The sequence below is a fragment of the Equus quagga genome, chromosome 10 (genome assembly GCF_021613505.1).
Source record: "Equus quagga isolate Etosha38 chromosome 10, UCLA_HA_Equagga_1.0, whole genome shotgun sequence".
NCBI lineage: Eukaryota > Metazoa > Chordata > Mammalia > Perissodactyla > Equidae > Equus > Equus quagga.
In genome coordinates this window covers 84479384-84619098 of record NC_060276.1, presented here as the reverse complement: position 1 = coordinate 84619098, position 139715 = coordinate 84479384, and the positions used below count along the sequence as shown (strand labels likewise).

The 139715-nt window shown below is 47.9% G+C and overlaps 7 protein-coding genes across 31 annotated transcripts in view; 6 read left to right on the top strand and 1 right to left on the bottom strand.

Moving 5' to 3' along the window:
* The window catches only part of JADE3 (jade family PHD finger 3), a 136056-nt gene extending 131767 nt beyond the window's left edge, over positions 1-4289 (top strand). For 3 of the 6 annotated variants that reach the window (XM_046674070.1, XM_046674068.1, XM_046674069.1), the window contains one exon: positions 1246-4289. In XM_046674070.1, the coding sequence (XP_046530026.1) occupies positions 1246-2156 (911 nt within the window). In that variant the 3' untranslated portion in view covers positions 2157-4289. Of the gene's footprint in view, positions 32-1245 lie in introns of all 6 variants that reach the window. The other 3 variants (XR_006890395.1, XR_006890393.1, XR_006890394.1) reach the window with 2 other exon arrangements.
* Positions 4290-21690: 17401 nt separating this feature from the next.
* RGN (regucalcin) lies at positions 21691-34110 on the top strand. Of its 2 annotated transcripts, none has more exons than XM_046673979.1 (7): positions 21691-21811; positions 22045-22223; positions 24206-24388; positions 30449-30664; positions 32335-32466; positions 32826-32980; positions 33682-34110. In XM_046673979.1, exons 2-7 carry the CDS (start codon positions 22061-22063, stop codon positions 33730-33732), a joined length of 900 nt encoding a protein of 299 aa, XP_046529935.1. In that variant the 5' UTR covers positions 21691-21811; positions 22045-22060; the 3' UTR covers positions 33733-34110. The 2 variants fall into 2 exon arrangements, with proteins under 2 accessions (XP_046529935.1, XP_046529936.1); XM_046673980.1 differs by having other exon boundaries at positions 21703-21811; positions 22048-22223.
* Positions 34111-56973: 22863 nt separating this feature from the next.
* Positions 56974-59926, bottom strand: NDUFB11 (NADH:ubiquinone oxidoreductase subunit B11). Its single transcript, XM_046673110.1, has 3 exons — positions 59548-59926; positions 57372-57502; positions 56974-57200 (listed from the first exon to the last, which is right to left on the bottom strand). The coding sequence occupies exons 1-3, from the start codon at positions 59752-59754 to the stop codon at positions 57074-57076; spliced, it is 465 nt and encodes a 154-aa protein (XP_046529066.1). The 5' UTR covers positions 59755-59926; the 3' UTR covers positions 56974-57073.
* A 347-nt stretch (positions 59927-60273) lies between these two features.
* RBM10 (RNA binding motif protein 10) lies at positions 60274-87166 on the top strand. 5 transcript variants are annotated; one of them, XM_046673105.1, is made up of 24 exons: positions 60274-60575; positions 62663-62804; positions 71981-72164; positions 73659-73889; positions 75770-75839; positions 77651-77724; positions 79125-79211; positions 81329-81389; positions 81529-81705; positions 82080-82237; positions 82412-82509; positions 82596-82683; positions 83297-83483; positions 83591-83733; positions 83845-83962; positions 84048-84139; positions 84238-84402; positions 85368-85517; positions 85613-85678; positions 85761-85949; positions 86042-86116; positions 86410-86516; positions 86593-86722; positions 86827-87166. In XM_046673105.1, exons 1-24 carry the CDS (start codon positions 60311-60313, stop codon positions 86950-86952), a joined length of 3183 nt encoding a protein of 1060 aa, XP_046529061.1. In that variant the 5' UTR covers positions 60274-60310; the 3' UTR covers positions 86953-87166. The 5 variants fall into 5 exon arrangements, with proteins under 5 accessions (XP_046529061.1, XP_046529060.1, XP_046529065.1 ...); XM_046673104.1 differs by having other exon boundaries at positions 82080-82240; XM_046673106.1 differs by having other exon boundaries at positions 60391-60606; positions 82080-82240.
* Positions 87167-93524: 6358 nt separating this feature from the next.
* Positions 93525-115659, top strand: UBA1 (ubiquitin like modifier activating enzyme 1). Of its 4 annotated transcripts, XM_046673216.1 has the most exons (27): positions 96729-96912; positions 98884-99077; positions 101396-101512; positions 101650-101708; positions 101811-101979; positions 102072-102206; positions 103146-103252; positions 103512-103602; positions 103714-103846; positions 104396-104493; positions 104588-104734; positions 104899-105075; positions 105205-105309; positions 105402-105482; positions 105838-105993; positions 107669-107834; positions 107964-108160; positions 110010-110074; positions 110305-110500; positions 111240-111314; positions 111434-111623; positions 113144-113232; positions 113525-113617; positions 113746-113937; positions 114878-114979; positions 115087-115187; positions 115326-115659. In XM_046673216.1, exons 3-27 carry the CDS (start codon positions 101396-101398, stop codon positions 115459-115461), a joined length of 3177 nt encoding a protein of 1058 aa, XP_046529172.1. In that variant the 5' UTR covers positions 96729-96912; positions 98884-99077; the 3' UTR covers positions 115462-115659. The 4 variants fall into 4 exon arrangements, with proteins under 4 accessions (XP_046529171.1, XP_046529172.1, XP_046529168.1 ...); XM_046673215.1 differs by lacking the exons at positions 96729-96912; positions 98884-99077 and adding an exon at positions 93525-93655; XM_046673212.1 differs by lacking the exon at positions 98884-99077.
* Positions 115660-118811: 3152 nt separating this feature from the next.
* On the top strand, positions 118812-129301 carry CDK16 (cyclin dependent kinase 16). Of its 5 annotated transcripts, none has more exons than XM_046672804.1 (17): positions 119170-119552; positions 122735-122876; positions 123985-124192; positions 124809-124942; positions 125044-125169; positions 125263-125319; positions 125425-125539; positions 126226-126320; positions 126419-126481; positions 126733-126856; positions 127054-127174; positions 127283-127380; positions 127465-127570; positions 127631-127694; positions 127851-127941; positions 128867-128944; positions 129031-129301. In XM_046672804.1, the coding sequence occupies exons 3-17, from the start codon at positions 123991-123993 to the stop codon at positions 129066-129068; spliced, it is 1512 nt and encodes a 503-aa protein (XP_046528760.1). In that variant the 5' UTR covers positions 119170-119552; positions 122735-122876; positions 123985-123990; the 3' UTR covers positions 129069-129301. The 5 variants fall into 5 exon arrangements, with proteins under 5 accessions (XP_046528757.1, XP_046528762.1, XP_046528759.1 ...); XM_046672805.1 differs by having other exon boundaries at positions 122735-122905; XM_046672801.1 differs by lacking the exons at positions 119170-119552; positions 122735-122876 and adding an exon at positions 118812-119111.
* Positions 129302-132478: 3177 nt separating this feature from the next.
* Positions 132479-139715, top strand: part of USP11 (ubiquitin specific peptidase 11) — a 14993-nt gene continuing 7756 nt past the window's right edge. The window contains exons 1-3 of one of the 8 annotated variants that reach the window (XM_046672793.1): positions 132479-132747; positions 139132-139241; positions 139415-139545. In XM_046672793.1, coding sequence (XP_046528749.1) covers positions 132596-132747; positions 139132-139241; positions 139415-139545 — 393 coding nt within the window. In that variant the 5' untranslated portion in view covers positions 132479-132595. Of the gene's footprint in view, positions 132748-133197; positions 133353-139131; positions 139242-139334; positions 139546-139715 lie in introns of those variants that run through there. The other 7 variants (XM_046672795.1, XM_046672796.1, XM_046672794.1 and 4 more) reach the window with 7 other exon arrangements.

Here is a 139715-nt window from a genome sequence, read left to right as displayed (position 1 = left end):
GCAAGAGAGACACCCAGAGATGAGGTGTCAGGTAGGCATCAAAGGCTCTGGGGCATTTGTGGGTATCACGGGTCACAGCCAAATAGTGTAGCAGGAAGGAGCAGGGCTGCTCAGGCACAAGGGCACCGTAGTGGACAGGACAAGGAGAACCACAGGACAGCAGTGGGGAGCCCCTGTGTGCTGAGGAAATTGGCCCCTAGACCAGTGGCTTCTGATTGGTGAGAGCCAGCCCTGTACCTGCTTGTGGCATCAGCTAGTGGCAGCCCCTGGTAGAGAATGAGGGCTGTAAGTGTTCAACATGGACCCTTAGGGAACAAATGCTACCCATTGGGGCACCTAATAGTTGTCCTCTCTCTGTCATTTTTGCGAGGCTATACAGTAAGGTGGTAATGAGCAAAGGTCAAGTCCATATGCAAGGAGGAACTGTTCAGTAGCGCTCTTTTTAATTTCAGAGCAATTGAAATAATAGAGGAGACCTGCTCTAAATATGATTATCAGATGACACAACCAAGTAACTGATTGCCAGTACTCCCCAGGCCAACCTCATAGCAGGCTACTGGCAGGAAGGAATGTGATTCCTTTCTGCTGGCCTTGCCACTACAAAAGCTGCCCCACACCTCCGTGATGGTCATTCATAGTAAGGAAATTATCTTAGGTTAAGGACCTAAAATACACAGGAAGCACCCACTACCACTTCTCCTAAAACACATACTCACGTACTCTTCGCCCACCAAACCTGTGCTGCATTCCCGAGGGTTTGTATTTGACTTGCTCTAGGAGGGCCAGGAGAGATGGAAGGTGGGGTCTGAAATGGCTCTGTTTAAGGCACATCCTAAGTGCCATGTGGTGCCCACACATGCGCACGTGCACACACACACAGATAGGGAGACCCTGTTCTAAACCATTGCTAGTGACGATCTTTTCAGAAATGGAGGAGGCAGAGATGGGGACATAGGAGGCAGCACTCTAGTCTTTGTGATCGTTTTACAGCCTGGGAGAGCAGAGGTGAAGAAGTTGGGAGTCACACAGCAAACAGTGGCATTGCTGAGTTTTCCACCTGTAGCACCCCCCCCATACCAACCTGTGGTTCAGCTTACTTCAGCTGCTATCCCGTGACGTACATACATGTCAAAGACAGTGCTTGTTAGACATTTGGAAGAGTGGATATGTGAACTCACTCTGCCATAAGCACGTATGCCGTTATTTAAATCAGTTGTTAAATTGACTCTTTCTTTTTGATCTCAGGACTTCCTTTGACAAGTGCACTAGAAATCTCATTGTTTTACCCACCACCAAGAATTACCTTAAAGTTAAAAATGCCCAGATCAGCCCCGGAAGACTGCAGAAACAGCTCCACAGAGCCTGACCACGGACCTCTCTCTCCTGACAACAGCTCCCCTGTTCACAATGTAAGGAGCACGCAGGTGCCGCAGGAGTCACTAGAAATGAGAATGAAAGCGTACCCAAGGCATCCACTAGAGAGCAAGAATAACTGTCTGCTGGCCAGTCTCAGCCACTCTAGGAGTGAAGCAAAGGATTCCAGTCCTGCTTGGAGAACTCCATCTCCGGAGTTCTATCATGGGCAGTCGCTGGGCAAGCCTCTGGTCCTTCAGGCTGCCCTGCATGGACAGTCTTCCATTGGGAATGGGAAAAGTCAGCCTAACCCCAGGTTTGCCAAATCCAATGGCCTGGAGGGCAGCTGGTCTGGGGATGTCACCCAAAAAGACAGCTCCAGTGAGATGTTCTGTAACCAAGAGTCCATGCTCAGCTCCCACTTGGCCAGTCAGGGCAGCTTTAGAAAATCTACCATGGAACACTTCAGCAGGTCCTTTAAAGAAGCCACCAATAGGTGGGTGAGGACCACAGAGGACCTCCAATGCTGCGTGAAGCCAACCAAGAATATGAACCCCAAGGAGCAGCTGTGGGGCAGGCAGCTTGTCAGGCGGTCTGCAGGGAGAGCTCCTTATCAGGAAAATGATGGGTATTGCCCAGATTTAGAGCTGAGTGATTCAGAAGCAGAAAGTGATGGGAATAAAGAGAAAGTCAGGGTGAGGAGAGAGAGCTCAGACAGGGAAAATCCTCCCCATGACTCTCGACGGGATTGCCACAGCAAAGGCAAGACCTATCCCCTTTCCCACAGTTCAATGCAAAGGTGATTAGAAACTGCCAAGAATAACTCAGTCTTTGCCTTTGCCTCATATATTGGGGGAAACCCAAACACCAAAAGGATTCTAGCGTATGTTAGGAGGAATTGTAGTGAAAAGGATAACGTTTTTCCACAGTCAATTGGCTTGCAGTTTTTGAAACAATTTCAAGTCTAGTTTTCACAAGCACATTATAGGAATTGCAGCTTGTCCAAAAGTGTGTCTGCCAGAGGCTATTGAGAATGGCTGGACCCAGATTAATTTGCTCAGTGAATACTTTGGGGCAGCTTTCCAGTTATATTAACATGTTGATGTGCATATGTATTACGAGTCCTTGCATTGTTGATGAATTTGCAAGAGACCATGATTATCAGACACTAAAACTACTTATCTTTTGAAGCTACAGCATGTGACTCCCAGAGTTCCTGTCTGTAGGAAGTTTCTAACTCCACTGGTATCTGAAAACCCTCTTCAGGGAGAGACCAGGGACCAACATCTCAGATACTGTCAAACTCACTACCCTCTTCCTTTGCTCTGCACAGGTTGAGTTCCTTTCACAGTATCTTAACTTACCAAGTCAATACTCCTAATGCTTATAAATGTCCAGTGCCTGTTCCTAGACTTGCTTGTTGGGGACGCACTTGTAACTATTTCACCCGGCTAACAAGCATAAAAGGCTAACTTGTGGATAGTGTTTACAAAAGTACAAAAGTACTACTTCCAAGGAAAATGCTCTGATTCTCTCAGTTTAGGCGTTTCTGAAGGATCCCAGAGCCTTTCCCAAAGTGAGACCATTTCTGGGGGATTTATACCAGGTCAGGGTTTTTGTGTTACTGTTTTCGAATAAGTTTGACTTAAATAAGTTTGGCTGACAGTTTTTGTATACCTGCTTTAAAGTTTATAAAATTTTTATTGAGGTATAATTAAATATAGTAAAATGCACAGAGGTTAAGTATTCTTACCTGCTTTAATTTTGAAACAGATTTTTATTGTCAAACAATTTGAAAGCATGTGTTTAACACATGAATATAATTTAGCTTTGTACCAACTTTGAATCCGAGGCAAGTTCCCAAACAAAAAGGCTGGAGCCATTTTTCAGAAGTTGCTTTATACCCTGTTCCCAAACCATCAGCCTTGATTAATTTCTGGGAGGCAGGGAATAATTACACTTGCCGCGGGGGGGGGGGGGGGGGTGTGGAACATGTCTGCTTCCCATTTAAAGATGGGGGGTGTTAGAGGTTTTCAAATGTGAAGCTGACTCTAATTCTCTGCTCTCTTTTCTTCTTAGCCTTAAATTACTATTCTCTTTCTTCTAGTTTTGGAAAGTGTAGTGGGAATTTTCAGACGAAAGAGGCCATTTTAGATTTTGAGGTTGCTTCCTGGTGAAAGAGCCCGGCTGCAGTATACGCAGTTGGTCAAGGTGGCCCCGTTCGCCTCTCCTCACGTTTGTTCTCGTAGCCTTGTCAATGGGTTCCTTTGCTTTTGTTTTTGCCTCCTTTTCTGAAAACTTCTGTGTTTTGCCTCTCCTTTGGCCATGCCTTCAAAATGTTTCTTTTATGCCTGTGTACATGTGTGAACATGCCCTAGCATGTGTGGTGTCTTGTATTTTGTTTGAATGGAAAAAACTAGAATTATCCAAATGAGGAAGAGATTTCTCCTATTTCTGCACTAGGTTTCTGTGCTTTTTCTTTGAGTTCTCCTGGGGTAGGTATTAGCTTGACACCTTCATGGCAACGAAATCAGAATGGAGCTGTGTCATCAACTCCTTCTGTTACAGGCCGGTGCAGTCAGTCCGTGAGCCCATGTCCTTTCATGCCTTTCAATTCTGAGCGAGTGGGAGTAAAAGCAAACATTGAAAAAGTGCTTCAGCCAAATTTCGTGTGTAATGCCATTGGGAGAGTATTGACTAAAAGAATTTCAGTCAGGGAAATATAGTTGTAATATTTTTACAGAATTTTCCTAGGTAAATGAAGGAGCCTTCAGTTGTATGAATTTCAATTGCCCCAAAATGTATTTGCTACATTTTGCTGTTGTTTGAAGTATTACCTCTTAACCTTCTTTGTTAATTTTTTTTCATTTTGTCTTATATAGTCCAGTTTTCCAAGGTAAACTCAGTCTTTTTTCAAATGTCACCTTTTTACCGATACTTTTTCATTAAATTATGAAAACTACTAACTACTGTCAGTGTGGTAATTTTTTATTTTGCATATGGGTTTTAGAAAATCTTACATATGTTCCTTTTATATTAAAAAAAATCTTACTCGTTAAACAACAGATGGTGGGGGGAAAGGAAGGAGGAGAAATTGAAGGTTTAGAAGCACAGATTCATGGTTCATGTCGATATCAGGCATCAAAGGAAACTGGGGACTTGGACTCTACCCAGAAACCATGATTTCACCAGGCTGCTGAGACAGACCTTGGGATCGTCGTGAAAAGTCACCAGGACACTGAATCCTATGTGAAGTCACAGAGTTGGTAAGGCTTCCATCATGAATCACTTAAATATACATTCTTTACAATATTCGTTCCGTTTGGAGGCCCGTGAGTATATTAATGTTATAAGGGTTATGTAGTCTCATGGAGGGACTTTCAGGGCATTATAAACATTCTCATTGTGTTTGAGAAACACACTTGCTGAAGGTCATCAGGTAAATCAGTAGTGAAGGGAGAGATAAGGCTGTTTCTCTCCCTTCCTCCCCCACCCTGCCCGCTCCCCCCTTGCATTAATGGATAACTGTTTCGATTCAGCAAATTGTTAGGTAAAGTGTTGGAGAATGGGAACTACAAATATACCCTGTTATAGTTAACAAAATCTTTGGGTTTATACTAATGTCTATATTCCCAATGGGAGATGAACTTTTGTGTTCAAGAAATTTTTAAATTCATAGAATAGAGGTCGGGCCCTGTGGCCGGGTGGTTAAGTTTGCGCACTCTGCTTCGGCGGCCCAGGGTTTCGCTGGTTCAGATCCTGGGCGCGGACATGGCACTGCTCATCAAGCCATGCTGAGGCGGCGTCCCACATGCCACAACTAGAAGGACCCACAACTAAAATATACAACTATGCACCGGGGGGCTTTGGGGAGAAGAAGAAGAAGAAAAAAGAAGATTGGCAACAGATGTTAGCTCAGGTGCCAATCTTTAAAATAAATTCATAAAATAGACCAGAGGATGCACAGTCCTGGGGGTTTTTCCCTCCAGGACTTGACAATCCTCAGCATGCTTGCTGACCCTTAAGAATCAAGGAAAGATACATGACAGGCGTAAAACCTTATTTACCACTGAGTAACTTTCATGTGATGTTTTCAAAAGACATATCTTGTTGATAACAAATGTGTATTATATTTTCACAACCTTAATTCACCTATTTTCAAGTTTTATGGAAAGCAGTGATTGTGTATTGATTTTTTTAAAAGTAACTTTTCGTTAATAAATGCCTACCCTGAGGCTGCCACAGGGCCTATGTAACACTAGGCTCAGCTCTGTTAAAGGAGGCTTCTGTGAATTCAGTTAACCTCACTTCATGGAGTAGAACAAATCGCATGACCTGAAGCCATGGGGATAGTTGTCCTTGAAGTGGGTCGGGGTAGGGAAGGCTCAGGCCCCAGACTGGTGTCCCCTGCCCTGTCCGGTCACTGAGGGGTTACTACATTGATCGTCTTGATCAACTCTCAGAGCACCTGTCATCTCTCATCTTGTTAAAGTGGGTTTGGGTGTGAGCATTCCAGCCTCAAGGCCTAGACACCCCAAGTCCTAAATTTCCTTCCCCTCCCCTCAGCTTCTGACCCCACCTTCTCAGTTTCATTTATTTTAACTGAATGTCAGGTTATAAACAAGCAGGAAATGGAATTGGGCTGATGCAGCGGTACTCAGCACAGCAGGTTCTCTGGATTTGGAAGCCATTTGCAGGATCACCTTCTGGTCAACGTTACTCTCTAAAGTATTGAAGCTGCTTCCGTAAATCACACATGGAATTGGGTCTCATTACTTTACAGTCATTTCTCACAGGAAGAAAAAGCTTCATGCTAAGAATTGCTGACATTTTGAAAATTATAATTTTACTGAATTAATCACCTCAGCCACAAAAAAGACAGACATTTCAGGTTGGGCAGTTACCATTTTAGATCTTTCAATTGCTTAGGGGAGAAAACATTACATACTTACTCCTGCTTCAGATAAGCCTGGCATATGTACCAGGGTTCTGATAACAGACTTTTCTTTTCATTCTAACTTTTTCTCTTCTACTTCCCAAGAAGGATCTCTGGTTAATTCTGCGCCCCGCCCCCACCTCCTCCAGCTCTGCAGACAGGTGGCCATAAGGGTAAAACCAGTGGTGTTCACAAGCCTGCTGTTGGCTGTAGGCAGTACTGTGGCCACTCGGTCTTTTCAGTCATATTTTCCCACAGGGATAACAACGAACGAGATAGACAGGGCTGTGTGCATCTTCAGGAGAGAATCTGTGCCAGTGTCCTTGTGCCCCAGTCAGCAAAGCTGGACTGAAAACTACACTAGCAAAGACTAGGCTAAAGGTCAATTTTAAGACAGCTGCTTAGGTCCCTTGGGAACGCTGACCAAGACCAAGGATTAGGACTAGAACCTGTAGGGTTGCCTCTGCAACTCATACTCATGGTCACTTTGCTTGATTCCTGGGCCCCAAGCCTCTTCTGAGTGTTTCATTCAGCTCCTACCTGAACAGAGCAACCTGAATTGGGGTTTTAATCACATGAGTTCTGTACCACTTGATCCTTGCCATCCTAGACAGAGATGATTGGACCAGAATTATTCGTCTGACACAAAAGCAGATAGTTTAGAGGCTTACATCCAAAGAGCAGGATCATTCACCCAAATCTGAACAGGATGGAGCCCATGGGGAGCTGGGGCCTGATGGACTCGCCTTCTCCATAGCTAGTCTAACCTCTGAGTGTAGTGGGCTAAATAATGGCCCCCAAAGACGTCCACATCCTCATCCCTGGAACCTGGGAATCTGTTACCTTGCATGGCAAAAGGGACTTTGCAGATGTAATTAAGGTTAAGGACTTGAGATGGGGAGGGGCCGGCCCCATGGCCGAGTGGTTAAGTTCATGCACTCCGCTTCAGCAGCCCAGGCTTTCGCCGGTTCAGATCCTGGGCACAGACCTAGCACTGCTCATCAGGCCATGCTGAGGCGGCGTCCCACAGAGCAGAACTAGAAGGACCTACAACTAGGATATACAACTGTATACTGGGGGGCTTTGGGGAGAAGAAGAAAAAAACTTGAGATGGGGAGATTATCCTTGATTATCCAGGTGGGCCCAACCAATATAATGACAAGGGTACCTATAAGAGGGAGGCAGGGGGATCAGCGTCAGTAGTAGTAGGAGATGTGACAATGGAAGCAAGAGGTTGGAGCGATGAGCCAAGGAATGCAAGTGGCCTCTAGAAATGAAAAAGGCAAGAAAATGAATTCTCTCCTAAAGGCTCCAGAAGGAACCCAGCCCTGCCTACACCATGATTCCAGACTTCTGACTTCCAGAACTATAAGACAATAAATTTGTGTTATTTTAAGCCACTAAGTGTGTGGTAATTTTGTTACAGCAGAAATAGGAAACTTGTACACTAGGTATAGAGCAAGTGTTCCTTATTCTTTCAGAGAAGCATTCCTCCTTCCCAAAGGGCCCAGCTGGGCTGCAGCTGACCACTCTAGGTTGGTTCCATTCTTTCTCTCTTAGTTGAAATGCTTTCTGGGAAGGAGAAATAAGTGTTTTTTCAATCAAAATCCTCCCTTGTAGACATTCGTTTTCTATTTCCTACCCCTCACACTCTTTCCAAGGTGGTCTCTGGTACTTCTCAGGTAGCCTTGAGTAATCCTCTGTGGGCCTGCTTGACCCACTGTGACTGGATCTGGCACTGCCTGAGGTGTTGTCATAGGTTTGGGTGTCCCTGTTGTCTGAAAAACTCTCCATGGGAAGTGGAAATAATCCTCTTGAGTGTTAATGCTGGGGTTCGGGGTGGGGGGGGGGATGGAAGGCAGGTGGGGCTCATTCTAAGGAATGATGCTCTAACTAGAGCCTCCTACAAGGAAATGGGTAGCTCAGAGAGTTCTTGAAGATCCCAGGCACCTGAGCAGAGCTGGAGGATTAAAGAATGTAACTATGCTACCTATAAGAAACCCGCTTTTAAATATAAAGACACAAATAAGTTAAAAAGTAAGAGGATGGAGAAAGATAACATGCCAGCACTAACCAAAAGAAAGCTGAAGTGGATATAGTAAATATCATACAAGGGCAAATTCATCAAGAGGCCATAAGACCCCTAAATGTTTATGCACCTAATAACATAGCTTCAAAATACATTAAGGAAAAACCAATAGAACTGCAAGGAGAAATGGACAAACCCACAATTACGGTTTATGTCTGTAAGTAATAGAACAAGTACACAGAAATCAATAAGGATATAGAAGATTCAAACAAAGCTACCAACCACCTAGATTTAATTGACGTTTACCACTCCACCCCACAACAGCAGCATACACATCCTTTTCAAATGCAAATGAAAAATTTACCAAGATAGACCATAATCTGAGCCAGTGAACAAGCCCCCCCTTTTTTTTTTGGTGAGGAAGATTGGCCTAGAGCTAACATCTGTTGCCAGTCTTCCTCTTTTTTTTCTCCCCAAAGCCCCAGTATATAGTTGTATATCCTAATTGTAAGTCATTCTGTTTCTTCTATGTGGGACGCTGCCACAGCATGGCTTGATGAGTGGTATAGGCCCACGCCCTAGATCTGAACCCATGAACCCCGAGCCACCAAAGCAGAGCACGCAAACTTAACCACTCGGCCATGGGGCCAGCCCCTGAACAAGTCTTAACAAATTTAAAAGGATTCAAGTCAAAGAAAGTATGTTCTCTGACCACAAGGAATGAGATTGGAAATCAATAACAAACATCTCTGGGAAATCTAATGATCAGAAACTAAACACACTTCTAAATAACACACAAGTCAAAGAAGAACTCATAAAGGAAATTAGAAAGTATTTTGAACTAAATGAAAAAGAAAACACAACATATAATTTGTGGCATGGTGCTAAAGCAGTACCTTGGGAAAATTCTATAGCACTAAATGCCTATATTAGAAAAGAAAGGTCTCAAATCAGTGACCTCACCTTCCACTTTAAGAAATTCTAAAAAGAAGAGGAAATGAAATCCAAAGAAAGAAGATAGGAAATAATAAAAGTCAGAGCTGAAATCAGTCAACTAGGAAAGAGAAAATTATTGAAACCAAAAGCTGGATCTTTGAGAAGATAAAATTGATAAACCTCTAGTGAGACTGATCAGGAAAAAAAAAGCAAATTACCAATATTAGAAATGACAGAAATGGCATTGCTACAGATTCTGCAGATATTAAAAGGACAATAAGGGACTATTATGAACAACCTTATGCCAGTAAATTCAACAATAGAGACAAAATGGATACATTCCCTCAAAGACACAAACTACCAAAGCACATTCAATAAGAAATAGATAACCTGAAAAGCTGTTTATTATTAAATAAATTGAACTTGCAGTTTCAAACGTTCTTATGAAGAAAACTCCAGGCCTAAATGACTTCACTGGTAAATTTTAAGGAACGTTTAAGGCACAAATGATATCAATTCCACACAAACTCTTCCAAAAAATTGAACAGGAGAGAATAGTTCTCAACTCATTCTATGAGGCCAGCATTAACCTGATATCAAAGCCAGACAAGGACATAAGAGAACTACAGACCAATATCCTCCATAAACGTAGATGCAAAAGTTCTTAAAACTTTAGCCAGTTGCCTCCCAACAATATATCAAAAGGATAATGCATCCTGACTGTCTTAGCTTGGGCTGCTATAACAAAAATCTATAGACTGGATGGCTTAAACAACAGAAATGTATTTCTCACAGCTGGGAAGCCCAAGACCAAGGTGCTGTCAGATTCCATGTCTGGTGAGAGCCCACTTCCTAGCTTGTAGACAGCTGCCTTCTCACTGTGTGCTCACACAGCCTTTCCTTGGTGCACACTCATGGAGAGAGAGCTCTTTCTCTTCCTCTTATAAGGGCACTAATCCCATCATGAGTGTCCCACCCTCATGGCCTGATCTAAGCCTAATTATCTCCCAAAGGTCCCACCTCCAAAATCACATTGGAGGCTAGGGCTTCAACATATGAATGTGGGGAGACACAAATATTCAGTCCATAACAACGACCAAGCGAAATTTATCCCAGAAATGCAAGGTTGATTTAACATTCAGAAAACAATCAGTGTAATTCACCATATCTCAAAGATACATAAAAAACATTTGACAAAATCCAATGTCCATTCCTCTCAGCAAACTAAGAACAGAAGGGAACTTCCTGAACCCAATAAAGAACATCTATGAAAAGCTTACAGCTAACATCATATTTAATGGTGAAAGACTTAATGCTTTCCCCCTAAGATCAGGAATAAGACAAGAACACCTGCACTCACTACTTCTCTTCAACATTGTACTGGAATTTCTAGCCAGTGCAATAAGGTAAGAAAAAGAAATAAAAGGCATCCTGATTAGAAAGGAAGAAATATAACTTTCTTTATTCTCAGATGACATAATTATCCATGTAGGAAATCAGATGGAATCTACCCAAAAAAGCTACCAGAATTAATAAGTGAGTGTAGAAAGCTGCAGGACAAAAGGTCAATTTACAAAAAAAAATTCTATTGTATTTTATATACTAGCAAGGAGCAATCAGAAATAGAAATTTTAAAAATCCATTTAGATAGCACCAAACATGTGAAATTCTTAGGTGTAATTCTGACAAAAGATGTGAAAGGCCTGTACAATGACATCCATTAAACATTACTGAAACAGAAGAGCAAAATGATTGGAGAAATGCACCATGTTCGTGGATCAGAAGGCTCAATATTAAGATGTCAATTATCACCAAGTTGGTCTATAGATTCAGTGCAATTCCAATGAAAATCACACTAGGTTTTTTCAGGGGAGAGTTGACAAACATGTTAAAATTCATATGAGAGTGCAAAGGACCTAGGGTAGGCAAAACCGCTCAGAAGAAAAAGAATGAAGTTAGAGGACTGACACGACCGGATATCAAGACTTAGTAATCAAAATAGTGTGGTATCGGTGTAAAGATAGACATAGAGATCAATGGAACAGAATGAGTTCAGAAGTAGAGCCACACATCTGTGGGCAACTGATTTTCAACAAAGTTGCACAGCAATTTAGTGAAAAGAGGATCATCTTCAACAATCCTCTTCCCAAAAAGTGTGCTGGAACAACTGGATATCCACATGTAAAAAATAAAACAACTTCATACCTCACGCCATATATAAAACTAATTACAATGGATCGGAGACCTAAATTTAAAACCTAAAACTAAAAAACTTTTAGACAAAAACAAGAAAACCTTTAGGACCTCGGTTAGGCAAAGATTTCTTAGATATGACACCAAAAGCACTTTCTATAAAACATTGGTAAATTGGACTTCAAAATTAAAAACTGCTACTTTTTGAAAGACACTATTAATAGGATGAAAAGAGAAGTCACAGACTGGGAGAAAAGATTTGCAAGTCACTTATCTGATAAAGGACTGGTATCCAGATTATGTCAAGAATCCTCACAACTTAATAACAAGAAAATAGCCTAATAAAACAAATGAGCAAACGATCTCAGTGGGCGCTTCAGTGAAGAAATATGAATGGCAAATACTCACATGAAAAGATGCTCGACACCATTAGTTATTAGGGAAATGCAAATTAAAACCACGACGAGGGCCGGCCCGTGGGCGAGTGGTAAGTTCGTGCGCTCTGCTTCCGCGGCCCAGGGTTTCACCAGTTTGGATCCTGGGTGCAGACCTAGCATGGCTGGTCAAGCCATGCTGAGGCAGCGTCCCACATAGCAGAACTAGAAGGACCTACAACTAGAAAAATACAACTATGTACGAGGGGCTTTGGGGAGAAGAAGGAAAAAAAAAGATTGGCAACAGATGTTAGCTCAGGGCCAATCTTTAAAAAAAAAAAACACGAGATACCACTACACACCTATTAGAACGGCTAAAATGTAAGAGACTCAGCATACCAGGGGGTGGTGAATGTCTAGGAACCGGAACTCTCCTACGTGGGTGGTGGGGATGTAAAATGGCACGACCACTTTGGGAAACAGTTTGGAAGCTTCTTACAAAGTTAAACATACAGCTACCATGCGATCCAGCCACTCTGCTTTTAAACGTTTACTCGGGACAAATGAAAGCAAATGTTCACATAAAGACTAGACACGAATGTTCCCGGTAGCTTTCTTTGTGATAGGCGAAACCGGAAACACCCCAAATGGCCATCAACACTTGGATGGATAAACAAGTTGTGGTATTTACATATAGTGGAATACCTCTTAGTAATAAAAAGGAATGCGGGGCCGGCCCGGTGGCACAGCAGTTGGGTGCGCAGGTTCCACTTCGGCGGCCCGGGGTTCGCCCGTTCGGATCCCTGTGCGGACATGGCACCGCTTGGCAAGCCATGCTGTGGCAGGCGTCCCACATATAAAGTAGAGGAAGATGGGCACGATGTTAGCTCAGGGCCAGGCTTCCTCAGCAAAAAGAGGAGGATTGGCAGCAGATGTTAGCTCAGGGCTAATCTTCCTCAAAAAAAAACAAACGAATGAACTACACACAGCAAGATAGATGAATCTCAAAATAATTACACTGAGTAAAAGGAGCCAGACAAAACAGTATACATACTATATAATTCCATGTATATAAAAATCTAGAAAATGGAAACTGTTCTAGAGTGACAGCAGATCACTAGTTGCCTGGGAGTTAGGAGCAGAGAGGGGCAGGCGGGAGGGATAATAAAGGGGGAGGAGGAAACTTGGGGGTGATGGATATATTCGTTATCTTGATGGTGGTGAGGTTTCAGACATGCGTATATATGTCGAAACTAATCAAATTATACTCTTTGTGTATGTCAGCTTATTGCATGCCTGTCATATATCGATAAAGCTATTAAAATAAAACCTTTAAGGGACTTCAGTTCTGCCTTTGTCCCTAAGAACTGTGTTCCATCAGCCGGGAACCATGTGGTCTGCAGCCTCTGATGGGTAATGGTTGGCCTTCAGCCAGGCTCTAGAGACACAAGATTGCACGAGCGCCATCCTTACCACCCACGGACGCTCTCACGGGGTCTTCTGAATCGAAAGCTGCAGCTCTTCTATACTAACCACCTGCTTCCTTCACACTTTCCGACTGTCATGTTCTCTACCTGGCATGATTTCTCTAGGGACAATTTGAAATTACCGTGGCCACATTGGGGAATTTTTGACACGAACAAGATTGTTCATTGAAGGGGCCTGCCCGGTGGCATAGTGGTTAAGTTTGTGCACTGCCCTGCGCTCCGGCAGCCCAGGGTTCGCAGGTTTGGATCCCTGGGACGGACCTACACACCACTTATCAAGCCACGCTGTAGCAGTGTCCCACATACAAAATAGAAGAAGATTGCCACAGATGTTAGCTCAGGGACAATCTTCCTCACCAAAAAAGAAAAAAAAATGGTTGTTCATTTGACAGGTACCCTAGAACAAAAAGGGAAGAAACCCTCATGAGGAGATAAAAGAGAAATCATTTTTTTTAAACATAGGAGACTACGTTAGCCTAATTTCTATATTTCAAGGATTAATGAGTGGTAGCTTTAAAATTATTGAGATTGGTAAAATTGTCAGTGGCCTGAGTTATTGTCTAAACCAGCTGTAACCTCAGTATCTACCTATCCACCTATCTATTTCTGTCTCTTTCTCGCTCATGTTCGTCAAAAAGAGTTTTCCATATCTATACATTCTTCCTCTTCCTTCAAAAAGATAATTTCATATTTGTCTGAAGCTGGCTCCCTGTTAATTTTTTTGTTCCTCTCTTTTACCCCCTTGGGCAACTTTAAAGATTAACTGATTTTAAAATTCCGGTTGTTATGTGTACACTCTAGGAATATCTAGTCCAGATAAATTGTCAAAAATGTCTAAAAGAAGAAAAGAAAATGTCATTAAATGATGTTTCTTTTTGTGAACATTGACAAATGTATTTACATAATAGCCTTTGTTATTCTAGTTACAAGAAAAGAACTTAATTCCAAGATAAAGACGAGCGTTTGATATGTTTAAAAATTAGTTTACCATTTAAAAATAATGTCAGCACAATATCTTGGTTCATACAAAACCAGGGTTAAATTATTTAAACTTTCTAAATTTCCTCCACTGTTTTGATGAGTTAGGTAAGATACCATTGTTTCCATAACTTTATAGATATGAACATACATATGAATAACTCAGTGGAATGATAATAACAGATGTCTTTTTAAAGAGTTTAATTTTATGAAATTCTTAAATTGCTACAAATCCCAAGAACTTACCATGTTAGCTAAAACTGAAATTTCCAGATCCTAACTAACTTTAAGGCCTTAGGCAAATGATAGAGTTATTCTTATTTCCTAGAGTGGCCCTGTGCTTATCATCCAGAAATTCAGGAAAGGTGCCAGGAACTAATGGAATTCTAAAACCAAAATTACCCAAGCTCTCAGAAATGCCCTGAACATTCATGGCCTAAAGTATTGCCCTTCTCCCTGACAGCAGGAGCATCTGTGCCCTCCAGGGTCCACAGGGTGTCTTCTGAGTGCATAACTTGCGCCCCGTGCTTTGGGAGGTGCTCCCCCTCCTGGACTCCGCCCTCTTACAAGCTGATAGGACTAATTCCCTCAGGGCTTTCATCCACTGCCTCCGGCTTTATCACCAACAGGTACAAACTGCATTTTCTTTTCTTTTTTTTTAAAGATTTTATTTTCTTCTTTTTCTCCCCAAAGCCCCCCGGTACACAGTTGTGTATTTTTAGTTGTGGGTCCTTCTAGTTGTGGCATGTGGGACACCACCTCAACGTGGCTTGATGAGCGGTGCCATGTCCGCGCCCAGGATCCGAACCAGCGAAACCCTGGGCTGCCACAGAGGAGCGCGTGAACTTAACCACTCCGCCACGGGGCCAGCCCCCTAAACTGCATTTTCAAAACACCCACCTAAGCAGCCTGTGCCTGATCTCAAACGTGAAGGTTCAATTTTCCAAAAAGTCACCAAAGAACCACTGCCCTCGAGCCGCAGCGGAAAAGACCCTGTCGAATACTGTTAGCAAGTGACAGGGCAGTAAAACTCCAAGATGCTGATACTTAAGTTCCTGTCTCCCAACCTAAATGAGAAACCTCCCTTTGTCCCGCCTACTGCACGGCCATTCCACTGGGACACTCTAAACAGGATTCTCAGGGACCCTCCAGAAGCTGCTGACTGCCGAACCCGGCAGCTTCTGCCCAAGGTTAAGCCGCCGATTCCTCAGCATCGGTTTTCTCTCCCCTCACCTCCCAGCTTGCCTATCATTGTCCTTGACACTCCCCAGTAACCGACAAAAAGGCTCCTCAGCATGGTCTCCCTCATCTTCATCCTGTGACTTTGGACTGTCTTCTCCCACTTCAGAAAAACAAAACATCCAGACAGGTTTTCTCAGACCATTTCTACTTCTCTGAATTTAACTGTTAGCTGACAAAAATTTAATCATTCTTCCTTTCAACTCTGTAGAAGGCTCATTTCCTTTGATGGGCCCCTTCTGGTTCTTAAGTTTCCCTCACATCATTAATCCCAAACTTTGGTCATGTAAAAATTGATCTCACATCAACAAAATGCTTCTATTGAGGTCATGACAACCCTATCAGCAAAACCTGCCTGTCAGGAAGGAAGACTCCTACCGGGCTGTGCCCGGCTGCAAGTGTCTGCCCTCCTCAGAGACGTCCTTTTCAGGAACTGTGTAACTTCACTCAAGGCATCTGCCCATTTCAAGGGCCATATAATTACCTCACGCAAAACCATCCTTCTCGCAATAGAGAATAGGGTCTCGGCCCCGTTGGGAGACCATTTCTTATGTGGACATTTCTGCCACACACTAACTCATCCAGAACATTTGGGCTGATTGTTAGAGACCTTCAGATGTTTCAACTCCTCCTACCCCGGTGGAACACGTTTTCCCGAGAAGAGGCGAGCAGAGGCGGATGTGGGTAATTCCCAGGCAGGGAATTTCCAGACTCTTGCTGCCTGCGCTGTGAGAGGCAGTCCCACAGTGAGGAAAGGTGGTCCCAAACCCGGCTCTGCCCTTAGCAGATGCCATAAACGACACCACTTCTACTCTAGCAGCCCACCAAAGCGGTTTGGCTTTAAATTCACTGGCCAGAGTCGTCCTGAGCAGTCGCTAGCCCCTGATTTCCTGTGGCGTCACCCAGGGTGAGGGGACGCTTCCGCACACCCTTCTCGCTGCGCTCACACATACTCCAGGTCGAGCAGAACCATTTCTGATGAGGCCAAAAGAAAAAGCCACCCGGCTCTCACGAGAGGCCAGCTGGACTCTGGACGGGTTTCCGTGGCCTGGGTTTGGCCATTGAGGCCCCCATCTCCAGGGTCTCTTACCGGGACTGATCATCTCACTTCCGGGAACTGTCTGGGGTACATTTGGCCCATGTATCCTGTCCAGAGTCTTAAATGCCACCACACAACCCTTGTCACATCAGAGGATTCAACAACTCATCCTGTGACAAACAGAGCAGGAGAGGCTAGCCCTAACCCTACTACAGACAACTTTCTCTGAGCACCTTCAGATGGGCAGAATCTCAGCAGTGGTGATGATCAGAATACATGGATTCTCGTCCCTTGGCCTGACTTCATCTGACCTTGGACAGAGCTGGGAGGTGAGAAAGAAATGCAGCCCCTGACATCCGGGGGCTGGCCTGGCGCCCATAGCAAGGCCACGGTGTTCTCCTGGTGAACACGAACAATTTCATGGAAAATCAGCATCACACAAGACCACTCCATGACTGTGATGGACCAAGACAAAAACAAGGCTAATCATAAACATTGTCCAAATCCCCAAAATGACTAAACATCGCCCTCTTCTAGCTCATATGAATGAACGAGTGCTGCTGCTTTATCAATCACTCCGTTCGCCTCACCTTCTAGGTGAGAATTAAGATGCTCGAGCATAGAATTACCCCACTTCCTGACAGCATCCAATCCTTGGACTCTCCCCAAAACCGCCTCCTACAAGGCCAAATCCTGTAATGGGTTCTTTCTAACACCTTCTTACCGAGACATCCCACGGTTCCCCATGGTGTGTGTTCTCCCTCATTGCAAGAAGTCGATGAACCCAGATTTGTTCGACTGGAGGTGATCTTTGAATGAACAGCTTTATATCATAATAAAAGATCCAGGACTTACCCTCTGAGAGCTCATAACGCAGCAGGAGAGACAGACACATCAACAGTTCTCAGTGTGATGAGGAGGATAATAAAACATAAAGACAGAATGCTGTAAGAAAAACAGGTCAGAGGCACGGGGTCAGTGAAGGCTTCCTGGTGGAGGGGACACTAGGCTGACCCTTAGGTAGGAGTTAGCCCAGTGCAGAGGTAGGGGTTGGATTAGTGGGAGGAGAAAAGTGTTCTAGTCAGAGGGAGTAGCAAGTTCAAAGGCAAGAAGCAGAGAGAGTACGTGGCTAGACCACGACTGAGGCCAAGAAGGGCCTCCTAGCAAGTCTGAAGGGGTTTGTATGCTCTTGGGCCCATTGAAGGGTGCTATGATTAGATTGTATTTTATAAAGATTCAATAACCACGTATTGTGATCACAGTTAACAAACCAACCTCATTGGCCTCCGGATGCTAAGAAGGATACAGCATCACTTTTGTAGTCTTGCCAAAAGAGGTGTAAACTGAATTAACCATGAGGAAAAATCAAATAATCCCAAATTAAGGAACATTCCACATTTTTAACTCAAAAATGTCAGTGTCATGAAACAAAGGAAGGCTGAAGAGCTGTTCTGGATAAAAGCAGACTAAACACAGCGAAACACAAGGCTTTCCCCTGCACTGGATTTGGGAACAAAATACTATTTTTTCCTTTTGTTATAAAGGACGTTGGTGTACAATTGATGAAATTCAGCTGGATAATACTATATACATAAAGTATACAGCTAGTGTAACACATATACTATATCTTGATTGCCTGATCTTGATAACTGTGTTGTGGTTATATAAGAGAACGTCCTTGTTTTCAGGAAATGCATACCAAAGTTTTAGACATAAAGGAGCATCGTGGCTGTGACTTACTCTCAAATTGTTCAGAAAAAAATATATATATATATATAAACAAGAGAGAGAAGGATGAAGAAAATGTGGTAAACTGTTCACATTTGGGGAATCTAGGTGAAGATAATCATGAATTCTTTTTATTATTTTTGCAACTTTTCTGTAAGACTGAAATTTTTTTCAAAATAAAGTTACCCACTCCCTAAAAAAAAAATAAAAAGCATATAGTTGAACAACTGCTATGAATTGGCACCTGGGGAGGCGAGAGCGAATCAGACGCGTCCCCTGCCCTTCAGGACTCATAGTCTAGCGGCCATTTCGGCAGCAGGTCCAAAGGGTGACATGAGACCTCCAGGAGATGACAACAATCTGGTCAAGAAATGGGGAAGGCCTGAATGAACGAACGCAGTGCCAACATAGTTGGAAAGACATTAAAGGGACACTTTCTATGATCTGGTGACTAAAAGCTTGAGGTAGGGAACAAGAGAAGTCTGGTGAGGTGTCCGGGCTTCTTGCACAGTCCATTGGTTGCACCACGGTCCCCACTCGCCGAGACACAGTGCCCAGGAGGCTTGGGGAGAATAATGAGGTGGGTTTGGACAGCTCAATGATGCTATGGAGTAGGTTTGAGCCACGACCCGCAGCTTGGAGGAGAGACCTGGGCTGAGATGCAGCCTGGGGAAGCCGTGGGATGGGAAGAGGGCACCACAGAGCCCCAAAGATCCCCATGTCTAGAGATCTCAGCCCCATTCTTTGCCCCACCCAAGAAAGTGTCCTTCAAGTTCTTATTTTTCTACTGATGGTTTGGGCTATTGGCCAGATTTTCCCCAGCTGTATGTCTGGCTTTGGGAGTCTCCTTGCTTGGTAGACTTGTGTTTTCCCATGGGTACTGGGGACGTGAGAGAGTAGTTGTCTTCAGGACCTCCCAGGGTGGAGGGGAAATAGTTGGGGCTGTAAATGCCAGTTTTTCTGAGTTACTAAACTTTAGACTTTGCGCTGAGATTGCTCCAAGCATCTCCTGCCTGCCTGGGGCCTCACACCTTTGCATATTGACTTCTGGCGCTTCCTCCTTAGTGAGTTCAAGTGAATTAGGATGCCACAGGGACCGTGATTTGAGTGACTTTAGGGGTTTTAGGATAGTGCAGATGGCAAGGAATGGGACACTAGAATGAGAGATATAAATAATGAGGTAATACTGACCTTGGATTCAACACACACAATAAAATGCACAAATCTCAAGTGTACCACTGGATGATTTTTTTTTTTTTTTGGTATTTTTTTCCCCCCCCAAAGCCCCGGTCCATAGTTGTATATGCTAGTTGTAAGTCCTTCTACTTTTTCCATGTGGACACCACCTTAGCATGGCTCGATGAGTGGTGGCTTGGTGAGCGGTGCCACGTCCGCGCCCAGGATCCGAACCCGGAACCCCGGGCGTCGACGCGAAGCGCGCGAACTTAACCACTGGGCCACGGGGTCCGCCGGAGTGTATGGTGTGACAGTACACATACCTATGCAGCAAACTTCCATCAGGATGCAAAACATCTCCATCCCCCTGGTACATTCCTTTAACTCCCCTTCACAGGTAACCCCTGGTTCCCATCCCCCAGGGCCAACCACCATTCTGTTGACCTCCCTCCCTGAAGATTTTTTCTGATGTTTTAAACTTGCGGGTTATTTAGAGAAAGCGCGGAGAGTGAGGTGGCAGGACCAGGAGCACATTGAGGCTGTCCAGGGAGAAGGCGCCGCCGAGGGCTGCTGCGGATCTTTTACTCCATAGGATTTTGAAATCCAATCGAGCCAAGCCTTTCTTCTGCCCGCACCACAGACGTTTTGCAAGAGCTGGCCTCCAGCCATCCGATGCTTCTCCGCCGGCCCAGGGAGAATCTATTTAACCGCTTTGTTCTCTTTTTAACCTGTTTGTGCTTAACCGGACCCTCGACCCCAGCTCTCTGTTAGCATTTGACAGCTTTTTGGTTTACGTAAGAGAGAAACTTGAGCTCTCCGTCCAAACTCCAAAGATTAGGTTCACTGGGCTCCAAGCCTCTGCCCCGCCCCCTGCGCCGGGGTGGCTTTGCAAGATTCCTCCACCGTGAACGAGAAGACCGCGTAGGGGGTGCCAGGCCCGCCCCAGATGCTCTGCCGCCTGACCTTTGAGCGTCTACAAGTCACCAGCCGGGTGAGTGCCCCGGGCGGGCCAGCCTCCCGCCCCCTCTCTGCAGAGGAAAGTTCTGGCGACAGCCGAGCAAAGCGCGCTTGGCCGGTCTTCCGACCGGGGCCGGCTGGCGGGAGCCAGACCGCCCTCTGCGCGCCCCCTCAGCCGGCCGGGGACGGGGCCCGGGACGGGGCCCGGGACAAGGCAGGGCGGCCTCTAGCTGTCGCTTGCCGGGCTCGGCGGGCGCCTGAGGCTGCAGCGGCGCCACCAGGCTGTGCGGAGGCCCCTCGGGCGCGCGGATGCCCCAGGTGTCGCGCGGGCCCCTGGCGCCGCGTCCCCGCTCGCCAGCGCTCTGCTGCCGCGGCCCCCGCCCCGAGCCCGGGCGGAAAAGGGCCGTTTGCCAGCCCCTGGCTTGCACGACCGAGCGGGGCTTAAAAGCTGCCATTGCACAAGTCCCGCGTCTGATCTCGGGTCTTATCTCAGGTTGATAACGTGAAAGCCTTGGGAGCGCGCGCCAATCTCTAACAGCCGGTGAAGATTGCAAGTGCTCTGACACTGCCCGTCACTATCTGTGTGTCTCTAAAAACAAATGCAGTTTATTGAAGGAAAGATGAAACCAAAGATTCTTTTCCTTTCTTCCCCTCATTGGTTTGCCCATCCACGTGTGGGACCACTCATTTCAAAGCAGATAGGTGCCAGGGAGAAGGTGAAGATGCGGGCAGCGTGGATGGTCATCAGGGTAGAGTTGGGAAAGATAGCAGGCTCTTGAAAGTTGCCTTTCTTCCTTCTCCTACATGGGTTTCTTAGATAATGTTTTTCCTTTTCTGATAATTTTTCTTTTTCTTCTCCCTGTTCGCTGGTCAGTCTCTGGTCTAAAGTCCCAGCATAGAATGTTCCCACTTTTGGAGCTCAAGACTCCTTGCCAAACTGGCTTGGTGCCTTCCTAGGCAGCAAGAAATAGCTGAGGGGCTGTCAGATCCTACCACGGTGCCCAGGTGACGTCCTTTTCTCCACTCCTTCCATTGTCTGCATTTGCAAATGGATGGTAGTTCTAATTTAGTGTATTATCACTGATGAACGTATTTCTAAAAATGCAGTTCAGAAAAAAATGCAAAGCAGGAAGGCCCTGGCCTTGAGCAGTCAGAGATGGAAATCAACAACATCGATGGATGGGGAGGGCAGCAGGAGACGGTGACCCGCAGACGCCCAGAGGAGCCACCAATGAGGGAGCTGCCTGGCCCCTGACCCGCCCTGGGGCCTCGGTCGCCGGCATAAAGGGCAGCCTTGCCTTGTCTGAACAGCACTAGCGCCAAGGCGTGGATGTTAGTGCTGCTTTTTCCTTCCTCTTTTTAAAGACAGCTTGAGGAAAAGCACTGGTAAGTGGATTGAAGACGTCTCGTGTTGCCGCCCATCAGCTCTCTGACCTTCTTCCTGCGTGCCGCCTCCTGCCGCATTGCATATCTTATTCTGATTTGGGGAAGGGTGGCCAGCTTTTCCAGTTCTGATAATGAACTCCATCTGTCTTGGGTTCTTACCAGGCTCCTAAGCCAGGTGTTTTGCTGAATTTGCTCCACGTGATTCCATTCCATTTTCTCTCTGTCACCTTCAGTAGATCCCCCGTGACAATGTCTTCCATTAAGATTGAGTGTGTTCTGCCCGAGAACTGCCAGTGCGGTGAGTCGCCAGTGTGGGAGGAAGCGTCCAGCTCTCTGCTCTTCGTAGATATTCCTGCCAAAAAGGTTTGCCGGTGGGATGCGCTCAGCAAGCAAGTGCAGCGAATGACCGTGGGTAAGGATGAAGGCCCAGCTCCGAGCAGCCCGACAGACATCTTTTCCCTGGGGAGGGGTGGTCACCTCATGTGTCATTCCCCGGACCCTTCGTGTTTAAGCATACTGAATATGCTTTCACACTTGTAGATTGTCCTGCTCTCTGGGTCCTCCTACTTTGACCCCGGAGTAAATTCTGGATGGTCAGTACTTTCCTCTTCTCCTGTGGGTGAGGGCAACGTTCCCCATCGGGTTTGGATGGTGAGGCCCTGGAGGAGCTCTCCTTACCACCCTCAGATGACTGAAAGCTGGAGAACCGGTTTGTGGCACAGCAAAGGCTGTCTCCCTTGGGTCAGGCCAGGGCCTTAATTTTCAATATAAGAACAGGTATAGCTTTCTTTGAAAGTGAAAAGAAGAGCTTTCAGACTCAGAAAGCATCACCCGGGACCATCTGCTCCCTGTACAAACTAGGATGCACGAGGAATTGCGAGTGCGTTTGAATGTGGCTCTGCTTCCGGCCCGTGTGACTCCTGGAGGAGGCTTTTATCCCAAGGGTGTGGGCTTGAGTAGCGCTAGAGAAAGAAGTTTCTTGTTTTCGTTACTATGTTCACAGAAAAACAACCAGGAATTCCTATGACCTTGGGATGCTCTCTCAACCCCTAACTGGGGACCTCAAGATTTTTTTAATCAGAGGAAGCAGTTTTCTAATTCACTCAGGGATATGACTGTGGCTGGAGGCAAAGTGACTGGGACAGCAGAGGTCAGAGTTGGGGAAGGGAGCCATGGCCTTCCCTGGTCGCTCCTTCCCAGCATGCACAGGGTGGGGGGCTGTTCCCACCCCTAACCTGCAAGCCCCCCAAATGAAAAGGCCTGGTGGTGTCAGCAGTAGCTCGGGAAGCTGACAGAAGTCTTGGGCCCCAGGGTGGCATCGCTGTTGAGGGTGTGACCCTCCTAATAGTGTCCTGCACATTCCCTGGGACCCTTCTGAGCAGGGCTTTTAGCTAAGTAAGAGCTGCTCCCAAGGCGCTGGCGCCCTGCACTGAATAGGTGCTTAGGAAATGTTTTCAAAATAAATTTGTTTCCTGTGACTGCCCACCACAGCAATCAATCTCTCCACCTTAAAGAAAGAATTTTCCTTATACATGGAAAAATATTAAACCCAGAAAACCTAAAATTTAAAATTACAAAATATAGTATTATAATGAAGACATGATGGTTTTATCACTGCATCTATATTCCTATTTATTATTTTTTGTCATGCTTACTTCCAAAAAGGGTTTGAGAAACAATTTTCAATTAAATACGTATGAAATAAGCCCCTTAGAAAAGACAAGTCCTGGGCCAGCCCTGGTAGCCTACTGGTTAAGTTCAGCACGCTCCCCTTCGGCAGCCTGGGTTCGGTTCCCAGGCGTGGACCTATGCTGCTCTGTTAGCAGCCATGCTGTGCTGGCGGCCCACATACTAAAACATAGTGAAAGATTGGCATGGATGTTAGCTCAGGGCAAATCTTCCTCGGCAAAAAAAAAAAAAAAAAGAGAGAGAGACAAGTCCTGTATTGGAGGGAGAGAGAGATGTCACAAAGCCTAGTTGCTGGAACAAAACACAGTTTGTGTCTCTGAATTTCCTGGAGATCAGGCAAATTGAGCGTAGCTTGCTCTGTGACAACTGCTCTGGTGCCCGCCCCACCCAGGTTAGGAACCCCTCCTCTTAACTTGATGTGGCACCTGTCCCCGTGTATGGTGACTGCCGTGGTTTGACTTCTCTGCTTCTCCCACTAGACTGGGAGCTTCCAGAGGCGTTGGGTTTTGTTCCCCTTTCTATCCTGCTGCCCAGAACAGCACACAGAGTTCATGCTCAAAGAATATACTTGGTTTCATAGCCTTCACTATTCGACAGAGGGAGGAGAGCGACCCATTGTCCAAAGAGCTGAAATCCTGGTAGACACGCCAGGGGGCGTGACGGCGGCAGGGGGCCGCCTTCTGACTGCTGCCTTTGCCTCCACAGATGCCCCGGTTGGCTCAGTGGCCCTCCGCCAGTCGGGAGGCTATGTCGCCACAATTGGAACGAAGTTCTGTGCTTTGAACTGGGAAAATCAGTCAGTAGTTGTCCTGGCCGCGGTAGAGAAAGACAAGAAAAACAATCGATTCAATGACGGGAAGGTGGATCCCGCGGGGAGATACTTTGCTGGTATGGTTTATCTTCAGCACGTGCTCACTGAGCTCAGGAGAAAAGCGCAATGTGTCTTCTAAAAGTCTCACAGCTGTAGTGGGAAAACCGTTATTCATAATGGGGCTTGGGTTGTCCTTTTATTAGTTGAGTCGCTTGTTTCCTAAAAAAAAATCCCATGAGAAAAATTTCACCGATATTCCTTTCAGTTTCTGTCTCTAGCAGAGACTAAAATTTGTATGTACTTTTGTAGTTTAAATGAGTTTTAAACTAGAGGTTTTGTTGTTGTTGATGTTTAAATTGGGAACAATTTCAAATTTATAGAAAAAAAATTTAAGAATAGTACAAACAACACCCTCTACCTAGACCCACCTCTTGTCAACATTTGGTTCCAGTTGCTTCCTCTCTCTATATATAAACATATTTTTCTCCAGAATCATTTGAGAGTAAGTTGCGTATATCGCATGCCTTTACCCCAAAAATACTTCAGTGTGAACTTCCCAAGAAAAATGACATAGTCTTACGTGACCACAGCACAGCTATCAACTTAAAGAAGTTTAACATTGATACAATAATTTTATCGGATATACTGTCTATACTCTAGTTTTGGCAATTGACCAAATAATGTCCTTTACAGCATTTTTTCCCTCCAGCACAGGATCCAGGCTGGGATCACTTACTGCATCCAGTTGTCATGTCTCTTTCATCTTCTTTAACCTGGAACAGAACTTAGCCTTTCTTTGTTTTTTATGACATTGCCACTGTTGAAGAATACAGTCCCGCCCAACTTCCCCCCTTTTTAATAGAACATTCCTCATGTTTCTGTGTTTGTCTAATGTTTCCTTGTGATGAGATTGACGCTATACATCTGTGGCTAGAATACTGCGTAGGTGACGTTTTGTCCTTCTAGGTGCCATCTGTCCCTCATTGGTGATGTTAATTTTGATCACCTGGCTAAGATCTTCTCAGATTTCTCTACTGCATAGTTACTGTTTTTTAATTGCAATCTATAAGCATTTTGTGAGGTTTGTTAGGTATCTATTGCTGTGTAACAAATTACCCTGAAATTTAGTGGCTTAAAATAAGAAACAGTTATTATCTCACATAGTTTCTGAAGGTCAAAAATCTGAGTGTGGCTTAGGTGGCTGGTTCTAGTTCAAGGTTGTTTTATGAAGCTGCAGTCAAGCTGTTGGCCAAGGCCTCAGAAGGCGCTGGAGTCTCTGAGGGGGCCTGGAGGATCTGTCTGCATCTAAGTTCACTCACTTGGGGGTTGGCAGGAGGCTCAGTTCCTTACCGCATGGGCCTCTCTCTTCCCTCAGAGCCCATGATGAGAGACAGAGAGCACCCAGGGTGGAAGCTACCGTCTTATTATTGCCTAGCTCGGAAGTGACATGCCATCATTTTTGCCGTGTGCTGTTGGTCTCACCGATGATGATGGAGGGGACTATGTACAAGGTGTGAATACTGGGAGGCAGGCATCATTAGGGGCCATCTTGGAGGCTGGCTACAACATGGGGAGCTGCTTTGAGTCCAAGCAAATATCCTGGTCCTCAAGAAAAGTTCTCCCTTAGCTTTTACATTCGTTGATAATTCTTGCTGGAACCAATCTTTATCATGATGGTTGCAGAATGACTTATACACAACTTTAAATGAATTTTAATGATAGTTTGAAATTAAATAATGCATTTCACATAAAGTTCTCATTTACCTCCCCTCACACCAACCCTTTAAGTTAGCCAAAGTTGATTCTAAACCCCTGCTGTCTCGCCTCCCCACGCCACCCTCTCACGTTGTCGGCCATGCTGTCCTGGCTCCATTCACTTCCAACATAGAAGGTAGGTGAGATCTGAGCAGCTGGCTGTGGATTGTTTCCCATCTTCCTGGACTTTACACAACCACAGACAAAGTCCAGGACAGGTTGAAAGATTAAAGATGAGAATCCGTTGGAAGCCTTTCTGCCAGTAATTTCTGCAGGATAAAGAAATGTAATTAGCTACCCTGGCTTCCTGTTGGAACTGATTTTCTCTCTCCCTTAGGGCTGGAAGTTTACAGTCCCGTGGCACTTCGTGAGACAAAATAAAGACGTCCTCAGAGGCCTGAGTTCTTAGCCTGGGGTCCCCATTTCTTAGCCTGTGCCCTCAGGAAACCCCTTCAAATTATAGGCATCACTGTGGGTGTACATACTGGTTGTGTGCCTCTGCCAATAGCACCTGAGAACCTTTTTGCAGACAGAGTTCCTAGCTTTCAGCAAGTGCTGAGAGGGGCCCCTGAACTGGAAAAGGGTGGAGTCACCTCATAGTCTAGATGGGATCTCAAGGTGGCAGGTAGTAACTTGAAGGTGGCGCCACACCCAAGGTCTGACCTGTCTGTGCTCACTCCTAGATAATGATGGATAAGCCAGGGCTCCGGCTTATTCTTTCCCTCCGAGAAAAAGCCCTTTCCATGCAGTGGGGGATTCACATTCATGTTTTGGGCATCTCTTTCTGTGAGGCAGATAGTGGGGAGGAATATTAATGAAACAAACTCAGCCACCCGCAGCTGGAGACTGCTGCATGAACAGCCTTCTCCCCAGGGAGGGAGGGCTTGCCCTGGCTGGCTGGCTGTTCCAGCTTCCCCGTATTAGTCCATTTTCCTCTCGATCTTCTTTCGGATGGAGCATGGTATAGTAGAAGAGCTTTCCAGTTGCTTTGTTACGGTCAAGTTCTGCTCCGCCCCTGAGATCACACTCAAGTCTATCTAACTGAATATTCACGTGCACTTGAGAAGAATGTGTATCTGCTGTTGTGGGGTGGAGTGTTCTATAAATGTCACTTAGATCCAGTTGGTTGATGGTGTTCAGTTCTTCCATTTCTTTGCTGATTTTCTGTCCATTTGTTTCTCTTACTGAGAGAGGAACGCTGACATTGCCAACCATAATTGTGGATTTGTCTATTTCTCCTTTCAATTCTGACTTTTGCTTTACATATTTTGAAGCTCTGTTGTTAAGTGCATACACATACCATTTATCCCTGGTAATTTTCTTTGCTCTGTTTTGTCTGATATTAACATAGCCTCTCCAGCTTTCTTTTGATTAATATTTGCATGGTCTATCTTTTCCCCTCTTTTACTTTCACACTACCTATGTCATTATATTTGAAGTGAGTTTCTTGTAGACAGCATATAGCTGGATTTTTAAAAAATCATTCTGACAGGGTCGCCCCAGTCGTGCATCAGTTAAGTTCGCACGTTCCGCTTTGGCGGCCTGGAGTTCGCTGGTTTGGATCCCGGGTGCGGACATGGCACCGCTTGGCAGGCCATGCTGTGGTAGGCGTCCCACGTATAAAGTGGAGGAGGATGGGCACAGATGTGAGCTCAGAACCAGGCTTCCTCAGCAAAAAGAGGAGGATTGGCAGCAGATGTTAGCTCAGGGCTAATCTTCCTCAAAAAAAAAAAAATCATTCTGACAGTCTCTATCTTAATTGATGTGTTTAGATTATTTATTTAATGTAATTATTGATATGCTTTGACTTAGATCTGCCATTTTATTATTTGTTTTCTCTTCTTTCCGTCTGTAGTCTTTGTTCCTCTGTTTCCCTTCCTGTCTTCTTTTGGATTATTTGAACATTTTCTAGAATTTAATTTTAATTTATTTATTGTAATTTTTCACTATATCTCTGTATAGTTTTTTAAGGGTTTCTGAAGGGATTGCAAAATATATAGTTAATTTTTCATAGTCTAACTAAAACCAATATTTTACCACTTCAATCGGTAGTCAGCTCTTTATGCTGTAGTTGTCTTTATATACATACATTGAAAATCCCATCAGAAAATGTAATTTTTGCTTTAACTATCAGAAATATTTAAAGAGCTAAAGAGGAGAAGAAGAGTCTATTATATTTACTCATGTATTTAGTATCTCTATTGCTCTTCCTTCATTCCTGATGTTCCAAGCTTTCTTTTGGTATCACTTCCCTTATATGAAGAACTTCCTTTAGCAATTCTTTTAGAGCAGGTCTGCTGGCTGTGAATTCTCTTAGTTCTTTACTTCATATGAGAATGTCCTTATCTCACCTTCATTCTTGAAGGATAGTTTTACTGAATATAGAATTCCAGGCTGACAATTTTATTTCTTTCAGCAAATCAAAAATGTGTCACTTCCTTCTCACCTCCATGGTTTCTCATGAAAAATCCACAGACATTGAAATAAATAATAATAATTATTAGATGTAATATGTCATTTTTCTTTCATTGCTCTCAAGGATTTCTATTTGACTTTAGTTTTCAGAAATTTGATTATGATGGTCTGGGTATAGGTTTCTCTGGGCTTATCCTGTTTGGGATTTGCTCAGCTTCTTGAATAGATAGTTCTATGCTTTTCACCAAACTTGGGGAATTTTGAGCCATTACTTCTTCAAATGTTTTTTTGGCCCTGTATTCTTTCTCCTCTTCTCCAGGAGTCCAATTACACATATGTTAGCCCTTTTGTTCTTGTCCCACAGGTCCCTAAAGCTCTGTTCATGTTTTTCCATCTTTTCTCTCTGTTGCTCAGATTGGATCATTTCTATGGATCTAGCATCAGGTACACTGACTCTTCCCTCTGTCATCTCTATTCTGCTATTGAGTCCGTCCAGTGAGTTTTGTATTTCAGTTATTTTATTTTTCACTTCTAAAATTTTCATTTGGCCATCCTTTATATCTTCTACCTCTTTGCTGATATTTTCTATTTTGAGTTTTGTTTCAAGACTGTTTACAAATTGCTCATTTGAGCATTTTTATAAGAGCTGCTTTAGTCTTTGTCAAATAATTCCAGCATCTGTGGCATCTCATTTTCTGCATGTGTTGATTCTTATATGAGTTGAGATTTGCATGCTTCTGTGTGCTGCCAAGTAATTTTGGATTGTACCTCTGACATTTTGACTATTAGGTTATGAGACCCTGTGTCTTGTTTAAATCCTATGGAGAATGTTGATATATTTGTTTTAGTAAGTAATCTATATGTTTAGGTGCAGACCACGAGTTCCAAGCTGCTTTCGGTTAGGTACCATTAGGATCTGTCCCACGTGTGTGCCACTCGGGTCAGTCTGAGACTTAGAAGATGTTCTGTCCATTCGCTCCCATTCTCAGTCTTTGGTATGCTAATTAGAATCAGATCCCTGCATATACAAGTAAAGATGAGCCAGGAGATCATGAACAGCTTCAGGGGGTTGCATTCCTGAGCAACATCCCTCTTCACTATCTCCAGGTTCTTTCCAGTTTCCTGGAGCTCTCCTTTTCATTCCTAGCCAGAAACCACCCACTTCTATGATTGTGCTGCCTCCGGGGCCAGATGGCAGGAGGACAGAGAGGGAGGGAGAGAGAGAGAGAGAGAGAACACCAGAGCAGCAGTGTTTGGCTCTGCCCTTTTATCCCTGCAGCTTCACCAAACGGAGAGGAACAGCCCCTTAGCTCAGCGTTTGATTCCCGTAGGTTCCCGTTGCTGGCCACTCTCTGCTGTTGCTACCCTGGCTGCAGAATTGCCTTGGGACCGGTGCATGAGAGAATGGAGAGAAAGGAGTGGAAAACAACCAGGAGATTTCTTCCACTCTCTCCGAGCCTCAAGAGTTTCCTTTTCTGCTCCTTGAGCCAGATCTAGAGGGTTTCTCTTGGCTCCCTGTCAGCCTGCACCACAGTGCTCGCTTCCAAATTCCAGGCTTTATTGAGTTCAGGCTGGGACGTACGGGAGGATAAAATGGAGAACTCACCACCAATTAGGTGGTACTTCAGATTCTGGTGTTCTTCCCTGAGCTGCCTGATATTCACTTTTCAGAGTTCTCAAATAGCTACGCCGTGTGTTTTGTCCAGGTTTTGTAGTTGTGCTTAGTGGAGAAAATGAGATTGGTGCAGATGAACTCCTCCTTGTCTGGAACCAGAACCTCTTGGTATAGTTTTAATTTGCATTATAAGCAAGGTAGTTGTCATTTTTTAGAACTATAGGACGCAGATTGGGATTGTATAATGATTTCCTTGATCTAGTCATGAGAAAGGGACCCTGGTGAGAAAAGATGGTGTAGCACACGGGGCAGGATGCTGCGGGGCGGGCTCAGTGCTCTGTGGGTTTTGTAGGCACCATGGCTGAGGAAACAGCCCCGGCAGTTACGGAGCGGCACCAAGGGTCCCTGTACGCCCTCTTTCCTGACCACCACGTGGAAAAGTACTTTGACCAGGTGGACATCTCCAACGGTTTGGATTGGTCCCTGGACCACAAAATCTTCTATTACATCGACAGCCTGTCCTACTCTGTGGATGCCTTTGACTATGACCTGCTGACAGGAAGGATCTGTAAGTACTTTTTCATTACTTTTCTTAACACTGCTGGTATTTTTTCATATGTATGTATGTGAAAAGGTCCTTACTTGTCAAATAGAGAGCTGTCCAATATTATTATTCCAATACAGTAATGGTTATGCAGACTTGACCATGCTGCCAGTCAAGGCATGGCCCTCAACACAATTAAATGTGGCCACAGTTGGCCTAATATAGATAGATCCTTAATCCTCTTTCTTGTCGCCATCACTAGAAAGAGGTTTAGTGTGAAATGGATCCTGTTCTACCAGGAGGTGCCTAAAGGCAAATAATATACAGCAGAATGGGATAAAAGACCAGAAAAGTAGAGTTTGGGGTTGCTATTTCTTATTTGTACTTTAGTTAACCGTAGGCAAATTGTCAGAGATAAATTAACAACCTTTCAAAATGGAAAAGTAAACAAAGTAGTTGCAGAGGGCCGGCCTGATAGTGCAGTGGTTAAGTTCCCACGTTCCACTGTGGCGGCCCTGGGTTCACTGGTTCGGATCCCGGGTGGGGACCTACACACTGCTTGTCAAGCCATGCTGTGGCAGGTGTCCCACATAACTTAGAGGAAGAAGGGCATGGATGTTAGTGCAGGGCCAGTCTGCCTCAGCAAAAAGAGGAGGATTGGCAGCAGATGTTAGCTCAGGGCTAATCTTCCTCAAAAAAAAAAAAAGAAGTAGTCACAGATTGTTCAATTCCATCAATGGGCTCTACATGAGTCATAGCTTGAAACTGGGAGGGAAGGAATTAGTGAGAAGAATTGAGAAGGGAGTACTTGAAACTGTTTCATAAAGACGCCAAACCACAAGAGCAAAACCAATAATAAAAATGGCTAAAAAAAATCACAAAACTCTCATGTGGATTTAGTCAGAGGCAAAATATTCCAGTATGGATGTTTTGGTTTGAAACATGTAGTGCTCTCTTTTTTGACTGTTTTTACCCATTTTGTTCACACACGGTTTTAACATTTTTTCCCTTACACCTCAGTCTGATTATTGCAATGACCTGGGTCTTGATGTTTATCTTTTGTGCACTCTGATTCCCCCTTTAAGGCCAGCCAGTGGGTTTCAGAACAACCCCCTTTCAGAAACAAGCTCTTCTAATATTTAGTTTGGGCAGGTGATCCCGGAGCATTCAGTCAGGCAGAAACAGAACTCATACATCTTACTTGTTTTTGTGCTTGAACTATTCACCTGGCACCATTAAGTTGCCTTCTAGAACTTGGAGTTAACCAAAGTAGGCATTTTTGTGAGTAAAGCAGCAGAGGCCTAACCGCAGGCTGAAACGTACGTGAGGCGGGCCTGCAGGCCTCAGCTGAGGTCCGCCTCAGAAAGATCTGCTCCTATTTGATTACGAATTCTGCTTTCTTTTTTCTCTTCTCTGAAAGCTTAGACAGACGTGTTCATACCCAAACTAAAGGGAGTGGATCCACCTTAAATCGTGTGGTAAAAACTCTTTGTTGAGGGGTGCCCGCTCAGGTTTCTGGACATTTTCTAGAGCTAGGAATCCTTCTGAACCATTCTACTTGTGGTGCCCCCACGCCAGGCCCTGGATGAGCAGAAGCGATCCGTGTTTCTCATCAGCTTGGTTACTCATTGTTTGATGCTCAGTATTGACTGGCCTATTGTGTTGTCGTGTGTGTGTGGTTTTTTTCACCACAGCTAACCGCAGAAGTGTTTACAAGCTGGAGAAGGAAGAACATATCCCAGATGGAATGTGTATTGATACTGAGGGGAAGCTCTGGGTGGCCTGTTACAACGGAGGAAGAGTGATTCGTTTAGATCCTGAGACAGGTAGGCCTAAGCCAAATGGGAAATCCCTGCTATGGCTAGAAAACACCAGACACCAGGGACTGGAGAAACTTCATTACTAATAAAGTCATATAGAGATGTATTCAAAGGTCTCAAGTGGATGATTTTGGGAAATAAAGGCCAAAGACAGCCCCAAATTTATAGTCAGAACTTCTTTTCCTGGGGAGATAAGTCTTTCTGCTCAGAACAAATTGCCGGGGAAGGTAGGTTAACTACGTGGTTGAAGTCTGACCTCCACAATCCTCTTTGAACTTCCCTATTACTCCGCAAGGGGTCCTGACAGTTTGCGCAGGTTGAAAATTTGCTAGAACTAGATTTTAATAAAATATTTGGTGATCTAGGGAAAAGACTCCAAACTGTGAAGTTGCCTGTTGATAAAACCACTTCGTGCTGCTTCGGAGGGAAGGATTACTCTGAAATGTACGTGACCTGCGCCCGGGCTGGACTCGACCCCGAGGCTCTCTCGCGGCAGCCTGAAGCTGGTGGCATTTTCAAGGTGATCTGGCTATTTCTTTTATTTTGAGGGTGAGGTGGGAGAGTCTCAGTTAAGAAACTGAGCAATGAGTGCTTTTTCATACTTCCAAAACATAATTCTATCTCGCATTTTAAGCTCATCGTGCTAGACGTAAAAACACTTTATTTACATTTTCTAGACTGTCACTTATCTGAAGTCCAGAACAATGTGTTTAGCCTACCTTGTACAGTACTTAAAATTTTTTTTTTTTGCTTCAGTAGTGTTTGTTGAAATTCTGTAAATCAGTAGAATAGGCTTAAAAAACCAGTGTTTGAAACATGTTTGTAAGATCAGTTGATCGTTTTGATGTCACAGAATATTTTCAGGTTTTTAACTTTTCTTTTGCAACAAAACAAACACTGATAAAAATTATACCCCTTTTGAGCTGAAAAGAAATATAGAAATCATCTGGCTCAAACCCCTTTCTTAACAGGTGGGAAAATGATAGAAATAAATTCAGTTTTAAATCCAAGTTAACTGTAAATGGTTGCTAGTTGGATTATTATATATGTGAATAATTGGGTTGGCCCATAAATACCTAATCCAGTAATTCCTTCTTATGATAGGAAATAAAACAAGGATAATAGGTGGCTAAATATATTATTATGAATCAGAAAAATGTTTTTAAAGAATATTTGTGAATTACCTTTTTTCAGAGTTTCTCTCCTGTCTTTTTTTAACAGATAACTGGCCTGGGGGTCAAAGGAATTCCTCCTTATGCCTACGCAGGATGAGCGCTAGGCCTTCTTTCCCACTGGAGGAAACTTTGAAGATAACTAGAAAATTCTGGAGCTCAAATTTCAATCTAGTTAGAAAAAAATGAAGCAATAATATTATTAACAGGGTTAAATTTTTCTTTACAATTTTTTAAAGGTAGAGCATTTTTAACAAATGGGGGGCAGGTGGTTTTCATAACATACTATAGACCTTCTGCAAAGGTACTATAGAAATGTAAAGAATTGTTCATCTGACAACCAGCCTCTTGATTCTTTGCAAATTGCTGGTGGAGGAGGGGAGAGGGAAGAGACCGTATCTGTTCTTTATTCTGCGTCTCATACTTACTATACCTAAAGCTTCAAAAAACTAATAAATAGTAATCTGGTAATGATTTATTATGATTATGTTCCGTTTTATTTTCATCATAATCTTATAAAATATGCTGCAATGCTAATCTACCTTCATATTACTCTTTTTTTTTTTTTGAGGAAGATTAGCCCTGAGCTAACATCTGTCGCCAATCCTCCTCTTTTTGCTGAGGAAGACTGGCCCTGAGCTAACATCCGTGCCCATCTTCCTCTACTTTATATGTGGGACGCCTGCCACAGCATGGCTCGCCAAGCAGTGCATAGGTCCACACCCGGGATCCGAACGGGCTGCTGAAGTGTGGAATATGGGAACTTAACCGCTGCACCATTGGGCTGGCCCCATATTACTCTTCTTTTACTTTGTTATTTTATAAACTAAAATATTGCTGGAGGATAAGAATTAAACACTTTGGCAAAGTCCATGGTTCCAACTGCCACCTAATAGATGTAAAAGTAATACATCACTTTGGAAAAAATTCTTTTCTAAAAAATAGTTTTATTGCGTTATAATTGGCCAACACATATTGAAAGTGTACAATTTGCTAAGTTTGGCATACATATAGATTAATGAAACCAACACTGAAAGCAAGATAATGAATCTGTCTACTGCCCCAAGACTTTCCCTGTGTCCCTTTGTAATCCTTTCCTTTGGTCCCCAGATAACCACTGATCTGATTTCCGTCACTATACATTAGCCTTAAAATTGGGTAGTGTGATTTCTGAAACTTTGTTCTTTTTCAACATTGTTTTAGCTCCTTTGGCCTTCCGTGTAAATTTTAGAATCAGCTTGACTATATTTACAAAAAAAAAAAACTCTGCTGCAATTTTAATTGGAATTGATTTAAATCTGTAGAACAATTTGGAAAGAATTGGCATCTTAGGAAAAAAATAAAATCTTTGAAAAAAAAAAAAGGGGGGGGCTGGCCCCGTGGCCGAGTGGTTAAGTTCGCGCGCTCCGCTGCAGGCGGCCCAGTGTTTCGTTGGTTCGAATCCTGGGCGCGGACATGGCACTGCTCATCAAACCATGCTGAGGCAGCGTCCCACATGCCACAACTGGAAGAACCCACAACGAAGAATATACAACTATGTACTGGGGGGCTTTGGGGAGAGAAAGGAAAAAATAAAATCTTTAAAAAAAAAAAAGAATTGGCATCTTTACTATTTTGAGTCTTCCAATCCGTGAACACAGTATGTCTTTCCAGTTATTTAGGTCGTCTTTGATTTCTTTCATCAGCATTTTGTAGGTTTCAGCATACAGATCTTGTACATGTTTTGTTAGATTTATATCCAAGTATTTCATTTTTTGGAGCTATTGTAAATATTATTCTTAAATATTTTGTTTCCAATTGTTCATTGCTCATTTGTAGAAGTAAGATTGATGTTTGTAGGTTGACCTTGTATCTAATGACTTTGCTAAATTCACTTATTAGTTCTCAGAATATTTCTATAGCTTTTCTGGAATTCATTGGACATATAATCATGCCTTCTGTGAATAGAGACAGTTTTATTTCTTCCTAATCTGCATATTTTTATTTCTTATTCTTGCTTTATTGTGCTGGCTAAGATTGCCAGTACTATGTTGAATAGGAATAGTGAGAGTGAATATCCTTGCCTTGTTCCCAATCTTAGAAGAAAAGCATGCAGTCTGTCTTCATTAAATATGTTAGCTGAAGGATTTTTTGTAAATGCCCTTTCTCAGGTTGAGGAAGTTCTCCTCTAGTCTAGTTTGCTGAGAGTTTTATTATTATTATTACTATTATTATTATTATTGCAGATGCATCTTATCAAATGCTTTTTCTGCATTTATTGATATGATCATGTGATTTTTATTCTCTAGATGTTAATATGATAGATTTTTGCATTCCTGGGATAAACCCCCCCGTGGTGGTGGTGTATTATTCTTTTTATATGTTGCAGGAGTCAACCTTCTAACATTTTTTTGAGAATTTTTACATCTATCTTCATCAGGAATATTGGTCCCTAATTTTCTTTATTTCTACTGTCTTTGGTGTTGATATCAGGGTAATACTGGCCTCAAAAAATGAGTTAGGAAGTTTCCCTCCTATTCTCTGGAAAAGATAATGTATATTTATTGTTATTTATTCTTTAAATATTTGGCAAAATTCACCAATGAAACCATTTGGACCTGGAGATTTCTTTTTCAGAAAGTCTTTTTTAACTTTCCTTAATAATTAGAAGGCTACTCAGGGTATCTATTTAATCTTGGTGAGGTTTGGTAGTTTGTGGCTTCAAGGAATTGGTCATTTTCATCTAAGTTGTCAAATGTATGTGTGGAGAGTTATTCATAGTATTTCCTTATTATTTGTTTAGTAATGTCTGTGAGGTTTGTAGTAATAGCCCCTTTTTTTGGTTATTGGTTATTTGTTGTTGTTATTTGTTGTGCTTCTCTTTATTCTTTGTCAGTCTTGCCAGAGGTTTATCAGTGTATTGATCTTTTAAAAGAACCAGCTTTTGATTTCATTGGGGGCTTTTAAAATTATTTTTTGGTCATCAATTTCATTGGTTTATCCTCATTATTCCCTTCCTTCTTTATTTGAATTTATTTTGCTCTTTTCCTAGCTTCTTAAATTGGAATCTTAGATTATGGATTTGAGATATTTCTTCTTTTCTAAAATAAGCATTTAGGGGCCGGCCCAGTGGCACAGCAGTTAAGTGCACACATTCCACTTTGGCAGCCCGGGGTTCGCCAGTTCAGATCCCGGGTGCGGACATGGCACCGCTTGGCAACCCATGCTGTGGTAGGCGTCCCACATATAAAGTAGAGGAAGATGGGCACGGATGTTAGCTCAGGGCCAGTCTTCCTCAGCAAAAAGAGGAGGATTGGCAGTAGTTAGCTTAGGGCTCATCTTCCTCAAAAAAAAAAGAAGAAGAAATTCAAGTAACCATAAAGAAGGCAGGAAAGGGGAAACAGTCCACACCAGTCTTCCTCTATTTTGTATGTGGGACACCACCACAGCATGACTTGATGAGCAGTATGTAGATCCACGCCCAGGATCTGAGCCTGTGAATCCCAGGCCACCAAAGCAGTGTGTGAACTTAACTACTACACCACTCGGCTGGCCCCTTAACAATTCTTTTAGAGTAGGTACGCTGGCTATGAATTCTCTTAGTTTTCCTTCATAGGAGAATGTCTTTATTTCACCTTCATTCCTGAAGGCTATTCTCACTGGCCATGGAATTCATGGTTGATAGTTCTTGGTTTTTTCTGGGGTTTTTTTTTTCTTTTTTTTTTTTGGTGAAGAAGATTGTTCCTTCCTCACCAAACTTAATCAAACTTAATGACTATACCACCAGGCCAGCCCCGATAGTTCTCTTCTTTCAGCACTTTAAAAATGCTATGCCATTTCCTTCTGGCCTTCATGATTTCTGATGAGAAATCTGCAGTCATTGAAATCATTGTTCCCCTAAGGTAATGAGTCATTTTTCTCTCACTGATTTCCAGATTTTTAATCTTGTCTTTAGTTTTCAGCAATTTGATTACGATGTGTCTGGATATGGATTTCTTTGGGTTTATCCTGTTTGGGGTTTGCTCAGTTTCTTGAATCTGTAGGTTTATGTCTTATACCTAACTTGGGAAGTTTGGAACCATTATTTCTTCAAATATTTTTTCTGCTCACATTCCTCTTTCTGGAACTCCAATGACTTGAATGTTAGACTTTTTGTTGTTGTCCCACAAGTTCTGAAGTTCTGTTAAAATTTTTTTCAACATTTTTTCTCTCTGTTGTTCAAGTTGGATAATTTTTATTGATCTATCTTCAAGTTCACTGGCTCTTTTCTCTGTTATCTCTAGTCTGCTATTGAGCCAGCCAGTGATTTCTTTTTTGGTTATTTTATTTTTCAGTTCTAAAATTTCCATTTGGTTAATCTTTATGTCTTCTCTTTTCTATTCCAGTACTTTCCATTTTAATATTTGTTTCGAGAATTTTCATCATTGCTCATTAAATCATTTTTATAATAGCTGTTTTAAAGTGCTTGTCAGATAATTTCTACATGTACTTCATCTCATTCTTGGCATCTGTTAATTGTCTTTCTCCATTTGAATTGAGCATTTTATTGTTCTTTGTATGCTAAGTAATTTGGGATTGTATCTTGGACACTTTGAATATTACATTGAGACTCTAGGTCTTGTTTACATCCTATGGAGAATGTTGATATATTTGTTTTAGCAGACAATCTACATAGTTAGGTTCAGTCCACAAGTTCTATCCTGTCTTCTGTGGGTTCCAATCTCAGTTCAGTTTTCACAGGCTTTGCGATGTTATTCAAGTCTGTCTCGTGTGTACCACCCAGTGGTCAGTCTGGGACCTGGGCAGAGGACCTGGGAAGAGGTCTAGCATTAGCTCAGTTCTCAAAGTCTTTGGTATGTTAATAAGGATGCGATCCATGCATATGTAGGTCAGGAGCTAGAAAAAGCAACTCCATAAAGTTGTTTATGAATGCCTGGGCTCAAACCCGACCTGCAAAGGGCTCTTCATTGTGGATCTCCAGGGAACATAGTGGATCTGAAGCCACAGGCTGGCTTCCTCCCCAACCCTCATTGCAGTCCACTAGCTGTCCAATTTCTGCTGGTCTAATTATAAATATATATGCACCCAACACCAGAGCACCTAAGTATATAAGGTATTGACAAATCTGAGAGGAGAAATTGACAGTAATACAATAATAGTAGGAGACTTCAATATCCCATTTTCGATAATGGATAGAACATCCAGACAGAAAATTAATAAATAAAAAGTGGGCTTGAACAGCTCTGTAGACCAAATGGACCTAACAGACATACAGATCCAGCCAACAGCAGAAAAATACATGCTCTTTGCAATCACACATGGAACATTTTCCAGGACAGATCACATGTTAGGTCACAAAACCAGTCTTAACAAATTTAAGAAGATCAAAATCAGGGGTCTGGCCCGGTAGTGTAGTGGTTAAGTTCATGCACTCCACTTCGGTTGCCTGGAGTTCACAGGTTCAGATCTCAGGCTCAGACCTACACACCACTCATCAAGCCATGCTGTGGCGGCATCCCACATACAAAAAATAGAGGAAGATTGGCACAGATGTTAGCTCAGTGACAACCTTCCTCAGGCAAAAAAGAAGAAGATTGGCAACAGATATTAGCTTAGGACTAATCTTCTTCACCAAAAAAAAAAACTTAACAAAAAGATCAAAGTCATACTAAGTATCTTTTCTGACCAGAATGCAGTGAAACTAGAATCAATAACAGCAGGAAAATGGAAAATTCACAAAAACATGAAAACTAAATAACACAATCTTGAAAACCTACTGAGTAAAAGAGGAAATCAAAAGGGAATTTTAAAAATATGTCAAGACAAATGAAAATGAAAACACAACATGCCAAAACTTATGAGATGCAACAAAAGCAGTACTAAGAGGGGAGCTTATAGTGATAAACACCTACATTAAAAATAAGATCTCAACTAAACAACCTAACTTAATACCTTAAGGAACTAGAAAAAGAAGAATAAACTAAGGCCAAAGTTAGTAGAAGGAAGAAAATAATAAAGATCAGAGTAGAAATGAATCAAATACAGAATAGAAAAATCAACAAAACTGAGAGTTTCTTTTTTGAAAAAATAAACAAAAGCAACAAACCCTTGGCTAGACTAAGAAAAAAGAGAGAAGAGTCAAATAAATAAAATCAGAAATGAAAGAGGAGACATTGCAAGAGATGCCTCAGAAATAGAAAGGATGATATAGGACTATTATGAACAATTATATGCAAACAAATTGGATAACCTAGAAGAAATAGATAAATTCCTAGTAGCATACAACCTACTAAGAGTGAATTGAGAAGAAATAGAAAGCCTGAACTGGCTAATAACAAATAAGGAGATCAAAGCAGTAATCAGAAAACTCCCAATAAAGAAAAGCCCAGGACCATATGGCATCATGGCTGAATTCTACCAAACAATCAAAGAATTAATACCAATCCTTCTTAAACTCTTCCAAAAAACAGAAGTAGAGGGAATACTTCCAAACTCATTTTGTGAGGCTAGCATCACCCTGATACCAAAGCCAGACAAAGACATCACAAGAAAAGAACACCATAGGCCAATATCTCTGATGAACATAGATGCAAAAATCCTCAATAAAATACTGACAAACTGAATTCAACAACACATGAAAAAGATTATACAACATGACCATATGGAATTTATCCCTGGGATGCAGGTTTGGTTTAACATATGTAAATCAATCAATGTGAAACACCATGTTAACAGAATGAAAGATAAAAACCACGTGATCATCTCAATAGATGCAGAAAAAGCATTTGACAAAGATCAACATCGTCATGATAAAAAAAAAAAATCTCTCAACAAAAAAGGTATAGAAGGAACTTACCTTGACACAATAGAGCACATTTATGAAAATCCCACAGCTAACATCATAATCACTGGGGAAAATCTGGAAGCTTTTTCTCTAAGATCCAGTACAAGGCAAGGATGCCCACTCTCATCACTTCTAGTCAACATAGTACTGGAAGTGCCAGCAAGAGCAATCAGACGAGAGAAAGAAATAAAAGGCATCCAAATCAGAAGGGAAGAAGTACAATTATTTCTGCTTTCAGATGACATAATCCTATTTGTAGAAAACCATGAAGACTCCACCAAAAAACTGTTAGAACTAGTAAACAAATTCAGTAAAGTTGCAGGGTATAAAATCAACATACAAAAATCAGTAGCGTTTTTTTACACCAACAATGATTTATCTGAAAAGGAAATCAAGAAAACATTCCCATCTACAATAACAGCAAAAAGAATAAAATACAAGAAATAAATTTAACCAAGGAGGTGAAAGATTTGTACACTGTAAACTATAAAACATTGATGAAAGAAATTGAAGAAGACACAAATAAACGGAAAGATATCCTGTGTTCGTGGATTGGAAGAATCAATATTGAAATATACAGATTCAGTACAATCCTGATCAAAATTCCAATGGCATTTTTCACAAAAGTAGAAAAAACAATTATAAAATTTGTATGGAATCACAAAAGACCTCGAAAAGCCAAAGAAATCTTGAAAAAGAAGAACAAAGCTGGAGGCATCACACTTCTTGATTTCAAATTAAGTTACAAAGCTATAGTAATCAAAACAGCATGATACTGGCATAAAAACAGACACATAGACCAATAGAACAGAATAGAGAGCCTAGAAATAAACCCAAGCATATACAGCCGACTAATTTTTGACAAAAGTGCCAAGAATACACAATGGGGAAATGGTAGTCTCTTTAATAAATGGCATTGGGAAAATTGGATATTCACATGCAAAAGAATGAAATTGGATCTTATTTTACACCATACACAAAAATCAATTCAAAATGGGTTAAAGATTTAAACATAAGACCTGAAACAATAAAACTCTCAGAAGAAAACCTAGGGGAGAAGCTCCTTGACACCAGCCTCAGCAATGATTTTTTGGATATGATACCAAAGACTCAGGCAACAAAAGCAAAAATAAACAAGTGGGAGTACATCAAATTAAATATTTTCTGCGCAGCAAAGGAAACAATCAACAAAATGAAAAGGCAACCTATGGATTGAGAGAAAATATTTGCAAACTATATTTCTGATAAGGAGTTAATATCCAAAATATACAAGGAACTCCTACAACTCAATAACAAAAAAATAAACAGTCCAATTAAAAAATGGACAATGGGCTTGGATAGACATTTTTCCAAAGAAGACACACAAATGGCCAACAGGTACATGAAAAGGTACTCAACATCACTGATCATCACGGAATTGCGAATCAAAACCACAATGAGATATCATCTCACACCTGTTAGGATGGCTGTTATCAAAAAGACAAAGCATAAGTGTTGGCAAAGATGTGGAGATAAGGAACACTTGTGCACTGCTGATGGGAATGTAAATTGGTGCAGCCACTATGGAAAACAGTATAGAAGCTCCTCAAAAAACTAAAAATTGAACTACCATATGATCCAGCAATCCCTCTTGTGGGTATATACCCAAAGGAAACGAAATCAGTACCTGAAAGAGATATCTGCACTCCCACGTTCATTGCAGCATTATTCACAATAGCCAAGATATGGAAACAAGCATCTGTTGGCAGATGAATGGATAAAGAAATTGTGGTAAATATATACAATGGAATATTATTCAGCCTTTAAAAAGGAGATCCTGCCATTTCCAACAACATGGATGAACCTAGAGGACATTAGGCTGAGTGAAATAAGCCAGACACAGAAAAAAAAATACTGCATGATTTCATTTATGTGGAATCTAAAAAATCAAATTCATAGAAGCAGAAAGTAGAACAGTGGTTACCAGGGGTGGGGAGGTGTGGGAAATAGGGAGATGTTGTTCAAAGGACAAAAAGTTGCAGTTATATAGGATGACTAAGTTGTCGAGATCTAACACACAGCATGGAGACTATAGTTAACAATGCTGTATTGTATACTGGAAATTTGCTAAGAGAGTAGATATCAGGGGCTCTTACCACACACGAAAAACTGTGCGGGGAGATGGATGTGTTAATTAGCTTGACTGTAGTAATCATTTCACTACATATATCTAATTGCCTGGTGGACAATACCTAGAGAATATGAAAAAATACATATCTCCAGAATATATTTTTTCCATCTATGAGAACTCCAAGGAGGCAGGCCTGCCTTTCTTGCTCATGCCTGTATCTTCAGCGTTGAGATATAGAGCAGGTGACTAGGAAATGTCTTATTGAAGAAATGTCTTCCCACAAAGAAAACAGCAAGCCCAGTTGGCTTTATAGTCAAGTTCTACCAAATACTCAAGGAACAGATCATTTAATGCTGTAAAACTCAGAGAGGGAACAGAAAAAGGAGTAAAATCCTCAAGTCATTGTATGAAGATAGTGTATTTGTTCCCTAGGGCTGCCGTAACAGAATACCACAAATTGGGTGGCTTAAACCAACAGAAATGTATTGCCTCACAGCTCTGGAGGCCAGCAGTCTGCAATCCAGGTGTGGGCGGGGCCGTGCTGCCTCTGAAGCCTGCAGGGGAGAACCCTTCTCTGCCTTGTGCCAGTTTCTGGCAGTTTGCCTGCAATCTTTGGCTTGCAGCTGTATAATTCCAGTCTCTGCCTTTGTCATCACATGGAGTTCTCTCTGTCTTCACATGGCTGTCCTCTTATAAGGACACCAGTCATACTGGATTAGGGGCCCACCCTACTCCAGTATGGACTCATCCTAACTAATTCCACCTATAATGACACTATTTCCAAATATGGTCACATCTGAGGTACTAGGGGCTAGGATTTCAACATCTCTGGGGGGCACAATTCAACCCCTAACAGACAGCATAACAAACAACAAAGAGAAATTTCAGGTTTGTCCCATTCATGAACATAGATGCCAAAATCCTAAATGAAATATTAGCAATATATATATAGGATAATATATCAAAACAAGTTGAGTTTATCCCTGGAATACAAAGTTGGTTTATTATTGGAAAATTGAATAACGTAATTTTCCATACGTACAAATTAAAGAAGAAAACTCATGGGGCCGGCCCAGTGGCACAGCGGTTAAGTGCACACGTTCCACTTTGGCAGCCCGGGGTTTACCGGTTCGAATCCCAGGTGCGGACGTGGCACTGCTTGGCAAGCCATGCTGTGGTAGGCGTCCCACATATAAAGTAGAGGAAGATGGGCATGGATGTTAGCTCCGGGCCAGTCTTCCTCAGCAAAAAGAGGAGGATTGGCAGCAGATGTTAGCTCAGGGCTAATCTTCCTCGGAAAAAAAAAAAGAAGAAGAAGAAAACTTGTGGTTATCAAGAAAGACACAGAGGGGCCAGCCCAGTGGTGTAGTGCTTAAATTCATGTGCTCTGCTTCAGCAGCCCAGGCTTGGGAGTTTGGATCCCAGGTGCAGACCTACATAGTGCCCATCAAGCCATGCTGTGGCTGCATCCCACACACAAAGTAGAGGAAGATGGGCACAGATGTTAGCTCAGCGACAATCTTCCTCATCAAAGAAAAAAAATAAGAAAGACACAGAAAAAGCATCTGACAAATTTTAGCATCCATTTATAATTTTTTAAAACCTTGGGAAAGTAAGAAGAAATGGAAACTTCTTTAACCTGATAAAGGGTCTCTACAAAAAAACATTATTCTCAGTGGGAAATGTTGCAAGATTTCCCTTTAAATCAGGAAAAAGACAAGAGTTCTACTAGCAATATTCCTTTTCACCATTGTGCTGAAGATTCTAGCCAGATCAGTAAGACCAGTAGAAGAGATGAAAGGTGTAAGGATTAGCGGTCTGTGGGCTGAGTGATTTCAGGGGTTGCAGGTCTGTGAGGCTCAGGTCGACAGCTCAGGCTGCAGGATGACAATGTCATGGACACTTAAAACAGAGCTCCTAGATATTTCAATGCGCATCCTGGGGAACCTACACAGTCTTCCTTCTTCCAACCAAACTGAACACTTCCCGGAAACCTACCTGGGCTGAAAACCAGGAGCTCTGGACCAGGACTGTCTCCATGCTGGCCTTTCTCTGAGTCAAACCATGGAAGCTGACGGGACACGTGGAGAGTGGATGTGTGTGCACCTGCGGTTTGCTACGGACTGCTTCACCAAAGACCACGCCCCAACCACACTGTCCTCCCATCCTCCAAGTCCTGAATTCATAGCGGGGCATCCCAGTGTGTTACTGTCCCTATTCCCCCAAATTGTGTATAGTCTTACGCTATGGACATGCTGAAGATTTTCCTCAATAATACTAAGATATTATACATATTATATACTATGTATTCTATGATCTGTTATCTCCATTTTACAGATAAAGAAACTGAGGCTCAGAAGGAATAAGGAATTTGACCAAAGTCAAACTATGTTGGTGTGACATAACAGAAAATACATATGTTGGCTTCTGTCCCTGGTTCCTGGCACAGAGCTCCTAAAACCTTTCTCATTTCCTAAGTGATAAGAGCACTAGGAGCATCTCTTGTTCTAATGTTGGTCTTTGACCCGTCCCTGACACAGGGCTGCAAAACCCTTGTAAATCCCTAAGTGATAGGAGCTCTAGGAGCATCTTTTGGTCTAATGAAGTGACTCTAGGTGGGTCTGGATGGCTCCTGGGTGGGAGCTGGTCACCAGGAAGACCAAGCCATGATTAGAAGCTTGGAATTTTCAGCCTCGGCCCCCTCCCACTTCTCCAGAGAGGGGAGAGGGGCTGGAAATGGAGTTAATAACTGATCGTGTCTACGTGAGGAAGCCTCCATAAAATCCCAATAGCACCGGGTTCAGGGAGCTTCCAGGTGAGTGAACACGTCTGTATCCTTTATTACATCCTTTAATAAACTAGTAAATGTAAATAAGTGTTTCCCTGAGTTCTGGGAACCGCTTTAGCAAATTAATCAAACCTGAAGAGGAGGTCGTGGGTGATGCAGGCTCGGTGAGCCGAGGAGTCAAAAGAAAGATTTCTTGGACTCTCAAGGTCTGGTAGTAGTGCTCTTTTATTCAGAGAGTAGCATGGGGACAGGACCCACAGGCAGTAAAGGGCTGTAGGCATGGGGACAGGACCCATGGGCAGTGAAGAGCTGCAATGTGTTGAGGGTTAGGGCTAAATTTATAAGGCATGGGTACATGACTTATTTTTACTAGACAAAGGAAAGATGATGTAAAAAGTCATTAAATGGTATCAGTGCAGGTGGGGTCTGGTTATGGTGTGGTCGTATAACTTTAGACATGAATCGGGTCATATAGATTGGCATGTAGGCTATGATACCTTGGGCTTCTCTCCCTGGGGCAGCCTGGATCCACATCGGTGGGAACCTCCAATTTGTAGCCACATCAGACAGAAGTTGTGGGTAACCCGGGATTGGCATCAGAAGTGAGATGAGCAGTCTCACAGGACTGAACCTTTAACCTGTGGGATCTGACACTATCTCCAGGTAGATAGTGTTAGAATTGAGTTAAATTGTAGGACATCCAGCTGGCGTTGCAGAGAATTGATTGGTGTGGGGAAAAACCTCAACACATTTGGTGACCAGAAGTGTCAGAAGTGGAACGTTCTGTGTGAAAGTAAAGGAGACATATAGGAAGAAGAGGGCTGGGTCTTTTCCTATACAGAAGAGGGAGAACTGGGTGGTTTTTCTAAGACAGTTGGTAAGTGGTAGAGCTAAGTACCAAGTGCAGGTAGGTCTGGATCTAAAGGGTGACTCTTACCTAAGAAAAATCCAATTCCATGTCTTCTTGAAGACCCATTCTCACCTGGGGCCTGAGGCAGCTCCGTTTCCCACAGGAAAAGTGTCTAAACACTAATGACACATAGCCAGAGCCACTGACCCGCAAAGAATCCAATTAAGGGACCAAAGAAACCCCAATCAGAGTGTCACTCCTCACTGGCTCACATAATCACTACCATCACAGCTCCTCTCCCAGTGATTGACAGCCAGAGATCCTCAATCAGCAGCCTCGCAGGCCTCCAATCACTAATCACCTCAGGCCTCAAATCCTGGAGTCACATCCCTGACACCACTAGCAGCTGATTACTGACCTTCAAAAACTGCCAATGGCCAAACCATAGGGACTGTCAGAGGACACAGAAAAATCCCTCAGTTCTTGATTTTCAGGGCCTGAGATTTTACCCTCTTGCAAGCTAACAAGTTTTATAAATGCTGACAGAAGACATGAGACTCCTGGGGCAGAGACAAAGGATTTTACTACTCACAGCACAGCGGGCAGCATGCACATCATGTTGGTGTCCCACAGGTGGATGCTGCACACGCTCTGTGTTTACATCGCAGCCAAGACACGCTGAGCTTGGGGAATCCAGCCTGCTCTTTGTTCCAGAAGGAGACATTATCTCATCCCTCAAAGTTGCCCAGTGTCAACACAACCCTGAGGAATGGCCAGGGTAATGAGTGGTCAGGGCCTTGTATTCTTAGATGGTCAGGAAGTAGTCTAAGGCCAGACTATTATACTGCAACTCACACAAAGGAGTTTAGACTGACTTGCTGATGTTTGGTGTCACTGTCAATAATTATAGGGGCCAATACACGGGTCCAAAAAAAACCCCATCCCTGACGGAAAGACATTCTGTTCCCCATTCTTTCTGCCATAAACAAATATATAACCCAAAGGGGCATGGTTCATTTCAGTTCAGAATTTGTTGTTAAGCTTGATTGGGATCACCATTACATTGGTTTGGTTAAGTCCCATGGGTGGTGTCATCAAATGCTAGTAGACCAATTACCAAGGCCACTCGGGTATCAGGAGAAGCAAAGGAATTTGTATCAGTCAGACCTAAACAAGGTCGTGCTGGCCTGTGTGTGTTTATGGGTACGAGGGAGGTCTGTGTTCAGGAGCTGACGTTGATGCATCAGGCACAGCAGAATAATTTAGGACCCGCCATTTTCACATGAGTTTTTCTGTTTTTTCTCATCCCAAGGAAGTGATGACAAACCTGGCAGTGGGTCAGATTGCCAGTTGCACCTGCTTCTTGACCCCACAAGGCCATATAAGATTTTGCCCAGCTCCCATGCTTGATCTAGAGGACAAAGAGAGCACTGATTGTCTCCCCATCCAGAACTTCACAGGGTCTAATCCAAGGACTTTCCTCCCATGGCCATGAAATCGCTGTGTCCCATCCCAGGGCCTACAACTTCACTTTTATTCAATCATCCCCTACTTGCACCCAGACCATTCATCCAGAAGGGTCAGGTGCAAGAGGACCAAAGCCATTTTTATAAAATTTACAGAGATATTTTTAATGTCTTCTATCTTGGCCAGTGTGGGCCACTGTAGGGGAACTCAGTGAGCATGTACTCAATAAAGTGGTCATTGTTGTTATCATCTAGAACCATGTCCACCCAACAAGAGAATCCCAGGTGACTAAACCAGAATGAAGTTCCAATCCCCTAGGCCCCTTTTGGGCTGAGCTGCCACCTAGAGGGTTACCAACTAGGCTGGCCTGGGAGTGCTGTGAGGGGAAAGAAAGATACATCGCGTCCAGGAATGGCTGGGCAGAACCCCTAAATTTTCAAAATAGGTCTCTGTAACTCACCTCTTTTGTCCTGATCATTATCCAGGGGGTATTCAATAGGAGATGACTCCTTTCTGGGGACAGCCACATTCAGTGACCAAACTACCTTACTAAGGTGTGTGGACCGGGAGGAGGTGAGAGAGGTAGAGTCTGAAATCGTTTTGAGTCCATTTTTGAGGAGTCACTTCAGTGCTCAACAATATCAGATACCTGCTGATGGTAGGGAGCATGGAATGTCTATCAAATACCTTGACTGTTGGCCCATTGTTGAATGCATCACTGTCACACTGCAAATGGTCTGCATCAGAAGCATGGAGTCTTTTACTTTCTGCCCAGTCTCTGATGGTGGATGTGTTGCCAAGTCCAGGGGGCAATGGCAGTGATCTGGGCAGTGCAAGCTCCATCAGCTGTTTGATTTCAGTCGGTCTCATCAGAGAATAGGCTCTTACTATGGGCGTCTACATGGGTGACCCAGACTGACCTCAGTCACTAACCAGCCATACTGATCCCCACAGGCCTCCATCATTGCCCCAGAAACCCCCAGCACTCTCACCAGAGACCATCTATCAGACAACCTCCTCCATCTCAGTCTCTCAGTCCCTAAAACCTCAAATCAAGTTTCAATTCTATGCCAACTGCCTTTAAGCTGCATCTAAGAACCACTTCTATTTCCAGTCCCCAACCCTAAGACCACGTTTTCTAAGAGCTGCCCTTTTTCACAGGTGCAGTGAGGTTGCCGTGTCTGCCCAGCAGGGGAAAGCTAAAGTGCTTTAAAGCTGTGATTTGCAAACTTTTTAAAGTATCATAAGCCTTCTTAAAAACTGATAACGGGGGACTACTCGTGGAATTCGGGTTCCTCGTTAAGCGAAACAAGTCAGTCAAGGACAAGACCCCGCATTTTCTGCAACCAGTCGCCCCGCCCCCAGCTCAAACTGATATGCTTATTGGATGATAAGTGTGTCGGTCAAACCAAGACCCTACCCTCGACTGCCAAACGACACAGGGCTCAGACGTCCTCACCGGTTGGAAAGGCTATCAATCAAGTCCCCATCCCGCCCCCTGCTTGCAGAGGAGCTGCGGGTCCAGCCCAGTCCTCACCGACAGGCCGCCTAGTCAATCAGCCCTCCACCCTCTCGCTCAGCACACCCAGCCCCCATGAGCAAGACCTCTTGATTGGCTACCCGCTGCCCATTCAGCTGCAGAGCCCATGGTCTAAAGGTGTCAAAGCTGCTCTGATGAACAGCTGATTAACCCATGGGTTGTCACTGGCCCACAGATCTGTCACAACTGGCTCCAGCCTCTTCCCGGACATCTAATGGCACAGACACAGGCGGATCTGCAAAGTGGCTCTGAGCCCATCTCAGCTTCTCTCTGCTGATCCTTTTAAGGTGTCGCATACGCTGCCCCAGGGCCTCCCTTCCCGGGTGAGACTGGGCAGTGTTGATGTCCCTGACTGGAAGTGCGCAGCCGGATCACGGAAAACTAAAACCTGGAGGCGGGTCCAAAACACTTTTCAAGATTAACTGGGAGAGCTGCTACTTTGATGTTCTCATCTAGCGTTTAGCATTGGATTTCATTCGGATTGCCAGAATTGAATCCCGGTATGGGAAATTTTACCCACGTGTGCCCATGTGTGTGATTTTAAAAATATATATATATTTAAATGATCTGTAATTGTGTTTTCTGTAAGAGTCTGTAATATGGTAACGGTGGTGTGTAATTCACTTACAACTCTAGTTTAAAAGCTAAAAAACAAACATAGTAAAAATAACCATACCTACAATAATGTGTTATTGATTATACAATATAAAAAATATATAAACTGTAACATCAATAACCTAAATTGTGAAGGGGAGAAGTAAAAATGTAAAGTTTAGTAATGCTATTGAAGTTAAGTAGTTACCAGCTTAAAATAGGGTGTTATAATTTTAAGATATTTTATGTAAGCCTCATGGTAACCACAAGGGAAAAACCTGTAGTAATTACACAAAAGAACATGATAAAGAAGTCAAAACCTACTGATAGCAAAAGATATCAAAACAAAAAAAGCAGATAAGAAACATGGAACAATTGATCTACAGAACAGCCAGAAAGCAATGAACAAAATGGCAATAGTAAATCCTTACCTATCAATAATTACCTTAAACGCAAATACATTAAATTCTCCAATCAAAAGACACAGAATGGGGGGCTGGCCCCGTGGCCGAGTGGTTAAGTTTGCGCACTCTGCTGCAGGTGGCCCAGTGTTTCATTGGTTCGAATCCTGGGCGCGGACATGGCACTGCTCATCAAACCACGCTGAGGCAGCATCCTACATGCCACAACTAGAAGGACCCACAACGAAGAATATACAACCATGTACCGGGGGGCTTTGGGGATAAAAAGGAAAAAAAATAAAATCTTTAAAAAAAAAAAGACATAGAATGGCCAAATGGATAAAAACACCGAGACCCAATAATATGCTGCCTACAAGAGACTCACTTTAGCCTTAAAGATGCACATAGACACATAGACAAGGGTGAAGGGATGGAAAAAGGTATTTCAAGCAAATGGTAACCAAAAAAGGGGCAGGTATAGCTATACTTATATCAGACAAAATAGACTTCAAATTTAAAATGGTAAATTTCATTAATCAAAAGCCTTTTTCAGGGTCAGATCCCAAACTGACCCACCTGAGCTTGTTTTTTCAAAATGAAGGCTTCCCCCAAAGAGGCCACATTTGTAGGGTGAGTGGAATTTTCTGGAAAAGGGAGAAAGCAAATTCCTTGTGAGAAAAATGGTGGCCCAGAGGTTGATATGACTTAGAATCTTGGCAGAAGAGGCTGGAAAGTGCGTGCAGAGAGTGGTTTTCATTTAGGTAGATGCTGTTTGAATGCACACACACACAGACATACACACACACACACACACCCCTTCCCCGAACCTCAGCCTGACATTCAGAGCCCTGTGTGATCTGACCCCAAAACACCAGTCCTGCCTCATCTTGATAGGTTTAGAGTTTTTGAAGATTTCCTTCCTCCCCACTACCCTCCCTCCCTCTTACTTTCTCTTTCTCCGTCCTCCTCCTCCGCTTCCTCCTCCTCCTACTCCTTCTCTCTCTTTTTGTCTCTCTCTCTCATTAAAATAACAACCTAATTTATTTTTTTAAATTCTTGGTTAGCATGACCACAATTACAAGGACAACACACCTGATGCGGTTTGTGTGTGCTATGGAGGCAAAAAACTCAACATCATAGAGAATGAATAGTAAGGGGGGTTGGAATGTCAAATAAGGGGGGGGGTCCTCTTTGAGAAGCTGATATTTAGCAAAGACTTGAAGGAGGTGAGGAATTTGGAAAGAGAATAAAAAGATAAGACTACAGCATTTCAGGGCCCCGAGAGCTGTACCTCGTGGCATTCAGCAATGGCTGCTCTTTTCCTAAACTTCAGCTGAGACCCTGGATCCTCATTCTGACGCTGGCATAGTTTCTCAGACCCTCTCTACCTTTGAGATGACTGACTGCAAGAATCCTGCAGCTTTTCCGACAACTACTGCACAAAAGGCCCTGACTGGCTGGGTTTTTCAAACCTCGTCTTCAGGAAACACCACTTTTCAATACCAGTCCCCAGACCTCTTGGTAGTGACTGCCAGGGTTCCAAAACTACCCTCCATCCCGGCTCCACAACCTGAACATTCCCAAAACCATGGTTACCAGAAGTTCCTTTCTTAGGGCACTTATTAAAACACTCCCATGGTTACTATGTTAATGTTAATGCGGATTCATTCATTCAGCCAATATTCACAAACATCTAATCTGTCAGGCAACATTATAAGCACTCACTCTCCAATTAATCCTCTCAACAGGATGGGAACATAAAGAAAGTCACACATTTTGTATGGAGGGAGCTGTGATTTGAACAGGGTCTAGAATCCGTGTCCTTAACCGCTGTGTTAGACGATCTTGAAACCATGGCTCTTCTTTCAAAGTTCTCTCTTCAGTTAGACACTTTCCTTAGGTCTTTCTCAAATGTCATCTCAGTGAGCCCTTTTCCCTGGCCACTCTAGCTAAAATTTACACACACACACACACACACACACACACACACACACACACAAATACTTACTACACCCTTTCCTGCTTTATTTTCCTAACACTTACCACTATCGTCTTATACATTTTACCTATTTATCTAGCAATTATCATTACCCAAAATGGTTATTTGTTCCTTACATTTATTGTCCGTCTCTCACACTAGAAATCAGCTCCAAGAGGGCAGGGGTCTTTGCCTGTTTCAGTCACTGCTATATTCTCTGTCACACAGTAGGCACTTGGTAAATATTTGTGAGATGAATGAATGAATGAGTGAGTGAATGCGTGAATGAACCCTTCCAAGGACGGTTGATTCTAAGCTGCCTCTCCTGGATCTTGGTTTGTCCTGGATTCGCTCCTCTGACTCACATGCAATTGACCTCTGATGTATTGGCTCTGCTTACAAACATTAACATTTAAAATTGGAATTATACCACCTCAGATGAATTTGTATTGAAAAAGTTTGCCCTGGAGTGAATTCTGAGGCAATTTAATTCCTTGTTCAATGCCATCCAGTGATGCAGTTAACCCAAAGCCAATTTTGGCCATTTTCATTTTCCTGAAATTGTTTTCAGTTGGATGAATCATTTTCGGGTTAATTTTTCCAGTGACGATTCGATCCGCGCATCAATTTTTCTTATCTGTGTCATATTTCAGCAATAATAGCTTCGTCCCAGATATCTCCTTGGCCTCGGGCTGCTCCTTGAACAGCTCAGACACATTCTTGCTTCAGGGACTGTACTGCTTGTCCCCTCTGCCAGAAATGCTCTTGTATCTGTGTGGCTCATCTCTTGCTTTCTTCACAATTTTCCCTCAAAAAAAAAAATCACCTTTCCACAAGGCCTAAGCTGACTACCCTATTTAAACACAAGCGTCTCCCACCCTGCACTCCGACCCACCTTACTGGCTTTGTTTTTAATTTAATGCATACTTCTCACCTCCCAATATACAAATAATGTAATTTGTTGCCTGATTTATTGTCTCTGTCCCTCTGCTAGAACAGACTCCCGGAGGGCACGCAGTTTTGAATCTTTTGTTCCCTGCTGCATCCCCACTGCCTGTGACAGTGCCTTGCCCCCAGTAGGCACTCATATTTGTTGAATACATATTTGTTGAATGAATAGCTCCTGTCATTCTGAGCTTTATTTGTGGCCAATTTTCACCAAGTCTAATGTTTCCGGATCAAAACTTGCAGGTTCACGTCTTGTTGAGAACATTGGATCCTTCCATCTGTTTTCCCTCAACACATTTAAAGTTCATAGTTTTAGCTGTTGTCTGTTTATTCTGTGGTGCTTGTGTTTATCAGTAATAGTCATTTTGTGAATGTGGTCAGATATTTTGTTTTTATTTCCTGGGTAATCCACGAGAGAAACTGTAAGCATCTCCCTTAGACCATCCAGAATTGTCCGGGATGGGCTTTGCTAAGCTGGGTTTTCAATAAGCTTCTGGTCAACTTTGTGTAGTGTGTAAAATCTAAACTCCTTCCAATCATGACCATGGCGCCCTGTGGATCTGGCCCATGACCACCCCTACAAGCTCATCTCTAACCACTCTTTTCCTGGAAGATTCCAGTGATTCCAGTAAGCACAATATTCCAACCACACTGGCCTTCTGGCAGAACTTATCTCATCTGTTGATTTCTGTGCTTGTTTACCTTGTCTTACCCACCGCCTTGAGGTGAACTTCTTGAGGACAGAGACTGTCTTAGTTTGGGTCCCTCCAGAAGCAGACCCTGAGACAAGGATTGAAGTCAAGTCGTTTCTTTAGGACATGATTCCAGGAAGCACCTGTGGGGCAATCGGGGAGTGTGGAAGGGAGCCAAAGAAGAGAAGGCAGCCAGTGAAGACTGTTATCAAGTGACTTGGCACCGTGAGCAACTGGAGCGTCTTTCCACCACAGAATTCTGGGGGCCAGTGGAGAACACACGCCTTAGAGATGTCCAACCTGAGGGGCAAGGGGGCTGGGGTATTTATCTACCAGCTTTCAACAGTCTGGTTGAGTGCTGCTGCCAGAGGGTGTTCACTTCCTGGTCCTTCCAGCCTGCTAGGCCCACAGGCAAAACGGCCTTCTGCAGCTTGAGGGGAAGCCCTCCAGTGAAGAGATGCAGACCCTGGCAGTTGGCAGTGGCCAGCACCCACTGGAGCAGTAAGGTCACAGGGATACGGGCAGGGAACTGCCAGCGTCTGCTCTGGGGACTTCTGACTGGGCCTTGTACATAACAAATACTCTATTATAATAAATACTCTATTAGATTGAAGGTTGAAGAAGGTTGGCATCTGCCATGTTCCCAGAGAAAAGCTGGGTCCAAAATATCAAGGTTCAATTATCCATAGGGTGAAAACATTGTGTTTAAGTTCTCTGACCACTCACACCAGCCCCCACCCGCACCCTGGGAGATTCCTGAGGACCGGGATCCTGGTATCTGTCAGTGCCTGGTGCGCTGTCAGGTCTTGGCACACAGTAGGCACTCAACTTCCACCCCTTCATCCCAGTGTGGTCCTTAAAAGGTCAGTCATTCACCAGAATGGCTACAATGAAAAATATGGAGCGTGCTGAGTGATGGCAAGGATGTGGCATTGATTACTGGGGAAGTGTAGATTGGAAAATTGGCATGACTTACTAAAGCTGGTCATATGTCCGCTCCTATGACTTAGGAATGCTGTCCTAGGTATGTGCCCAAGAGAAATGAGTGTGTATGTCCATCAAAAGACATGTACACAGAATTATTCTTAATAGCCCCAAATAGAAAACTACCCAAATGCCCATCAACACTGGAATGGATGAAGTGTGGTCTATTCATACAATGGAAGAGAATACAGCAATGAGGATGGACAAAATACTGACTAGGTAACGATGTGGATCCATCTCACAGACATCGTGCTGAACAAAAGAAGCTGGATACAGAAACGTATGAACGCACCTATATGAAGCCCCTAACCAGACAAAACTACCCCCCGTTGTTAGAAGTCAGGAGAGTGGTTACCCCTGGGGTGGGGGGTTGGACCTGAGGGGAGCTTCTGGGATTGTTCGCGTTCTCTTTCTTGACCTGGGTGCTGGTTACATGGGCGTGTCTAGTTTGTAAAAAGTAAATGAGCTTTGTAAACTTACTGTAAATACTTTTCTGTATGTACATTCTAATTCAATGGTTTAAGAAAAGAAGGCGTGGCCAGTGTGGCTGGAGCCCAATCAGGGAGGGGGAAGGTAGTATTGTTGCTGTCAGAAAGGGGGCAAGGGCACGGCTTTTAGCATTTGGTCTAAGTGCAGCCTCTTGTTTGACCGGAATGGAGGTTTCTTGAGAGCCTGAGAGCTTGACGAGGGGCAGAGTTGGGGGATTGGAAGGGCACTGATGGTAGGGGATGGCACCCACACCAGTAACGCCACCACCATTTCCCAAGCACATACTGTGCCAATCCCTGCTCTAAGTGAACAGACACCTGAACACCTGCCCTCATGGAGTGTACACGGTGGGAGTCAGTGAGGGGACGTGTTCTCTGGGCCATTGGTGAGGTATGGCTGCAACCGGCTGAGGTTTATTACAGGGGGTATTACCCCAATACGCTCAGATACTTAGTGGCTGGGATAACATGCCCCTTTCACTCCCATAGTCCCAGTAACCGCAGGCTGGAGGAAGGAGAGTGCTCCCTTTACACACTAGGATTCTTTGCTTTGGGGCCTATCCTCGAGTTGGGAGGCTGGCCCGAGAAGGAAGCACTCAGGGAGTGACACTGCTCACTTCCAGGAAGGTTCACATGGACACGGCGCCTGCCTCAGTCACATATAAGAAGACTCAGGAGCCAGGGGTAGGGGCATCACCTCTGGTGGTGGGCCCATCAGGGAGACGGCAGAGATGCCAGGGGCAGGAAGGGGAGCCCAGGCAGCCAGACTTACCAGGGATCTAGGAGAGGCTCCCTGGAAAAAAGCAAAGACAGCCAGAGCCAGCAAGTTCCTACTCCATCTGCCAGATCCAGATCCAGATGCAGAGACAGAGACAGACAGAACCTGAAAGAGCGCCCGATGCAAGGAGACAGCCTATTCCCAGAGAGAAGTGAGGGGGGTGGGGGGAGCGACTTCTGGCTTGAGACAAGACACAGAGAGACAGAGAGGAGGGGGGCGGAGGACACACATGCACACACACAGAGGTATGCACCTTGAGTTAGAGACCACCCAGATTTGGGGCAGAAGGGAAGAGAGAGGCATCCAGACTCACCAAGACACAGACAGAGGCAGAAACCTCAAAGTGAGAGAAACAGAGAAGGAGCGAGGGGGACAAACACCCACCCTCAGCAGTAGAAAAGCCCTGCTCTGACCCACCACCCTCAAACCCTGGTCGCCCTGGCCCCTCTGCCAACATAGGAGGTCCCAGTGTGGCAGCTTCTCCCTGAAGACAGCTGCCATCAATTTCTTCCTACATGCTACACCCCCATCCAGAGGAGCCACCATGCAAGAAGCCCAAGCTGCTCCGCTGGAGAGAGGTGCCGTGTGGAAGACTGAAGGGCCAGACAAGTGAGTGAAGAAGGCTTCTCGGACTCCAAGCCCAGCTGAGCCTTCAGATGATTCCAGCCCCAGCTACCATCTGACTGCAAGCACCCAAGACCCCAAGAAGAACCACCTAGGCAAGCCTAGTCAACCATAGGACCAGGAAAGATAATGCCACATTGCTGTTTTAAGCCACTAGGTTTTAGGGTGTTTGTTCCACAGCAATAATCAGAAGACCCAGAAAAGGCTGAGTGGCCCTTTAAAGGCCTGACACCCCCCCGACTCCCACATCTCCCTCACAACAAAAGCAACACCAGCCAGATTTTCAGTCTCTTTAATTAGGTGCTCTGAGGAGAGGGCAGAATGGCAGGCAGGGGGTGGAGAAGGTGGTGCTTCTTGAGCCCCACTAGGCAACCAGTCAGTCCTCATCCTCCGGCAGCTCAATCTTGCTGGGGTCAAAGCAGTTGGATTCCATGAGGGGGAGGCCATTGGCCTCTCGGTATTTCACAAGCCTCTCAGCTTCCCGGCGGGCCCACTCGCGCATCCTGGAGGCAGCAGCGTGGGGGCGGACGTGAGGGTGCCTCACTGGACACCAATCCCCATCTTAATTCCCCATCTCCCAACAGTGCAGGAACACGATTCCTGGCAGAGTCCCCTTCAATCTCTACCCCTGCCTCTGCTCCCACCCACCCCACTCTCTTGGATACCCCATGCACCTGTAGTCGGGCAGATAAGCCACAAAGGTGCTTCCAAGGACCAAGACGATGGAGAAGCCAAAGAAGAAGACAACTCGCATGTTCCAGAGGTCCACAGCAGGGTCCTTGTCATAACCGTGGGAGTCTGGGTTCTGTGGCAAGGAGAAGAAGAGATCAATGAGGGCTTCCTGCTGCTCCACAAAGCCTTACGCTGGCCCTGCATAAGCGGGTCTCCAGTTTCACCACAGACCAATCTCCCCTCCCTCCCTAAATTCTTCTCTTTCTAGTCTTAGGACTTGTCAAGCCCTTCCCACCACAGAGCCTTTGCACTTGCTGTTTCCTCTGCCTGGAAAGCCTTTCCCCCATGGCTGGATCTGTCTCCTTGATCAAAGTCTCAGCTTCATCATCACTTCCTTTAGGAGGTATTCCCACTCTAGTGACCTTGTTTAGTAATCTGAACTATAGGAAACTGCCATTTTTGTAGGTCAAAAATGGTTGAATATAGGGGCCTGCCTGGTGGCGCAGCCATTAAATTAAATTCACACATTCTGCTTCGGTGGCCCTGGGTTCGGTGGTTTGGGTCCTGGGTGTGGACATGGCATCGCTTGGCAAGCCATGCTGTGGCAGACGTCCCACATATAAACTAGAGGAATATGGGCACAGATGTTAGCTCAGGGCCAGTCTTCCCCAGCAAAAAGAGGACGACTGGCAGCAGTTAGCTCAGAGCTAATCTTCCTCAAGAAAAAAAAGTTGAATATTGGCAATTTCCTATGATTCAACTAATAAAATAATCCCCTACTCCCAAGTCACTCTCCACCCACTTATCCTGCTTAATTTAACTTCCTTTCTAGCATTTATTAGTTTACCAAAGAAGCATTCCCCCAGATCCTCTGTATCACATTAACCTTATATCATCAATTACATATTCTATGTTACTGTTTTCAAATATTTCACATTATTTCCTGTGTTCTCCACTATCATGTAAGCTATGAGAGCAAGGGCTTTACCTGATTTCCACACTGTTGAACCCCTAGGGCCCTGAACTGCGCCTAGCATATACAGGCCCTCCATATGCATGTACAGAATGAATGAACAAATGAATGAGCATCCTGTATATCCAAGCTTCTCCGCCTGAGGTTAGTACTGATGAAGTAGCTATGATGTGCCAGGCCTTTCACATCCACAAACTTCACAATATCCCAGCGAGGTGGAAAGTGACAATAATAATTAACGCCTTCCAGGGGCTGGCCCCGTGGCCGAGTGGTTAAGTTCACGCGCTCCGCTGCAGGCGGCCCAGTGTTTCATTGGTTCGAATCCTGGGCACGGACATGGCACTGCTCATCAAACCACGCTGAGGCAGCATCCCACATGCCACAACTAGAAGGACCCACAACGAAGAATATACAACTATGTACTGGGGGGCTTTGGGGAGAAAAAGGAAAAAAATAAAATGTTAAAATAAAATAAAATAAAATAAAATAATTAACGCCTTCCAATGCTGAGTACTTACTAAGTGCCAGCTGCTGTTCTGAGCATTTTGACTTATTTCATCACATGAGGTAGTGTGATATTTTAGTTTTTAGAAGGTGTCCTAACATTTTCCCCATTTTACAAAGAAACTGAGGCATCAAGGGTTTAAGCTACTTGCCCAAGACACATAGGTGAGTAACTGTCAGTGCCTGTTTTCCAACCTAGGCATTCTAATTTCAGAGGGTCTGCTATCAACACAGCACAGCAGACCTGGTTCCGCCACATATTCAGTTATGTGAGCTTGGGCGAGTCACTTAACATCTTTACGCTTCAGTTTTCTTATCTGTAGAATGGGTACACTAGTAGTACCTACTTCGAAATAGGGTTGTTTTGAGAACTAGGTGAGTTAATGTATGTAAAGTGTTTAGAACACGGGCACTGAGCAAGTGCCATATTATTGTCGTTACACTGTATTGCCTCTAACGTGTTTTGAGCACTGCCCACTTCAAGTTTGACATCTGTCTGCAAAATAAGGCCAATCTCGCCTCTGGCCCTGAACCGAAGATTATCAGGGGACACAAGAGAAAAAGAAGCCAGGCAAAATTCCCAAGTCTTCGAGAACTTCGCCAGCTGCGCAAACCTCAGCCGCCTAAGAACGTCCTCTACGGCGCCCCGTCCGCCGGTCGCCGATTGACCCTTCCCGCGTCCTGTTTCCCCTCCCTCTCACCTTCTCATAGAGGTTTTCGTCCTCGGTATCTGGGTCTTCCTGCCAGCGTGTAGTCGGTTCTGGCCCCCGCTTCCCCACCACAGCGGACGGGGCGATCACAGCCCGGGAGGAGCTGGATTCCCAGCGAACACGGGCAGCCGGGATCCCTCGCGTCGCCGCTGCTGCCAAAAGGCGGCGAGTGCACAAACCTAACAGCCCGGCCGCCATGACAGATTGTTCTGCAGGCTCTCAGGGGCGGGGACGGAAATGCGACTCTGCGCAGCTGCACTTGGCCCGAGCGCGATAATTGTCGCTCCGCCCCCGCCGCGCTAAATATGTCCCGAGTCTGGATTTCGTTTTCGAATGAGTTAGGCGCCAAGCAGCCCTCTTTCCCTCCCTGTCATGGCCTCGTGGGAACAACCATTTTCTTATCTTCTCAGGCAGGCTGTGGACATTACTGACAGAAGTCCGCTCAATTCCTCCCTGGGAAGACAGCGGTGAGATTTGGGCGGATTCAGCTCCCAGCCAATCGCACAGATTTCCCTTGCCCACTGGGGAAAGGGGCGGAGCTTCCGCTTGTCTTTCATCTTCGAAGGAAGCCAAGCTTCTAAAAAGCGGGCCTCGCTGGATTGGCCAATAGCTGCTCCCTTTCTCGACTTGCGGGCGTTCGCACGGGGAGTGGAGAGGTGGCAGACGCTTGCCAATCAGAGCAGGCGAGGGCTGGCCGACAGGGGACGGCGACCAATAGACGAGGCCAGCCAGAGCGCGCTCCCTTAGTAGGTGGATGGTGGTCGGAGCGCCGGCTCCCTTCTCGTCGCCGCCATTTTGTGCTGGGGATCGCGGCCGGCGGGGAGTAGGCGGCAGTGGGTTTCCCGGGGAGGGTAGCGCTCTTGGCGCTTCTCCCCTCCCCGCTCCTTTGCCCTCCTGCCTCCAGCCTTGGACTTGGCTGTTGCCCGGAGCGGCTCCGGCTGAGCTGGGAGAGTTGGAGGAGGTGGCAGCGGGCCGAGGTGATGTCTGGGAGCCCTCCCTTGACAGCCCGGGCCGAGAAGGTGAGCGTCGACGCTGGTCGTGGGGGCGGAGGTAAGGGGCCGGGGGCGGCGGAGTGTCGAGGAGGTGCGAGGGCGAACTGCGGGCCCAGGCCTGGGCTACGCGCGGAACCGAGGGATGCGTGCACTGTCTGAGCCCGGGAGGGGGTGTCTTTTTTCCCCCCTTTTGAGAGCAGAAGCGCGTGCGCGATCGGGACACAGGAAGGGTGCACGCGGGTTGGGGGAAGGGAGGGACGGATGAGAGTGGGCTACTGTGGCTTACTGTGTCTGCGACATCGAACTTTATCCGTGGGGAAGCGGGTGTCTGCGATTTTGCTGTTTATCCATAGGGGAGGGGGTGTGCTGTCTGCTCTGTGTGACTTTGGTACTTATGTACCCGTGGGAAAGTGTTTTGCGGCTCTGGTCCTTATTCTCGGTGGGAGGGAGAGGGAGAACGTCGGTATGACTCTAGTCTTTATCCTTGGCGCGTGTCTATAACTCTGGTCCTTATCCATAGGGAGGAGTCCTTAACCATAGGGAGTCTTCTGGCGACTGGCCCTAACCCATTTACTGGGTGGAGAGGGAGTGCAAGGAATGTGTATTTGACTTACTGCCTCTTCTTTTTGGCAGTTCGTATCTGTGACTGACGCTCATCCCTTGAAAGGGGGTCTCAGTGTGTGATTTTGGCCCGGATTTATTGTGGGTTCCTGTCTGTGATTTGGGGCCGTAGTTATTTCGGCCTCGTGTCTGTGACTTTGGTTCCTATCTGTTGTGGATACCAGTGTGTGACACTGGCCGCTTTGCCAGAGTCTACTGAAGGGTTTGTATCTGGCTTTTCTCCGCTGGGGTTGTGATTCTAACTCTCTCCATCCGGGAGCAGGTAACTCTGGTTCCCTGTGGCTTGAAGATGAGGAAAAAATTTGTGTGTGTATACTGTACATGAAGGAAAGGCGTGGTGGCAATCTAGTGTTGGGCAGGTGCTGTTACGGCCCGGCTGTGCCTGATTCTTTTTCAGAGGGTGGGGCCTGAAGATTCTGGGATACTTCGAGATGACCCCTGGCCGGATCACATGGTTCTTGAGACTTCCTAGTTCTCACAGCAGCCCTGAGGGCTGGGTGAGGTGACTGTCCTTCCATCCCAGCAGAATAGCACAGTGGTTTGGGACAGCTTCCGCAAGGACTCCTTTTTGCCTCTGAATAACTTGAGCTTAGAACTCTGCGGGGAGAGCCGTCTTGGGACCTGGCTGCACCTAAGAGACAGGGCTCAGGGCTGAGCCAGTTGCCTTGTGAGGGTCAAAGCTGTGTTGGCTAGGAGCCCAGGGAGGCGGCAGCTGTCTCGTTGCCACATTAGCCCCTTCACCCCCTAAGCCTTTTGTGGTCTCCTGTCATCTTTTTTTTTTTTAAGATTTTTATTTTTCCTTTTTCTCCCCAAAGCCCACTGGTACATAGTTGTATATTTTAGTTGTGGGTCCTTCTAGTTGTGGCATGTGGGACGCTGCCTCAGCATGGCCTGATGAGGGGTGCCATGTCCGCGCCCAGGATCCAACCAGAGAAACACTGGGCCGCCGAAGCGGAGCGCTCGAACTTAACCACTCGGCCACGGGGCTGGCCCCTCTCCTGCCGTCTTGTAGGGGACAGCCAGCATCTTGTTGGGAGGATGAAATGGCACCTGAGGGCCCATCGAAGGAGCCTGGTGGGTGCCTGAGACTCCCGTCGTGAAGTCTTGCCTCCATGCCTAACATGCCTGGTCTCAGACAAGTCATTTAGCACCGAGAGTGCCCCTGGGCAGGTAGCTTGGGGCTTGAACTTGTCTACCAGTCTCAGATGGCAAAGCCGTGGTCGCCGAATGGGTGGCACCATGAGGTCTGTTCCCTGTCTGCTGAAGGCCTTGCTATTTCTAGGCCACTGAGCTCTGGCGTCACGTTTGTGGGGAAAGGAAGGAGCAGGCCAAGTAGGGGCTGCCTTCCTGCTCTGGTCCGCAGGAGCACGAGGAGTTGGAAAGCAACATCCCTGAGCTAAGGGACAGCAGAGAGGCTTGACAATGAGGGTTTCTCAAGGAGGCCCTCTCTGCCCCGACTGCCTTGACCCCTTTCTTTCTTCCGTTCTCCTTAGAGTCCTTGCAGGAGACATCACCCAGGCTGGCAGATCATGGTGGCAGCAGCGGGGGCGGCTGGGAAGTGAAACGGAGCCAGCGGCTGAGGAGGGGTCCCAGCAGTCCCCGCAGGCCCTATCAGGACATGGAGTATGAAAGACGGTGAGTTACCCACTCCCATCACCACCAAGCAGCCTCAGCTTGTCCCCATGTGAGAATCGATCCAGGAGGGTGCTAGGAGGGAGTTTCCAGGCAGAGGTAACAACGCAGCAGATGACTGATTTCTTTTCAGCAGGCATTTGTTTGGCGTCTCTTGTGAACCAGGACCTGTGCTAGGCTCTGGGAGTGCAGTAGGCAATGAGATAGATAAGACTGCAGCCTTGTTACTCAGGGTCTCACAAGGGAGACTACACAGTTTCCAGGTGATTACAAAACAGCTTGACTGGTGGCATGCTCGGTTGTGAGGATGGGAAAGGATCAAGAGAAAGGAAGGAATGGAGGCTAATACCCAGGTTTCCAGTTTGGGTGACCCAAATAGCTGGGTGGTGCCATTCACCAAGGTGTGGACAGCCACTGCAGAAGGACAGGCAGAGGTGGAGGGCAGATGGGTGGTGGGTTGCAAGCGCCTGTGGATCCTCAGGGGAGAGGTGTGGGCTGTAGTTTTGGTTTGAGGGGTAGATGAGAGTGGTGCCTTCAGAGTCAGGAATTTGTCCCGGACAAACGTGGGGCAAGCCGGGTCAGACAGCAGGAGACTTCAGGGATGGGGTGGGCTGCAGTTGGCATGATACTTCTCTCGGAAGGGACGCTCTCGTACAGTTAGTTTTAAACTCGGGTATGAGCAAGAAACAGTTGGGACACTTGGTAAAATACAGAGATCCTGAGCCATACCCTTACCACCATCCTACTGGATCACCCCGGTTGATTCCAATGCAGTTGATCTATTGCTGATGTTTTAAGATTGCAAAGGAAGGCAGACCTAACTCGCCCAGAAAGCCTCTATTGAAAGTCAGTAGATTTACAAAAAGGGATGAAATAATTTTTTTACTGTCTTACAAAGGGTTTCTTCTACTGCCACCCCTTTTAAAAAATAGAGAATTATAGTATTTTGTTTTCTGAAAAGTGAGCCCAAATTTGAGATGTGGCCATCATCTAGTGTTATTCAGTCTTGACTTTCTTGAAAAACGTCTTTTGAAAGGCATTCAGTTTTGGGTGGTATTCACTGGAGGTGCTCTGTGGCAGTTTCTGAGTTTGAGTAGGTGACATACTTGCTTCAGGCTTTATTTAGCAAATAAAGCTACTGGCTTTCTTTTGGCTTTTAAAGGACCTCAAGTGCCGAAATTTGACTTAACCTTACTTTTCCAGTTCAAGGTAGGTGTCTGTCATAGGTCGGTACAAGGCCTTCTCTTGCCATATTTATTTTTTCCTTTTTATTCCCAATTCCCATACCTGTAGGCAGCTGCTCTGTCATGTTTGAAATGTATCCTTCTAAAATATGTAGTGTTGTTTTGAGTGTCTGTGTCTTCAGTTTACACAAATGGCAGAGTGCTGCAGTCTTCATTCTGTTTCCTAAACTTTGTATTACTCAGCGCTGCATTTTTAAGATCTGTCTATATTGCCGTGTGTATATTAGTGCTTTGCTTCTAATTGGCCCCAAGGACACCGTGGGGTGTGCCTACTGCCTTTTACTTAATGATTCCCCCACGGTTGGATACCTGTTCTTAATTTTGATGTGCTAAAATTCATCACTTTTTTGTCTTAGGATCTGTGCTTTTAGAATCTTCTCCATTCCTACCTCTGGATCACAAAGATTGTCTTCACTCTATAGTTTTACCTTTTGCATTGAGGTCTTTAAATCCATCTAGAGTCTGCTTTTGAATATGGTGTAAGGTGGGTTCTGGTTTTATTTTCCTCCATATAGTAGGCAGTTTTCCCAGTACCACCTCCTAAATAGTCCATTCTTTCTTTGTTGACTTGTGGTACCTCATCTCATTTCAAGTTCCCTCTTGTACATGAATCTGTCTTGAGTGATCTGATTTGTTTCCTTGGTCCGTTTGCTCATTCTTATGCCAGAACCTTACTGTTTTTATTATTGTGGCTTTATAGAGTGTCTTAATAGCGCCCACTTTCCTCTTATTTTTCAAAGTCAGTTTAGCCATTTGTGGAGCTTCATATAAAAAGTGTATCAAGTCCCTCAAAAACATTCCAGAATTTTGATTGAGAGTGCATTGAATTTATATATTAATTTGGGGAGAATTGTCATCTTTGTAAGTAACCATCTCATTCAAGACCTCTAAACTAACTAACTTAAATTTCATTTGAGAGACATAAAAATCTGAATAACTGAAAATACAGGTCTTGCATATTGTTCATTAAAGTAATTCCTAAGTATTTCAGTAGTTTTCATTGACAGCTTATTTTCTTTTATGTCAGTGATGCTGGCTGCACAAATTTAAGATTCATTTTGGCAGGTTGTAGCAGAAAATCCAAAGAATAGTAGCTGAAACAATATAGTTTATTTTCTTTCCCATAAAGGACATCTGCAGATAGGTAGTCAGTCCAGGCCTGATAGGCAGCCCCGTCTGCTTAGCCATCAAGTATGACGTGTGCTGTAGGCTTTTAGAATGTAGCCTTTAATAAATCAAGGAAATTCTCTGATCTTAGTTTGCTAAGATTGCTCAGAAATGAGTATTGAACTTCATAATTACATGCATTTTTCCTCCTTTTATCCACTAATTTCATAAATTGCATTAAATTACATCCTTGGCATTCTTAAGATATACCCTCCTCGATCATGGTATGTATGTGTATAACGTATTTTGAAAAAATTTCAGATTTACAGAAAAGTTACAGGTACAATGAACTCCCATATATTCTCTACCAAGAGCCACTAATTGTAAATATTTTGCCACATTTGCTTTATCTACCTACGTGCGTGCCCCTCCTTCCCTCAGTCCCCCTCCCCCCCCCTCCCCGCTCCTTCCACCTCTCCCTTTCCTTCTCCCTGTGTCCTTTCCTCTCCCCCTTCCTCTCCCCCTTATTCCCCTCCCCCTGCCCCTTCCCCCTCTGTATACATAACATTTTTTGTGTGTGAATCATTTGAGTTAGTGGCAGACATGACCCTTAAGTACTATAGCATGTGTGTCCTAAGAACAAGGACTTTCTCTTCCATAACCGTGGTACACTTACTAATATCAGGAAATTTAACATTGATACAATACTTTTGTCTTATATAAAATCCATATTCAGATGTCATCAGTTATCCCAATAATGTCCTTTATAGCTATTTTTCTGTAATCCAGGATCCAATCCAAGATCGTGTGTTGCATTGAGCTATTTTGTATTTTTAGTCTCCTTTAGTCTAGAACAGTTATTCGGTCTTTCTGTGTCTTTTATGACCTTGATATGTTTTAAGAGTACAGGTCAGTTGCTTTGTAGGTGTTTCTCAATTGGGGTTTCTCTAATGTTTACTCATGAATTTTTGGCTGAAAATTTATTTTAGTAATGTTATATATATTTTTAAAACACGTTGATTAGATGATTAGATATTGTATTATTTAGGATATTTTGCATCTGTGTTCATTAGTGAGGTGGCCCTCTTAGTGTCCTTTTCTAGTATTTATCTGGCATTGAATCAGGGTAGCCTCATGACATGAATTGGGCAGCTTTTGGTGTTTCTCTCTTTATTGGAGAAAGTTGGATAGGAGTGATCTGTCCCTTGGAAGCTCGGTAAAACTCACCTTTAAAAGGGCCTGGGTTTTTTATTATCACTTTGTCTACTGCTTCTGCCAATTTTGGCATTTTATGTTTTCCAGAAATCTCATTTTGTGGAGGTCCTCATATATGATACTTCAGTCCAGCTTCCTAGAAATGTATTATAAACGGGGTCTGCCTTTGGAAAGTGTTTAGTCAAAGTGCTCTGTGGCCACTGGACCTGAATCATTCCCTCCTGAGTTTAGACAGCAAGAGTTCCATAGCCAAATGTATTTGGTTTAGATGTGAATGTCAGAGTTCAGGATTTCATTGGACCATTGATTCAAACCTGTTCAGTTCTTAAATTCGGATGACTAGAGTTCAAATAGTGAGGGATACCTATAGTAAATAAACATGAAAAAACTTGTTTGTATCATAAACCTTAAAAATACTCATACCACTCATACCAGCCACTTCTTGTCAAGGCATTTATCATAAAGAAACAGGTTGGGTTCCAAGCTGAGCTCACGAGGACAGGGACTTCATTTTGTTCACAGCGGTGTCCCCAGCACCTAGAATGATGCCTGACACATAGCAAATGTTACATTAATATTTGCTGAATGAGGAAATGAATGAACAAACAACTATGAAACATTGGAAACCAACCCAAATGTCTGGAAACATTTATTTTCCCCATTAATTATCTTTTAGCTTTATGGTGTTTTTCCAATATTTTATTATGAAGTTTCAAGCATAAGCAAAGTTAAAAGAATTTTATAGTAAACACCTCTGTACTGTACCCATCCACTGAATTCTGCCGTTAACATTTTAGCATACTTACTTTATCACATTTATTTATTTATGGGCTTTTTTTACACTTTAGATATTTTAAAATTTTTATGAAGCCAGATTTATCAGGGTTTTTTTTTGTAATGACTTCTGGGTTTTGTCTTGCTTAGAAAGGCCTTCCCCATTTTTGAGGTGATTGATTTTTTTCTTATGTTTTCTTTCTGATATTTTTATGGTTTCTATTCAGAGATTTAAATTTTTGATCCATCTAGAATTTACTTGGTGTAAGAAGTGAGGTCAGTAAACAACTTTATTCTCTTAAAGATCAACAAACTTTTTCTGTAAAGGATAGTAAATATTTTTGGCATTGCAGATCATATGGTCTCTGTCACAACTACTCAGCTGAAAGCAGCCACAGACAATATGGAAATGAATGGGTATAGCTGTGTTCAAGAAAACTTTATTTAGGTGACTAGATTTGGCCCACTGGCTGTAGATTACTGATCCCTGGGCTAGACAGTTATCATCACTAGCATTTATAACTAATCCATTTTCCCCCATTCATTTGAAATGCAACCTTTGGCTTATTCTAAATTTCCCCATGTGTTTGTGTGTACTATGGACTCTATTTGGTTTACTGATCTTTCCATTCGTGTTTTGATTGTTCCACCTTTATAATATGTTTTAATATTCAGTAGGGCTCCTCCCCCCCTCCCATTAGTCTTTTCTTTTTAATGGAATTTTCCTGATTCTTCTAGGTCATTTCTTGTCCTTTGCTGTTATAAACAGTGCTGCATTGAATAATGTCTTGTTTGTATGCAAGTATATCAGTACATTAAATTCCCAGGAGAAGAATGGGGGTCAGAGGATATATAGGTTTTTCGTTTTGCCAGCTCTTGCCAGATTTCCCTGCAGAGGGCTTGTTCCATGGTCACTCCTACCAGCAATGTGAGAGTGACTATTTCCCATACAGCCTTGCCAACAGTTTATCAAACATTTGCACTTTTGCAGATATGTTGAGTTAAAAATGTTCTATCCCAAATCTTCCTTATAGAGGAATTCAAAATAACATACGTAGATACTCCCCACTCCAGGAGGTACAGCTTTATTCCCTTCCTCTTGAGTGTGGGCTGGTCTTAGTGACTTGCTTCTAAAGAATAGAATGTAGAAAGGGAAAAGGAGAAACTTTACAGCAGAGAAACCTGGCAGACCCCACCACAACCAGATGATCAAGGTCCACATCACCAGTGATGTCACATTGATATCATGTGTCCCCTGATACAATGCAATCAGAAGGGCAGCTCACCTCTATTGTATTCTTCTCCCAAGAAAACGATAACCTCAACTCTAATCACAAGAACACATCAGACAGATCCAAGTTGAGGTACATTCTACAAAAGATCTGACCAGTGCTCTTCAAAACTGTCAGGGTCATTAAAAAACAAGGCAAGACAGAAACTTACAGGCCACAGGAGACTAAGGGGAACGTGATGACTACATGCAATGTGGTATCCTGGATTTGATCCTGGAACAAAAAAAGCATAGCAGTGGAAAAACTGGTGAAATCCTAATAAAGTCTACAGTTAACTTCTTAGTTTTGACAAATGTACCATGGTTCTCTTAACGTTAGAGGAAACTGGGTGAAGGGTGTACAAGAATTCTGTTGTTTGAACTTTTCCATAAATCTAAAATTATTAAGGAAGTTTTACTTCATCAAGATTAGAAATTTTTGTACATCAAAGGACACTATTCAAGAGAGTGAAAAGACAACCCCCAGAATGGGAGAACGTGTTTGCAAATCATATATCTGATAAGGGATTAACACCCAGAATCTATAAAGAACTCCTACAACAGCAACAGAAAAACCCAATTCAAAATTGGGCAAAATGCAGGTTCAGATCCCGGGTGTGGACCTATGCACCGCTCATCGAGCCATGCTGCAGCGGCATTCCACATGCAAAATAGAGGAGGATTGGCGCGGATATTAGCTCAGGGACAGCCTTCCTCAAGCAAAAAGAGATTGGCGTCTGTTGCCAATCTTCCTCACCAAACAAAATGAAAATGGGCAGAAAACTTGAATAGACATTTCTCTAGAGAAGATATACAAATGGCTAATAAGCACATGAAAAGATGCAAAATAACAAGTGTTGGTGAGGATGTGGAGAAATTGGAACCTTTGTGCTTTGCTGGTAGGAATGTAAAATGGTGTAGCCGCTGTGGAACACAGTTTGGCTGTTCCTCAAAAAATTAGATATACAATTACCATATGATCCAGCAATTCCACTCCTGGATATATACCCAAAAGAATTGAAAGCAGGGACTCAAACAGATACTTATACACTGGTGTTCATAGCAGCGTTATTCACAATACCCAGAACAACCAGTAGGTGGAAACAACCCAGGTGTCCATCAACAGATGAATGGATTACCAAAATATGGTATATACCATACATATGTACATACTCAGCCGTAAAAAGGAATGAAATTCTGATACATTCTTCAACATGAATGAACCTTAAAAACATTATGCTAAATGAAATCAGCCAGACATAAAGGGATAAATATTATATGATTCCACTTATATGAGGTACCTAGAACGGGCGAATTCATAGAGACAGAAAGTAGAATAGAGGTTGCAGGGGCAGGGAGGAGTTATTGTTTAATGAGTATGGAGTTTCTGTTTGGGAGGATGAAAAGATTTTGGAAATAGATAGTGGTGATGGTTATACAACGTTGTGAATGTATTTTGTGGTGCTGAATTGTACACTTAAACATGGTAAAGGGGCCAGCCCGGTGGCTCAGCCGTTAAGTGCACACGTTCCACTTCAGCGGCCCAGAGTTCACCGGTTCAGATCCCGGGTGCAGACATGGCACCGCTTTGCAAGCCATGCTGTGGTAGGCATCCCACATATAAAGTGGAGGAAGATGGGCACAGATGTTAGCTCAGGGCCAGTCTTCCTCAGCAAAAAGAGGAGGATTGGCAGCAGATATTAGCTCAGGGCTAATCTTCCTCAAAAAAAAAAAAAAAAGGTTAAAATGGTAAATTTGTTATTTTGCCACAATAAAAATGATTTTAAAAATATACAAAAGTGAATTTTAAATGCTTATTTAAAAGTGGTCTATCCAGTGTAGTTTTAATTTTCATCTTTCATTATGAGTGAGAGAGAACATCTTGTCAAATATAAATCATTTGTATTTCTTTTCTGTGAATTCTCTTCCTTTCCCCATATTTTTTCCCAGTTCATCCTGACTTGGCTTATGGTGGTCTTTGTTTTTTTCAAAGCAGAAGTGTTTTGTTTTTATATAGTCAGATTTAATCATATTTTCTTCTGTGGCTTCTAGATTTGGGTCATAGTTTTCTCCATTTCAAGATTATCAAGAAATTATCTTGCATTTTCTTCTACTTTGATGGTTTCATTTCTTCCATTTAAATCTTTGACCCATTTCAAATATATCCTGGTTTGTATGTGTGAAGTATAGTCATAAGATCTTGCACATATCTAGCTGTTTAACCTTTTTTTTCCACAATTTTTTTTCCTCCCCAAAGCCCTAGTGCATAGTTGTATATTCTAGTTATAAGTACCTTCTAGTTCTTCTGTGTGAGCCGCCACCACAGCATGGCTACCGGCAGACGAGTGGTTTGGTTCTGTGCCCAGGAACCGAACCTGGCCCACTGAAGCAGAGCATGCCAAACTTTCACCAACTAGGGCATCAGGGCTGGCTTGGTATTTAACCTTTTTAATGCGGTTACACTTGGCATCTTCCTGTTTTCTAAACAGTGGGTCTCTGAATACAGGGAGGGTATTTATTTTTGTATATTAATTTTATCCCCAGCACCCTTACTGATTTATTATTTGTAATCATTTTTCAGTTGATTCTCTTAGGCTTTGCAGGCATATTCTCATATCATTTACAAATAATGGTAGTTATACCTTCTGCTTTCCAGCTTTTAACTTCTTTTCTTCCTTCCCTTGTTTAATTGTTTTAGCTAGTATTTTAGAATAACTTAATAATGATTTCAATAATGGACATTCTGGTGTCATTCCTGACCAGCATTGGGATCCTGTTAGAAGTAGTCTACTGTGGTATCTGTTTTTTCTTGTTTTAAGTAACATGTATTGGTTGCTTTTAGAGTACTTTTTGAATTATTATTTTATCAAAAAAATCATTTTTGGTTACCTACTGAGTACTATACACTAAGGTAAGCTTTGGGGATAGGGCAGTGAGCCCTATCCCTCACTCATTCCCCAGAAGTCACAGTCTATTGATTTTTTAAATCATCAAAGAAATGCATGTTAAATCAACTTCGAGATAATTATTTTACAGTTATTGCAACAGGAGTAATTTTAACACAACAGCTGCCAGTGCTAGCAAGGTGACCGTGAAACAGAGGGGCAGGGTGGCACAGTGTGCGATGAAGTGGAGGGAGAGAGGTCGGCAGGGACCTCACCCCACAGGACCCTGGAGACCTTATAGGACCTTGGTGAGCATTTCAGTGTTTCATCTTGAGAATAAGAGGGAGCTGTTGAGGGGAGCAATATGATTGGGCTCGATTGGCTTTGCTTTGTAGAATACTCACTCACATTTGGAGTGTAGAGAATGACTTGGGGAGGCCTGGGTGGAGGTGAGGAGACCAGTTAGGACGCCACACTGAGGGCCCGTTAAAGGAAGACAAGCTTGGACTGGAGAGAGGGGGAAGGAAGGAGAGAAGTGGGATCCAGCTCGCCCCGCAGGGTCAGGATCTAGGGATCCCTGTTGGGGAGTGGGGCTGAAGGTCTAGAGGGAGTGAGTGAGAGGGGGTCACTCTCACCTTTCAGAAAGGACTACCCTCCAATCCCTCCCCATCCTTCTTCCCCCAGAGGTGGTCGTGGAGACAGGACTGGCCGCTATGGAGCCACCGACCGTTCGCAGGATGATGGTGGGGAGAACCGCAGCCGAGACCATGACTACCGGGACATGGACTACCGCTCGTATCCCCGCGAGTACGGCAGCCAGGAGGGCAAGCACGACTATGACGACTCGTCTGAGGAGCAGAGTGCAGAGGTGAGGGCCGGGCCTGGGTGGGCAGGCTCCTGCAGGGCCTCTGTCTGGCTGCAGCACCGTGAGCAGGTACCTCTCAGCTCCCATGCCTTCGGACTGTGCTCCATGGCTTTGCCTCGCCTGGAGGGTCTGTCCCACTCCCCTCTCTGAGGGCTCCTCTCCCCAGTTGGGTCTCCCGACTTCCACATGCTTGACTCTATATTTCGGAGGGCCCCTGGCCACCACCTCTCTCCCTTCTTCCCTGGTGTTCAGTTTGGGTCCATGGTTTACTGCAAGCCCTAGACTGCCTGCTCCCAGACACTTTGGGGCCCTTGAAGAGCCTCTTACGTGGGACCCGGCGTCTGGAGTTGGGAGGGCAACTGGGAAACTGGATATCACCAAGCAGAGCAGCTCTAGGAGGCCAGCGGTGAGCATTCCTAGTGGTGGCAGAGCCCCTTGACAGAAGGGAAATACCCCCTTGGGCCTCTTCTTGGAGCTCAGGGGTAGCCAGTTTCATGTTGGGGAGTTAGCCCTAGCCTGAAGGGGGAGGCATGATGCTCACCAGCAGGGACCCTCCATCTGAGGGGGAGAAGCAGCTTTGCCTTGGGGAGCCCCACTTTGAGGGGGTGGTCAGGGCCATGGTCCAAGCAAGCAGATTTCCTATCCCATAGGGTGGGAAACATACTCTTGCAAACCTAGCCCTGGGTGGCTATTCAAAGACCCCTGTGGTGGGCAGCCAAGCTTCCCCAGTGGCAGGTGTGAGCTGTGCCTGGATGTTGGCAGGGCACTAGGTGGGCTCTGGGTGAACCTGTTGAGAAGAATGGGAGTGGAGCACTGAGTTATCTGGCCCCCCTGAGGGTGGAAGGGTGTGGACCCAGGCCCAGCCTGCGTAGTCCTGGAATGATGGGTTGGGCAATCCCCAAGAACCCAACGACCACACTCTGTTAGGAGGGAGCCTAGTGGTGATAGAGGACTGGCCAGGCAGAGGATCAGGGACTATGGCCCTCACACCTTTGCCAGCCCCTGCTGACTGGCTCTGGCCCAGATCTTAAGCTATTCTTATACCCACAACTTGTTGCAAGGCCCAGGCCCAGGTGATGTGTGGCCTTCTGTGGTACAAGGAACAATTGTGCATGTACTAGCTGACCTGCCGAGGGAGGAGCAGGGACAAACGGAGGGCAGGGTTTAGTGTGCCAACCCCAGACCATCTCTTCCCAAGGAGGTTTAAGCGGTGTCTGGTCACCTGTCTGTGGGAGTTCCTCCTCCACACCAGTACTGCCACTGGCCTTTCCCCACTCCCCAACAAGGCAGCCCCCAAAAGTGTCCCGGGGAGAATTTCAAACCCCAGAAGGGTTGCAGTCCAGGGCCTACCCACCCTGCCTGCCCCGAGCCTTTAGCCGGAGCCCGCCCACCCCTGGCTTTCAGAGCCTGCCTGCCTCAGAGAGCCAGCGGCCAGCCCCTAGGCCCACCCCAGACTGACTGCCCGCCTGGTGTCTCTCATCTCATTCTGTCGGCCAGGATTCCTACGAGGCCTCCCCGGGCTCCGAGACTCAGCGTAGGCGGCGGCGGCGGCACAGGCACAGCCCCACCGGCCCGCCAGGCTTCCCCCGAGACGGCGACTATCGGGACCAGGACTATCGGACCGAGCAAGGGGAGGAGGAGGAGGAGGATGAGGAGGAGGAGGAGGAGGAGAAGGCCAGTAACATCGTCATGCTGAGGATGCTGCCACAGGCAGCCACTGAGGATGACGTACGTGCCCCCCGTGGCCCCGGGCAGGCAGCAGAGCAGGAGGCCAGGCTGGGTCTCCTCCAGGGCCCTCAACTTCTCCCTCACCCCTGACCTCTGTACCTTTCATCCCTTCTCCCCACCGGCTCCTGTACCCCAGCACTGATCCGTCCTCTGGGCAGGCCCCGTCATCTCCTGATCTGGAAGGGAGAAGTGTGGGATAGACTGGCTTGGCCAAGGGGCTGCGGTGGTGGGTGTGGGAGGGAACAGAGCATTCCTCCTGCACATTCCACTGGTCATCCATCCATTCTGCGTATGTTGATTGAGGGCCAGATACTCACTAGGCCCGGTGCCAGGTATTGCTGGTGGCAGAGATGATGCAGGGGCCCTGCAGCCCTGGGAGTAAGGATGGTCCCTGTGGGCTTTTCTGAGGTTTTATTCTCATTCCCCACTGCCTGCCCTCTTTTGTCACCATCAGATCTCCCTGCTGGCCTGGCCCCAGGGCCTTGAGTTCTTCTCTGACTTCCTTCACTGCTGCTGTCAGCTCCCCGCCCTGTTTTCCTTTATGACTTTCCCTTCCATGTTCATCCCTTTTCTCCTGTTTCCTTCTCATACGGACTTCCCTAATGAGCACCAGTGAAACCCCAGAGGGCTGCTAGAATAGTCTTCTCACCAGCCTCCCTGATTCTCCTCCTTCTCCCTGCCCCCCATGAAGTCTCTGCTTAGCAATCCTCTCAAATCTGCTGGCTGCCCATTTTGTCCCAAAGAAAAGCCCACCTGTGTATTTGAGAGCTTCTCAAGTCTGGCCCACTGCCCTGTTCAGGGTTAGTCGGTGGCTGAGTGCTGCTGTTTATTGAGGATTTATCACAGGGTGGGCCACACGCCAGGTCTGATTTAATCCTCACAGCTACCCTGCGGGGAAGGTACTCTTTGTATTTCCACCTATGGATGAGGAAGCCAGACCCCCAGCAGTGAAGTGGCTTGCCCCAGGTCCCATGGCCAATGAGTGACAGAGAGGAGTTGGGGTCTGAACTTGGGAAGCTGGACCCCAGAACTCAGGTTCTTGCTGTTTCCTGAGCCCTCCCTGGTATTTACAGTCCTGATAAGCTCCTCTGTGCGTCTTTCTTTTCCATCCATGTGTGTGTGCGCACGTGTATGTATGTGAGTGTATTTAATCTTCTTTCTGTTCTTTAACCTGATGAGGAAACTGAGGCCCAGAGGCATTAAGACTGCTGCCCGAGAATGCCTGGCACAGGCTCCCAGTCTTCTGCAAGAGGTGCCACTGGCCTAGAGACCCTGCCTCACCTGGTCCAAATCCCAAATTATCTCTGCAGCTTCCCTCTGGCTTACTTCATCCAGGAAGCTTTCCAAACCCTGTGACCACTCCTTGTCTCCACCCAAAGTTACTGCTCCACTCGGTCTAGGGCACGTGGCTGGGGTTTGACTAGTCCTTCCCAGTTTGATATTTGTGTCATGGGTCTCTTTGGAGCAAGCTGGAGGGCAGAACCTTGGCGAAGGGCCAGAATCACATCCTAGCTTTCCTCACTTTGTGGCCGCACCAAGCGTGTTGTCAGGCCACCCCTGCCCACCGTTCTCGAGCTGCTGGCTCACTTCCTCTATTGTTCTCTGCCCCTGAGGGTTATCATGCTGCCATGCTTCACCTTGCCCCATGCCTCTTTCTTCATTTGACTCACTCTGCGAGTCTGGGACGGAAAGCTAAGACTGGGGACTGGGCGTGAGTCTGGGGCTGCGGTCACTCGGGGAAGAGCCCTGAGAGAGGGAGAGGAGATAACGTGTGCACATCACCCATGACCCCTCAAGGTGCTGGAAGCCTCCAGCCAGACTCAGATACCCAGCAGTCCACCTTGTGCTGAGCCCGCCCCAATCTGTATCTCCCCGTACAGATCCGTGGCCAGCTGCAGTCCCACGGCGTCCAAGCACGGGAGGTCCGGCTGATGAGGAACAAATCCTCAGGTGAGCTTTTGTTCCCAGTGCCCTCCCCTTCCACTGGCCAGCCTCAGCCTCCGAGTCTCCCTCCTGCCTCTGCCTTCTCCCTCACCCTCCCTACCCTGCCTTCCTGCCACAGCTGGGAATGGGCAGCTTGGGGGTACCCTCTTTTCTTCTCTCCCCCTCACCCCACTCTCCTCACAGCTCCGGCCAACAGCCTCTTGCACGGGGCTGTCTGGGAGGGGGTGCAGCTCTGAGCAGAGCTGAGTGCTACCCGGGGGCAGGGCCAGGGCCAGGCTCCAGGGAACCTCCTCTTTGGGACTCTGAGTATCTGAGATGGTGACCTCGCCCAGTATATTCCTTTCCCTCTTCTTTCTTCTCCTTCCCCTGGCCCTTGCTCTCCCCCATATTTTTCTGGTAACAGCCTCTGACCAGAAAGGAGGTCTGACATGGCCCCACCCATGTGTCCCAAGAGGGAAGGCAGGGGATGGCTCTTCTCCAAGAGCACATCCCAAGGAGCAGCCAGGATTTCTGGCCTCACTTGTTCCCTCCCTCCCTCTTGTAGGCTGCTTGGAGCTGGCCTGAGGTTAGCGGGGTGGTGGGGGGGAGTTGTCTCTGCAGGACCTCTGGCCCAGGTCCCGAAGGCAGGCACAGTGGGGCCTCACTCTGCCTGGGCTTCTCTCTCCATCTCTCAGTCTCTCTCCTCCCCACACCTCCATCTCTTTCTCTCTCCCTCCCTCCCTCTCTCTCTCTGTCTCTCTCTCTATACCATTCCATTCTCCTGTACATCTTAACAGTTGTTCTTTTGGAGATCAAGCATGCTCCCCGAAGCCCTGCCACGTCTAAGCCCTCCCTGTGTGTGCACCTCCAAAGGAGGAGCTGCTCTCCTACGGCCTCAAGCCCTGGATCCCTTTTCCAACCCTAGCCAGGCCTGGGGTCTCTCTTGGTAGCACATAGGTCTTTCTCTGCTTCACCCCAGCCAAACCACACGCTGACAGGATTCTGGTCTTTCTCTCCCCAAGGTGATGTCCCAGGTGCAGCCCCCTCTGTGGCCCTGGGCACTTCTTCCAGGCACCCACTGATTCTTTACTCTGAGGTCTGTCTGCCTGGCCAATCCTGGCCCCCGTTCTCCTGCTCATTGGGAGGACCTGGACTGTGGGTGGCTGTAATCTTCCCAGCTTGGCCCTGAGGTGGCTCCCTGGTGAGGCCCACCTCCCCTGCACTGTGGTGAGGCTGAGGTGACGTTAGGTCCCTAACTCCTCCTGGTTTCTGATGGGCTGGAGCCCTAGCCTCACTGAGCTGCCTGGCCAAGCTTCTCTTTTGCTCCTTTGATTAAACACATGTTACAGGGCCCCTCCTGGGCGCCCCTGGCCTTGTACTTGGCCCTGCCCTTCGGTTATTTATTCTGGCCTATGTGGAGCCAGCAGTCTGCCCATCTGCCCTCCTTCCTTCTCTGGAGACAGGCTTCTACTTGTACCCTTTCCCTCCCAGCTCCTTCTCTCCGTCTCTGTCACCACAGGCTGGCCAGGCAGGTTTGCCTGAGCCCCATCTCTCTCTCTTCCCAGCTGGTGCGTGTGTATCTCCACCCCCTCCCCCCAGCCCACCTCTCTCCAGCTGTTTTCCTCCCTCCCCCTTCCCTCTTTCCTGCCATCTACCTTGCCTCCCACCCCCTGGTCTTTCTCTCTCTGATTGCTTCTCTCTCTCCCTTTCTTCCTTTCTCCTCTCTCCCCTTCCCTCTCTGCCCCTGGTCCTCTCCCCTCGGGTCCCGCCCCCGGGAACGCCGTGTGTCCAAAGCTGTTGACTAACCCACTGCGTCTGTATCTGAATGCTGTCTCCAGGTCAGAGCCGGGGCTTCGCCTTCGTCGAGTTTAGTCACTTGCAGGACGCTACACGATGGATGGAAGCCAATCAGGTTGCTTTGCCGCACTTGAACCCCCCCCCAAACAAATACTACTTTGTAATCGAGCGCTCCCCATCGCCTGATTCTTATGGACACAGTTCCCTGCCCTGTGGCCCTGTGTCCCACCCCCCCCCCCCGCCCCCTTTCTCTCCCCCTTCCTGATCCTCACTATCTCCTCTTCCCATCTCTCGCTACCCACTGGGCTTCCCATCAAGAATCCACACTCACCACTGGCCCCTCCCACCGCCAGGCACTAGCTCTGTCCCTCCACCTCTCCCGGCTGAGCTTTTAGAGAAAGGCTGCCAGGGGGGTCTTTCCACCAAGGTTCCCACTCCCTGGGGGACTGCCCTGCTCTGGGGTTAGGCAGAGCCAGGACTTCATTCTCCTCTCAGGCACCACTGGAAATCCAGCCACCGGGAAACTTAGCTGTTGGCACACTAACTAGCAAGTCCCGTTTTGCCAGCTCTCTCCCCGCATGTGAATTTGGCCCTTTGATTTCCACATGAGAGGCCAGCACTGCTCTGTTGATCTAAAGTACCAGTCAAATGTGATAGTTTCGTTCACTGGGACTCACTTCAGTTGCCCCACCCCTCCCACTGCACCTACCCCCACAGGAGTCACTGCTAGCCCCTGCTCTCCTAGGGGCAGGCCTGCCTTCTCAGCAAGGAGCTGTGCCCTTGGGAAGGGAAGGGAGCCTGCTCCCCCAACCTGGCACAGGCTCCCAACCCAGCAGCTTTGGGACCTTCAGAGACCCAAGGATCTGCTCTGTTGGCCCACCCAGAGCCCAGCTCACTGGTGTGGAACACTGAAGGAAAGCCTCGGGAGGAAGGGGCGGATGTGGTGGAACGGGCTCAGCAGGGGCGGCCCTGGGGCCATCTCTGCCAGTCCATAGGCTAGTGCCTGGGCCCAGGACCCAGCCAGCCACAGGAAGACAGCCTCACAGCAGGAACTTCCATCTTTTAAATATGGCTCTTTCTTTTTCCCCTTCTCCAGCACTAGCGCGTGTGCGCTTTTTCTCTCTTTCTCTCCCCTCCTCACCCTCCCCTCCCCGTCCCCCATCATCCCAAGTGTAGCCTGTGTAGTCCTGGCCCTGGGTGTGGCCTGGCAGTGTCAGGGCCGAGTGGGGGGTTTTCCCCACTGTCCGGCAAGCGTTGGTCAGCCGAGCACTGTGTGCCTGGTGGCGTGTGTTCATGTGTGCGTGCCGGGAAAGGCAGCAAACAGCTGCGCCCAAGGGCTGTGGCGCTTTCCCTCCCTCCTTCCCTTCCTTCTTCCCTCGTCCGTTCTCCGACCTCCCTCCGTTCCCTGTCCCTCATCCATCCAGCTGAAGGGCTCGCTCACTCTCTTCTCCTGTGCTGAAACGGTGCGTGGGGCACTGCTGCCTGGGCCTCACTGTGCTCTGCTTTTTCCCGCAGCATTCCCTCAACATCCTGGGCCAGAAGGTGTCCATGCACTACAGCGACCCCAAGCCCAAGATCAATGAGGACTGGCTGTGTAATAAGGTACAGGGGTGGTGGGCAGTGGTTGCCATGGATAGAGACAGCAGCAGCAGTGGTGGCAACGTCTCTGTCTCCCTGGAGTCTCTGAGGTGGCATGGGCATTGAGGAGTGGCTCAGCTCAGGTAGCCACTGTTCCGTGCCACGCCCCCACCACCAGTGTGGACTGAGCTTTCACTCAGCACCAGGCTCTGCCCTCATGAAGCACAATCTTGCCTGAAGTCCCAGTAGACTTTCAACAAATACTTACGTAAATGACTGACTGGTGACAGTGTAGACATAACGTGGTGTGTGAAATGTAGACTTCAGAGCTAAACTGGCTGAAATTAGTCTCTTCCAGATCTGCCTTGATTTTGACCAGGGGACTTAACCTCTCTTTGCCCCACTTTCCCCATCTCCAAAGTGTGAACAGTAATGCCACCTCTCCCCACAGGTGGTTGGGAAGATTAAAATGTGGCGACGAGAGGGTAACCCTTGAGACAACACCTGGCCCAAAGTTAGCACCATTTAATGTCGGCTGTTATCCTGAAGGAAAGTGCAGGACAACCTGAGAGCCTGTGTCAGGTGACCCAACCTTGAAGGCCACTCTGACAAAGCCATGTCCACCTGAGGCGGGTACAAGCTATAGGGTTTGCAGTCATATTCTGTAAGAGGAAGCTGAGGTTCAGAGAGGTGAAACCATAGGTTGGCCTTGAGCTGTGACCTGCTCCTAATCACAGTGGTCATGGCTGCCACCATGGGTTCAGGTCTCCCCTGGGGCCAGCCTCACAAGCAGCCCCGAGGCAGCCTTGTGACTCCATAGCTCCACCTGCCACAGCTGGCTGGCAGTCCTGAGACCTAAGAGGAGGACTGAGAGCTTGTGGAGGCCCCAACCCTCTTCCCAAGAAGGACGCTGCCTAGTAAGGGGCATGGTGCCTGTTTGTTAAAAATAACAATAATGTCAGAAGGCGGGTGTAGAACATCTCTGGGAAGATAGGGACAAAGTGACAGTGGAACTCTATCCCTCCTATGTTTTCAGATGCTCCTTGAAACCAAGGAATTCTCTTCTTTCCCCTCCCTTATCCCCCACGTCTTCTTGCTCACCAGGTCCTATCACTTCCATCACAGAAGTACCCTCCCTTCCCATTCCCACTGCCCAGGCCAGTCTTTCTCCCTCCCTCTCACCTGTAACATTCCTCAAAACCACCTCTGACCACGTCCCTCCTTCTCCACTTAAAACCCCCACAACTCTGAGCTTAAGCATGACGATCCTCCATAATCTAGCATCACCTTCCCTCTCCAGCCTCGGCCTTTGCCTTTCTCCTCATCCTCCTATTCCAGCTAGGAAAATCTCTTGTTCCCTCTGCTAGCAATCGCTTCCCAGCATAAGCAAACCAAACCAAACTTCTGGGCCTCCCAGATCAAACATCCCTGCTGACTGTCCCCACCCGAGTGAGCCGCATCCCTCTTGGTCTGTTCCTCTCCCTGAGCCCCCGTTGGTGCCTGTCCCCACAGACTAACCTGTCCTCTGGGCTGCATCTGCTCCCTGCTGTTAGGCTGTGAGGCCAGAGGCCACATCCTAGGCGTGCGGGGCAGAGCTGGCACAGGAGCAGTGCTCAGTACCTGACCGTGGGACAGAGATAGAAATGTGGTGGCAGCTGGGGTCTCTGGAGGCTGGACTATCCAAGGCAAATTTCTCAAGAGCGGCGGGATCTGACCCAGTCCTCAAGATAAAGGAGGGGTGGGAGTCTGGCAAGAGAGGGGCTACTGGCTTTTAGGGGTGGAAATGTTGAAGATTTCTGAACAAGGAAGCAAGTTTTGGGAAGAGGAACCTACTAAAAAGACGTGATTGGGGGGCAGTCCTTGGAGTTAGTACTTCAGAGGAGGCGGCAGTTGTAACAGGTGAGGGAGTTGTTGATTCCTGAGTTGAGGGGGTGGCACTGAGGACAAATTTGAGACTGTGTAAAGGAAAGATTCACAGGACGGAGAATGACAGCCAGAGCCCTAGAGCCCCTTACCACCCCTGACCCTGGAACCTTCCTTCCCGGGGTGTTTCGGGGTTCCCTGGGGGATCTCTGGATCCAAGTTTGGAGGGCGCACTGGAAAGCCCCACCCCCTCTGATGGCCTGGCCTGTGCCTCACAGTGTGGTGTCCAGAACTTCAAACGCCGCGAGAAGTGCTTCAAATGTGGTGTGCCCAAGTCAGGTGAGGCCCTACTACCCCCCTCTCCTTGGGACATTGATCACTATGGGGAGAAGGGTCAGGGGCCAGTGCTCTGGGAGGAGGGTGACCAGCCTTGGAGCCTCCCCTTTTGTCACCAGCCTGTCTTTGCCACCCCTGACAGAGGCAGAGCAGAAGCTGCCCCTGGGTGCAAGGCTGGATCAGCAGACGCTGCCACTGGGTGGACGGGAGCTAAGCCAGGGCCTGCTTCCCCTGCCACAGCCCTACCAGGCCCAGGGAGTGCTGGCCTCCCAAGCCCTGTCACAGGGCTCGGAGCCAAGCTCAGAGAACGCCAATGACAGTGAGTCCCTTGTTCCTTCCTCCTTCGTCCCTGCCCTAGGGTGTCTGGGCTGGTCTCTCCGAGGCCAGAGAGTTGGTGATGATCAGGACCTAGTCCTTCCAGGGGTCTCCACCTGGTGGGGGGACAAACGTAATACAAGGAGAGTAGGGGAGGAGCATTGCCCCACTCGACTTTGGGGGTGTATTGGGAAGGTTCTCGGCAGGTGAGCAACCAAGCTGGGACTTGGACTGGCAAGCAGAGTTTATCCAGGAGGAAGAGGCAAGAGGAAGCAGCAGGTGCAAAGATGTGGAGGCCAGAGGAGAGGGAGCAATGGGGGACCACCAGAGGGTAGGGCTGGAGCAGAATATCTCCTAATGCTGGGCCCCTTCCTGCAGCCATCATTTTGCGCAACCTGAACCCCCACAGCACCATGGACTCCATCCTGGGGGCCCTGGCACCCTACGCGGTGCTGTCCTCCTCTAATGTGCGCGTCATCAAGGACAAGCAGACCCAACTGAACCGTGGCTTCGCCTTCATCCAGCTCTCCACCATCGTGGTGAGGGCGGCACAGGGGGGGGCCGGGCAGCCAGGGTCCCGGCCCCCAGGGTGGGGAGGAGGGACCCTGACTCTAGCTCCCCTCCGCGGCCCCAAGCCTGGAAATGGGGCAATGGAGCCGGGGGCCTCCCCGGGCCTGACCCTTCTGCCCCTGCCTCCCCTCCTCCCCCAGGAGGCAGCCCAGCTTCTGCAGATCCTGCAGGCTCTGCACCCGCCGCTCACCATCGACGGCAAGACCATCAACGTTGAGTTTGCCAAGGGTTCTAAGAGGTCAGGGCCCCACCTGTGTCCCTTCCCAGCTTGCCCCCCAGCTTGGGGCCTCCCATCTCACTCCCAGTCTCTGACATCCTCCCCAGGGACATGGCCTCCAACGAAGGCAGTCGCATCAATGCTGCCTCTGTGGCCAGCACTGCCATTGCCGCGGCCCAGTGGGCCATCTCACAGGTACTCAAAGACTCCCCATTACCCCAGCATCCCGATACCTGGGCTGCCTCGACCCTCCTGCGCCCGCTCTGCCAACAGGAGGGCCGGCTTGCAGTTTTGGCTCTCTGTGGAACCAAACCCTCTCTCACTGGCTACTGTAGGCTTTGAGGGCCTCGCTGCAGCTCCCTTCCCACTTACCTCCTCCCAGGCTTTCATTTTCAATACTGTTGTGACTGCTTTTCTCTTCTGTTTTGTAATTATTTTGTCATCCTGAATTATTACAACTTCTTTAATAGAAAGGAATTTGTAAATAGCTGAAAGAAAATTGGGAGTTGAGAATAAAGGAGGGGAGGATGATATCTTCTTGGTCTGATGCCCAGCACACGTACCACACAGCACACACACCAGTGTCAGCCCTTGGAGCATTTGGGCGAGCGTCTTGGTTCCCGGTCTTGTTTTTGCTGCTGCCCTGCTATGCTGTGGGTGGCTCTCGTGTTTCACTTGTCTGAGGGCTGCATGCTTTCTGTCAGCAGACAGACACTAGCATCACCTGTGGGCAGATGCTTCTTAGCGCAGGGTCTTCTCCCCCCACACTCCCTCCTCTGCTAATGAGTCCCTCCCACCTGCCCCTTAGGCCTCCCAGGGTGGGGAGGGTGCCTGGGCCACCCCCGAGGAGCCACCGGTCGACTACAGCTACTACCAACAGGATGAGGGCTATGGCAGCACCCAGGGCACAGAGTCCTCCCTCTATGCCCATGGCTACCTCAAGGGCGCCAAGGGCCCCGGCATTACTGGAACCAAAGGGGACCCAGCTGGAACAGGTGAGCCCCAGCATCTTTCCCTGAGTCCATTGTGGGGGCCGGCAGGCATAGGGTCCTGGGCTTTGCCATTCACAGGCTTTCTCCTCCCTCCCTGTCTCTCGTTACAGGTCCTGAGGCCTCCCTGGAGCCTGGGGCAGACTCTGTGTCACTGCAGGCTTTCTCCCGTGCTCAGCCTGGTGCCGCTCCTGGCATCTACCAGCAGTCAGCAGCCGAGGCAAGTGGCAGCCAGGGTGCTGCTGCCAACAGCCAGGTAAGGGAGCTCAAGGGGGATCCTGGGGGGGACAGGTGGAGGGATCCTAGGGGGGCACAGGGAGCAGTGACAGACACTGAGCCCTGTTCTCCTGTTTGGCCCTGTGACCAGTCATACACCATCATGTCACCCGCTGTGCTCAAATCTGAGCTCCAGAGCCCCACCCATCCCAGCTCTGCTCTGCCACCGGCCACCAGCCCCACTGCCCAGGAGTCCTACAGCCAGTACCGTGAGTAGCCACAGCCTGTGGGTGGGGGTTGGGGAGTTCCTTAACAAAGCAGAGATGAGTGTGACCCCCTCTTCTCACCCCTCAGCTGTTCCTGATGTCTCCACCTACCAGTACGATGAGACATCCGGCTACTACTATGACCCCCAGACCGGTCTCTACTATGACCCCAACTCCCAGGTGATAGGGCGGCCCAGGGAATGGGGAGGGAGGGGGGTCCAGCAGTTCCTCTTTTCGAGGTCTTTCCTCATGCCCCCTCCTTCCTACCCCTCCCCCAGTATTACTACAACGCTCAGAGCCAGCAATACCTGTATTGGGATGGGGAAAGACGAACCTATGTTCCTGCCCTGGAGCAGTCAGCCGATGGGCATAAGGAGACGGGGGCACCCTCGAAGGAGGGCAAAGAGAAGAAGGAGAAGCACAAGACCAAGACAGCCCAACAGGTGAAGACTGGAGTCCAGCAGTCACTGGCTGGCTGTTCAGTGTCTCGCAATGAATGCATTTCTGTCATCTGTTATCCTCCACTGCTAAGGGAGGGGGGTTGCAGGGATGAATACGTAGGCAGTAATTGTGCTCAAGAGAGACCAGGCTCCTGGTCCAGCTCTGCCCTTTGCTGCATGACTTTGAGCCAGGGCAGTCTCCTCAGTATGTGGCAAGGCTACCCACCTCCCTGAGGTGGCCAGTGCCATCCAAGGTGAGCCGTGTCAGCTTTCCTGTCCCCTAGTGGGAACCTTCACGCTGCTGGTGGGAGTATGGGCTGGTACAGACATGCCTGAAGCCAGGCTAGCCCTGTGTGTGGAAGCGAACAGGCATGCATACTCCTTTGGGCCCTGAACCCCACTCATGTGCGTCTGTGTCTATGTGTGTGTATGTCCCAGAGAACTGCTTGCAGGCCCCTCGGGGGGCAGCAGGAAAACAGCTATCGCAGTGTTTAAGAGCAGTGGGCAGTTGGAGGGAACCTCAGTGTCTGTCTGTGGAGGAAGAGTTTTTGACAGTCTGGGTGTAGCACTTAGAAACAAGAACTAAGTGTTCCCTTGGCAACCTGGTAAATTCTAAAAATGGTCTTGTGCCTGGGGGGAATGCAGAATATGGAATGTGGTGTAGTATCAGGCATGTAAATTAAAATTATGCACAGAGAAAGCCATCATGTGCATTTTAGAATGATGAAGTGAAAATACACAGCGAACATAATAGTGTGAGTGCGTGTCAGCAGGATGGGGGCAAAGCCAGAAGGGGGCTTGATGAGGAGACTGATGACAGAGAAATGGGAACTGTCACTGCTGCCTGTCACCCTCTGCTTGAGGCTGCAGGGCACGGAGGGGCAGGCTGCTTCAGGGGCAGTGGATGGAGTTGGTGGCCCCAGCAGTTGGAGGGTTCCTGAGAACCTCACCCCAACCCTGGCCCCTAGATTGCCAAGGACATGGAACGCTGGGCCCGCAGCCTCAACAAGCAAAAAGAAAACTTCAAAAACAGCTTCCAGCCCATCAGCTCCCTGCGAGACGATGAAAGGCGAGAGTCCGCCACCGCAGATGCCGGCTACGCCATCCTGGAGAAGAAGGTGTGTTGTGGCCACCCATCCACACCCCCCCCCATTCTCGTCATCCCTCCAGTCCCTCCGTGGAGTCCCTGAATTTCTCTGTCTTTCCACCCCAGGGAGCACTAGCTGAGAGACAGCACACCAGCATGGACCTCCCGAAACTGGCCAGTGATGACCGCCCAGTGAGTGCCCAGGGCAGAAAAGGGGGCAGGGGGCTGTGATCTAGCCAAGCCTTACCTCCGGCACTCACCATCATTTCTACAGAGCCCACCCCGGGGCCTGGTGGCAGCCTACAGTGGGGAGAGCGACAGTGAGGAGGAGCAGGAACGTGGGGGTCCTGAGCGAGAGGAGAAGCTCACTGACTGGCAGAAGCTGGCCTGTCTGCTCTGCCGGCGCCAGTTCCCCAGCAAGGAGGCACTCATCCGGCACCAGCAGCTCTCCGGGCTTCACAAGGTGACTGAGGGAGGCTTGGCAGGGAACCCTGGCCCACCCCAGCCCAGCCCAGCCAGCCAGGCACTTCACTCCTCGTCCTGTCCCCCTTGCAGCAAAACCTTGAGATTCACCGGCGAGCCCACCTGTCAGAAAACGAGCTGGAAGCACTTGAGAAGAATGACATGGAGGTGAGGTGTGACCCACTCCCGGGCTCCCATCCCTTGTGTCTCTTGCCAAGTCCCTGTCCCCTTAGGCAGCTGGCACTCAAGTTTCTCAGCTGGGTACAACCTGGCTGCCATCAGCCATCTCACATCCTGTTCTTGCAAGGTTTCTTCCCACTTCCCCTACACTGACTACTTGCGCCCATGTTGGACCTCAGATTGTTAGCCAGATCCAGCTCCCCATAGGGCCCCCTCCCCTGTGCCCATGTTTCCTGTAAATAGTAACCAGCTCCCCCATTCTCACACACACAAACTTTCAGCAAATGAAGTACCGGGACCGTGCAGCTGAACGCAGAGAGAAGTATGGCATCCCTGAGCCGCCAGAGCCCAAGAGGAGGAAGTATGGTGGCATGTCTGCGGCCTCCGTGTGAGTTCCCAGGGCCAGGTGAGGGGGCCCAGGGCTGGCAGGCTGGTCACTCATGCTGTACCACTGCCCCCTGCAGGGACTTTGAGCAGCCCACACGGGATGGGCTGGGCAGTGACAACATTGGCAGTCGCATGCTCCAGGCCATGGGCTGGAAAGAGGGCAGCGGCCTGGGCCGCAAGAAGCAGGGCATTGTGACACCCATTGAAGTGAGTCTCCCATGATCCCTTCCCCATTCTCCAGTCCTCCCCACTTAGCCCTGCCTCGCCCCCATCACCTGGCTTACCTGACAGAGCCTGCCTCCGTTATACAGGCCCAGACACGGGTGCGGGGCTCTGGCTTGGGTGCCCGAGGGAGCTCCTATGGGGTCACCTCCACTGAGTCCTACAAGGAGACACTGCACAAGACAATGGTGACCCGCTTCAACGAGGCCCAGTGAGCAGCTGCGAGAGCTACTTCTATATATGTGGGGTGTCCAGCCCGGGACTGGGGAGGATGAAGTGTTGGGTGATCTGAGCGGAGCCCTGCACCTGTCTACCAGCCCAGTCCCCAGCCAGAGAAGCCCTGACCAAGTCAGACTTTGAGTTGGTGACTTTAGTTGGAGAACTGGGCTGGGATCATGTTCTTCTTTTTGTAATAAAAGCTCAAAAGCCCACAGCTTGCATATCTCTCTCTCATGTTCCCTCATAGTTTGTGGCCCACAGACAGAGGAAAATAAACACAGATGGACAAGGGGCCTCGTCAGGCCTAGGTGGGTAGCAGTGATGGCATTCACAGTGTCTAGTGCATCTAGCTACCAGTTTAGTCGGGGGGCGGGGGGAGGCGGTGCAGAATATAGGATTCTGGCCTGTACCCCAGCCCACAAGATCCTGGTCACAGCCCCTCACCATTGTCAGGTCCAGCAGGTCATGTTGCACCACCAGGGCACTATCAGGCTTAAAGTCCCCCTGGGTCAGAGCCAGGACTGGGAACCCCCCCATCCGTGGTGTCGCCACCCCACAGCTGCACTTGCTCTACAATCATAAAGCTAAACAGTGCTTGGCCCTCCCTGGGTCTCGGGACCATGCCCGAGGGCATCTCCAAGTGGACAACGATGAGCACTCTGGTGCCAGTAGGCCCTGTCCCCTAAACAGGCTGATGACCCCAGAGGAGTGGAGATAGAGAAGCTCAGCCTGCCAATCCCAGGTCCCAGGGCTGCCCCACCAGGACCACTTGGGTCCACCCTCGTCCCCTTCCTCTCCACAGAGAGTTAGCACAGTGCCCCACCCCTCCAGTCACTGCCAGCCAATCTGCACCCTGTGATTCCCAAGTCTGTGTGTACTGAGCACAGGTGTGAGTGCTGGGGCTGCCCTCTCCAGGGCTGCGAACTGCCCCTCCCCTAAACAGACAGGCATACCTCGCTTCATTGCACTTCAGTTTATTATGCTTTGCAGATAATGTGTTTTTTACAAGACCCCCTGCCAGCAAAAAGATTACGATTCATTGAAGGCTCAGATGATGGTTAGCATTTTTTGGCAGTAAAGTGCTTTTTATTTAAGGTATATACATTGGTTTTTTAGACATAATGCTATTGCACACTTAAAGGACTACAGTATAGTATAAACATAACTTTTATATATACTGGGAAACCAAAAAATTTGTGACTCGCTTTGTTATGGTGGTTTGGAACCAAACCCATAATATCTCTGAGGTATGCCTGTACATGCGTGTGAGACAAGAAGGTGGAAGGGAGGTGGCGTAGGAAGAGCAGTTGTCCCAAAGCCCCTCCCCCACTTACTGGTATGCATTGTCACATCACCCTGTACCGGTTGTAGGAGGTGGGGTTAGAAAGAAGGGGGCCTCTAGAGGTGGAATGGTGCCAATCTGGGGTAGGGGTGTTGCCCAGTGAGAGAGGGAGGGGATGTAGGAGAGGGGAGAGGGAGAGGAAATAGGAATAGAAAGAGACCACCTGGAAGAGCCTCAGTGTCAGGATGGGTGGCATTTAGTCTGGAGGCACTCCCATGTTCCCTTCCTTCTTCCCATCCCCCAGAGCACGGCTCCCAGAATCCCACAAGGAACCCTCATACTTGGCTGGCAGTAGTAAATGGTACAGCCATTGTGGAAAACTGTTTGGCTGTTTTGTATAAAGCTTACACTTACCCTATAACCCAGCAATTCCATTATTAGATATTTGCCCCAAATAATTGCAAATGTGTCTGCCAAAAGACGCGTTATATGTATACTAATAGCAGCTGTATTCATAACAGCCAAAAACTGGCAACAACCGAAATATTCAAGAGAATGGATAAATTATGGTAGATTTATACAATGGAATACAGCTCAGCAATAAAAAGGAACAAAATACTGATACGAACATTAACATGAACGAATCTCACAAACATGTTGAGTGACAAAAGTCAGACAAAAAAGAGTACATACTGTATGATTCCATTTACGTGAAGTTCTCCATCAGGCGGAACACATTTAGTAGTCAGAGTGGGGTGGAGGTGGAGAGGGTGTTATTCACTGGAAAGGGTTGCAAGGTAGCTTTCTGGAATAATGAAAAGGTTCTGTATCCTGGCTGGTCACACGTGTATACTTAACTAAAAATTCAACAAGCTGTATAACTAAAATCGGAGCATTTTATCATATGTAAATTAGACAAGAAATTGGGAAAAGACCACCAGAGCAAACCTCCATAAGAAGGAAGGAAATAAGAGAAGAACAGAAAGAGATGCAATAGGGAGGAAAAACAACAGGTTAATAAAACCAAAAGCAGAATCTTTGAAACAAAAATTAAGAGGAAAGACAGACCTCTGGCAAGACTGATCAATTAAAGAAGACAGTAGATGCAAACCAAATACAAAATTAAATTTGTAGTTTAATTTTGTAGTAAATCTGTAGTACAGATGTCACAGAGCTTTTAAAAATAATGAAAGTATATCTGAAAGTCTAAATGAAATGAATACATCCCTAGAAGAATATAAAATGCGGAAACTTCCATGAAGAAACCGCTTACTTGAACAGAGCAAAAAGTAATAAAGAAATTAAAATGGTAGTCAAAAGCTTCCCTCTCCCCACCAAAAAAAGGATCCAGATGGTTTTTATAGGTTTGATCTACCAAACTCCCAAAGAACAGTTAATTGCTTTTTTTTTTTTTTTGAGGAAGATTAGCCCTGAGCTAACTACTGCCAATCTCCCTCTTTTTGCTGAGGAAGACTGGCCCTGAGCTAACATCCATGCCCATCCTCCTCCACGTTGTATGTGGGACGCCTACCACAGCATGTCTATTTTATGAGACTAGCATAATCTCCATCCCCAAAACAGATGAGACAATACAAGAAGAGAAAATTTCAAGCCCATTTCACGTATACCTGAAGATGTAAAAATCCGTAATAAAATCTTAGCTAAATGAAGCCAATAGTATATTTAGCAAATATGTTTTGATCGAATAGAGTTTATCCCAGGAGGGCAAAATTGGGTCAACAACAGAAAAGCGAGTATGTATGTAGTTCTCCACTAACAGACCAAAAGTAAACAATCATCTCAATCACAGAAAAAGCGTTTGATAAGGTTCAAGAATCTGTGAATCTATACTTATATACTTATAATGGATAAAAGAATAAATAAATGGAGGAGGAAAGAAATATCTCCCTTAGAGTAGAATGTCAGCTAATTACAGAACAGTGATGGAACTATGGGTGCTAAAACTAGTGGTTACACTTTGATGAGAAACAGGATATTTACATAGATTCAAAGTATCTCTCCATGAAATACATTAGTTAATTCCTAAGGGAACAACAGTATCTTTCCTGTGGAGAAACCTGGCAGCCCCCATCTTAATGAATGGAACAAAGTGAACATTATCCACATTAAAATCATGAGCCATCTGATAGGATGAAATGAGGAGACAGCATATCCAAGATGCAGAAGCTGAATCTAACCATGAGGAAACATCAGACAACGCCGAACTGAGGGACATTCTACAAAATTCCAGGCTTGTAATCTTCCAAAGGTCATAAAAATCATAAAGGTCAAGGGAAGACTGAAGAACTGTTCCAGAGTGAAGGAGACATGCCATTTGAATGTTCAAATGTCACCTCCTTAATGAGTCCTGCCCTGGCTACCCCATTTAGAATTCCAAACCCTCCCCTGCCACACTCCTATGACCCCTTCTGAGCATTACTTTTCTCCATAACGCTTCTCACCTTCTAATGTACCATGTGTTTTCTTCCTTTCCCATATTGTCTGTCTCCTTCACTAGAATGAAAGCTCCACGAGGGAAGGGACTTTGGTGTGCCTTGCTCACCTGTGTCCTAAATGCCTAGAACTGAGTTTGGCAGGTACCAGACCTTGGAAGCACGAATAAATACACCACAACTGTTCAAATCACTCTCATCCTCAAGACTCCATTTTTTAAAAAGGCTAATATATAAAAAGTTCCTTAAAATCCATAAGAAGTACACTAACCCAATAGATAATGGATAAGGGACACACACAAAATTCCTAGAAAACAGACTGTAAATACCTTTCAAAAAAATTTTTTTTCTTGAGGAAGATTAGCCCTGAGCTAACATCTGCTGCCAGCCCTCCTCTTTTTGCTGAGGAAGCCTGGCCCTGAGCTAACATCCGTGCCCATCTTCCCCTACTTTATACGTGGGACGCCTGCCACAGCATGGCTTGCCAAGCGGTGCCATGTCCGCACCCGGGATCCAAACCAGCAAACTCCAGGCCGCCAAAGCGGAACGTGCGAACTTAACTGCTCCACCACCGGGCTGGCCCCTGTAAATACCTTTAAATCTATGAAAAGATACCCAACCTCACTCCTAATAAGAGAAACGCAAATTATAATTACATGGGATTGGCAAACAACCTAAATTCTGACAATCCACTCAGTGAGGCTGTGAACCAGCAGGCACTCTCATACATGGCTGGAAGCAATGTAAAATGCTACAACTCTCGCCCCAGCCTCCCCCTCTCCCTCTGTTTTTTCTGCTTCCCTATTTCCACAGGCTTTTGCTCAAGCTGTTCCCTCCAACTGGAATGCCCTTCCCTCTCGGGAAAGTCCAAATGCAGCCTCAATTAGTCCCACTGATCCATTTGAAGGCAATCAATTCTTCAGAGAAGAACTCGGCCACACCTATGGCTTCAGTTGTCACCTCTGATGGTCCCCAAATCTGTACCTCCAGCCCAGACCACCCCCTGAATTTCAGACCCGGTCCCCGACTGTTCACTCAACTGACACATACCAGACCTTGGATGTCTAACAGGCATCTCAAATGTAATACATCCCAAACCAAGCTCCTGATCTTGCCCTACACCTGCTCCTCATGAAATACTTCCCATGTCAGTGGATGACAACTCCATCCTTCCAGCTGCTCAGGCTGCTTCCAGTCAGCCAGGACTCCTCTCTATTTTTCATGCCCCATGTCTGATCTCTTGGCAAATCCTGGCCTTTACCTTCAAAATCAATCCAGAGTCCAAGCCCCCTCACCACTTCCATTTTCACCGCCTGAGCCTTATCCTCTCATCATTTCCTGGACTCTTGCAGTGGCCTTCCCACTCGTTTTTCTGCTTCCCCCTTTCCCCTTACAGTTTGTTCTCTCCACACAGAGCAGCTAGATTGTTAATTCTAAAACATAATTTATATAATGTGACTCCCCTGCTTTTACGGCCCCCCACAGATCTTAGAATAAAAACCAAACATTTCAGTCTGACTTACAATGCCCTACTTGACAGCCTCAGATCTCATCTCCAAACGATCTCTTCCTCACTCCCCTCCAGCACAGGCTTCCGTGCTCTTCCTCAAACCTGCCAAGAACTTCCAACCTTAAGACTTTGCAACTGACGTTCCCTCCTCCGTCCGGAATGCTTTCCCTCATGTCCACACATGGCTCGCTTCCTCACTTTTCGCATGCCCCCTCCTCAGAGAGGCATTCCCTGACGACTGTACATGGGGTATCAGGGGAGGTCTCTCTGAGATGAGGCAAAGGATACAGAAGAAGGAAAAGAAAAATCTGAGGGAAGAGTGTCTTGCCTACTGCAAGGACAGTCTCCTTGCTGTGTTCTTTGCTATGCTTCCAGTGCCCTGCACTTAGTAGGCACTCAATAATCTTTTTCAAATGAACAAATTTGGAGGTTGTTGACAGGATATGAGATACAGAATTCGGGATAAGGTGGCAAAGGCATATTTGTGTTAAACACCGTTGCTCAAACATCACCTGCTCAGCAAGACCTTCCTTGACCACACTATCTAAAAGTGCAACCTGTCCCCACAGATTTGCCCTTACCTTGTTCTATTTTTCTCCATAGCATTTGGCGGTTATCACATATATACAACACATATTTACATATATATTGAATCATATATTCACATATGAATATAGAATGTACACAATGTATTTAATATAAGACATTTATTACATACAGATGTAAATTATTTACATATTGACACTAGCTATCATGTAAACTATATAATATTTATATGTACATTTTATTTTATATAATTTATACTATATAGTCATATGTATCTATTATAATGCATATGTATATGTGAAACTATAATTTTTAGTTATTTGTTGTATTTATGGTCTGCCTCTCTCGCTAGAATGTCAGCTCCGTGAGGGCAAGGAAGAATCCCTAGCACCTGGCCCACAGCTTGAGCTCCATAAATGTCAAATGAATGAACCCCTTTGGCCCTCTAAGCCTCAGCCTTCCCATCTGTAGGATGGGTGTGCTTTTCCATCTGGAGGTAGTCCCATGTTCCGCTCCCTTTTCCCATCCTCCCCGAGCTCAGTTCCCGGAATTCTACAGCCCAGGTTTACATTTTCCCATACCCTAGGCGCTGATGCCCACCACGTGCACCAGGCACAGGCTGGACAGGACTACCACCCCCAGCATGCCTCGCGCGTTTGGGAAGTACCACAACCCGTAGGGGTGTCTGGGACTGACAAGGGCGCCGACGGCGCCGGAGTAGGGGCGGGCGCCCCTCTAGCTAAGCATCTGTGGTACATCCCAAACCGGGGGCCCTCCAAGGCCCCGCGCTTCCGAGCTCCGCGCAAACTCTGGCTCTTCTTGTACGACGGAGGTGGTTTTCTCTTCCGTTGCCCCGTGGCTTCGGCTCATCTCCAGCAGGAAGGCGAGGCTTCCGCCCGGCGCAGGGGGTGAGCTGGAGTACGGTGCCCCCAAACCCCTGGACAGCATTTGAGGGAGGGGGCTCACTTTCGGGGATCCCCAAATAACCATATTTGGAGGCTCTGGGCCTGGGGTGGCATTTAGGGGTGGCTATTTTTGAGGGTGCCCTTAGGAAGTGGCGTTAGGGGACGCTGGGGTGAGAGTTGGGAATCTGTTTTAGGAGATACCTCAGAGGCAGCGTTTATATATCTCTCGGAGGCAGAGTTTATACCCCTAGGAGACAGGGTTTAGGGGGATGTTTGGGGAGACCGTTAGGGTCCGTGTATGAGTACTTTGTCCATGGGGCAGGATTTGGGATGCTCCCTAAGGGGAGAAGCGAAGTTAGAGGTTCCTGAAGTCGAGGCGGAATTTTGAGAGCGCTTGGTTCACATAGGTCCTGGTGACGATAGGAACCTTCAGGACCGACGTGGCAATGTGAAGACATTGTGGCCTTTGTGACCTCTGGTTAATGACGAGGCCCCCTCGCGCTCCGGCACTCAGAGCGGGGAGACCAGACACGTCTGGGCCCACACGTTTCTAGGGCTGTGGAAGGGACGCCGGAGCCCAATGTGCAAGGCTCGTCCCTAGGGGACAGGGTGCCGCCGGGTTCTCTTTGGCCTCGGCTTTATTCGTTATTCATGAGGAGGTGGGGCTGTTGGGGAAGCCCGTTTTTGCTTCTTTCGCACCTGGTCCGCTGGAAGTGTCGGCTTGTGAATTATTCACGAGGGGGCGGATCAGCATGCTGAAAGGGTGTGCTGAAAGGGCATTCTGCAGTCTGCCAGGCAAACTAGAGCTCACTGATTAATCGCAAAGGTGAGTAGCGCCCCGAGTTTTCTGTGGCTTTTCTAGGGGTGTTGTGCATAATTCATGAGGGGTGTAGCTTTTATGGCTTCATCTGCATGATCCGCTGTTAGCCTTTCCCTATAGGTTCCAGGCTTTAAGCCTTGCGTCTAGCGAAGGGTTGAGGCCTCGTATTGTTCATTCCTTATGGCCCAGTAATCCCAGATTAACAATAAAGGCTCTAGATTCAAATCCCATTGATCCTTGCCAGCTGTGTGATCTTTGGCAAATCCTGCTGTGAGCCTGAAAAATGGGTATGGGCATAATGATGATCAGATTAGTTTACACTCATTTAGCACTTTATTAACCCATTTAATCCGCACAACACTCCTAGTAGGGAGGTTATTATTATCCCATTTTATAGATGAGGAAACTGGGACACGGGGAAGGCTAAGTAATTTGCCTAAGGCTACTCACAGTCGGTGAGTGGCTGAGCCGGGATTCAAACCCAGTCAGTCTAGTTCCAGAGTTTGCAGTCTTAATCAAATGTCATAATGCCCCCCCAAATTTAATGGTACTGCTACTAATGTTAGTCATATGGCAGTATGTGCCAGGTGCTGTTCTAAGTCCTTTCTACATATTTACTCATTTAAACTCCATCACAAGGTAAGTACTAATGTTCTCAACTTACGGGTGGGGAAACAGTGGCCCAGAGAAGTGAAGTGTCTGGCCCCCGGTCACACAGCTAGTCATCCGTGGATAGAAATGATTTTTGTGAGGGGTTAAGAACTCTTTAAGGCGATCACCTTTGAGCTGAGACTTAAAGGAAAAGAAGAAACCCATTTCCTGCTCTGCATTCCTGAGATCAGTGGCACAATGAATGTGAAGGACACACTACAGGAGCCACCACTTAGTGGTGCTAGCAGTCTACCAATGTGATCTATTATTATTTGACAGAAATGTATTGGGTGCTTATGGTGTGCCTTTGGCTTTGGTATACAAGTGTATCTCTGGTGACCTGGTAGTCTATCCTACCTATTTAATGGACATTGGTGGCCTTGGCATTCTGTTTTCCAGTGTCCTTCTAGGAGGGTGTTTCAAGGCATTACTTTTAAAATAATGCCCCAAGTTGGGGGTTTCTCTAGTGGCTGGGTATACCCTCACCCACAACTAATTTTATATTAATGTAAATATATATTTACATATTACCTTTATATTAATATATAATACTTAAAAAATTTAACAGTGCCCTGTGCCAGCACTGCTCTGAGATCATTCCATAATTCACATTCTCTGAGTTTCATAATAACACATTTTGCCTTTATGAGGTAGGTGAGTTCAATTACTACACCCATTTTACAGTTGTGGAAACTGAGTCACCTGCCAAAGGCATGTAGTGAGTCTGGATTTGGTTGGACCAAGGCAGTCTTGATTCATGTGCAGTTAGTCAGGGGTGGGAAAGAGGCAGCTACACTTCCCCTGGGTTTCCCCTGTGGCTCTGCAGCATCGTCTTTCATTTTTCATGAACAGGAAGGCGTGGCCATGTTGCCTTGGCTGGAGTACCATAATCCCTACTTGCTGGGCAGGGCTGCCTTGAGTGTTTCTGTCCATCCAGCCTCATGCATAGTTCATATTAACTGGATGGGTCCTTGCTTGACCTCTCTGAGTTTCCAGGTTGAGCTGCTGCAGCAGCGTTATTCACCATTCATGAGCCGGGGCAGTGTTTTTTCTCCGTAGTAGCCTTATTTCCCGGCTTACAGGGTGTGAGACGCAGCAATAGGCGGACCTATCCCTTTTGTTCCAGCCCACCGAACCTCATGCATTATTCATAATAAGATGTGGCCTTGGTCTCCGTGGCTTCCGGGCTGCTGCAAGATTATTCATTATTTATGAGCAGTTGGGCGTGGTTTTCATGTTTTAACCTTGGCTTTCTGGTGGCGGGGTGTTAGTCAAGCAACCACCCGGCCTCATGCATAATTCATTGTCAGGAAGTGTGGCCTTGATGGCCTTTCTTGGTTTCCCTGGCAGCAACAGTGTATTCGTTATTCACGGTCCGTGGGGCGTGGCCTTACGTTGTTTTATCTGTTTTCCTCGTTGCTGCCGTAGTAGCCACCAGGTGGAGCTATTCCTCTTTGAATGAGTCACAGACAGGCAGAGACCATTATACATGATTCATGAATGGGCGCGGCCTGCCTGCATCCGGGTTTCTGGGGGTGGGGACCAAGGTTTTGTTCCGGCCTCGGGCTCAGCGGCAGCCATCTTGTGTCGGCGGCAGAGGTGAAGGAGGTGGCAGGGACAAGCGCAGCCGCTACGGCCGGGGGAGGAGAAGGCGGCGGAGGCGGCGGCGGCGATTCTAGGCAGCCCAGGCGGCGGGGAGGAGGAGGAGGAGAAGGAGGAGGGTGGCGGCCGGGCTTGGCTTCGGCTCCTAGAGGAGTTGGCGGCGGCGCGACCCGGGGAACCGGCATTGGTAACAAATGGCCCTTCTCAATGCCTTGGCCAGGGCAGGGGTTTCGGGAAGTATTGGAGGGTCCTGGGCTGGCGCTGGGCCAGGCTGATGCCGGAGCGGGCTGTGGTGACTCGGACTAGGGGATCGGCGGCAGGGGGTTGGGGGTAGGGGACGCAGGTCTTGGGGCGGGGCCGACACTTCCCATCTGGGACCAGCTCAGTCCCTCTGAAATCTGACCTTGGGGTCAGACACCCCCCCCCCCCCCCCCACGGTCTGCTTTCGGAGACTCAGGTCCAACATCCCTAGTCAGGGACCTGACCCCGTCCTGAACCTTGTGTTGCAGATCAGAACTCCCCCCGAACGCGGTAGAGACTTGCGGGATCCGCATTTCTGGTCAAAGCCCCCCACCAGTGTATGCCATTAAAGACCTTTCTCAGAATCTCTCTCCAGCCATCCCTAGTTCCTCAGTATTTGTCCTCGTAGCTTCTAAGAAGGGCCAGACCCCTGGGAGGGTCCATACGGTCTTCATTTCTGAGAGTCTTCTCTAGCATCTTTTTTCACGCGCACTGCACATGCACACACCATCTGCCTTCAGAGCTTCCAAGGGGACTAGACCCTGTGAAGGGCTATTTGGGCCTGGCCTCCTTGTCAGAGACCCCTCTGAGGTCTCCCAGCCCCACCCTGGTCCTAGCATCTTCCATCAGAAATGCCTCTGGGCCCAGCATTTCTATTCAGAGGTACTTCTCAGCATTTACCTTTAGAGACTCCTTTAATTCCTAGAATCTGTCTGTAGAGACTTCCTCTGCTTTAAGGGAATGCCCGCTTTTTCATGGTTCTAGTGTTCTCTTCAGAGACTACCATTTGCAGGCCTCAGCATCTCCTCCATCAGATGCCCCTAACCCCTAGTATCTTCCCTCAGAGCCTCCCAGGGGACCAGACAGCAGGGAGGAACTGTTTGGACACATAATTCTCCATCAGAGATTCCCCGGCCAGTATCTGCCTTTGCAGATTCTGTTGGCTTCTAGCCCCCTCCATCAGAGAGACTGGCCTCTCAAACCCCACCCTTCACTCAGTCTCTGCCTTCAAAACCCAGCCATGGCTCCAGCTCCTCTCACAGATCCCTTAACCTTGTGTCAGGCCTCAGAATCTGCCCTCAGAGCCTTTCAAGGTCCCCAGCATCTTCAGTCAGAGGCTCTCAGCTTCTGTTTTCAGCTTTGTAGGACTCCAGCATCATCGTCAGATGTCCCCTCTCCAAACAGGTCCAGTTGTTCCCCATCAGAGTAGAAAACTCCCTTTTTAGCATCTACTCTCAGATCCTCCATTGGATCCCACATAATGGGTTAGAGAAACCCAACCCCACTTGGGGATCTAGCCAGTATCTGCTTACTCAACTTTTCAGGGCCAGAACTGTCTGGGCTCAGCCTCCCCTTTCCACTCCCTCAGAGCAGGTGCGGTACTTAGCATGTACCAATCAGAGGTCAACACAGGGCCTTTGTGCTCCAATAGAAGTCCCTCCACAAACCCACCTTGGGCCTCAGCAGCCACCCTCATAGCCTCCTGGGACTCTGGCATCAGTATCAGAGACACCTCTCCCCCTGCAAGTCCCTATTATTTTTGGTCAAAGATTTCTCTCTGCCACCAACGTCTGCCCCCAGAAACCCTCAGGGCCCCAGCATTCTCCTGATGGAGAACACCCCTTCTCCCCAACCCCAGCATCTTCCTGCAGCCTCCTTGGTCCCCAGAACCCCCCACGCATTCTCTGTGCAGCTTCCATGGGGCCCAGCAACTGCCCTCCCACCTCCTTGCAGCCCCTGGGGGCCTCCAGTGTACTTTCCTGGCCCTTCCCTAAGAAATCCTTTTCCAAAGACCCAGATTTGAGTCTTAACAACTTTGCCCACCCCCCAGGGCTTCTAACATCCCCTTTCCCATCTTCCTCTGAGCCTCCATGGGCTCAGGCAACTGTCTCCTGACTGCTCTCTTTTATGTTCCCAGGGACTTCTCGGTTATTCCCTCCCAGGAGGCTTGACAGGCCCCAGCATCCTGTGCCCTAGCTTCTCCATCCTGATAACCTGGCCCTGTGCTGCCCCCCTTTCAAACCTGCTGCAGGACTCCTACCTCAAACCTTCTTCTCTGGTTTGGGTGGTAGAGAATGCTCAGGGTTCAAAATCACCAGTTTGGAGACCCAGGCAAGTTCTGAAACTCTTTAAGCCCCACCCAGTTCAGCTTTGCTGAACAGTTGTTAGTATATGCATCCTAATTGGGGCCTGAGCATATGTTGAAGGAGAAAGGGGATCGATTTTGTGCTGGGGGTGGGAGATCTTTAGCTCCCCTCTGGAGTTTCTGTCCTAGACCCCTTCTGCTTGCCTTGAGACTGGCCTGTTCCAGATCTCTCCAGTTGAAATCCACTTTTGAACGATCAGCCAAAACCTGTTTAGACCCTTGCTGCCAGCACTAGGGGTCCAGAGGTAAAAGGTCCAGATAGAAAAGATCCTTTTGGCCCTGGATCATCTCTGATTTAGGGAGGAGGGAGATGGTGTGTCTCAAACAAGCAAACCACTGACAAGGCAAGGAGATAACTAATGGAGGCCACTGCAGGTGTCAGGGAGGAGCTGATTTAGCAACTCAGGTTGCTGGGTTCTGACCACAGACCTTGACTTTTTTAACCTTCCCAGCAGCCCCTTGAGGATAGTCCATTTGTTCCTGCTTTTGGAGAAAACGAGACCCCCAGATCAGACAAGTCAGTAAATGGAAAAATCTGATTTGCCTTTGTCTCCCTACCAACTCACCAAGCCTCCTCCTAACTAGGTTGGTTCTTAGCATTGCCAGCAATTCAGGGGCCCTTGCCAGCTTCCTGCCTCCTGGGTCCTCCTCCCTCACCCCTCATCCCTTAGCCCTGTGGACTGGGTCCTGAGCTGAGTCCTGACTCTATTCTCCCAGGAGGCAGTTGCCAAACGGTCCTGCACCAGCTGCGTGATTCTGGGCAAGTGATTGGAGTTCTCTGAGCCTTTGTTTTCATTTGTGTTGTGGGCATAAGGTTATCTGGTTCGTGGGCATTGTTAGAATTAGACAAAGCCCTTTACCCTGTGATTGACAAGCAGTAAGCTCTTGGTAGACGGTAGGGAGCTCCTGTCATCTTGCTTAGTGCTGGAGTGTGACAGGTGCCAAGATGGAATCTTAGGTACAGTGGGGATACTCAGTGTGATTGGGTGTCAGAAAAGGCTTGGGGGAGAACAGAGGCTGAGAGGAGCGTTGGGGGCGGGGGGAAATGACTTAGGGTCCTGGAGTCTCCAGCGTCTGGATCTGGTCACCCCAGCCCCAGGTTTGACTTCCACAGCAGGCTGTGTTGTTCTGTCTTTGGGACCTGGTGTGTGACCCTCAGCAAGTTAACTTGACCTCGTGAGCTCAGGTTTTCCCATTTGTCTGGCAAGGCGGCTCAGCCCTGCCTTGCGGGGTCAGGACCATTGAGGGGATGAAATGTGATCACACTGGGTGGCAGCCTGGGCTTCGGGCTCAGCAGATCCTGGTCTGGACCCAGCTTGGCCACACTCTGTTTGTGGGAAAACCTCGGTCAAGTCATCAAACGTCCCTGAATGAGTTTTTTTCCTTCAGTGTCAATAGGAGGATGTTTTAGATAGTAGTCCAAACCCTATGGGGGTTCCTTGAGGACAAAGTGAGGCAGAGCTCATAAAGGACAGTCTGATTGTCTGGACTCTTAATAAATATTCATTTCTTATTGTTGTTAACCTGTTCAAGGGACTCCACATGCAAACATGTTTTGGGAAGCGTGTGTTTTCTCTCTCCCTGTGACCTCCTTTGTTGGCCTGGGTGTTTTCTCTGCCAGTGCTGGGGGCATGGGTTGGGCTTTGTAAAACTCTCCTCCGTGAGCCCCTCTGTGGACTGGCCTCTTGGCAAGGTATCTCCTGCTGTAATGCCACCCTGACAGATGTCCAAGCCGTGTTTCCCTCCTGCACCCCTGTTGCTGGGGTCAGGGGAGAAGAGAAGCTGCTTGTTCCGTCCCTGCCCTGTTCCAGGCTCTGTGGTCTGTGTTCTGTCTCATCGCTTCAACAACCCTGTGAGGTAGATAAGTGGTATTGTCACCCCTATGTTAGGGGTGAGGGAACTGAGCCCATGGGGGTTAAATGATATCTGTCAAGGAGTGGCAGGGTCTGACCTGAATCTCCATCCCTCCTCTGACTTGCCCGCAAGTATGTTCTTGTCATTCCTTTCACCCCACAGGATTGGAATGTCTCTCTCATTATGCTGGGCTGGGGAGAAAGGCGAATAGCCTAGTGGTCAGCAGCATGGATCGCAAGCCAGACAACCTGGGTTCAGATCTTAGCTCTGCCAGCTGTGTGACCCTGGGCACGTCACCTCAACTCTCTGTTCCTGTCTCCCCTCCTATAAAATGGGGATGCTAGCCTTTAAGTCTTCCCTTCCCCCACAGTTTCCACTAACCAACAGAAACACTTGCCTACGTGCCTCTGACCCTCCTTTTTCCCTCCAGATGTCCAGCTCGCCGCTGTCCAAGAAACGTCGCGTGTCCGGGCCTGATCCAAAGCCGGGTTCTAACTGTTCCCCTGCTCACTCCGTGTTGTCCGAAGTGCCCTCGGTGCCAACCAACGTGAGTGTCTTCTTCCTGGAGATTGGCAGGCAGGGTGGCGGGGGGGGTGGGTGGGAAAGTCTTCTGTATCACTGGCTGTCTGTCCACACCCTACTCCTGCAGATCTCCCTGAACCTGTTCTTCCCCTCCATCCCTAGGGAATGGCGAAGAACGGCAGTGAAGCAGACATAGATGAGGGCCTTTACTCCCGGCAGCTGTAAGTAGGCCCGAGGTTGGGCTGAGAGGTGGGAGTGGGGCACTGAGAGGATAGGGTCATGAAGGCCAGGCCCTGACTCGGAACGCCCCCTTAACCTGGCAGGTACGTGTTGGGCCACGAAGCAATGAAGCGGCTCCAGACATCCAGCGTACTGGTATCAGGCCTTCGGGGCCTGGGCGTGGAAATTGCCAAGAACATCATCCTTGGTGGGGTCAAGGCTGTCACCCTACATGACCAGGGCACTGCCCAGTGGGCTGACCTCTCCTCCCAGGTACCTCTTCCTAGCCCCCTTCTCCCCTGCCAATCCACCAGCCCACCTGGGCTCTGAAGCCACTTCACTTCTTCTCCCACTCCCGTTTGCAGTTCTACCTGCGGGAGGAGGACATCGGTAAAAACCGGGCTGAGGTCTCACAGCCCCGCCTTGCTGAGCTCAACAGCTACGTGCCTGTCAGCGCCTATACCGGGCCCCTCGTCGAGGACTTCCTTACTGGCTTCCAGGTACCTCAGGCACTGCCCAGCCTCCTGCCAAATTCTCTCAGGGCCCATGTCTGAATTGTTCATTTATTTGATATGTGATGGCTTGGCCAGTGCTCCAGTTTCACGCTGGGGATGCAGGCAAAATTTAGACCCTGGACCTGCCTTTTCAGGGGGTAAGATGTGAACAGACAGTGCTGCATAGTGGTTATGAATTCTACTCATATGACCCCAGGCAGGTCACTTAATTTCCTGAGCCTTACTTTTTCCTGTTTGTAGACTTGGGAATGGTAGTAATACCCACTTTGTAGAGTTTTTGTGAGGGCTAAACTCTCAGAATAGCAGCTAGCACCTTATAGGGGCCATCTGGTTGTTTGTTAAACAAAAACTCTGGGCCAGAAAGTGGAGCTGTGGGAGCTGAGGTTCTCCCCTGGGGTGTCCCGGCCAGCCAAGGCACTGCCACTGGACCCTGATGAAGGAGTAGGTGCCCACCCTAGTGGGAGAGGGTGGGCATTCAGGCAGAGAGCAAAGTCCCAAGGATCATGGCTGGGCAGGCATCATCTTGAGAATTGGAAGTAAGTGGGTGTGGTAGGAGTGAGCTCAGACTTTGGCTGGGGACAGAGTTTTACTTCTTCTCTGCCTCCCAAGGCATGGCAGGGTTGTAGGCAGGCAGCAGTGGGTGTTAGCAAATAAATGAGTCAGCTGTTCTCCAAACTCTGTCCTCCCAGCTGCCTCTTTACCTTGCTTGTCTGTCTTGGTCTAGGGATTCACATTTCACTCTGCTGAGCATCACCCTTGCTGAATCTGATACTTTGTATCAGAGTCTATACTTTGTGTTTGTGAAAGAGAGCTGGACCAGCAAAGCCTTAAGGATTCCCTGAGCCCTGGCACCAGCCTTCCTCCATTATTCTCTCCCTTCACCTGAATGCCAGGCCCTCACCCTGAGCCTCCACCTCTCCACAGGTGGTGGTCCTCACCAACACCCCCCTGGAGGACCAGCTGCGGGTGGGTGAGTTCTGTCATAGCCGTGGCATCAAGCTGGTGGTGGCAGACACGAGGGGCCTATTTGGGTGAGTGCCCCCACCATTTTCCCCTTACCCCTGCCAGGCCCTGGCCAAGACCCCTAAGCTCTCACTGTCCTCAGCCCGCCTCGGCCCCCCGGGTTTTGGATTCTGTGTGTTCACCTCTCCCCGTGTGGCATGAGCACCGTCTGATTCCCAGTAGTGATGGGCTGAATTTGCTCAACAAGTATTCGCTGTATCTTGAGGGACACATGGGGTCCCTGTGTGCATGGGACTTGGGCATCAGCCCTGTTGCCTCCCTCTACAGGCAGCTCTTCTGTGACTTTGGAGAGGAAATGATCCTCACAGATTCCAATGGGGAGCAGCCACTCAGTGCTATGGTTTCTATGGTCACCAAGGTGAGGAGACCAGCCTCAGGGGTCCTGGCAGGCACATGGGCAGCAGCAGGCCTTCTTGTCTGCTTCTGATGCCCTGAGCCTGCCTCTGAGGCTCACTCCTCCTTTAACCAGGACAGCCCCGGTGTGGTTACCTGCCTGGATGAGGCTCGACATGGGTTTGAGAGTGGCGACTTTGTCTCCTTTTCAGAAGTACAGGGCATGATTGAACTCAACGGAAGTCAGCCCATGGAGATCAAAGTCCTGGGTGAGCTAGGGCCATGGGTGAATCAGAGGGGAGATAGGAGGTATGTCCCTGGGCTCTGGCCAGGGAATTGAAAGGAGGAGACATGTGCCTGGGTTCTGAAGTGAGGGAAGACACATCCTGGGTGTCTGAGATGAACCAGAGACAGTCCTCTGAGGTCCATCCAGAGCTAGTGGGCATGGGGGAGAGATGCTAGCTCGTGTTCGAGCTGTTTCTAGGAGAATAGGTCCCTGGTGTCTGTGCTGAAGGGGAAGAGGTCTCTGGTGTTAGAACCAAGCAGATCAGAGAATCCATTCATGTCAGAGCTGATTTGGACAGAGAACAGAGACAGTCTTCCAGTGTAGATTGGGTCCAAGGACACAGTGTCTCATGGGCTCTGAACTGGTTCTTGGGCAGAGGGGAGATGGTTTCTGATGTTCAAGTGAAACTTGGGGTGGAGAGGAGATGGCGTCTGATGTCTGAGCTGGGTCAGGCATGGATTTTTCCTTATCTTGCGGGTGTTGTGGGTTTTAGGGAGGATGGGTAGCCTGACAGCTTTCCCATTTCTCCTAGGTCCTTACACCTTTAGCATTTGTGACACCTCCAACTTCTCCGACTACATCCGTGGAGGCATTGTCAGTCAGGTCAAAGTACCTAAGAAGATCAGCTTTGTGAGTGTGGGAGTAGGGGGCTGTGAGGGGTGGTTCTGGGCATCTCCAGGTTCTCCATTCCTCTCTTCTGGTTCTGATATCCTTCCCCCCACAGAAATCATTGCTGGCTTCACTGGCAGAGCCGGACTTTGTGATGACAGATTTCGCCAAGTATTCCCGCCCTGCCCAGCTGCACATTGGCTTCCAGGCCCTACACCAGTTCTGTGCTCAGCACGGTCGGCCCCCTCGGCCTCGCAATGAGGTGAGTGGGTGGGTGAGCTAGCCAGGGCACGTGACCTTGGCACTGAGGCCCACCATGCCTCTGCCTGTCCACCCTGTCTCTCCCTCTCCCTCCTTTCTCCACCCCCACCCCCCCTTCCCACAGTGGTCTGACAGGTGTGCTCTTGGTTCCTTCTGCCCCGCCAGGAGGATGCAGCAGAGCTGGTGACCCTAGCACAGGCTGTGAATGCTCGAGCCCTGCCAGCAGTGCAGCAGGACAACCTGGATGAAGACCTCATCCGGAAGCTGGCATATGTGGCTGCAGGGGATCTGGCGCCCATAAACGCCTTCATTGGGGGCCTGGCTGCCCAGGAGGTCATGAAGGTCAGCATGGGTGGAGAAGGACAGGGTTGGGAGTAGGCCAGGCACCTCCCTGACTCCATCACTTGCTGTCCATCTGTGTCAGGCCCCAGTTAACCACTGACTACTTCCCCTCTCCTTCCCAATCCCCAGGCCTGCTCTGGGAAGTTCATGCCCATCATGCAGTGGCTATACTTTGATGCCCTGGAGTGTCTCCCTGAGGACAAAGAGGCTCTCACAGAGGACAAGTGCCTGCCGGTATGTGAGTGGAACCCATGAGGAAAGTGTCATGGGGGCGTTTTGGGCAAGGCCCCTCTCTGACTCTCCTTTCCTTCCTTTGCATTCCTCAGCGCCAGAATCGTTATGATGGGCAGGTGGCTGTATTTGGCTCAGACCTGCAGGAAAAGTTGGGCAAACAGAAATACTTCCTGGTGAGTGATCCCCTTGGACACCTTCTGCCTTCATCTCCCCTGGCCTCTCGCCGCTTCTTCTGGGGTCTCCTTCTGCCTCCCAGGAGGGTCTTTTGATTTTTATACTTCTATTGCATGGCTTTCACCATGTTCTTCATCTTGAGGGAAAGCCTGATGTGTGCTGTTTACCTCTCTCTGGTGCGTCTTCCCTCTGATGACTGTAGGTTATTGCTTACAGCCCTGGGACTTCAGGATGTGATACTAGATCCTCTGCCCTTCTCTAGCTGTCTTCAGGGGGAGGGAGAAGTGATAGGTGGCTTCATGCCAACTTGGTGTCACCCTGGCCAGCTTCTGTCTCTTCTTGGCTGCCTCCTAGGTGGGTGCAGGGGCCATTGGCTGTGAACTCCTCAAGAACTTTGCCATGATTGGGCTGGGCTGCAGAGAGGGTGGAGAAATCGTTGTCACAGACATGGACACCATTGAGAAGTCAAATCTGAACCGACAGTTTCTGTTCCGGCCCTGGGACGTCACGGTGAGTAGGGTGTGGGAAGGGGATGGGGCTTTGCCATCTCACTTTCCTCCTGAAGTTTGTTCCCATTCTTTCTGGAAAGGAGGCTTTCCGCCTTTTTCTTTCCTTCAGCTTCTCTGTTAGTTGTTCAACAAACATTTGTTGATTACCTTTCTATTGAATCTATCACTTTTTGTCTCCTTTTTTTTTTTTGTTTTTGTTTTTCCTTGATCTCTTGTTAGTGCTAATTGGGACAGTATGTTGAGGGTTCCCCAAACCACCCCCAAGTTTGATGATTCACCAGGAGGACTCTCAGTCTCAGCATATAGTCGTACTCACGGCTATGATTTCGCAGCAAAAGGATGCAGAGCACAGTCAGCAGAGGGAAAAGGCACATGGGGACGGAGTCCAGGGAGACCGGGCCCGAGCTCCCAAGGGCCCTCTCCCAGTGGAGTCACATAGGACGCGCTCAACTCCCCCAGTAGCCAGTAGCAACAACACATGGGAAATGTTGCCAACCAGGGAAGCTTGTTAGAGACTCAGGGCCCAGGGTTTTTACTGAGGGCTGGTCATGTAGGAACCCTCCACTGGGTGTGTCCCCAAATTCCAGAGTCCCAGAAAGAAAGCAGGAGTTTAGCATAAACCACATGGTTTGCATAAGCCGTCTAGGCACCGTGAGCCACCCCTTATCAGGTAAGGAATGGTGAGTACCTTCCTGAAAATCCAGGTTCCTAGACGCCAGCCAAGGGCCAAGCTTACAAGCAGGCCTCTCCTAGGAGAGCACTTTAAGCCTGCTAGGTTCACTCCTCTGCACAGAGGGAAGCTGGGTTATATAGGGATCGAACTGGTAAGCCTTCTGGAGGGGACAGTGTCATTTTTGCCTGCCCAGGAGCTGTTCCCCTTTCATTCATTCATTTATTCACCAGGTAGTTATTGAGGTAGGTACTGTTCTAGGTACTTGGGGTACACCAAGGAAATAAAGATACTAGTAGGGGACGAGAAACAGTAGACAATAAACACAATACAATAGTGAAGTGAATAGTTAATGTTGATGGTAAGTGTTGTGCAAAGGAAACAAACAAAACGGGGGCGATCAGGCTCACCTGGGAGACTGGTGGCAGTTTTGAAGACAGTGGTTAAGGAAGGGCTCATTTCTGTGGACTTGGAGGGTGTGAGGGAATAGAGCCCCCTCTTCTGGGGAGGAGTGCTCCAGGCCAAGATCCAGGGCTGGGAGGAGATGAGCTGGAGAAAATAGGGCCCAACGCATTTTACCCTCAGTGGAGGTGGGAGCCTGGGGAGGGCTCTGAGCAGACAAGGGCATGACCTGACTTGGGCTTTGAAAGGATCCTGCTTGTCTGTGTGCTAGGATGCTGTTTTGTTTGGGGGAACGTACCCCAGCCCTGGGTGCTGAAAGAACAATAGATGTCGGTTAGGCAAAGGAACAGATGGCTGGCCTGTTGTCTCCAGTCTCTGTGTGTCCACTGCTGCCCTTTCCACTGAGCACCTGCCACGTCCATGACAGCCCTAGCCATGTGGCACTGTCATGGACTGTCTCCTGCTAAACCAGGGAGCCTTCTGAACTCAGGGCCTGGTTCTTCCCAGCATTAGATAAGTCAGCCTTCAGGAGGGCAGCTCTGTAGAGGTTTGAATGCACAAATAACTGAGCTCTGTTCCCCTATCCCCCGCATTGCCCCCCTAGAAGTTGAAGTCTGACACGGCCGCAGCAGCTGTGCGCCAGATGAATCCACACATCCAGGTGACAAGCCACCAGAACCGTGTGGGCCCTGACACGGAGCGTATCTATGATGACGATTTCTTCCAAAACCTGGATGGTGTGGCCAATGCCCTGGACAACGTGGATGCCCGTGAGTTTGGAGGCGGATGAGGAGGTCAAGGGCAAAGTTGTGTGTGCATGCACATGTGTCAGGGGTGCCTATCTTCCCATCCTCTCCTGATGTTCCATTCCCACACTCATGCTGTCCCCTCCGCTACAGGCATGTACATGGATCGCCGCTGTGTGTACTACCGTAAGCCACTGCTGGAGTCAGGCACACTGGGCACCAAGGGCAACGTGCAGGTGGTGATCCCCTTCCTAACAGAGTCATACAACTCTAGCCAGGACCCACCTGAGAAGTCCATCCCCATCTGCACGCTGAAGAACTTCCCCAACGCCATCGAGCACACCCTGCAGGTGATCAGCTTCACGGGGAGAGGGAAGGAGCAGGCACCCTGCCTCTGGGCCACCAGGCCCCTGGCCTTCAGGTGTGGCAGGCTAAGCCCGAGATATGCTTTTTCTCCAAACCTTCCTCCCTCACTTCCTATCCAGCAGCCTAGACTTTCAGAATGATTCATTCTTTTTTTTTTCACTTTCCTCTTCAAGAATTTTCAACATACAGACAAGTGTAAAGAATAGTATGGTGAACACTCACATGCCACTCCTCAACTAATTTTAACAATTGTTAACGTTCCGCCACATTTTCTCCTTAGATTCACGAATTTTTTTCCTTTGTGCTGAAGTATGTCACGGACATCCCAACACTTCCCTCCCTAATACATCAGTATGCTTCTGCTGTGAAGGAGGGTAACAGGGTCTCTCAAACTTGCCACTGTTGACATTGGGGCTGGATATCTGTTTATCCTTGAGGGGACGTCTTGTGTACTGTAGGATGTTTAGGCAGCATCTCTGGCTTCTACCCACTAGATGCCAATGGCACGCCCCTGCAGTTGTACTAAAAATGTCTCCAGACATTGCCAAATGTCCCCCCTGGGGGCAGAATCGCTCACTCCCAAGTGAGAACTGCCGCTGTCTAATCAAGCACTACTTTTGTGCTGAACAAAATTAACGGTAATTTCTTAGCGTCTCTTCTAGTTATTTATTTGTCTCTAATAGTCCATATTCGTGTTTCCCCACCTGTAGCTCAAAATGGGTTTGACAACTCGTTTTCTGGGACAATTCTGTCTGTATGGTGCATATACGTACAGAATGCAGAACAGTGCACGAATCACCTGGCTGAGTTTTTTACAAAGTGAACACACCTTGGTAACAGGCACTGGGGCCACGAACTGGAGCCTAAGGACAAGCTTAGGGTAACCACTGTGCTGTCAGAGTGGTTCTTAGTGCGATCTTTTGGGAGCAAACCATTCAGGATGCTTAGGAGTATGGGGGTGGGAATAAAGCAGTTCGCTCTGTCACTGTCCCTTCTGACCCTGAAGTTCTAGAGTGGATGTGTTTGTATTTGTGCCCCTGCCACAGTCTCACTAGGCCATGTGTGACCTGGGGCTTCGCCTCTCCATGCCTCTGATTCCTCCTCTGAAATGGGGGTGACAGTAGTATCTGCCTCACAGGGCTCCTGTAAGGCATTTAGCATTTGCTGAGTATCTGGGGTTGTTGTAAATAAACTTTAAATACATACATACATAATCATTCCTTCATGTAACACTTTCAGGTAGGTATTATGTTACAGCTTGTGTCTTAGAAAGGAGGATGCAGAGGTAAGTGTTACCACATGTTCCAGAAGTCACAAAACTAGATACTATGTGGCAGAGCTGGGATTTGAACCTAAATCTCTTAACATCTCTACCCTCCAGCCCCCCTCGCCAGTGGCTGCATTTACTGTCCTAGGAATTCTCAGAGGGCAGAGCCTCTGTCTTGTTTGCAGCTGAGTTCCTAGGGCCTCTAGAGGGATCATTTTTGTTTTGGGTCTGAATTTCTTTTTTGTGTGTGGTAAAACATATATAACTGAATTTTTTCTTTTTTATTGAGGCTTAACATGTCTCGAGTAGGATACACAGGTCTTAAGAATAAATTTTTTCACACATTTACTAGTATAACCGCTGCCCAGATCAAGTTCATTGGTTTTTAAATTGAGGTGCCAGGGGTGGGGGAGTAGGGAAGGTTGGGAGCAGTGGTTGGGGGCTTCCCTTTTCCCAAAGTAGCTGTGTTCCTCCTGTTTAATTTATTCACTGATGGTCTTTTTAATGCCTCCAGAAACCCATTTTGTCAGCCACTGCCCCATGTAATCCATTTGCTCTGTCTGTAGTGGGCTCGGGATGAGTTTGAAGGCCTCTTCAAGCAGCCAGCAGAAAACGTCAACCAGTACCTCACGTAAGTAACCAGATGCTCCCTCACCCCATCCCTTGCCCGCCAGCCAGAGCATGCTTTCCTCACCACTGGAACAGCATCAGGCACACTTGGCACAGGAGTCAGTGAATGCTTGAACCTCCTACCATTGCGGGTCAGGACTAGTTTTCCATAGAGAAAGTGGGGTTGCCCTGGAGCCCACTCCTGGGGCTGCTGTGTGATCCTGCCCCTTTAACCCCTCTAATTCCTGACAGAGACCCCAAGTTTGTGGAGCGGACCCTGCGGCTGGCAGGCACCCAACCCCTGGAGGTGCTGGAGGCCGTGCAGCGCAGCCTGGTGCTGCAGCGGCCACAGACCTGGGCCGACTGTGTGACCTGGGCCTGCCACCACTGGCACACCCAATACTCGAACAACATCCGGCAGCTGCTGCACAACTTTCCTCCCGACCAGGTAACACCCACTTGCCAGGTCCATTTGCTGGAGTGCATTTTCCCGAAACAGCAGCCTGCTGTGGGCTCTGTGTGTGGCTCCTCGCGGTCGTTAGTCCGGCCGTGGCAGGTGCCTTGAGGCATGGGGATCTCAGAAGAGTGATTAAAATCAGCCTGACCTGTTCTGTCCATCATTTTTCTTTGAGTGAGAGACTTCTCATTTCTGTTCTCCTTACTTGCGGTGTGGATTGAGTCAGACCTGACTTCCAGAGCTGTAGGGATTATACGGGAGGAATTTTGGAGTTCAGAGCACAGGAATCAGTGTGGGTTCAAATCCCAGCTCCATTTGTACTTGGACAAGTCACATAACTTCTCTGCACCTCAGTTTCCTCATCTGTGAAGTAGAGATAGTAGTAATCTACCTCATGGGGGGTTTTGTGAGGATTTATTGGTGTCTACTTATATTAAGCTAGTACAGTGCCTGGCAATCCATAAGAGTTTGTTAAATGGCTGTGTGTCTCGCACAAAGTGAGTGCCCAGGAATTGTAGTTGTTTTCTTAGCAAGTGCCCTGGTCAGCCTGGTGTTGGAACTTCTGTCCACAGGACCCTACAGTCTGGGTCTTTCATGATTGGCTCCAGCTCCCTGCACGTGCCCAGCCATGATAGTCAGGGCACATGCAGGGCCAAGATGAGGAGTTAGGTTGGTTAGAGAGGCCTCCACTCTCAAGTCCTGCTCCTCAGAAGTCTCTCTACTCCTTTAGCTCACAAGCTCGGGAGCTCCATTCTGGTCTGGGCCCAAACGCTGTCCGCACCCGCTCACCTTTGATGTCAACAATGTAAGTCTCCTCCCTGGGGTCTCCTAGGGTCTGCTGGAGGGTGGGTGGGTGGGAAAGAGGCCGAGACTCCCCAGGTGAGGGCTGATGTGCTCACCCTTCTGGGCCCTGCCTTCTCCCAGCCCCTGCACCTGGACTACGTCATGGCTGCTGCCAACCTGTTTGCCCAGGCCTACGGGCTGATGGGCTCTCGGGACCGAGCTGCTGTGGCCACACTCCTACAGTCTGTGCAGGTCCCCGAGTTCACTCCCAAGTCTGGCGTCAAGATTCACGTCTCTGACCAGGAGCTGCAGAGCGCCAATGCCTCTGTTGGTAAGGGTGTTTGGCCAATCAGCCAGAAGTCACCACCCCCACTTGTCCCCTGCCCAGTCCAGCCTCCCTACCAGTCCTCTGCCCCAGGCTCTGCTCTGTGACCCCAGGCCTGGAGCTTCCCCACACCTTCCTCTGAGCCTCCCTTCTTCTGAAATGAAGAGGATCGGTTGAGGCAAATTCTCTCCCTCCTTCCCTCTCCTTACCACTCTCTGGTCCTCAGGAGAAATAGCTGTTTGTTCCTCCTGCTCTGTGTGTATTTGCCCTGGAAAGAACAACTTTTCTCTGTTTTTTCTTTGATCTGTTTATCTGGGGAATGTGAGCTCCACCGGTGGTCTCTCTCCTTTGATATCTGCCCCCTTCTTCCCACCCCTGTGTTCCTTTGTACGCGTCTTCACCCTAGTATTGCCCTCCATATATCTTGCCTCAACTCTCTCTTAACACTCCCTCCCCATCTCCCTCTCCATATCTCCCCCCTCAGCGCTCCATCTCTTTCCCCTAGCTCATGTGGTATATCAGGGCTAAAGGGCCAAATGGTAATTCTTTTAGGCTTTGAGGCCATGTAGTGTCTGCAGCTAATCGCCTCTGCAGGTGAAGCACATAAGCAACCATACACAACATGTAAATGAATAGATGTGGCTGTTTTCTGATAAAATTTTACTTTTAAAGTAGGTGGCAGGCTGAATTTAGCTCATGGGGCCATAGTTTGCTGACCCCTGGTCTGGGTATTTATCCACCTATGTTCCTTTCCGCATCTCTCTCCCTCCATAGATAATGTATCTCTAGCTATGTACCTCCCCCTGCATTTACCTTCCATGTCTCTCCCCCGTCTTCCTCTCCGTATGTCTTCTCCCATGTCCCCTGTCCTCTCCCCATCTTCCTTCCCAAATATCTACCCCCTCCTCTTCCTCTCTTTATATTCCTTGCACGTCTCCCTTCATTTCATCCATGTTTCCTCCACTTTTTTCCTCGTGTATGCGTACAGTGTATACAACTGTATGTAACAACGTATCTATAATGTATATAAAATCTTCTCCTACCTGTCTCACCCTTTGTATAGGCCCCATCTTCCTCTTTTCATATATTCTTTCTCTTTCTCCATCTTTTCTCTGTATCCACATCTACATATTTCCTCCCAACTTCCCCTCCTTATATGTCTTTTTCGTCCTTCCTTCTCCCGTGTATGTTCCTCCATGTGTCCTCACCTCTTTCTACATCATTCTCCCCAAGATCTACAGCTCTCCCATCTTGATTTCTCCATCTCCACTTGCTCCTAATGTCTTCGTTTCAGTTCCTTTGTGTCTCTAGAGACATCTCTCTTGCTATACTTTCTGTTGTCTTCAGGTTTGTACTCTGTCGTCCTGCTCTGCCTCTCCCCCTTGCCCCTCCTCTCTCCCAGGATGTCTTTCCTTTTCAAATCCTTTATCTACCTGAATACCTTTTACCCCACCCTGGGCTCCTGCTTCCACCTCAGAACCTGGCCGGGGGTCTCATGGGCTGGTGGTGTCCCTCTCTTCCTGCAGATGACAGCCGTCTAGAGGAGCTCAAGGCCACACTGCCCAGTCCAGAAAAGCTCCGTGGGTTCAAGATGTACCCCATCGACTTTGAGAAGGTGCTGGGTGGGGGCCCTGGGCAGGCAGGGGGGTGGGCTAAGCGTGGACGGGCTGGACAGAACAGGTCTCCGGGGCTCTGGAGGCAGCCCCAGGCCTTTGTGGGGACTAGATCATGGGCCTGCCATGTGGTCCTGAACTAATAGATGTTCCGGCCATGCCTTTGTGATCTGAGAGTGCCCAGCAGGTAATCACAGTGGAGGAAACTTGTGTCCCCAGAGGCCAGGGAGCCTCTTCCTCCTCGGATCCTCTCTTCATTGTCTCCCTACTCTCCCCCTTTGACCCCCTACTCAGGATGATGACAGCAACTTCCATATGGATTTCATTGTGGCTGCATCCAATCTCCGGGCAGAGAACTATGACATTCCCCCTGCAGACCGGCACAAGGTGAGGGGAATCTAGACCTGATGTTCCACCCCTCCCAGGCTGGCGTTCCCCATGTTCCATCCCTTCTGTAGACTCTGAGCCTCTTCCACCTTAACTACCACCTTCCTTGATTCCTTCCTGCCTCACAGAGCAAGCTGATTGCAGGGAAGATAATCCCAGCCATTGCCACGACCACAGCAGCTGTGGTTGGTCTTGTGTGTCTGGAGCTCTACAAGGTGGTGCAGGGGCACCGACAGCTTGACTCCTACAAGAATGGTTTCCTCAACTTGGCCCTGCCCTTCTTCGGCTTCTCTGAACCCCTTGCCGCACCCCGTCACCAGGTGAGGCCTGCATCAGGCGGTGGGTTTGTGGGTAGGGTGCTTTTTCGTGGAGCTGGCTCTAGTTTGCTGCATAGCCTGTTACCAGGTGAGTGTTTCTGTCAATGTGTACCTACTCCTTTTGTGCACCCCTTGTTCGTTTATTCATTCACCATATTTTTCAAGTACATTCTATGTACTAAGCACTGGTCTGATTCTGTCTGTGGAAGCCCTCAGAAAAGATGGGATATTTGAATTGTGCCCTAGGACATTATTAATAACTACACAGTAATAGCAGCCAACATTTATTGGGTGCTTACTATGCTAAGTGCTTTTACTTGCTTCGTTCATTCACTCACTCAAATATTTATTGAGCACCTGCTGTGTGCCAGGTACTCTTATAGGTGCTAAGGTTGTATTTGTGAAATAGATTATATAAATAAAATGATAAATGATTTTGGAACCCAAAAAAGCAGGATAAGGAGGACTTGAGAGTACCAGGTGGCGAGCGGATGGGTTTGGGATTTTAAATGTGGGATGGTCAGGAAAGGCCTTGCTGAAAAGATGCCATTTGAGTCCAGACTTGGAGGAGGTGAGGAGACAGATCGTGCAGGCTTCTGGAGGGGAGGCATTCCAGGCAGAAGGACCAGTCTCCATAAGGGCACTGTTGTAGGAGAGTGCCTGGCATGTTTGAGGAAGTATACATCATTAGAGGAGAGTGAGTGAGAGAATGAGAGGGTAGGAGATGAAGAGAAGAGAATAGGATTTCTATGATGTAGGGCCTTGTTGATCATCTTAAGGGTTTCAGTGCTTACTCAGGGTGAGACGGAAGCTACAAGAGTGAGTTTTGGACAAAAGAGGCTTGCGATCTGACTTAGCCCATCTGCATGAGTGGAGGGGGGAGGCTGATGGAGCTAGCCCCTCAGGTGGCCCCCATCCCACTGGCCTGCTCTTTGTCCCGCAGTACTATAACCAAGAGTGGACGTTGTGGGATCGCTTTGAGGTACAGGGGCTGCAGCCTAATGGTGAAGAGATGACCCTCAAACAGTTCCTTGACTTCTTCAAGGTGAGGCCCCTTCCTCACTCCCACCCCACCTGGGGGCGGAGTGTGCAGGTGACTCGCTGGCCTGTCCACCCCTGTGACACTGCTATCCCCCTTCGCTCCTCTTCCAGACAGAGCATAAATTGGAGATCACCATGCTGTCCCAGGGTGTGTCTATGCTCTACTCCTTCTTCATGCCAGCCGCCAAGCTCAAGGAACGGTTGGATCAGCCGTGAGTTGGGTGGTGGGGAGCCCCGGCTTGCAGCTATCCCACTCCTGTTCACTGCCCTTCACCTCCTCAGCCCCCATCTACCTGCCCTTCCTCTCTCTTGCTTTTTGCCTTCCTGACCCTCTGCTCCCCCGCCTCCAGGATGACAGAGATCGTAAGCCGTGTGTCGAAGCGAAAGCTGGGCCGCCATGTGCGGGCGCTGGTGCTTGAGCTGTGCTGCAACGACGAGAGCGGCGAGGATGTTGAGGTCCCCTATGTACGATACACCATTCGCTGACCCCCACCCACTCCTGTAGACTGGCCCCAGCCCACCCACCTCCAGACCCCTTCCAGCCCAGGGCTCCCATTTGGCCTCTGGCAGTGGCCCAGCTAGCCAAGCCTGGTGTTCCCTCCTCATCCCCTACGTGAATCCCTCTGGCCGCTGCTTTCTACCTTGTTTGGAGCCTGAATCCTAATAAAGAATTATTAACCCAGACGTGGCATGCCCTCCTGGTTCCAGGGAAGGAAGGGACTTCCTGGAGCTTTCTGGTTCTGGTGCTAACCTGAAGGGCTCAGCCTCACCCCGGCTGCCAGGTTCCTAGGCAGAGAAAATGCGGGAATTGCCACCTCTTCCTCCTACCCTCCCTGCTTAGGAAGAACCGGAGGCACAAGTGAGGCCGTAGAGAGCAGGTACCTGGGGCTGTGTAACTTACTTTCTTGGAACTGAATTCAAGTTCCACCTTCTCCAGCTCCAGCTCCTCACTCCCTGCCATATTGATTTTGAGAGGTAGTAAAGAGGAGTGTTTGAGCCAGCCCTTTAACTTCTCTACCCTTGTACCCTCTCTGTGAAGAGGAAAGTTACAGTGACCAGTCAGTCAGGGCTTGGCCAACGTGGTTTATGTTCTTGGAGCAGATCCCTTCCCACCCGGCTTGAGGTACTCAGCCCCCTGGACAAGCCTTTATCATCATGGTTCCCAGTGCCAGGAATGCCTGTGGTGCCCTTAGTTCAACTTCCCTGCTGCAGGGGCGCCTAAACGGCTCTGCCGGACTGAGGAATGCCAGTGCCTGTGCATACTTTGCACTTTTCATGAAAAGTTTGGCTGAGAACATCTGTAGAGGAAAAGCCCCTTTCCCACCCCCACCCTGCCCCTCTCAGGCCTGGTCTGCCTGTCCTGAGGCCTCCTACCTTTAAAGAGCCAGCTGTGGGGGCTGTGGTTGGTGATTGGTTAGAGCAGGCAGTAGCAGGAGGCTCAGCACAGGCCCCACCAGGACTGCAGATGCTCTGTCCTTGGTCTTGGCTGAGCACTCCAGACACTTGAAAGCACCAGTCTGACTGGCCACCTGGTGCCTGAGAATGCCACTCATACCTCTCCCTGCCTCAGCCAGACTCCAGCTTCTCTCTCCTGCTTAGAAACAGACGCCTCGTTCCTTCACTCCAACCTGGGTATTGGGAACAGCACAGCCTGTCCCTGAACCTGGCCTGACACCCATCACCGCCTTTCCCCGCATCTGCTGCCTCCTGGGCCAGCACCAGACCCCAGGCACAGTGTTTGCTCTTGCCCACCTCCCTCTCATGACTTTTTTTCTTGGCCTACTCTGTCTGGGTGACCTCATCGTATCCTTTTGGTTCCCCAGCAGGACATTGGGACTGAAGTGCTTTACCTCTGGCATCTATTTGGTGGTGATGCCAGCTGTCTGGATCAAGTGGAATGGTTTTCCCACCACAGGCACTTTTTCCATTATTGCTGTTCTAGAGTACTCCAAGTGCTCCCACTTCTGGCCACTGTTTCCACCGTTAACAGCATCTGAGGCTTGCACACTATGTTCCTCTGCCCCTTTCTCCAGTGTCCCAGCTCCCTCATGGGTACTCTAGACACCTTGTTCACTGTGTCTTCCCCATTACAGCTCCTGATTCTCCAGACACTTCTGTCCCTTTCTTCACTACCACAGTTTCCGGATCCCCTTGCCACCTTATTCGCACCTGACATCCTTCATCAAGAATCCAAGAAACCTGGTTGCATCTTAGTTCCCTCACACACGCTGCCTTACTTTCTGTCATACTTGTCTACCATTGTAACACCAGCAAGATAGGAGACCAGGGCTCAGGGGGCAGGGGGCTGAGCCCCCTGCATCAGCATGCATAAAGGACAGGGGGGGACAAGGTTGTCTTCTCTTGTCTGCCTGGAGCTATTTGCCATCAGGCATTCAACAGTCGTTGAGTGCTTAGTGCCAGGCACTATTCTAGGCATTGGAGACAGCGATGGATAAAAAAGATACCTGTCATTTTGGGGGGCGGGGGCTTATGTTCTGCTAAGGTGAGACCCAGGATAGACAGTAAACACAATAAATTCTGTTAGAAGTTGATCAGTGCTATTTGAAAGGTCTGTGGAACCACATCTGGGGATCTGGAATGATAGGGGTGCAGGTAGGCATTTTAAAATAGAGTAGTCAGGGAAGGCTTCACGAAGAAGGTGACCTTGAAGCAAAGACTTGGAAGAAGTGAGGGGATGACGCATGTGGATATCAGGGGTAAGAGCATTCCAGGCAAAGGGAACAGCAAGTGCAAACTCCCTGAGGTTGGACTATGCCTGCTTTATTCAGGAATAGCTAGGAGACTAGTATGACTGGAGCAGAGTGAGAAGAAGAAGGGTAGGAGATGAGATCAGAGAAATGATGGACCTGATTGTCTAGCCTGCAGTGGACTTTTGTCTTTGTCAAATATTTCTCTTCCCATCATCCTCCGGTAAATCCACGCTAGTATGAATCTTACTGAAAACTCTGACCGGTGTGACCAAGGCTGCTATAAAGGTAAGCCCAGAAGAGGCGAGGAAGCTGGCTTTAGACTGGGGTGCAGCGTAAAGATGCCCCAGAAGGCTGCCGCCATTTGAGCTGGGCTTGATGTAGTTTTCCAGGCAGAGAGGGGTGAGGGATTAGGTCTGCCTGGCAGTGTTGACACATAACAGGCACCCAATAAGTAAAATAGAAAACCGCAGGGCCGGGGGAGCCACGGGCGGGGCTCTGGCAGGCAAGAAGAGGTAGCCGAGAGGCTGCAGGAAAACCCAATTCAGGGTGCTTACGCAAACGCTCGCGTGAGGCAGAGACCCCGTTCAACCCAAAGTCCCAAGCATGCGCAGTAATGCACTCGCCCCTTTAAAGCTCCACCTTTCCTCTCTTCTCAGCCTAGGCTCCGCCCCGCGAACTCGCTGGGGGAGGTGGGCGGGGTTAAAGGCGGGACGAAACGTGATTGAACGTTCTTTTGACCAATCATGTTGCGGGATAGTCAGCCTATAGTGAGAGAGGAGCCCAGAACAAAAAGAAGGGCCCGCCTCCTCCCAACGAGGAAAACCCGGCAGGGGGGGGGGGGGGGGGGGGGGGCAGTGAAATCACGCCTCTTCGGCCCAGCCACGCCCTTCATTCTTGCTCTGCCTCACCCAGGGAACAAATCCGATTGGCTGGGCGACAACCTCAAAGGGCGGAGCCGCACACGTTCACAGCGGGAACCAGCTAGCGGTTGGGGGCGGGAGGCAGCTGGGCGGGGTTAGATTCTGTCCTATCTGAGGTGGTAAAGGCCAATGATTCTCTGGGCCACCTCTCCTAGAAAAGTCATCTTCTCGCGAACCTTTAAAATCCCTGCCTCCCGAGGCACCTCAAGAGACTGAGACTGCCTGCCTCATCTGTGTTTTCCTCCTTGCAAAAGTCCCGTTTGCCACCATGGGGATGTACCAAGTGAGACCGAGTAGGGGGAGCAAGTGGTGACTGGCACGCCGGTTACTGGCTGTTGCCCACTTCGGCGCTAGCAAACTTCTAGCAAGATCGAAACTGAGTACTAAATAACCTCTACAATTCCCCCTGGCGCCGTTCCAGGGCCAGCGCCACATTCCCGGGTGTGCGCGCAATGGCCGCGCCCCCTCCCGCTGCGGACGGGTCTTTTGGTACATGCAGTCCGAGGTGAGTCCCCTCCTTCCCACTTCACCCTGTCCAGCGCGTGCGTGCGCATGCGCGGAGCGCGACGCGCGCGGCGGTTGGGCTGTTGGCTGGTCGGCCCTGGGATCCGCCGCGTCTCCGCGAGCAGTCGGCTCTGAGCCGCGAGCCGCCGTGAGCTCTCGCATTCGAGCCGGCGCCAGCGAGCCCGGGGGCATCGCCCGCAGCGGCCAAGCTCATGGCCGGCTGAGCGGGACGCCGCCTCCGCCTCAGCCACCGCCGCCGCCGCCGCCTCCTCCTCCTCAGCCGGCGGCGGCCCGGGCCCAGCAGCCATGGCCGAAGACTACTGGGACGGGCGCCTGCGGCGAACAGGAGGAGAAGGAGGTCGCGCGGCCTCAACCCAGGCCGCCGCCCCAGGCGCCGCCGCGCCGGCCCCGCGGCGCTGAGGTTGCTCGCGCGCCCCCGCCGGTGAGCGCGTCCCCGAGACGTGGGGTGGGGGCTGCCCTTCCTCCTACAGAACCAGCCCAGACCCCGGGCGGTGCCCAGGGGTCTGGGCTGCACCGCTGGCATGTGCCCCCTCCCCCAGCGAATTTCCCAGAATGCACTGGGCCGGGGGGGGTCATTCGGGGCCTCCCTGACCTTGGCCCCGCCCTGGGCCCGGTCCGGGAGCTAGGGATGGGAAGTACTGTGGGAGCTAATGGGGAGCAGGGTGATCGAAGGACCAGAGGGAGTGGAAATGGGTGGCACAGTGGTAAAAGATTCGAGGTTTGCTAATGGTGGCTTGAGCTCTGGAGGAGTCGGAGCATGTGGTAATAAGTCTTACCGCTGTGTAAGGTTTCAGGCCCAGTGTGTGCTAAGGGGGGTGGTGGGGGCAGTGCACGGCGTTGGAGGGACCCGAGGGAGAGGATGTCAGAGGAGTGCTAAGATATGCAAATAGGGTTATAGCTCTAGAGAGGCCCTGTGTGTGTGAATGGGGGATAAGTGGTAGAGGTACCAGAAGGTGTGCTAATAGGATCAGGGCTCTGAGGCCCCGTGTGTGGTAATGAGAGTCAGGATGGTGTTAATACTGTGTGTTTGTCCATGAGGGACTGCAGTGTGTGAGGGTCCAGAGTGTGTTCGTGAAGGGTGGGATAGTGGAAGAACTGGAGTGTTGAGAATGTGCTAATGGGGGTCATAGCTGTAGAGGGTAGGTGCATTTGGTAATAAAGGTCTGGGTAGCATGAGGCCCAGTATATGCTAATGAGGACAGTGGTGGAAGACCTGAGCCTGTGCTGCTGGGTATCAGAGTTGTGGATATATTGGGGGCTGGGGTGGTGGGAGGGAAGTGTCTTAGCACTGGAAGAGATTCAGTGTATTAAGGATCATGATGGTATGAGATCAGTGAGTGTGTATGTGTCCCCATGAGGACAGAGGATGTGAGATTCTGGAATGCACTAAGAAGGGGCAGGATGATATATGAAGTTCTAGTGACTGCTAATGTGGGATTGGAGCCATAGAGGCGCTTAAATGTATGCCAGTGGGAGGAGAGTCAGAGCACTTTGAGGTCTGGAATATGCTAATGAGCGTCAGAACATTGTGAAGATGGTGTGTGCTTGTGTCCATGGGGGACTGGGGTGTGTTGAGGTTCCAGGGAGTGCTAATGGAGGGTAGAGCTGTGGAGGGAATCTAGTGTGCAATAAGGAGGGTCAGGACTGGGAAGAGATCCAAGTGTGAACCTTCGGGGGTTATAGCTGTGGAGGAGTTGAAGCAAAGAGAAATGAAAGACAGGGATGTATGAAGGTCTAGGTGTGCTAAGGTGGATTAGAGACATGGAGGGCTGAAGTGTGTACTAACAGGGGTCCCGGCTGAATGAAGACCTGTGTGCGCTAACGAGGGTCAGGCCATCATAGAACAGTGTGTTTATGTGTCCCCGGGAAATAGGGCTGAGTAAGGGTTCAGAGTGTGCACTGTGTGAGGCCCAGCATGTGATAATAGGGATCAGGGTGAAGTGAAGGTCCAGCTGTGCTGATGGGAGGTGGTGTTGAGGAAGGCGGGAATAGGATAGTGGGGGGACCAGAATACATGTCATAGCTGTGGAGGGGTCTGAGTGTAGGCAAAAAACAGGTCAGGGATCTTCAAGGTTCACTTTGTGTTAATGGCATTCAGGGTAGTGTGAACGTCCAGTGACTGCTAATGTAGGTCAGTTGTAGAGGGTCCCAAGTGCATGTTAATAGGGGTCAGAATCCTGTAGGAGGAACAGTGTGTTGATGGGGGTGAGTGCTGTGGAGAAGCTAACAGGCAGCTGGGCCTGGGAGGTGTCCAGGAAGAGTGGTAAGAGTTAACTTAGAGGAGCGAGTGTATGCTACCGCAGTTCAGTGCTCTGCTGGGCTTTGCGTGCTGATGGGGGTTAGAGATAAATAGGGAAATTGCAGGTGTTGATAGGAGTTCAAACGCAGAGAGGCCTTCTTGAGGGCCCAGTGTGTACTGAAAGAAGCAGGACACTGTGATATCTAGTGTGTGCTTTATGGGGTCAGGATGGTGTGTTCCTTTGGGAGTTAGTAGAGTGTGATGACTGTGTCCTCAGTGGTCAGTGTGAGGTGGTGAGTGTCCTTGGGTTTGAGAGTATTCTGAGGGGTTATGTGTCCTCGGGGGTCAGGAAGGATGTGTGCCCTTTTTTGAGTGGAGTTGTATATCCAGTCTCTTGCTCCCTCTTTCACTATTCTGAAATCTAAAAAGGTCGGAAAACTGAAATGATATTTAAAAGTTTTACTGCCTATTAATGTTCAAGTGTCTCTGTTCACAGGGGCCACCCAGGGTCCCCCTGGGGGTGGTGAATGATACAGATTTTGTACTCCATCTTCCTAAAAGCCCCAAAAAACTGAACTCTGGAACATGTCCAGCCCTTGGGGTTTCCAGTTAGAGGTCGTGGACCTATGGCTCCTTATGACACCCTCCTCATCCTCCAGCCAGCCCTACTTACAGTGTCCCCCACCCCGATCCCCCATTCCCTGCCACAACAGGCAAAGCAACTGGGCATCCGTGCCATATGGACACAAGACAGTCTTTGGGGGCTGGCCATGTTTCACCTTCCTCAGCCTCAGGTCCAGTGTCCAGCCTCCTGGGTCAGGATTTTGTTGTTGTTGTCACCCTGGGTTCTCTAGATGGACCTCATCCTCTTTACTGAGGTCCTGCTAGGCTGTCCCCCTACTCCTCCTGGGGGTGGTAAGGTCAGGCAGGGAGTGTGGGGACGTCTAGGGTAAGCACCTGATTTCAAGGTAACAGATGAGCCACTTCTCTCCTCGAATCCAGCCCCAGCCTCATCCTCGACCTCCTATCTAGCTCCACTTCCCTTGGGCCCAGGGCCATCTTAGGCCCTGCTGTGAGTCCAGATGGTTCCTGGGCCAGGTCTTTCCCCCTCCTTGCTGGCCCAGAGCCCAGGAGGAAGCAGAAGAAGGCCGGCCTAAGCCTTTTGGTGGCCCCGTTCCCTCTAGCAGCCCCATCTAGGTCATCTTCCTGCTGATGCCAGTGTCCCTGGGCTACCTTGTCTGGGGTTGTTCATGAGTAGCAGGGACTCACCCTGCTCACCCTGGTAGAAGTTAGTCCTAGGCCCTCAGCCCCCTGATTCATTAATTTCTGCCATAAGCACTTTTTGAGCATCTACTCTGTGTCAGTCACTGTTCCAGGTCCTCAGGATATAGCCGTGACCTAAACAGAAATCTACCTTGGCGGAGCTGATCATCTAGTTATGGCGGTGAAGAGACAGACAGTAAAGAATAAAGAAACCAATAAGTAGACGGTGTCATTTCTGAGGAGGTGATGAGAGCTGGGGTATAATTGGCAAGGTCAGGGAGCTCAAGATTGTTGAGATTTTAAATAGGGTTATTTGTGGAGGGTTGTCCATAGAAAAGGTGATCTTTGAGCAGTGGGCTGAAGGGGGTGAGGGACTAAGCTATTTTGAAACCTGGGGGAAGGGTATTCCAAGAACCCAGAACAGCCAGTGCAAAGGCCCTGAGGTGGGACTGCTGGGTGTGGTTGCAGAACAGCAACTAGCAATGATTGAAGGGGAGGTGAGGCCAGAGGGGTGATAGGGGTGAATAGGGTAAGACCTTGTGGGCCGCATTGAGGACTGGGACATTTATTTGGGGTGATAAGGGAGATGTGCATTCTCAAGTAGAGGAGAAATGTGACCTGGCTTGTAAAAATCTGGGTGGGACCCTATGGGTCCCCACCTGACTGAACCTTTCCAGCAGCCTTCAGGACAGCTGGTGTGCACTGAGATCCCCCCACAACCCCACCCAGTGGTTGGGCCTGGGCAAGACCCCCCTCTCCCTGCACCCCTCACCTGGGTAGACCAGTGGAGTAGTCCACTAGTCACCGTGACGATGGTTACTGGGAGAGGGGGGAGAGTCCTTGTGGCTGCAGGGAGCCTTCTGCCTTGGCAGTTGGGTGTGATGTGGGGCTGGTGCCAGCGGAACATGCCATTCTGTGGGCATGCCCAGGGCCATGTCAGTGGTCCCGCGGTCCTGGGCGAGCCCCTCGCCCCACCTATGGCTGGATCCATCACTGCCGCTGCACCCAAGAATGCCTGCTGTGGAGCCCTCTGCTCCCACAGTGAGGCTGCCCCTATAGAGGCCAACACTCCACCAGTTGGGCCCTTGACATCAGCCAGCCACCCAAGCCTCAGTACCCAGGTGGGCTACTTAGGAGCAGGGTCCCCAAGGGCTGGCCATAGGACAAGTGTCCTCATCCATGCCAGGTTTCCAGGAATCCTGAGTGGTTCCAGGGCTCCACAGTGGTTGGGTGGGCACTGACACAAGTTCATGTAAATGCCCCTTACTAAGTTGTCATGAGTTTTAGGGGGCCTGTGGTGGTCAGGCAAATGCTAACATGGGACCCATTCCCATCCATACTCCCTGCTCAGGTCGCCATGGATCGGATGAAGAAGATCAAACGGCAGCTGTCAATGACACTCCGAGGGGGCCGAGGTGTAGATAAGACCAATGGTGCCCCTGAACAGATAGGCCTGGATGAGAGTGGTGGTGGTGGCGGCAGTGACCTTGGAGAGGCCCCCACACGTGTCGCTCCTGGGGAACCTCGCTCTGGACGGGGCCCACTCAGCTCTGCACCTGGTGGGTCCACTGACCCCTCCCACCCCCAGACTGGTCTCCAGAAGATGCCTTCCCAGCTCAGTTCCTCTTAGACTTGTGTTATTTTCATCTTCATTTCTCCATTCTCTCCCCCTTCCTTGCTATCCTCTCTCAATACCGTCTCTCTATCTGTCCATCTGTGCCCCTTTCCTTGGCTTTGTGCCCAGGCCTCAGGAGGAGGAAGGGGGCCTTGCCTGCCACAGCAGCCCCAAGCCTCCCTTTGCCCTTCTCCTGTGCTCTGCGATGGCCCTCTCAGGTCTCCTGGCGCCTGCCTGCCCTAGGTCTGCCTTCCCAGGGCCTTTGGCTACCTCTACTGCTGCCTGGCCCCTCGCTCTAGGTCAGCCACAGTCTCAGCTCACCCCTGGAACAGGCTGCTCCACTAGGTGACTTTTGCGCCCCCCCGCTCCCCCCCCATTCAACCTGTCCTGACCTGTCTGAACCTCCCTGGGCCTTGCCACCCTCTCCCTGAGGGACTCCAGGCTGCTCCAGGGGCTGTGTGCACACGTGTGTGTGATGAGGGAATGCATTACATGGGGGAGGGGGTGTCCTGGAGCTCCTGACCCTGCCTGGCCTGCCCTCCCCTTGTCCCCACTACCAGAGATTGTACACGAGGACTTGAAGATGGGGTCTGACGGGGAAAGTGACCAGGCTTCAGCCACGTCCTCGGATGAGGTGCAGTCGCCAGTGAGGGTGCGCATGCGCAACCATCCCCCACGCAAGATCTCCACTGAGGTGCTTAACCCCCTGTCTGGATGGTGGCGGGGCTGGAAAAGAGGGTTGGACCTGGCAAGGCGGAGCTCATGGTCCTGTTTCTCTCCCATCTTGCCTGCTAGGACATCAACAAGCGCCTATCACTACCAGCCGACATCCGGCTGCCCGAGGGCTACCTTGAGAAGCTAACCCTCAATAGCCCCATCTTCGACAAGCCCCTCAGCCGCCGCCTCCGCCGTGTCAGCCTGGTTAGCATTTGCTATTCCTGTCCTCTACTCTTCCCCGCGCCCCCCCCAGTCCCCTCCCCTGAGCCTGCTTCAACCGGCCTCCTTTACCCACAGTCTGAGATTGGCTTTGGGAAACTGGAGACCTACATCAAGCTGGACAAGCTGGGCGAGGTGAGGGACAGCTACGAGACCCATGGTGGGGACGGGGGTCAGGGGGAACTCCCTAGAACTCAGGAGCCTCAAGCTCCTCTCCTGTTCCTCTTCCTCACACCCCAGGGTACCTATGCCACCGTCTACAAAGGCAAAAGCAAGCTCACAGACAACCTTGTGGCACTCAAAGAGATCAGACTGGAACACGAAGAGGGGGCACCCTGCACCGCCATCCGGGAAGGTACAGACATCCGGGAAGATCTGTCCCAAGCTTCACAGGCTCTCCCCATGGCACACACACATAGACACCCCATAGTGGGAACTGAGACGGAGGGTTCTGAGACTTCCCTCTTGACACTGAGCTTCATGAAAGTGCCCATCACTCACGTATCTAGGTAATAATCAGAGAAACCAGGAATCCGTTCCTGTTTGGAGAAGAGGCAGATGAACTGGAAAGTGGGGTGCTTGCCTTGGTTCTGAGAGCACCCCTGAAAGTGCTCACCAGTTTATGTGACACGACCATTTCTAGGTAGAATATCACATGGGATGAATTTGAATTGCATGGAAATTGAGTGTGCAAACTCAGTTTCACACGAAGCTGCAGGCTTGTGTACTGAGGGTTGGAGCAAGGCCTTTTTCCAGAAACCAAAAACAAGTTGTGACAATCTAGTGTCACATAAACCTGGGGCTGCAGTCCCAGGTTCTTGCTCTGTACTCTTCTCTGAGCCTTACTTGTCACATCTGGAACATGGGGACGCACCTTCCTGGCATCAAGTGGGTTAGAGCCGGTGGCTGTGAGCCACCACCCCAAACTGCACTGGGAACAAAGGAAACCCTGGGCTCATCCCTGTCTGGTCCTCGTCCGCACCTCTATCCTGAAGGTGGGGCCTTGACTCTTCCCCTGTCCCACCCCCATACTTCCTGCAGTGTCCCTACTCAAGGACCTCAAACATGCCAACATCGTCACGCTACACGACATTATCCACACGGAGAAGTCCCTCACCCTTGTCTTTGAGTACCTGGTAAGGTTGAGTGGCAGTGGGTCCTGGTGGGAGGTGAGGGGATGGCCAGGAACCGTAGGATGTGACCCTCTTTTCTCTACCTGCTCTTCTTTCCTTAGGACAAGGACCTGAAGCAGTACCTGGATGACTGTGGGAACGTCATCAACATGCACAACGTGAAAGTGGGTGTGGGGCAGGAAGCAGGGGCACAAGGGGGCCCCCACTCACCCACTCCACCCCACACATCTCCCAGAAACAGACTTTTCCCGTTTCGCTCTTTTGCTGGGAGCCCTTGGAGGGCATTGGGACCCTGCCCTCTTTTGTGAGACAAGGCTCTGGGCTCAGTGTCTATGTTTGGGAGGGGGAGCAGTGCCTGCTGGGGCTCAGGCTGCTGGATACTCTTTGACCTCTGCCTGCATTCCTGGGTCCCCAGCTGTTCCTGTTCCAGCTGCTCCGTGGCCTGGCCTACTGCCACCGGCAGAAGGTGCTACACCGAGACCTCAAGCCCCAGAACCTGCTCATCAATGAGAGAGGAGAGCTCAAGTTGGCTGACTTTGGTACCCCTGGTCTCCTTCTTCCTAGTGATCCCCCAGCCTTATTTTCCCACCCTCCTCCTTCCCCATGACCAGCTAGTCTCAGTCCCCTTCAGCCTCTCCAAGGCTTTGCTTAGGACACCTTCAGTCCCAACTGCACTCTTCCCCCAGACTGCCCAGGACTTCCTCAATTCCAGCTGCCCCTTCTCTCCACCTACCAGGCCTGGCCCGGGCCAAGTCAATTCCAACAAAGACCTACTCCAACGAGGTGGTGACACTGTGGTACCGGCCCCCTGACATCCTGCTTGGGTCCACAGACTACTCCACCCAGATTGACATGTGGTAAGGACAGGTGGAAGTGTGGCAGGGGCCATGCGGTAAAGGGGGTGGCTCAGTCACAGCAGCCAACCAGCCAACTGCCTCCCTCTTCACTGTGCCCTCCCTGCCCAGGGGTGTGGGCTGCATCTTCTATGAGATGGCCACGGGCCGGCCCCTCTTCCCGGGCTCCACAGTTGAGGAACAGCTGCACTTCATCTTCCGCATCTTGGGTGAGGAAGCACGAGCTTTAGGAGCTGTGGGGACATTCAGGGAGGTCCTGTGAGATGCTTAGGGTAACTTCTCTTCCCTACCAGGAACCCCAACTGAGGAGACATGGCCAGGCATCCTGTCCAACGAAGAGTTCAAGACATACAACTACCCCAAGTACCGAGCCGAGGCCCTTTTGAGCCATGCACCCCGGTGAGGCTGGTGGGTAGGTGGGTGTTAGGGGCCAGAGAGCCCAAACTCAGTTTAAAGCAGGTCCCTTTGTTCTTGCGGTAGACTTGACAGCGATGGGGCTGACCTCCTCACCAAGTTGCTGCAGGTGAGGCCACCTTCCTGGGCCAGCCTTGGGGGCTGGGGGATTCCAGGTGTAGGGAAACGGGGAGTTCCAGGGGTAGGGTCTGGAGTCGGGAGGATGAGAGGCCTGCTCATTGGAGGTGTCAGTATTCCACACCCCCCACCCAAACCCCCCACTCAGTTTGAAGGTCGCAATCGGATCTCCGCAGAGGACGCCATGAAACATCCATTCTTCCTCAGTCTAGGGGAGCGGATCCACAAACTTCCTGACAGTGAGTGGAACTGGGAATGACTGTGGGGAACAGGACAGCTGCAGACAGCTTGGGCAGGTTGTGTAGGTCTCTGGCTACGCCACCTCTAAGACAGTAAACCCTTGTTCACACATGTGATGTGTTGTGTTCATTGCAAAAAAGTTATTTAGTTTTCAGTTCCTTTTACTTTTCATAGAAATTTTCAAACACATAAAAATAGATGCAACATCAGTTTACCTTTTTTTGAAGTAAACATTTCCTTGTAAAATGCATACTGAGAAATGCACAGATCATAAGTATACAGCACAATGAATTTTCACAAACTAAACACAGCCATGTAACAGCATCCAGGTCAAGAACCAGGACAGGAGAAGCTCCCTCAAAGTGCCCTGTTATTTCCTTCACTTACTCCTGGCCCCTCCCCAAGGGTCACTGCTAGTTGGACTTCTCACTGCATAGATATTCCAACAGGTCATCAACTTGTGGCCAATCTGGTTTTATCTGAATTCTCTCTGATTATTTTGAATAAAATCCCAGACATATCATTCATCTATAAATAATTTCAGCATGTGTCTCTAAAATATTTTTTTAACATAACAATATTACTATCACACTTAAAAAAATTGGCCCACTTCTCATATCTCCCCACTGGATTAATCTAAATCAAATCCCAGATACCATCCATCACCTAGACTTAACAGGTGATAATTGCAGTACCGTCATCACACTTGACAAAATTAATAATGATTTCTTAGTGTCACATAATAGTCCATATTCCACTTTTCCTAGTGTAGCTGGTTTGTATGTGGGATTATTTAACAGATGAAAGTCAAGCCTCTCAAAAGAAAAGGCAAATTTTTCTAATTCCCCCAATGGGGCCATATGGGAGGTGGTCCTACATGGCCCCATGGGTCATTCCCCACTTCTGTCTCTCCTCCACCCACAGCTACTTCCATATTTGCACTAAAGGAGATCCAGCTACAAAAGGAGGCCAACCTTCGGTCTTCGTCAATGCCTGACTCAGGTAGGTGTGGCCCTCACCCTCTTCCCTGCCCTTTCCACCTACCTGCTTGCCCACCAACAGCCATCCGCTCTGCTCTCCCCCCGCAGGCAGGCCAGCTTTCCGTGTGGTGGACACCGAGTTCTAAGCTGAGTTCTAAGCCACAGACCGAGGCCCCAGCAGGCAGCAGCTGGAGGGATGCCACACCCCTCACAGGGCAGCCCCCAACTGCATCCTCCCTGCTTGCTGCCTGCCTACCTGCCTGACTCATGCTCGCCTGCCCACATGTCCCCTGCTGCCTGTCTGAACACCCGACCATTGGCCTGTCAACCCATCCATTGACCTGTCTGCTGGGTGCTAACAAAGCTCTCATCGCTCCTTCGCCTGGTCTCTGTCTGTCTGTCTGTCTGTCTCTCTCTCTGTCTCGGTAGTTGCCGCCGGACAGCATGGCCGTGCCAGCCTCCCACACTGAGGCCAGGCCTATACCCCTCCCCATCAAACCCTCCCCCAGGACCACTACCCCATGGCCAGCCAAGGGTCCGGAGCTAGCCCAGGCTGGGGATCTCGAGTCAGACAAGATGTGGCGATGCCTTGGGTCTGAGGCTTCCCCTGCCTGCTTTCCTGCCTGCCCCACCTGCCTCATGTTGTGTGGGCCTTTTTTTGTTTGTTTCCTTCATTGTTGTTTTTTTAATTATTTTAAATGAGGTTTTCATTTTTTAAATGCAATATCTCTGTAAACAGACTGGCTGGGCCCCACCCCCTGTGTGTGGCCCTCCCACAGTATTTTGTGCAATGAAGCCCCACTCCTAGCCTTTCTAAGGCAGGGACACAGCCCCTATTCGGAACCCTGACCATCACCAGACCCTGGGGTCAGCTAAGGGAAAGCATGCCTCGACCAGTCGCCTTCCTACCCCCGCCTGCCATCCCCAGCCGCAGGGGGAACTGGGGACTACCGGAGACTCTCTGGGAGATGGGCGAGGTGGGGTGGCCCCACTCTTTCCCTCCTGCAGTCCCATAGCTGGGGCCTTCTTCTCAGGGTCTCCCTAGCTCAGCCCTCCTGCCCCCATCCCACTTGGTGCTGTTGAGTAGCGGCCCTGCCAGGAACTGACCAACTCAGCGAGAAGCCGTAGTGTGTATATGTGCACAAGCAGGGACAAAGGGGAGCACAGGGGGTTGTGCCCAGGCATTACTCTCTAACCCCTGGGGAGGGTGAGGCAGGGCAGGGACAGTCTCTGGGGGTCAGTCCCAGATGGGTGGTTACCTCCCCTTCCTCCACTCTAAACCCTGGGGCCCTCAAATGGGGTGGGAGGGCAGGGGTGGGGGCCCTCCTAGTGGGGTTTGGGGGGTTGGGTTCCTGAATGCACCATAATCGCTGTATGAAATATTAAAAAGTCTAAAGTGAAAAACCTGATTGCAAATCCCTGCAAGGGTGGGGGTGGGCTCCACCCAGGGTGAGTACTGGGACCTTGGAGAATTCATACCTGGTCCCCATTGTCTAGGAGAGCACTGGGGGTGGGCCAGGGACACATCATGACTATGAAAAAGGCATCTGAGGGGTTCTACATGGAACAGTGGAACATCAAGTTGAAGCAGATAGGGCAGGCTGAATAGAGAATGGGCTAAGAAGCAGAGAGAGGAGTTACATTTACCCAAGAACATGAGGAAGCCAGATAGAGGGTAGAGACAGGTGAGTGTAGAGAGGTTGTTTGAAAAACACTTGGAAGGCCCAATAAAACCAGGAGGTGGGGAGATGAGGCAGAGAGGCCCAGTATGACCACCACATGTCTGATCAGGACACCATAAGGCAGGCCAGCTGGAGAGGGAATATGATAGGAGGGTAGATTTCGGATCATTAGGTAGGTAGGGGAATCCTCAATACATGGATCAAATTCAGGAATGGGGCCATCGATGGAACTGGAAGTTTGGATTATTGGTGTCTAGGAAGTAATGGGAACTATGGGCATGGGTGAGATGACCCTGGGAAGGATGCAGTGGTTTGTGAGGGCCCAGAGGTTAAATGGCATAGCCTGGGACTTGGCCTCAGGTGTGAGGATAGCTGAGGCTTTAGGGTCTAGCATCATAGTAATAAAGACAATCTTTGCCTTACAGAGGTTAACTGAAAATAGAGGTAAATTATAAGATGGGTGTGGGGGGTGGTATTCTGGACACTCCAAGCCCAGGGACCTGTGTACATGGGCCTAGAGGCATGGAAAGACAAGGTGTGTTCTTGCCTGTGGGAATGGACAAGTGACAGTGAAGGAAGTCACTGAAACAGGTCCAGAATTATGAGCCTGTCTTGGAAAATTTGTGGGATGGTCAGGTAGGGACAGTCAATAGGCAGGTAAATGCAGGGAGCCAGAGAGGGAAATATTAAAGTTACCACCAACAGGCAGGGCTGGGAATCCTAGCAGAGAAAAGGATGGCATAGCATAATGCAGGTGTTCTCAACTGGAGATAATCCCCACCACCACCACCAGGGGACGTTTGGCAATGTCTAGAGACACTTGGTTGTCCAAAGTGAGCGGTTCTACTGCTATCTGGTGGGTAGAGGCCGGGATGCAGTTCAACATCCTACAGTGTTTCCCACAACAGAAATACCAAGTGTCTAGGTTGAGAAACCCTGGCCTAGTACAACAGTTCTCAAACTTTTGGCCTTCGAATCCCTGTATATTCTTAAAAATTGAGGACTTCCAAAGAGTTTTTGTTCACATTATGTAGCCCCTGGAAAATTCCACCGCACATGCAAGAGAGAATGGCAATGAAAAAGTACTGTGAAAAACTAGTTTTGACTTTGTAAACCCCTTTAGAGGGTCTCCTGAGCCGGCAGAAAGCCTAGGACCACGGTTTGAGAATCCCTGGCCTGGTGTTTAAGGTCACAGCTCTAGAACTGGAATTCCTGAGTTTGAAACATAGTTCGGCCACTTAGTAGCTGGGGCAAAGTGAATTAATGTTTCTGGTCCTCTGTTTGCCTCATTGTTGCCCATGGACAGTGATATTATCTGCTGCCTAAGGCTACTATTTACGTGCAGTAAAGCACTTAAAGAGGGCCTACTATTATTAGTTATTGCTGTAACTCCAACAAATACACAGGGCCTGGGGCTAACTTGCCTTCAACACGTTTGTCGAGAGAATAAACCTGGTTCAGGCAGGGAAGCGGCCCACAGGGCTGGGAGGCGCTTTAGAGGTGGTGACCTCTTTTGCGTTGGGTTTTGATGGATGAGAAGGGTAATGCAATGAAGGAAAGGCATTCTGGTCAGGCTAAGAAAGGGTAGGGGCCCCCAGCAGAGCATGGGTCTGAGAAGACTCAGAACTTTGTATCCCTGAGCACTCCCCAATATGTCCTCGTCCACCTCGGGGACCGCTCCCTCCACCTCCCACACAACCGTCTGCCCGGACTCAACATGGCGTGAGAATCCCACAAGGCACCTTTGTCTTTCTCACTTCCCAACTGGAGGTTTTACCCTGCCTATTGGTCGCAGAGATCACCGCCCACAGCCCGATGCCCGCCTAGCCCTTCGGCGCGTCCGAGAGTAGGGTCCATTTCCAAGATGGCAGTAGCCCCCCGGCCGTTTGGGGGGCTCTGTTTCCGTTTCCGGGACCTGAATCCGGAAGTGGCCGTTGAGGGGCCTCTTCCTATCTTCAGCTGCTGCGGCTGTGAGAGGACGGTGAACGGCCATGGCGGCAGTCGCAGCAGATCCGGCGGCTGTGGATGCGGCCGAGGACCGAGAGCCACAGCGCAAAGCCGTGCCGGGCCTGGAGAGCCAGCGGCGCCAGATCAAGAGCAGCGAGAGTGGGCGAGAGCGTCCCCTGCGGGCCGGCGAAAGCTGGTGAGGCAGGACAGCGAGCGGAGCCTCGGCTGAGGGGACGGTGGGGGCGTTGGCGCCGGGGTGGCCGTGGTCCGCAGGAGAATCGCCGTGGGGGCGGGGGAACTGGCCTGTGGGACTGAGGACGAGAGGGGCGGGGACGTGCTCAGGAGTGGATCGCCTCATCTGGGAAAGAGGCGGGGCTTGCGTGGCGGAGCTGACGCCTGAGAACGAGATGGGGTTTGTTGTGGAGAGGCGGAGGCAGGGCCTGAGAAGAAACGGCCCCGGGGGTGGGGCCAGGCCTGTGTGGTGCAACTGGAAACCTGGGAAGGAGGCGGTCTCTGCAACAGAGGCCGGGGGCGCCGCCCCTGAGAACGAGGCTTGGCGGTGACGTCAGGCGGAGAGCGGGCTCCGAGCCTTACGGCTGTGGGCGGGGACAGGGAGCTGGCCCCTGGGAACGAGGCTTGTGACGTCGGCCGAGGGGCGTGTCCTGGGGCCGAGGGAAGACTGCAGAGGGGAGGCGGCGCCTGTGAAGCAGAAAATGGCGCCTGCGAATGAGCAAAGTTTGTGACGCGGCGAGGTTTTTGCCTCTGGCCGAGGCCTTCTTCCCTGGACGGGAGAAAGTGCAGGTGATTGGCACGGGAGGGGCCTTCGATGTTACGTTTGTTTTCTGTTTTGGTACCGTTTCGTTTTGTAATCAGGAAAAACTAGCAATTTAAAAAGATGTCAATGCGTATCTTAATAACTCGGCTTGTTTTACTGATTTCTTTGCTAACCAGTGCTTGAAATGAACTGTTTCTGGGTTCATTTTATTTCTCGCCAAGTTGCATCTCGTTTTTTAGATTGTGAAATTCGTAAGACCTAAAAAGATTATAGAAAACGTTTATGTAGTCCAGATTGATGGACATTCCATAAAAATAAACGGCCTTTGCTCTTCAAAAATTTCAAGGTCGTGAAAGACAAAGGATGAAGAACTGTTCCAGATTGAAGGAATTAATAGGATTTAAGGAATCATAACTAAATGCAACGTGTGATCCTAGATTGGATCCCGGAGCAGAAAAAGTTAATTACTTAAAAATCAGGTTTTTCTTCTCAAAATTAATTTTCTCTTTTTTACTGTAAAAGATATTAATGAGAAAATTGGTAAAATTTGACCGAGGTCTGTAGATTAGACATCAGTACTGCTAATTTCTTTTGATTGTGGTTATGAAAGAGAATATCTTTGTTTTTAGGAAATACGTGCGGAAATATTTAGGAATAAAGAACCATCATGTAAACACCTTACTCTTCAAATACTTGAACAAATAGCATATATAAAAATGTGTTTAAAGAAACAGTGATCGAGCAAATGGGTTAAATGTTAAATTTGGGGAGTTTTGATAAAAGGCATATGGGAATTTGTTGTATTAGTTTTGCAATTTTTCTGAGTCTATTTCAAAGTAAAAAAATTAAAGAATAATAAAACAAAAATTTGTGAATTCACTGCCCAGGTTAAGATTCAGACCGTTGCCTTAGGAAATCTTTCTGTGCCCTCCCAGATGAAAATCCCCTCCCTGCGCCGCAGGAAACTGTGATCCTGAATTTTTAATTTCGTTAACGTTTTTCCGCCACTGTGTGCATCCCTAAATATTATTTGTGGCCTAAGCATTCATTTTGTGGAGGATATATATGGATGCATACCGTGTGCCCTTCGCATCCTAATCAGGTGGTACATGGTATCCACGTGATGTCAATGGTGACGTTAGCCTTCATGTCTTCTTAGTGAAGGTGGTATCTGCCCGGTTTCTCCACTGTGGAGGTACCTGTTTCTGCACACAGTAATTCTTTTCAAAACATAATTTATGTCCATCCATTCCTCAGAACGTTTTAACAGCTTCCCATTTCCTGCAGTGTTAGTGCTAAAATTCTTAAAGTGACTTGTGAGTCTGGTCCCCGGCTGTGATTTCTTCTCAGATCCCTCTGGTTACCCTCCCCCACACTCGCTCCATCCGGCCATATTGGAGTCTTGCTGTTCCTCAAATGCCGCGAGCATGCTCTCACCTGAGGGCCTTTGGAAGTGAGGGTTGCACATTTTACAGAGTTCTTTAATCATGGTACTAGTGAAACATATATTCTTGTTACTGGAGAGACAAGTTGAGATTCCCCAATCGGGAATATGAAACCAAGCTTTTTTTTTTTTTTTTTTTACTATTACGCTATAGCTCTCCAGCAAGGAAAAGCCTCAGTCCATCCTGAGAATAAACAACAATAACCAGAACGTTTTTATAGCCGATGTGGAGATGTTCAGAAGGGCCTGGGAGCTTTGGTGCCTGCCCTGTCCTACCTTTACAGCCTTGTCATAACAATACCCTTGAAAATTACACCACCCATCCCAGGTTTCCTTTTGGGGTGTTGAAAATGTTTTGGAACTAGATAGAGATTGTGGTTGCACAACGTTGTGAATGTACTAAATGCCACTGAATTGTTCACTTTTAAAATGGTTAAATTTATGTTATGTCAATGAAAAAAATTATGTTCTGTCAATAAAAGAAAATTACCCCATCAGTGTTGGTTCAGTGTTGAAGCCAGTTTCTCTCTGCTATTGTGGGTAATATCCTGAAGCATTTTTGCTTCACTCCATTTTTTTGAATGCTTATCTGTTTAAGTAAGAGCAAAGCATCTCAAGATTCTTTAATTTGTTGTCCATTTTGTAGGGGGTTTCCCGCAGTGGTCAGGAACTTTGTGTTTAGACAGCATTTCGAAGTCATGGACAACCCTCAAATCATATACCTAGTATTAGGATTTGCGCCTTCTATCTTTTGTCAGTTGGCAGATCTCAATGAGGGTAATTAAGTAACTTGGCCATCTAAACTGATTTAAATTCTAGGAGAAGCTTATGTTTTAAGAGTAAATTCAAATCTATGATAGCATAGCCTCCTTAAAGCAAATTTTAGTTTTTCTTTTTGAGGATGAACCAGCTACAGACAATTAAATAAGGCACAGCAGAGGGAGTTTCTAGATGGTCTGTGCAGGGTGTGGATAGTTCCCTAACAGAGGTAAGCAAGCAAGGGGTTCTTTGTTCAGGTAAAGGAAGGCAGGTGGCTGGGCTCCGTATTCCAGCAATGGGTAGTGATGTGTGAAGGGAAAGCAACGTTTCCTTGAAGGTTAAGGGCTAGCCTGGAAGCGTTGAGGGTTTTCTGCCCAGGGAGAAATCTGCAGCGCGGGAACCATTACGTTTAGTGAAGACCCTAGAACTAAGTCAACTGAAATTTTCACTTTTGTTTGGTGATCGCTTGCTCTAGCTCTTACACCAGGTAGGTATACCTTGGCTACTGGATCTAATGAAAGACTGAAATGAACAGTAGGCCTTTGATAATTCCCATGTAATTGAGTCCATACCCCTACTGCTTGTTCAGACTTTTCATGAACCAGAAGGGAAAAGGGGTTTGTGAATCTGGAATCCTAGTGGGGAATCTTCTGGAAGACAGTTACTGTACCAGTTTTTGTTGCTTGAACATGAGTATGCTCTTTAGCTTGAAAAGTAGTCAGTTATTGAAAAATATTTATATTAGCATACCTAATTATATATAATTCACTATAATTAACCTAGGAAGATAAACTTTTTGATTTGTCTTTTTTTAAAAAATGGTAAGTTTCACAAATGGAAGAGCTTTCATAAAAATTTTAAGTAAATTAAAATTTGGAGACTTTTAGATAAACCTAATTATGCCTATTGTCATTCATAGAGCAAAGGGACAAATCTTGGTATTATTTCCTAGAGATAGTTTTGGCATAAAAGAACATTTTAACAGTGTCATTATTCTGAATCTGGGAAAAACAAATCAAAAATAGTTGTTAGAAGAGACAAGATAAGAGTTGAAGTGAAGGCAAGAGATATTTATAATCAGCTTTGTAAAAACACGGTGATAAACAGATTATTAGGAGCTTAACTTTTTTAAACAAGAAATCTCTTAAAAAATGAGTTAAGATTTTTTTTAATGAATTAAGAGGATGTCAAAAGGCACCAAGAGTTAATAATTGGGTGATCAAAAAGGAACTTCTAATCTGGGCGTAAATTAATGTGGTCATTTTACAGAAAAAGACCCAAATTCTAATTTTCCTCCTTTGGTACATTATTCATGTGACAATTTACAGTAAAGGATTTATAAATATGCTTTCGTATGTATGTATTTAGGCTTATACAGGTATATAAATAATAAATTTAGTGGAACAGTGTTACTGTATATTACATTTAGCATCTCAATAAACTAACAACCTTTTAATAAACAAGGATATCATATCTCTTATATCCATATTTCTATTTCTCTGTAATTATTGTACCTAGTATAATTAACCAATAATGTAAATTATTGTTATCTTAACCAGTTTTCTTCTCTGCAGACACACGATAAAACTAGAGAGCAGAAAATATTGTTTAATAGCTTTTTTCAGAAGCAGGTATTTCTTATCATTTTAACAAATTTGAGGAAGCACAAATAAACGTAAGTGCCTTTAGCAAGATCAATTGTATTTCTATACACTAGCAAGAAGAAATTAGAAAATTAAATTTTAAAAGATGCCATTTACAATAACATCCAAAAAAAATTGAATACTTAAGAGTAAGTATAACAATGTGGGTGCTTCTTGTTCAGACGATGACAGCTCTCATGACTGCCACCTGAGCTGACAGATTATGTGACATCTCGATTTTAGAGATGTTAAAGAAATCTTTAATGTCTTTGAAGAAATATGGTAGTAATATTTTGTGAAAATTTGTGTAAAATTTCAGTCTTATATGAAGCCTTTAGAAATTCAGGTTGTAGCCAGGTCCCGAGGTTTTGTTTATTGCTATAAAGAGTGATTTTAATGTTAATTTTCCTTAAAAATATGCTTCTAAAAAAAAGTCGGCCAGTGCCTCCCTTTTCATTGAAGGTTCCATTAATGAGAAATTAGCTTTACTGAATAAATTAACCTCAGACTGTTGGTCAATGGAAATGGAGGCAATTTTAAAGCCTTGAAGGTGGGGGTGAAAGTGCATGTGGTGGAGGGTAGGGTCAGTGATGGGAGGTCTGTGGCGTGATCTGCCAGGGCAGGGAGAGTGTCCCCAGCATGAGTAAAGTGCAGGGTCTGTGGCGGGGTCAGTGCAGCCACAAAACCCCACAGAAATGTTTGCCTATTCAGGTGACTTGTGACTATTCAAGGTTTTTCTGTCCTTCCATCCCCCCACCTCTCTGATCCTTTTACAAACAAAGGCAAGTTGCCATTTTAAAGAATCCCATTTATAGGGTTAAATTGCTGGGAAACTAACCAATACAATGTTACATATTTTTCATCAATTTTGTAACTTTTTAAAAAGTGTCTTTTTGAAGCTGTTAAGTATTTGGGATAGCCTTTTAGGTGTCAGAAACCCCATAGCAGGGCAGGTTTGCATGTGTGAGTGTGGGATGGGGATTGTGTGTCTGTGTCTGTGTGTACATGAGCTTTTGTGTCCAAGCCCTGGGATCGGAACCAGGACAGCTGATAGGCATTTAGCACTTAGTATATGTCAAGTGTTTTCCAGACTTCAGAATTTCTCATGACGTTTTACAAAGGCAGATTTCAGCAGACCTAAATGTTTATCCTAGTAGTGCATATAAAAGTTTCTCCTTTAAAAGAGAGCTGGTCGAGCTGAATGCTTAAAAATGATTCAAATGCTCAATTTTATGTTATGTGGTTTTTATCATCATTTTGTTTTTAAAAAGAGCTAGCTAGTCACCATAGGCTCAGAAGTTTATTATAAAGCCAGAATAAATCCTAAATAGGAAAATGGTAGAAAATGGCAATACGCAGTCTTTGAAAGAAAGCATTATGATTCTTTTAGCATTTTGAATTCTTTTCAGTGTCTGAGATTTTCAGAATTTAATAATTATTTCTTAGCTGAAGATTTTTGCCTCCATTTATACATCCTTTGCAAACACTGCACACTTAATGAAAGGCTAAAGCTTTATAGTATTAGCTGCAATAACAGATATTTTGAGCCTAAGTATTGTTTATTCTATAATAAATCCTCATGTTTCCTGGCACTATGGGTGTGGGGTTTTTGTTTGGCTTTTTTTGCTATTATTGAGCACATTTTCTGTTTTTAATCAAATCTCTTTTAGTATCCTAAGAAGTTAGGTAATTTATCCAAATCTGAATCTCACTGAATAAATTTTGCTTCTAATTTATTTTTATATGATGCTGAAACTTTTTTTTAATGTTGCATTCTGGGAGGAATTTCTTTTTTTATTGAAATGTAATTGCCATATAACATTGTATTAGTTTTAGGTGTATATGAAACTTGACACCTCGACTTACAATGTGTTGATACTTTTCATCTAATGACCATGGGAAGTGGTCCCACTAACCCTCAGATAACCATGCGACACCCCTGTTACCTGTCTGGTCCAGGTTCCTCGTGGAACAGCACTGGTACCAACAGTGGGAATTGTACGTGCAGGGAGGAGACCAGGACTCCAGCACCTTCCCTGGCTGCATCAACAATGCTAAGCTCTTTGAAGGTACCAGGCCTCTGCCTCCTCACATCAGCCTAGCCCTCAAGTTCTTGTCCCCTCTGTCCCTACAAATGATCATAAGCCCCTTCTCTGTGCTAGGTCATTGGTGAGATGGCCAGAGTGACTCATCACTTTCCCTCCCTGATTCTTCCTCTGCCACCTCCCCCCGCCCCCCGCAGACCAGGTAAACTGGCGCCTCAAGAAGGGACTGGTGGAAGGTGAGGATTATGTGCTGCTCCCAGAGGCTGCTTGGCATTACCTGGTCAGCTGGTATGGTCTAGAGCATGGCCAGCCGCCAATTGAGCGCAAGGTATATTGGGTGGGGAGGGTGCTGGGGAGTGGGGTAGGAGGAGGGCCTTGTGGGCCCAGGATGGGTCGAGACCCACGTGTATATCTGTCTCCATGTACGCTGTGTATATACACCTGTGTGTACGCTCCTCTCTCCTCATAGGTCATTATACAGGTGTCTTGGTGTGTCCG

Excerpts from the sequence above, each read along its gene's own strand:
- CDK16 (XM_046672801.1), top strand. Across the intron at positions 125,540-126,225 it reads CTGCACCGCCATCCGGGAAG|TGTCCCTACTCAAGGACCTC; the intron begins GTACAGACATCC and ends TACTTCCTGCAG. Across the intron at positions 126,321-126,418 it reads CCCTTGTCTTTGAGTACCTG|GACAAGGACCTGAAGCAGTA; the intron begins GTAAGGTTGAGT and ends TTCTTTCCTTAG.
- UBA1 (XM_046673215.1), top strand. The coding sequence starts at position 101,396 with ATGTCCAGCTCGCCGCTGTCCAAGAAACGTCGCGTGTCCGGGCCTGAT. Across the intron at positions 101,709-101,810 it reads GGCCTTTACTCCCGGCAGCT|GTACGTGTTGGGCCACGAAG; the intron begins GTAAGTAGGCCC and ends TTAACCTGGCAG. Across the intron at positions 105,994-107,668 it reads TCCGGCCCTGGGACGTCACG|AAGTTGAAGTCTGACACGGC; the intron begins GTGAGTAGGGTG and ends TTGCCCCCCTAG.
- RGN (XM_046673979.1), top strand. The coding sequence starts at position 22,061 with ATGTCTTCCATTAAGATTGAGTGTGTTCTGCCCGAGAACTGCCAGTGC. Across the intron at positions 22,224-24,205 it reads AGTGCAGCGAATGACCGTGG|ATGCCCCGGTTGGCTCAGTG; the intron begins GTAAGGATGAAG and ends TTGCCTCCACAG. Across the intron at positions 32,981-33,681 it reads AAGCTGGTGGCATTTTCAAG|ATAACTGGCCTGGGGGTCAA; the intron begins GTGATCTGGCTA and ends TTTTTTTAACAG.
- RBM10 (XM_046673104.1), top strand. The coding sequence starts at position 60,311 with ATGGTGGTCGGAGCGCCGGCTCCCTTCTCGTCGCCGCCATTTTGTGCT. Across the intron at positions 60,576-62,662 it reads TGACAGCCCGGGCCGAGAAG|AGTCCTTGCAGGAGACATCA; the intron begins GTGAGCGTCGAC and ends CGTTCTCCTTAG. Across the intron at positions 79,212-81,328 it reads AGGACTGGCTGTGTAATAAG|TGTGGTGTCCAGAACTTCAA; the intron begins GTACAGGGGTGG and ends TGTGCCTCACAG.
- NDUFB11 (XM_046673110.1), bottom strand. The coding sequence starts at position 59,754 with ATGGCGGCCGGGCTGTTAGGTTTGTGCACTCGCCGCCTTTTGGCAGCA. Across the intron at positions 57,503-59,547 it reads ACGAAAACCTCTATGAGAAG|AACCCAGACTCCCACGGTTA; the intron begins GTGAGAGGGAGG and ends TCCTTGCCACAG. Across the intron at positions 57,201-57,371 it reads GCTTATCTGCCCGACTACAG|GATGCGCGAGTGGGCCCGCC; the intron begins GTGCATGGGGTA and ends TGCTGCCTCCAG.